Here is a 142,811-nt window from a genome sequence, read left to right as displayed (position 1 = left end):
TAAATGGAGAGAGAGGTTACATTTTGTTTACTTCTATTCATGTGACATTGTGGAAAAGTCAAAATCATCAGGACAGAACACAGAGCAGGGGCTGCCAGAGGATGGAGGGGTAGCAGCTGCCTGCAAAGGGGGTACACATGGGAATTTTTAGGGTGATGGGGTTGTTCTGTATGGTCCTGGGGTGGTGGATACATGACTATGCCTTTGCCAAAACCAACACAACCATACATCACGAAGAGTGAGCTTTCCCATGCAAACGTAAAATAAAATCTGAGAGTGGAATATGACAAATAAATCTAAATAATCTATAAGTGAATCAATTACAAGTATAGCACATAACTTCACTCTAGAGAATAGATTTATTTTTTCTAAAGATTTTATTTATTTATTTATTTATTCGACAGAGATAGAGACAGCCAGCGAGAGAGGGAACACAAGCAGGGGGAGTGGGAGAGGAAGAAGCAGGCTCATAGCAGAGGAGCCTGATGTGGGACTCGATCCCATAACGCCGGGATCACGCCCTGAGCCGAAGGCAGATGCTTAACCGCTGTGCCACCCAGGCGCCCCTAGAGAATAGATTTAAAAAGTAGAGGCTGACCAAAGTAACCGTTATTGTGACCAGAAATTAAAGACAAGAAGAACCGTACATAAACACTGAATTCAACTCTATACATTTGTTTGTCACAAGGGTGTGAGTTACCACTTCTGAATATATTCTACTTCTGTCCTAGAGATGAACAGATCAAGAAATGATGGACATGGGAGCCAGGTTTCTCAATGTCAAGATGATGCAAATAAGGAAGGATGTGGGGGTGGTTAGAATATACCCTTTCATGGGGCACCTGGGTGGTGCAGTCGGTTGAGCATGCGACTCTTGATTTCAGCTCAGGTCATGATCTCAGGGTCCTGGAATCAAGCCCCACGTCGGGCTCTATGCTCAGCGCAGAGTCTACTTGAGAATCTCTCCCTCGGTCCCTCCCCCCACTCACACGCTCTCTCTCTCTCTCTCTCTCTCTGTTTATCTCTCTCTAAAATAAATAAATATATATTTTAAAAAAAAGAATACACCCTTTCATGAGAAGCATCAGTGTAAGTTCATGTTTCATTAGGAGATAAGTGATATGGAGATAGATAACAGATGATAGAGAAACGTGACATAGACCCACGTTCACACACATGAGTCCACACACCTTTCCTCGCTCTATCAGCTGAGTGGGCCTGGAAGCCATGACACCCCAGTAGCAACAAGCACACCCAATGCTGGGGCCGGGGTTTCCAAACATCGTCCTCCAATGAAAGGAGGATGGTTTTTCTCCATGATTCTTTGGAGAGCTGGCTGATTCTAGGGGTGGGGCAGAGAAAGATGATCCAAGAACATCTTTTTGTAACAGAAAGAAAAAAAATGTTGAACAAAAAGAAACCCATCCTGATGGGGTTATGTCACAGGGACCAAAGAGTCAACTTGAAAGGGCCCCAAATGGAAAACAAATAATGTAGTATTGACCCCTAACCCCAAGTATAATATAAATATCTGTGGGTCCATGCTGGCACAAATGGCTGAAAAACTGAAGGGTGGAGAGGAGAAGAGACGAGAGCCCTTACAAAAGATTTGCAGGAGCATAAGGAGACACCCCCTATCCCAACCTGACCGTGGGTGAGACTTAGTGACTCACAGCAAGGAACAGACTATGGAAGGGAAAACTGGTCACGTCACGGAGTGAGCTGGTGCACCGCCAGCAAGCGCTACCAGGGAGAAGTCATGCTGCTCTGACACGCCCCTGATATCATGAGACGAGGACGTGTGTTCTCCCCAAAAACCTACACCTCGAGTCTAAACATGAGGAAGACATCAGACAACCCGAAATTGATGGACATTACACAAGATAGAAGACCGACACTCTTCAAAACCATCAAGGCCAGAAAAAGCAAGCAGAGACTGAAGACTGAGGAGACCAGCAGCCACCCGCAACGGGGGATCCCGGGTGGCCCTCGGACAGAGAAAGACACAGCGGGAAAGCCTGCGGGACCCAAGTAAAGTCTGGAGCTTACTCACACTGGTGTGTCTTGGCTCATCTAGCGTCGACAAATGGGCCACAGTCATGTAAGATGTACAAACTCAAGGAATCCAGGTGAAAAGTACACAGCAACTCTTTTTACTACATTTTCAACTTTCCTGTGGATCTGAAATTTTTCCAAAATAAGCAACACATCAAAAAGAAACTCAGATTCCAGCCAATTTTCAAACTTAAGAGCAACACAAAAAAACATCTGCATTTCCTTTAATGAACAACAAATAGTCAAAAAATAGACTTTTGAAACACCATTTACAAAACCATGACAATTATGAAGTACCTAGTAAAAACTAACCACAGATGTTTAAGACCTTTATGGAGAAAATTATAAAATTTTACTGAGAATTATTAAAAAGACCTGAAGACATGAAGTGTCATCCCACGTTCACACACGGGAACACACGTTACTTTAAAATACCAATTCTTCCCAAGCTGATCACCAGATTCAGTGGAATGCCAATCAAAAATCCCAACACTCTTCTTTTTTTTTTTTTTTTTAATTATATTATGTTAGTCACCATACAGTACATCCCTGGTTTCTGATGTAAAGCTCGATGCTTCATTGTTTGCGTATAACACCCAGTGCACCATGCAATACGTGCCCTCCTTACTACCCATCACCAGCCTATCCCATTCCCCCACCCCCCTCCCCTCTGAAGCCCTCAGTCTTTTAAATCCTCGGTTTGCCTCACTAGGTGCAGATTACAAAGCTCAGTTAACTGAGATATTGACATGGGGACTGACGAATAGTGGCGCAGAACGCTGCGAGCCCACACACAACGGGATGCAGGCTGGGGACAGGGTGAGTGGCAGAGTGGACTGTACGGACCACCAGCGCTGGGGCCGTGGGCTATGTGAGTGGAAGACACACAAGGGCATATTCCAATGTCCCGCTACATGTGAAATAAGTCCAGTTGTACGGAATGCCAAGGGTGGAATCTTTTGCAAGATTTCATAGAAAACTACCTTTGTGACCTTGGGACAGGGAAAATTTCAGTAAGATACAAAAAACAAAACTTACAAAGGAAAAGGTTGATAAATTTGACTCCATTAAAACTCTTTAAACCTGTACAGTAGAAAGACACAACATATAAAATTGACAAGGGATTCCACACAACAGAGGAAACAGGAAGTGGCTAATAAAGACACAGAAAGACCTCTGTAATGAAGTAAATACAAATTAAAACAACGTGTCATCATGGCACAGCCACAGGCCTGGGAAAACATTCACCACCACGTTCACATACAGCGGCAAAAGGTGAAAGGTGAACTGGTCAGCCACTCTGAAAACAGTGTGTCCTAAGGAGCAGGACCAACCAGCGAAACTTCCCAGCGCAAGTGAAAGCACAGGACCCTTACTGAGAAAACACCAAAGCTCTGGAGAGTCGTGAGCAGAGAACGAACCCCGCGTGGGACCTGCTGCGGGTGGAGCCCCGTGGGACCGGCCGGGCCCCCCATCCCCATGAAGCCAGCTATGCTTGTTAAGATAGTTGAACAAGTGAAATCGGACAAAACAGCAGTTCAACTGCAGGGAATACACCCACAAGAAATTCTGTGCCTGCGCACCAGAGATGGGAGAGCTTACAGCACCCAGCAAGTCACACTGCAGGCGATGTCCCCTCCCCGTGACCCGGCCGGGCCTGTGACTGGCAGACCGTGTAAGCCCAGACCCTGTGAATGCCAGGTTAGGGCCCACAGAGCTGGCCACTTCTTCCGAGTCTCCTGGGTGGCTCCACCTACAAGGGTCCTTCCCATAACCAGGGGTCAGACCGTGAGATCCTGGACAGTCTTGTCCATGGCGCAGGTGAGCTCTGCCCACGGCCAGACCCCTCCGTGGCCGTGACACAGACATCCTTGTCTTCAGCCCAGTAGGGGACAGACACTGCAGGGTAAAGCCAGTGGGCAAGCCCAGCTGAGCTGATACCCACAGAGCAGAGTGGGTACGCCTCCAGGGCTTGGGCCCCTGAGTGGGGAAGAGACAGCCCCTCACATGGCCCATCGCGCGTGGCCAGAGCTGCAACATGTCATGCACAGCGAGCCTGTGACGTGATGGGGAAGATGGACATACGCAGCATGACCCATTCACACGATGTTCAAACAGGGGCATGTCTGAGCAATTGCGACCCAAGGAGCATATTTACATTAAAGCTACAAATAATAGTCACAGACGTCAAGACAACGGTCGCCTGTACAAGGAAGGAAATAAGGACACGGACACGCAGGTCTAGGTTACAGGCAACGTTCTGCTTTCACTCCAGCAGCTTTCCCCCCTAAATATTCTGTTCTAACCCATCTTTAAATCATACACACACATTTAAGGCAGTTTTGAAGATGTGGTCTATTTCAGCTGAAAAGCAGCTAAAGGTTTTTGTAGACAAACACCATTTCTAGGGGCTCTGTGTTCCTTTAGTGTTATCCTATTAACAAATGGAAACTAACGGGAGTTCCTACACGCAGTGACTCCTGGGACGGTGGCCGTCCGGGATCCTGAGTTTGCATGCACTCCGTGACCTGACTAGGAGTCCACCCCTCTGTGCCTCAGCGTCTCCTACGTGAAGGAATGCGGGAGGCCGCCTACTCACAGAGGCGCGGAAAGTGCCCCAGACATTAGTACTCAGCCGGGAAGTGGCGGCGTGAACTCTGTTCGGCACACTCTGACCGAGCAGAGTCCTCTGAGCATGCTGATTTGTCCTTGGCCGCACAGCTCTGCATGTGACCAAGGTGGACTGAGGCACAGAGCCCCCCAGGGTGCCAGCATGTGGGAGCCGTTGTGTTCGGCACCGGGACCATTGCTCCCTGCCCCCAGAACCAGCTCAGACCCATGGGGCGGCTCTCTGGCCCCCTGCCCCTCCTTCAGGGCCTGGGGACACCGCGGTCCCAGCACAGCCTAGCAACTGCCCCGCCCTGCCATTCCTGAGCGCCACAGGCAAAACCACCAGGCCGTGCTGGGCAGCTGGCGCCGCGCTGCGTCATTTTTCCAAACAAAGCCAAGTGTCAGGCTGGGTTGCAGAAATTCCACCACAGGCCTGGCCCAACATGACCCCAGGGCTCCCGCAGGTGTGGGAGGTGTGGACAACTCCAGAACGCTCTGAGGGGGGAAATTAATCACCAGATGGCCGTCCCTGGAAGCTCATTCTCCTCTCTCCACCGACACAAGTGGACCTCTTCGCAGGTTACTTGTTCTTTCACTCCTCACGCAATGTCATGAAGCCAAAAACCAGGCACCCGACGTGGGTTGGAAGAAGTTTCACGGAGTTTCTAAAGCACCTACCTCCTACCAGGGCCTGCTTCAGGAACGGACAGAGAAGGTCAGTGTGTCCTTGGGCAGCACACGCCCCGGGAGAAATCAAACGACTCGCTGGGGAGTCGGGAGGGCAGGGCGCCCCCTGCCCGGAGTGGCCAGACCCCCACCCTGGGCCTGACGAGGGGCTCCTCCGTCGTGGCTCTGTGGCCGCTAGAAGGAAGAGGGGCCTCTGAAGACTGTCACCCCGCGGTCAGGTCAGACAAAGCCGGCGTCCCGGGGGCTGGGGCGGGGCTTCACCGCGCACGTGCACACCGGCCGCACAGACCCAAGACCTCACGGAGTAACAAGAGCTTTGCCTGCGGAGGTGCAAGAGCCCGGCAATTCAGAAGTCTTTCTTTAACGTTAACCTTCTAAAGGAGCCGAATTCCCGTATTTTCTGTAGTCCATGTGAGGACTCTCCCCCGTCCTTATCTCGCCCGTGTGCACGCACGGCTCCTACCACACAGCTGCAGTTACTCCAGACTGCTAATTTCTAGTGCTCCCTGTTAAAATCGTTCTGACGAGCTTTACTCACTGCCCACGATTAGATTAATTCGTCTGGAATCCTATTGGGATTTTTATTGGGATTACATTAAATTTATGGACTAACTTTAGGGGAATTTTGATGGCTTTTTGATATTGAACCTCCTTGCCAAAAATGTGGAATGCCTTCCCATATGTTCCAATTTAAAAAAAAAATTTACCCCTTTTCTTTCACCCCCACCCCTACCCTGGCAACCATCAACCTGTTCAGCATGTATAAGTTTATTTGGGGGGGGGGTGGCTTTACATTCCACATATGGGTAACATCATTCAGTGTTTGTCGTCATCTGACCTATTTCACTTAGCAGAATGCCCTAGAAATTCATCCATGCTGTCACAAATGGCAAGATTTCATTCTTTTTTGTGGCTGAATAATATTCCATTATATACAGATAGAGATACAGATATCTCCACATCTTCTTTATCCATTCACCAGTCAATGGACACGGGCTGCTTTCATATCTCGGCTACTGTGAATAATGCTGCTATAAACAAAGACAGCAGATATCTTCTTGATTTAGTGTTTTCATTTTCTTTGGATAAATACCCAAAAGCTGGACTGCTGGATAATTCTATTTTTAACTTCTTGAGGACCCTCCATACTGTTCTCCAGAGTGGCTGCACCAGTTTGCATTCCCACCAACAGTGCAGAAGGGTTTCCCTTTCTCCACATGCTCACAAACATCTGTTGTTTCTTGTGTTGTTGATTTTAGCCATTCGGACTGGTGTGAGGTGCTATCTCAGTGTAGGTTTGATTTGTATTTCCCTGATGAAAAGTGATCTTTTCATGTGTCTGCTGGCCATTGGTATGTCTTCTTTAGAAGGATGTCTCTTCACATCTTCTGCCCGTATTTTAATCAGATTGTCTTTTTGTTGTTGAGCTGTATGAGTTCTTTATATATTTTGCATATTGCACTCTTATAACACATGATTTGCAAATATCTTCTTCCCTTCCATAGGCTGCCTTTCACTCTGTTGATGGTTTCCTTCACTGCACAGAAGCTTTCTAGTTTTATGTCTCATGTGTTTATCATTGTTTTTGTTATCTTTGCTTTTGATGTCAAATCCAAAATATCATTGCCAAGACTCACGTCAAGGAGTTTAACACCTGTTTTTTTCTAGGAGTTTGATTGTTTCAGGCCTTACATTCAAGCTTTTCATCCATCTCAAGTTTATCTTTGTGTACGGGGTAAGAAAATGGTCCATTTCATTCTTCTGCATGTGGCTGTTCAATTTTCCCAACACTGTTTGAAGAGACTGTCTTTTTCCCATTGGACATTCTTTCCTGCTTTGTTGAAGATTAGTAACCATAGAGTTGAGGGTCCATTTCTGGGTTCTCTGTTCTGTTCCATTGATCTAAGTGTCTGTTTTTATGCCAGTACCATGCTGTTCTGATTACTATAACTTTGTAATATGGTTGAAAACCAAGGAGCATGATGCCTCCAGCTTTGTTCTTTCTCAAGATTGCTTTCAATTTGCAGGGCTTTTTGTGGTCCCATATAATTTTTAGGATTCGTTCTAGTTCTGTGAACAAATGCCATTGGAATTTTGATAGGGATGGCACGGAATCTGTACATTGCTTTGAGTAGGATGGACATTTTAACAATATCGGCTCTTTCAGTCTTTAAGAATCTTCTTGAAGATGTGTGTCCTCCTATACTAGACCCCAGTTTAATTTTCCCACTTCTAAATATGACAACTTTTTTAAAAACAGGATCAAGTACTCAATGGCATAGAATCCCTGAGGAGATTTACAGGCCACAAACCCTGTCTCCTTGAGACTTATATTTTACAAACCAAACAGGACATCAGGGATTTGCAAAAAAACAGAGAGGGACAGAGATCACAGCACTTGGGCCATGAGATGGTAAGTACCAAAACTGGCTGTGGGAACAGAGGGGCTCATTATTCTCTTCTGCTTTTGTGCATGTTGGGAAATGTCCATAAAAAGCAGTTTAGAAAGAAGAAAAGGTAAAAGAAAACAGTCAACACTGCTGTCCACACAACAGAAAATTAAGTATTTCTCACCTTCCTTTCTTCCTTGCATGACAACACCCCAGGAGAAGATGGTGGGTCTCAAGGAGTGAGGGTAGGCTCCAGGGCCCTCCATCAGAGAAGGAAGGGCCAGGAGAGCGCCGAGAGGGGCCCCCGAGGGGCAGGGGCAGGCTGACAAGTCAGGCAGTGGGGGGACGCACTGCATCTGCCCAGGAGCAGAGCTCAGGGAACAGGGCTTCTCCGTTTCCTCATCTATGAGAGTGTGGTCGTCCCCTCTGCGTCCCCTAGAAAGCCCATCCTGACTCCTGCTACTCCTCAGGGTGTCTCATCAGGACAGCTTGTGGTGCACGTGTGCATGAGTGTGCACAGATGACGTGAGCACTGCACGTGTGCCTCTATGTGCTGCGTACACGTGCCCCATGACTGGATGCATGTGGTATATGCACACATGTGCTCTGGTGTGTGCATTGTGCAGCTGCACGTGTGTGTGCACATGTGGTGCAGTGAGTGCTGTGTGGTGAGTAGATGTGTGCACACGTGTGCACTGGTGTGTGCATTGTGCAGCTGCACGCATGTGTGCACATGTGGTGCAGTGTGAGTGCTGTGTGGTGAGATGTGTGTGCACACGTGTGCACTGGTGTGTGCATTGTGCAGCTGCACGCGTGTGTGCACATGTGGTGCAGTGAGCGCTGTGTGGTGAGTAGATGTGTGTGCACACGTGTGCACTGGTGTGTGCATTGTGCAGCTGCACGCATGTGTGCACATGTGGTGCAGTGTGAGTGCTGTGTGGTGAGTAGATGTGTGTGCACACGTGTGCACTGGTGTGTGCATTGTGCAGCTGCACGCGTGTGTGCACGTGTGGTGCAGTGTGAGTGCTGTGTGGTGAGTAGATGTGTGAGCACACATGTGCACTGGTGTGTGCATTGTGCAGCTGCACGCGTGTGTGCACGTGTGGTGCAGTGTGAGCGCTGTGTGGTGAGTAGATGTGTGTGCACACGTGTGCTCTGGTGTGTGCATTGTGCAGCTGCACATGTGTGTGCACGTGTGGTGCAGTGTGAGCGCTGTGTGGTGAGTAAATGTGTGTGCACACGTGTGCTCTGGTGTGTGCATTGTGCGGATGCACGNTCTGGTGTGTGCATTGTGCAGCTGCACGCATGTGTGCACATGTGGTGCAGTGTGAGTGCTGTGTGGTGAGTAGATGTGTGTGCACACGTGTGCTCTGGTGTGTGCATTGTGCAGCTGCACACGTGTGTGCACGTGTGGTGCAGTGTGAGTGCTGTGTGGTGAGTAGATGTGTGAGCACGCATGTGCACTGGTGTGTGCATTGTGCAGCTGCACGCGTGTGTGCACGTGTGGTGCAGTGTGCGCTGTGTGGTGAGTAGATGTGTGTGCACACGTGTGCTCTGGTGTGTGCATTGTGCAGCTGCACGCGTGTGTGCACGTGTGGTGCGGTGTGAGCGCTGTGTGGTGAGTAAATGTGTGTGCACACGTGTGCTCTGGTGTGTGCATTGTGCGGATGCACGTGTGTGTGCACGTGTGGTGCAGTGTGAGCGCTGTGTGGTGAGTAGATGTGTGTGCACACGTGTGCACTGGTGTGTGCACTGTGTGGCTGCACGCGTGTGCACACCTGTGATGCAGTGTGCACTGTGTGGTGAGTACGTGTGGTGTGTGCACACGTGTGCACTGGTATGTGCACTGTGTGGCTGCACGTGTGTGCACACATGTGATGCAGTGTGCACTGTGTGGTGAGTACGTGTGGTGTACGTGCACGTGCATTCATACGGTGTGCTCACGCAAGCCAGCAGGTGTCCTGTGTGATGGATATGCACATCTATGTGTGCATGCGTGTGCACTGAACAGAGAGCCGGGCAGCCGTGCCATCACATGTGGTTCCCAGCTCCCCCGTTCCTGGCTGTGTGGCAGTCACTCTGTAGGTCTGGGCACTGCGCTCTCCAGGTCCACACAGCCCTCCTCCATCAGTTTCACAAACACATTTCACACACCGTGAGCAGCACCACGACTGGACTCCCTTTGACTGCCCACAGGTTCCTCTGCGACCTTCACTGACCTGACTCCACGTGCCATTCTGCCAAGGGCTGCCCCGTTCCCTCTTCCCCAAGCTCTCCCTCCCACACCACAGCCCCATGCCCAAGACGTCCCACCCAACACAGACGTGCACCACATGCGCTGCCCAGGGCCCACACCAAGTCCTGTGTGAGACGCTCATGCGAGGCGTCCACCTTCACGCGCATGAGAGGCCTCCCATGCACCTGCCAGGGCACCTGCCATGCCAGAATCACATCCTCACTCCACCACGTGCCAACCCTGTCCTCTCTCAAGTTACTGACCTCCCTAAGCTTGTTTCTGCATCGTGAATTCGGATGAGGCCCATCTCCTGGACGCAGGGTGTGCAAGCAGCAAGTGTTCACCCCGGACACGTGTGCCACACGGAGAGGCCTGCCGCTTCGCACGTGTGCACTGGGTGTCTTAGTGCAGGGCAGCATAAAATGCCAACGACCTGAGCGCTGTGTCCACATCCTAATTCTGACTTTGGCCAGAGCGGTTACCTGTGAGGCTCCACTGCCTCGTCTTTAAAATGAGGTGAACGGCGGGACCGATGAACTGCCGTGTGAGCAGCTGCGTTATAAACTGCAATGAGCTCCACAAGCGGTGGCTGGAGTAGGTGTCCCACTAAATGGATTTATTGTCACATTACGCAGCTGACGCCCAGCGCGAGCACGAGAGAGAGAGTGTTCGAGGGGGCCGTTTATACAGCGGTAACGCTGCCCCTCGCACGAGCTGTGTGGTCACAGGGCCTTCTTGGCCTTTACAAGCCATGGTTCCTCCTCCGTAAAGAGGGGGAGGGTCCATAAAGTGTCACGGCGGCCAGATTTAAAACGCTGAGTGTGAACCCGGATACCGGTGCTCGGGGTCACCCAGGGCACAGCGATGAGCAGGGCAGGCAGGTTTCGGGAGGAACCGACAGGTTCGCCGCTCAGCTTGCAGGGCCGAGGAGAGCGGCGGCGTCAGCGCTGGCGGTACAACGCAGCGCCCACCGTGGCCGGACTCCCGGGAAGCCGCTTCAACACCACGACCCGACTGCACGTCTAAGCAGACAGTGACGCCTCCACAGCGGGGCCGGATGCCTCTGAGAAGCGTAGTCGCCAAGGTTATCGTGCTTCTGCCTGAGGCAGCGGGACAACGGGGGCTCAAACAGAAGAGTGGTCTGTCACTCTCCCACGGACCAGCCCAGAGCAGGGATGACACGTCGGTCTCCTGTCTCGGGAGGGGGAAGGGCTGGAAAGTGTCCACATTCCCACAGCAGTGTCGCCGGCTCCCACGGCCTCAGAAAACTGAGAGGGGGCGTCTGCCCAGCTAAAACACGGGAGTTTGGAAGGACAGGAGACGGGCATCGGGGACGACCAGAGACTCCCAGAGTGGGGCCTGGCCCAGGGGCCGGGGGGCCGCCCCCCTCCTGCTGCCGGGTGCAGAGACAGACCTCCGACAGCCCCCATGCCGAGTCGTTCAGGCTGCAGCAAACACCCTGTCCTGCCTGGCCTTTCTGACACAGGACAGCACGTCCTGATGCGCCTAGAACAAGTAAGCTCTCCAAGTCCATGTTCGTTAATACAACTCGTATACGTGAAAGCTGCACGACACGGTGACTCGACGTATGCGTAGTGAAATGATGGCTCCAGTCAAGCTAAGTGACACCTGTCTCCTCACACAGTTACCGCCGTGTATGCCGCGTACCGTGCAGGACTACAGGCTACCGTCCTCGCCACACGTAGGCTCTCTGGGCTCGCGTGCCCTGCAGGGCTGCCGCTGCGCGCCCACCTCCCTGCCCCTGGAACCAGCCTCTCCTCTCTGCCTCCTGGGTTCGCCTGTTTCGATTCCACATTTACGTGAGGAAGTGAGTGCCTCTCCTTGTTTCACTCGGCATATGCAACAGGGAAAACTGCAAGCGTGGACATCAGAGAGAAGGCCAGGGTGCCGCGCTCACCACCGTTCTCCGCACGGTGCTGGGAGTCCCAGCCAGAGAATCGGGCAATAAAAGGAAATAAAAGACATCTGAATTAGCAAGGAAGGAGTAGAATTATCTCTGTTTGCAGATGACATCATTCTACATGTAGAAAATCCTAAAAAAGACTCCACACACACAAAAACAAACAGAACTAATAAATGAATTCGGTAGTTACAGGATACAAAACCAACACCCAGAAATCAGTCTCATTTACAATCTACTTGAAAAGCAAATTTAAAGCCTCCGTTTATGACAGCATCAAAAAGAACAAATTGCTCAGCAGTGTATCAAATTCTCTCCTACATCCAGGCGGGCGTGAACGGAGCGCCCCACAGCTTCTGTGGCCCACCCGCCAGGAGTGCACAGGTGTGCAACCCCCATCCAAGATGACACATCAAAGGAAACCCCAACAGACCAAACACCTGAAGACACAAAGTTGAACACCTGACCCCTAGTCCAGCCCAGCCCCGTCCTCACCGTAGCAATGGGGTGGGTGTCTTCTTTACCACAGGAGAGCTTTCTTCCACGGTCTCTGTGCCGTTTGTCGTTGGGATGCGCAAACACTCCGAAGACAGCACTGCACCCCCACACTGGCAAACACGGACCTTCTGTAATTACCTGGGGCGTGAAGTGGGAGCCACCTGGACTCTCGAGCCCAGCGACCGTCGGGGAAACCCTAAGGCAGCAGTGAAACCGAACACACTGGGGGGGAAGCCTCTCACAGACAGAGGCACGCGTGCGCGGGGGAAGCGCTCAGTAACAGAAACAAACACTGAGATGCGACGGATCGCAACGGGTCTCAGACGGAACACCATCTTGCGCTTTCTCGGAACAACTCACGACACAAGTACACGTTCCCTTCACGCTGCTGAGTGCAAAGCAGGGGAACACGCGTACAACCGTACGTCCAGCTTTATCTAAAGACACGAACCGTTATCGTGGACTCTCGGTGTTGGGACCCATAAATGATGTTTCTATAATTAACACGTTTTACACTGGTGTTGAGGAAAAATCATTAATTTCAAAATACCAACGCCAGTGTTATGAAGCCGAGGGACTGACAGTGTCGTCACTCTTTAAGATGAAGCAATTTCTCAGAAAACGTTTTTCTCTCACCTTCAGGTAACCTCAAGCTCCTTTTATTTGAAAATACAATTAAAATGGAGGAAACCACCAAGATGTCCATGGAAGTGACCTTGCCCCTCATCATGCTGCTACCCCTGGGTGTCCGGGGAGTCAGGACCGTCACGGGCTGCATGGAGCAGAGCGTGCTTCTGGGTCCTCAAAGTGCAGACAAACGAGAACCGCTCTGACCGGACACTCGTTAGAGACGGATTGCAGGGCAAATCTGTCTGTGATGGGGTCGGGACCCAGGCAGTCAACAAATCCCAATGCCCAACTCCAGATGGAAAGGGGAGGCTGATGAGGTTTGGGCTGGGTTTCCCTTCCCAGCGGTGGCCCCGAGAACAGAACCAGGACCTCCTGGTGGGACAGCTGGCTGGCGTGGCCGAAGGCTTCTGGTCACCCAAGCCCAACCACCAAGGGCTGGCCTCTGCTCTTCTCTGTCTGCATGGTGTATGTTTGCTGGGGAGCTCTCAGGAGCTGACCTTGAGGCCTCGGGTCTGAGGGGGCAAGGTATGGCCCATGAAGATGTCTGAAGCTCCCAGCCCAGCAGCTCTGCCTCCCGCACCCAGAATCCAACCGAGTGCTATCCAGGCACAAACACCTCTTCCCATGGCCAAGGGCTCAGGCGCGGGTTAAGATCAGGGCAGAAGCCAGGAGAGCCCTGCCCAAGTGCAGCAGTGAGGAGGTGGCATTCAGTACCAGGTGACTCCACGCCCCTGGGGACTGAGCCCCTCCAGACAGGCTGCCGCCCCTGCACAAAGGTCTCAGTCCAGGAACGTGATGGGGCTTGAGCTCTTCAGAGCTCCCTGGACCTTCCCAGACCCAAGCCTAGGATATGCGCTTGCTTCTCCAGAGCCACCGCACCCCAGGCCAGAATGTCAGGATGCAGGGCACCATACAACCGACTACCTGATCTTAGTGGATAATTTTCACTGAGGTGAGGTCTGTGTGCCCTCAGGCAAGGTGTCGCCTCCCCGGGCCTCCGTTCACTCGTCCGCAAACAACACGAATGACTGCATGACTTCTTGCTCGTAATTCTAAAATTCCACAATCCTGCAGCTTAGCCCCGTCCCACCTGGCCTCAGTTTCCACGCACCTGTTACTAGTGACACCTAACCCAGTGCTTCCTGCGTGAACGGTTTTCAGGACTTGGTTGTTGGTAGGAATGGAAATGAAGTTCATGCTTGAGTGACACTGATCTTAAACCCTGAACGGGTAACTGCTTCACTGTGTGGTCGGCCACACACGTTCGCTATCCTTCTAAACCCCCGCAGCTTGAGGGGGTAGGTGCGTCTGTCCTCAGCAACAAATAAGGAAACTGGTCCCCAGAGACCTTAACCTGCCTGCGATGTGCCCACCTCAAAGTCTGAGCTCCTCCCTCCACCCACATGTCCTCCAGCTGCCCTCCGGAGCTCACACCGTGGTTCCTCCAGCATGATATTCTTCCATTTATGCAGGGAGAACCCATGGTTCACCCACACAGGGATCTGAAATTTTTCTTGGACCCAAAGATACTGTAACCAGAGCTTCATAGTTCCTGGGAACCTAAGATCGGGGGGTCAAAGAAGGAGATGGTATTGGGGGCCTCTGGTCAACAACAAGGGTTCAAGTGTGTGTGAGATATCGTTATGGCCACGTGCTGATGGACCATGGCAGCCACTTGCCCTTAGCAAGCCGCTCTGCTTCGTATGCCAGGGAGTCCACTGGAGGCCCGAGCAGGCACTGAAGAGTGGTGTGTCTAGAACACATTACACGCACACACGTAGACACAGAACTTACGTGTAAAGAGCATAGGACTGTCACAAGACATGTCAGCTTGAGATGCACAGTCAACAATGACCCCACTCCCCGAAAGGGTTATTAGTGAAATTATATGTCCATTAACACCACCACATGTCACTCCTAGGATGGTCTTGGAAAAATCACGCGTACCTGTGACTTTATCACGGGTACAAGAGAGTTTGTGGAACCCAACCAACAAGTCAATTTATTAGACTGTGGAGACAGTGTGTGAACCAGGTCATGAACTGAAAACCCGTGTGGACCCACCAGCCAGACTTCACACTCATGTTGCCATCCTCTGCTGGTGACTAGGGGACAAAGCGTCAGCTCTTGAAACAACACACAGCACACCTTGCAAGGATGCACATTCCCCAGGTCACTTGGCGGAGTCAGGACCGGGTGTCTGGAACATACCCAGCCCTGATCCTGAGCAGCCGATCTCCTTGGAGACCACCTTTCCTTGGTCATCTATGGGCCTGGTGGGACCATTACGCACCACAGAAGCCTGGAGGTCTCCACAGACCCTCCCTCTCCCCAGCTCAGTGAGGAGGAGGCGGCAGGCGAGTCAATCCTGACCTCTCCAAACTCACTCCCAAAACTCAGCCTGGAGCTAAGGACACAGGAAGCACCCTGACCAAACCGCCTCTGCCACACGATACCGGCATAGGTTCCTCATGTGTGAACAAGTGTTCATGCTTTCCTATCCGCCAAGGTAGGGACGATCCGGGAGCCCCGGTGCCCGCCAGCGCAATCCCTGCACCATACCCACCAGCTCCCATCTAGAAATCACAGTGTGTGGAAGAAGGAACACTGTTCCAGAAATGTATGTTACCCAGCAAGATACTTCCGGGCTCACACGTTACCGTTCTCCTTAATCCAGAAAGAGCCTCAGCATTGGTGGCAGGTCTCCCCAGAACAAGCTGTACTGTGTTTGTTAGGTCCTTGCGGGCTCGTCAAAGGGGAGGATGACGGCCGCCACAAGGCTTCCACGGGCAGTATGAAGACACAGCAGCCACAGAATCGTGAGGTGTTTCCCTTCTAGAAAAATCGGAAGGAAACTCACTCTGGAACAAGACCTCACCTGTACACATAGCACTCGGACAGGCTGCACGCCTGGAGAGCAAACCCAAGACGTCCTGCACCCTACCCTCTCCTTTCCATCAGGACTTTGCAAATCGTTAGAGAATGTGCCTTCTGACCCACTCCAAGCACTTGGCTCCAGCACAAAGCCAGGCGTGAGGCTCATCTTGCTCACACCTCGTCTCCCGAGTGTGACGTTCTGCCATCAACGGCCCTGGGAAAGCGCATCTCCTCCCCCACGTGTGTGTCTTCCATCACGCTCTCCTGCCCACCAGGCGACGGGATGGCGTGCGAGACACTCTGCCCACCACGCCGCCAAGCACCTGCCACGCGCACAACCCAAACCGCTCAGGGGAAGCGGACCCCGAGGTTCAAAATGCAGCTCCAGATGATGGGTCTCTGACGCACCCATGTCGAATGAAGACACTAACTCTAGACTTCGGAAATCACAAGGAGACACCATTCCCGTAGATGAAAATCTTCAGTTTTCCAGGCCGCAAACACAGAAAGCATGCTCCGAATGTTCTGTTTTACCTCAAAGCCACCAAGTGCTTTTTTCTTATTTCCTTTTTTTTTTTTTTTTTTTTGGTAACAAGCCAACCAACTGAAATAACAAATTGCTTTCCATCTGAGCAACTCCAATAGCGTATCGCCTGAACTCCAGCAACTCTCGTGGGTGGAGCGTCCAACTCTTCGCCTTGAAAGATGAGGTTGGAGGTTGGAAGGCCCTGTCACTCACCAGCCATCTCAGCAGACTGAACTGCACTGGAAGCAAGTGGCCCAAACAGACAAGGCCCTGTGGAGAAGTGACCTCAGGCACAGAAGTGTCCCTAGGGGAGCCCCCTGGTGCGCACTATCCGCCTTCAGGGTGGTCCCCTTCCCCTGCTGACGCACTGATGAGGGCTGTGGTCCACCGTCTGCCTGGGCCCGGGAAACAGACCCAGATCCCACGACTCAGGTGCAAACGATTTATGAAGGACCTGTGCTCAGGAGAAAAGGGCCAGGCACCAGGGAAGGGCAGGGTAGAAGCTGAAACAGGGCGGGTTTCAGGGGGAGACGCAGGTGCCCTGGCCACACGCCGACGGGATGTCAGAGCAGGAAGCAACTTCTGGGAAATGTCCTTCCAGGGAACAGAGTTCCCAGGAGTGCACCTCCGTCAGACGTTCCCGAGGGCACACAGAGTACAGCCATGCCCCGCGGCCACCCCAGTTTCCCTGATGGACGGAGGGCATGGTGGGCCCAGCGGCCACCCTGTACAGAAACTCGGCCTCCCTGGGGACTCAAACCCGGAAGCTGGGCGGCCCAGCTGCGGGAGGCACCTGCTCCCCAAGGTCAGGAAGGCTTAAGTCCCAGCGTCCTCCAAGGCTGGAGCTGCTCAGGCAGTGAGCAGGCCGACCTCTCTCAAGTTGTACATGTGTGTTCTGAGCCCAAACAAAGAACGTTCTGGACATCTGTTTGACTGTATGGAGAACAGGGATTTCTCCCCCAAGTTTATTTTGGCATAGGCTGACTTTCTATAAAACGGTTTTACTTCTAAACATCCTTGACTTGGACGACTTCAATCTGCACATCACTCTATTTTATGATAGATTATGACTGAAATGTTTATTTTCATGACTGGGCGCTGCAACTCCAAGCCCCTTTCCCTGGTGAATGCCAACACAGGAGCTCCTGGGAGTCTGCAGGGGTGCGCAGGACCGCTCTCACTTTGGCAAATCTTCCAACAAACAGCCCTCGGGCCGTGAAGGACAAGGGGCATGGAGCCCAGCGCCACGGGCATCATTCCCCACGCCTGAGGTCTAGGGTGTGGGAACAGTGCACGGCCCTCCCCCATGCGGCTCCCACTCCCCCACACGGCCCGCCCTCCTCCATGCAGCTGCTGTCCCACCTCTTCCCTTGGGTGTCTATTCTCAGAGTCCAGGCATCATTGCCAACCTGGTCTCCTGAGCCCGGCTTGACCTCCACTGAGCATCCTAACTCCTAGATGGTGCCAGGAGCCTCTGTCCAGGCTCCGAGTCACTGGGGCTTCTCCCCAGCACCCCCTGGGGTGATGATTCCCCCCAGAATCACGGGGTCCCTTCAAGAGCCCGGGGCATCACAGAGCTGCACCTGGCTCTTGCTGACTCAATTTTTGCTCAAGTTCCAATTACCTGTTTTCCCCCCACGGTTATCTGCACTGCTTCTCAATTGGAAAAATATTGATTGTGTACCTACAAAATGCTAAACAAACAAAAATCTCCAAAGGAGCGTGCCAGGAGCTGGGAGAGATTAAACAAAAGCTAACCGTCAAGTACCAAATAAATGTCCTCTCTCAGAGCGTCTTTTCCAGTCCTGTCCTGTGCCTACAGCGGCAGGCGGCTCCCCAAGCCCCTGACATCTATCCCTCGGCACCCGCTGCCCCAGCCCGCCAGGCTCAGATGTCCCTCCCCGCCTGTCTGTCTCTGTCCCTGTCTCTCCGTCTCTTGTCCTCTGTCTGTCTCACCTCTCACACACACATTTTCTTTGAACACACTCTCGGGCCTCGAACATCAGGTGACGGCACCTCCTGTCTCTTCCTCTCAAGACCACGGCTGCCCTTCACTACCTTCCCTTTGGGACTCACCTGTGCTCCCGTCCTTAAGAGGAAAGTCAGAAGAGGGGAAAATGGGTCAAGAAAAGGACAGTCTCTCAGGATCTCTGCTGCAGGCACAGTGCTGTTCACTCCAATATACAAGCTGACAGACAACAGAAGGGGGTTTCTTCCCCAGAAGGCATCACATATGGGTAGCCAGTCTGGATGCAGACACGGCGCTCTGCCCCTTACAGGACAAGAACACACACCCGCACACAGAAATCAGCAAGGACACAGGTGCACCCCGTGGAAGGACGCCCCTTTCCCTGCCTGGGACAGCCGCTCATCACACATCACATCATAAAAATGATGTCAGGCTGCTTGAAGAAAATCACCAGCTGCAAAGGCAAAAGGAACCCCACTGTTGTGACGAGTTCATTCTGTGCTTGTGAGTACCAGGGGGCAAGGTGGAGGACCGAGGCCCAGGTGAGCCTGAGGGGGCTCACTCCCAGCCGTTTTAGGACAGGCTTGACAGGCGTGTTTCAAAGCAAACAGCAGCACTGCCCTGACAAGCCAATTATGCTCCCTCTCAGGGCCTCCAGGCACATAAATCACACGAGGGCTCCGTTCTAGTGGCTCGGCGCTCCTCGGGGGCCCCAGACTTAAGACGCGAGCAGCACGAGCTGGGGAAGGGATGGGGTGCAGTCTCAGGAACAAGGAACGGTCACTCAGGCAAACGCGCCCGGTGAAATCAGGGAAATTCTAAGGGATTCATTCAACCTCAGACAGCAAAACAGAAAGAAACCAAAACAAGAGAACACATTCATATGGCCATAAACCAGACAGACAGACGTGCTAAGGACCCAGCGACATTGTTTCTTCGTAGGATTTTTCAACTTCGCACGAGGAACTGTTCGCTTCTCTTACCTGGGCTTTTTCCCCCAGCACGCAGCCTGACTGGACCCAAACGCCGCCAGGACCCGGTGAGGCCGGGGACTGACACAGGCCTCAAGAAGAATCGGAAAACCATGAAATTCTCAATGAGCAGTGGCTGCTCTGTCCCGCCCGCGCGGTTGAGCACATGGTGCACGGTCACCGCCAGCACTCCACGTGCCCTCCCGCGATCCCAACGCGCCACCCAGTGCTCAGGCACTTCCTACGGGGATGGGGGGGTCCTTCACTCAGACTACGGTTTTCAGGTAAATTCCTTGTTACCACAGGCACTGCACTCCCTTGAAACCTGGTATTTCGGGATTTCGCCATTTGGAGAGCTCTCTTACCTCCCCCACCCATACCGTAAATCTCCTTAGAACAAAGACCGTATCTTGTGACTGTAACGGCCGTAATAAACTGGCAGGAAATCCAGAAAGCTCACTTTACAGAAATGGAAATGGAGACCCACACAATGACTTGCTCATGTGAAATGACGTTCGTCTGATTTGTAGAGAAAAAGAGAGCTAATACAGGCTAGTAAAACCATTTCCAGAGAATCGTGAAAAATGCAAGACTGTAAAACAGAAGCTTAGGAGGAAGACTGGCAGACGTCCGCAGGCTGTAGACAACGGGACAGCTTAGAACCACGCTGATGTTCTAACATCGTGTGATTAACCGTGGTCCCACTGTGGTCATGGAAAGGAGATTCTTTAAGGAGAGACCTAAAATGGACAGCAGCTCAGGCGGGCAGAACCATGGCCCCAAAACGTCCGCAGCTTAATCCCTAGACTCCGGGAATGTGTGGCAGCCATTCAGGGCCAATGGTTTAGGCAGGGCAGCGGCTGTGGGAGACGGCCCCTCTCCCTCACCTCTCTTCCCCCCGCAGTCACTGTAGGAGTCACTCCATCCAGCAACAGACGGCCAGGCGCTCACCTGCAGGAGGGGCTGGTGCTCCGATTAGGCGGGGACGCTGCCGAGGAGCCTGTGAACACTGGGACCTGCCATGGTGACCCACCTGCGGCCAGGAACGGGGGACATTCCGTGGAAAGCCAACGCCCTCACATTTCAAGTCAAGTCAACTTATGAGATGCTAATGACCATTTAGAAACTGAACAACGCTAGTTGCTGTTTTCACACATTAAAAAAAATATTTTTGATTTAGAGCAATTTACTGAGATGAACTAGCCCCTAACACAGTCAGCAGAAGCTGGGGGCAATGGGGAGCCTCAGCGGGACATTGCAGGGTCTGTGGGGCCAACCACAAGGGGCGCAGACCATGTGAGGGACACAAGGTGGGGCACAGCGGGCAAAAAGCACTGGTCATGCCAGGCTTCACATTCCCACCGCTCCCCACCCTCCGACCTCCCAGCAAGCGTTTCCTGGCAGCCACCACAAGGCAGGCCTAACGCTGTGGTTCCTGGCGGATCTCAGAGTCTGTTACACTGAACAGTCACACTGACGTATTACCAATATCGCAATAGAGGTTTGGAGGGAATGCCAATGTTACAGACTCCAGAGACATGGAAGGATAACAAGGGAATGATAGGGACACCTTTATGCCGATAAATCCAACAGCTCTGATGAAGTGCATAGTCTTGAAAAGGAAACAATGGGGGCACCTGGGTGGCTCACTGGGTTAAGCGTCTGCCTTCAGCTCAGGGCGTGATCGGCGTTATGGGATCGAGCCCCACGTCAGGCTCCTCCGCTATGAGCCTGCTTCTTCCTCTCCCACTCCCCCTGCTTGTGTTCCCTCTCTCGCTGGCTGTCTCTATCTCTGTCGAGTAAAAGAAAGAAAGAAAGAAAGAAAGAAAGAAAAGAAAAGAAAAGAAAAGAAAAGAAAAGGAAAGGAAAGGAAAGGAAAGGAAAGGAAAAGAAAAGAAAAGAAAAGAAAAGAAAAGAAAAGAAAAGAAAAGAAAAGAAAAAACTATGAAAGCTTACTCAGGCAGAAACTGATAACAAGAATAACCTTTTACTTATATAACTTAATTTATAGTGAAAAGCCTTCCCACACACACACATACACACCAAAAAGCCACAAAATACTCCAGGCCATGACTTCCCTAATAAATGCATCTAAGAGAGAAATAATAGCAACTCTAGAAAAAATCTTCAGGAAATTGAAAAAAGAAGGCTTCCAAACTCCTTTTTTGAGGCCTGCATTACATTAGTGCCAAAACCAGGCAATGGTACAGGAATACAAAGTACAGACCAATATCTCTTATAAACATAGACACCAAAATCCTCAACAAAGTAATAGCAAATCAAGCCCAGCTATATAAATAGTGTGTTAGGACAAAATCGGGTTTATTCCAAAAATGCAAGGTTGGTTTAACATTCGTATGAATCCACCAATATAAAGCATCATATCAGCAAACTACAAAAGAAAAATCATAAATCATAGATTATCTCAATAAATACCCAAAAATAGCACTTAGAGAAAAACCACATCCGTTCCTGATAAAACCCTTCAACAATCGATGAGGAAGTCCTCCAATGGAGCTAGCGCGTGTGCAAGCACTGCTAGTGCAGTAGCTCACGGCAAAGCACGGGGCGTCTTCTCATCAGAAACAAGATGGGGTGCACCAGCTCTTTCAGCACCGCGCAGGGCTCCAGCCAATGCAGCAAGGCCAGGTAAGGAAGCAACAGGATCCCCTCTGCAGACAATCCAACGGAATCTATTTAAAAACCTGTAACAACAAACAGGTGAATTCGGAAAAGCCTTCGAGCTACAGGATGAATGTACAAACAAATCCCCCCGTTTTTATTGGTTGGAGAAAAGCTGTCTTTCTCCCGCACTCCCACAGGGTAGTTTCTCCGGATATGAAATTCGAGACTGAGGCTCTGCCCTTTTGAGACCTCCACCCCGCTCTCCTGTGGCGTGCACCGTTTCTGATCGCTGCTCCTCTGGAGGTGAGGTGTGCTCTCTTTGGCTCCTTTCAACATTTGCTCTTTGTCTTTAGTGTCCTCCAGTACTTTCTGTCTGCTTGCTTTTTTTTTTTTTAATTCACTTAGCCAACATATAGTACATCAATAGTTTCGGACGCAGTATTCAATAATTCATCAGATGCGTATAACACCCAGTGTGTCTGCTTGCTTTTTAAAGATTTTACTTTTAAGTAATGTCTACACCCAGCGCGGGGCTGGAACTCTCACCCTTGAGATCCACCGCCAGAGCCAGCCAGGTGCCGTGTCCTGCAGTTTTCACTTGATGTGTCCAAGTGTTGGACTTTTTGGCACTTATTCACCTGGTATTCCCTGAGCTTCCTTGATTTGTGGCTTGGTTTGTATCATTAATTTTGGAAAATTCTCAATTATTATTTCAAATCTTTGTCCTGCTCCCGCTCCTCTTTGCCCACTGTTCCCCATGCACATGTGCGTGTCACACCTTTTTGTGATTGCCCCACATCGCCGGGGCATTATGTTCTGCTTTTTTCACTCTTCTTTCTCTTTGCTTTTCTGTTTGGCAAGTTTCTACTGACTCACCATAAGGCTGTCTTGAGGGTTTCGTTCCTCGGCCGGGTCAGGTCTCTCGAAGGCATTCATTGCTGTTAGTGTATCTCACTTCCAGGGTTTCTCTAGATGCTCTGCTCACGTTCCCCATCTGTCCTTCCACAGCATCCACCTTTTCCACAGAGCCTTTGGCATGTTACCCACAGCTGCCTCCTGCCACGTCCCAGTCTGCTGCGATTTCACATGGGCCATCAGTCTTTAGGGAACCGTGCCCTGGGCCGTGACCTCTGGGCACTTCTCGGTGCCCTTCTCCTTGCATGGGGCAGGGCGCGGCCCTGGTGAGGCCTTTCACTTGGTGAGGAGGTGTCTGTAATGCGAGCCTGGGGTTTCCTGTGATCATCATCATGAGAACCCAGGAGAGCCCAATGCCTGGGCTTCAGGGGCATCAGCCCGCCAGCCTGTCCATCCTCAGGCCCCTGATTGGCTCCTGCTCCAGGCACTTTTGCTTCTCGCGCTGGGACTGCCCACCTCTGCCTGTGTTTCTGACCCTCAACTCTCTAGTGCATCTAAGAAGAGTCACCGACCTCAGTCCGTCCACCTTTTTTCTCGTTACGAAGGAAGAAGAGAGATCTTCCGAGCTCTTTACGTGTCAGAGCAGAAACCAGAAGTCTCCAGTAGAACCCTTTGGAAACTGCACAGCAGTCTCTTAAAAAGAAAAATATTCCCTCCACATGGCCGAGAGATTTCACTCCTAGATGTCTGCCCAATGGAAACGACAGTGCACGTGAATACAGGACTGACACACAAATGTCCACACCAGCTTTATTTGTGACAGCCAAAAACTGAAAACAAGCAAGTCTCCATCAACAGGGATGTGGCTAAACAAATGTGACGCATCTGGACGCTGAAACAGTCGCAATAAGAAGGAATGAATGAGACGTGCAAGAACATGACTTAACCTCAAACAGCTTTTGTGGAAGAAGACAAAAATCCGTACCTACTACAGAAGTGAATTTCTATAAAATGGTAGAAAATGCAAATTAGCCTTGAGCAACAGAAAGTGGACCGGTGGTCCTCAGGGTTGGGGTCCACGGGGGCGGCAGGGAGGAAATGCAGACAGGCATGAGCAAATGGGTGACAGCTGCATTATCTGGATTGTGGTGATGACTTCATGGGTATGTCAAAAGCTATCACACCTCACACTATATACGTTTGGTGTAGATTACGTCAATTATACCACAATAAAGTTTTTTTAAAAAAGAGAAGATGGGGCACCTGGGTGGCTCGGTCATTAAGCGTCTGCCTTCAGCTCAGGGCATGATCCCAGCATTCTGGGATCGAGCCTCACATCAGGCTCCTCCGCTGGGAGCCTGCTTCTTCCTCTCCCACTCCCCCTGCTTGTGTTCCCTCTCTCGCTGGCTGTCTCTCTCTCTGTCAACTAAATAAATAAAATCTTTAAAAATAAATAATAAATAAATAAATAAATAAGAGAAGATAAATTAGCTTCATGTAACACTTAGGGATTAATTAAATAATATATACAATTACTTTTGTCACTGCAAAAGAAAAATTATAAAGTTTGCAGCAGGACATTTTATTATTTTTTAAAATTTTTATTTATTTATTTATTTATTCATTTATTTATTTAGGGGGTGGGGAGCCTGAGCTGAGCGTGGAGACTGACACAGGGCTCGATCTCACAACCGCAACATCATGACCTGAGCTGAAACCAAGAATAGGATGCTCAACCGACTGAGCCACCCAGGTGCCCTGATTTTATTATTTACTAAAAATTAATTCAGAGCTAGAAGACATCTGTAATGCACATGCACTGTAAAAAATGATTATATTTTTAAGCAAATATACCAAAACTTAGCCACCTAGCCAAATAAATGCTGCTTTCCCCAAAACAAAGACTGTGAGAATATCCGTTCTTACTCTGGTATGTGGCCATTATGCAACATAATTTTTGGACCGTCTCCTGGATCTGAAATTGCTCCAGTCCCAGTTATGAGCAACATAAGAAAGCCACTTTTATTGTTTTATGATCACACCTGGTAAATGAAATCCTTATTACATTTCCCACTTTAAAGCTAGGATTTCCAGAATGTATTTGAAAACAACACAATTCTGACACAGTGTAACACGGTCTTTTTACAATTTCCTTAGTGAGTATTTTTTTCAAGAACATTATCTTGGAACAAAATTGGCTTTGTCTTTCCTCTCATGGAACATACCCACTGAAAAATCAGTCATTGTAGAATAATAAAACTACATGTTTGTAAGTGGAAAAAGAGCTAATATCTGCAGAGAGTAAGAAGCCTGACCTTGACACAGGCAAAGATCTTAAGTCCCCTCTGTTAGCATCATGCCATCGTCCACCTTGGCACCAGCACACCTTCTCCGTAGTGTATTTGTATTATTACTTTAACTGTTTAATAGGAGGCACATTAACGAAATAGCTGTAAAGATACCTAAGTTATGAAGTGTGAACGCTGGCACTGACTTTGGCATCTACCATCCCAATCAGGAGCTGGACACCACGTAGTCTGGGCTCTTCCCAGCCCCGCCCTCACCTCCCGCCATGCACGCCACGCCTGGCCCACAGAACGCTGTGCAGAATCAGGAGTTTTCACTCCCATGTTCCAGAATACATGACCCTAACTGCGAATGGGGATGCTTGCTCCTGCTTTGTAAAAATGGCGTTTCACTCAACACCATGTTCCCAAGACCAGCAATCGCACACAGCCCTGTGTGGCCTGTTCATTTTCACTGGTGTATTTCACGGCACAGACGTGCCACCAGTGGGCGGCAGCCCCTGTTGGTGGTGCTCAGTGGTTTCTCGCGTGCCCCAGGGCACACGTCCTGGAGCCCTGCAGCTCTCAACCTGGACGGCAGAACCACACACAGGGGCTTGCTCTCCATGTAGACATGTGTCCCACTCCCACCCTCAGTCAGTGGCTCTGCACTGCAACACACATGCATGGTCTCCACACATCACACTTAAAAAACCATGTTCTAGGGACACCTGGGTAGTTCAGTCAGTGACGCGTCTGCCTTTGGCTCAGGTCATGATCTCACGGTCCTGGGATCAAGCCCTGTGTCCAACTTCCTGCTCCACAGGGAGCCTGCCTCTGCTGCTCCCCCTGCTTGTGCTTTCTCCGTCAAATATATAAATAAAATTTCCTGTGGAAATTTTGTTTTTACTATCCTGGACATTAGTGCTTTGTGGATTAAAGACGCTGCAACTATCACCTGTGGCTTATCATTTCACCTCCTCTAAGCTGTCCTATAGGGCTACAAATCTTTACTTTAACGCGGTTGAATGTATCAATCTTTTCTAATACGGTTAATGCACTTTTGGAGAGTTGTTTTAATACATACAAAATTATAGAAATATTCTCTTAATTTTTACAAAAGTTGGTGTTTTTCCTTTCACATATGAGGCTTGAACTGTCTTTGGTGTGAGGTAGGGATCAGATTCATTTCTTGTTCTGCATGGGTAACCGGTAACACCAGAACCAGTTATTACACAGGCCACGTTCCCGCCCTGACCTGTGGCTCCATGCGTGGAACTACTTCACGTTTTCAGAGACACTTGAATCAATTTGATCTCTTTCTAACCTCACGGGTCAACTCCTCCATCCCAGTACCAACCCCACATTCTACCAGCTACAGCCCTGCCAGGCTTAAGGGAAACCCTGCTTTCTTCTCCCTTCCCTCCTCCTATTTTCAGGATCTCATCAACCTCCACCTTTGCCTCAAATAAATTTAGGAATCAGATGTCCAATTCCACAAAAAAACAACTCTGGGTGATTTGCATTGGAATAGCATCAAATCTACTCATTAATATGGAGAAAACTGACATTTTTACAATACTGCCTTTCCTATTAATGCATAACAGTCTCTCATTTTATCTTTTTTAATGTCTTTGTTCAAGTTTTTAAGTATTTCCATGGATGATTTCAAGTCCCCTCATTTTTGTCAGATTTTCCCCACTAGGTGCCTTTTATTTTTCGTTGTGTGCATAAAGTGGGAACTTTTCAAATACTGGGTGATCTACTTCGATGGTCCTAAAATTTTAAACCTACAAAACACACTAAAAAATTACTTTTGCTCCAGTTTGTACTTACCACACTTCCCAAGCCCCTTCCAGTAACCACTTTAAATCATTTCATCTATCTTTTCAAAGTCTTTTATTCCTTTGTGGTTACCCCTGAAATTCTACTACATGTATTTAATAAAGACACAAGGTTAAATTGTAATTCCCCAAACAAAAATAGAAATTTAAACCACTACCTCCAGACATTGTGTACATAGGCGTGTCGGCATTTTGCCCATTTCAAAAGCACTCCTGTGACTTTTTCTTCCTACAACATCTCAAGAAGGTGCATCAGAGAAGGAGTACTGGTGAAAACCATCCTTGTTTATTAGACTCACTCTTGAGAGACAGCTTCGCTGAGCTCACCAATCTGGCTTCTTCCTCTCAGCACTGTGGAGCTCAAAGTGACTGGAGAGACATAGACTTTTGGTTCTCGTTCCAAAACTTTCGAGGGAGGAAGGCTTTGGTGGAGCACAGAAAGACCGCTCGGAGTGAGGGGACTCAGGCCAAGTGTTAGAGAGGTCTCCTCTTTGTTTCTTGACACCTCCGTCCACCGTCCGTCCTGGCTAAGCCTCCCCTCGTCAGAGGAAGCCTCCTGGGCCCACAGAGCCAACAGGCATCACCTGTGCCTCACAGAGCTCTCAGAGCTTGAGATCTGCATAATCTGGTTTCATGTCGACCCAAAGCTGCTTTAAAAATGTCTTCAAAAGATTAGTTTTAAATTACTCAACACTTTCATAGGATTTCGTTCTCAGCTTCTTCCACCATCATATGGACTATATATCACACGTTGCATGTAACAATTGAGGTGTTCCCAATTTCCAAAGTAATCTATTAATTTAAGGGAAAGCAGAAAACGTATGCATACTAAGCAAGATACGTTTCAACAGCATTCTGATGAAATTATAGCAGTAAAATTTTGCCTCTGTGATTCCTTTTTTTTAAAATATTTATTTAAGCAATCTCTACATCCAACATGGGCTTGAACTCATGACCCTAAGATCAAAAGTCGCATGCTCTTCCAACTGAGCCAGCCAGGAACTCCGCCTTCACGATTCTTTATACTAATAGATGAACTTTTTTTTTTTTAAGATTTTTTATTTATTTATTTGACAGAGATAGACAGCCAGCGAGAGAGGGAACACAAGCAGGGGGAGTAGGAGAGGAAAGCAGGCTCCCAGCAGAGGAGCCCGATGTGGGACTAGATCCCATAACACCGGGATCACGCCCTGAGCCGAAGGCAGACGCCTAATGATTGCGCTACCCAGGCGCCCCTAATAGATGAACTTTTAAATGTAACTGAAGATGTAATTGTGAAATCTGGACAATAATCACATGTTTCTAAAGACTAAGGTAAGAAAGATAAGTAATCAGTGAATTTCTGCCCTCTGGGGACTGAATAAAGGCAGTGAGCCCAACCAGTCTGAAGAGGGAGCTCTGGCAGGTCGTGGATGAACATCTCCTGAGGCTCCTGCACCCGCCACAACGCTCCACTCTCGGGCTAAGAAGGATGGTGAACAAGCAGCCACCGCCAGTCCAGATGCATATTCTCCCACAGGGGATGAACGGGGCCTACTTTCTGCAATTGCAACTTTTTAAAACTTTCAAACAAGCTTAACTGTAATAAGAACAGGACAAGCGTCTTATGAAACTGAGGAACTTTGACAAGCACCTGCATTATATCAAATTGTGAACTCCCTCCAGAAATTGCCGGGGCGGTGATGCTGGAATGGAGAAGCATAATTACGTGTCACTTAACGTTAGCCTAACAGACAGGAAATAGAACACAACCGATCTCTGAAGTCTAAAGTTAAAATTTTTCAAGTGGGCAGTAGTATTATTTGATTTCTACATCACTGTGGTGTTTAGTAGCCATTAACAATATTTCTTCAAAGTAAAACATTTCAAAAAAATAAGTAAAAAAAAAGAGTCCTAATAAAATAAAACGTTTACAATAGTGATTACAGAATGTGGATTTTTAATGAATTTCATATTGCAATGAGACAGTCAACACTTAAAAACAATCACATCAATACAATAAAAACACTTGCTTCTACACAACACTTATAAATGCATACTTTCCCCCCAAAGAAACTAGTTTTTCACAGATTTAAGCAACAAAGGATTTACATACGTTCTTCAAATTCCAAAATATGTACAGATTTTTTGTCTCTCCAGAAACTGATGTGCAGTGGTTGAGAAAGAGTGCTGTTTTGTCCAACAACATAGTTCTTATGAAATTCTCTATCAATACACATTTTCCAGTAACCACACATTTTTCCTTCCATTATTAAATGAAATTCTGGACATGTGAGCACAAAGGACAAAACCACTCTCATTTCCAAACACTATTTCAGACGAGATTACATGTGGCTGATCACATGACTTAATTTCAGCCACACAGGTACATACATGCACACAGACTCACGCACATTCACACACACACGCACGCATTCATGCACACACATGCACTCCCTATCCCAAGTCTCCATGACTCCTGAAAACACCACCACTAAGGCCACAACAGCAGCTGAATGGAACCACGTCCGAGGATGACGTGGCGGTTGGCAGTAGGGTGCCCTGCTCCTGAGAACTCATGCAAACGGCATGAGGCCCATGCCCCTGTGGAGTCGAGTGAGGAGGGAGGAGGCTGGCCCCTCCCACTAGCGAGAAGGTGAGCAGCTGCCGGACGCAGAGGGCATTAGTCTGCAGAGAACTGAATTCAGCCATCAGAAACGGTGAGTTAAAAGCTTCAAACTTTTTTAATCTGCAGAGATCTGGTTCTTAAGTTTGATTTCACTGTGTTCGTATACATTTTTCAATGTTCCTAACAATGATTCTAAGACACCCAGACATTCAAATTAAAATACAACAGGAGCTCAACAGTGCAGACGTGCAGCTTAGGGTCCCGAGTCGCCAGCACTCTGCTGCTGGGAGGCATGGCACACTCGGGTCGGCAGGGGCTGGACGCTGACCTTCTGGCCCACGTTCTCAAGTGTGGTGCAGGGAGATGCCAGGCTTTGGGAAGAGAGCTGCTCTGAAGCATTTGTTTTTGTCCTTTAGTCAGCAACCTCAGCTCTAACTATGTCATGACGGGTTTTTCCTGGCCCTCCTTCCCTTCCAGACTATAAGTCATTTCAGAATCATTCCAGATAATTCAGGGCTGAAGCTAAGATGAGCCACCACACACAGGACCTGAGCAAAAGGAGCCTCGAGAGAGGTGCGTTCACGCAGGACCAAGGGCAGCCCGCATGCTCAGCCGGCACCACATCTCGCAAACGGCACTCCACCAGCGGTGACCACTGGGAGGTGGGGGCACCAATGACCATTGTCATTGTCACCCTCTGTGCCTCTCCCAGTGGACACATTCAAAGTATTAAAAAGAGGAGGGCAGTACACGGAGATGGCTCTTTATCAAAACTGTAACTGAGTAAGAAACATGAACTCACAAACACCAGACAACAGTAATTCCTAAGAAGGCAAGAGCGCCAGGCTCGCCCAGGCAGTGGGAGGACTGGCACTGAGAGATGTCCCCGCTGCCAAAATAGGAGCGTCTCGTACCCTGCGAAGCACGGTTTCTGCTACCAGCTCGCCAGCTAACGGGAGAGCTTTCGTCCTCAGGATACATTTGCTATGATTGTCTTTCTTGCCTTCTAAACTGAATTCGGCATTCCAGCTCTAAGTCAAAGTGCTCTACCTGGGCAGCAGTGAGACCCCCACGTTTTCCACATACGTTGAGTTTTGAGGTAGTACTCATTCATTGGCATCGCTGGCTCTCAAACACCACCAAGGAAGCGAGCCCGTTTAGAAACACGCAAACCAGAGTGTAGAAAATAAATAAGGTTTTGTTTTCAGGTGGCAGGCAGGGCCTTCTTAAAAGCTCAAATCACATTCACTGGATAAGTCATTTGAAACTTCCAAAAACTGTTTATAACCATAGCTATAAACTAAAGTGCTTTAAATTTTGCTTAATATATGAAATCAGTGATTAGAACTATCATATTTTTGAATTTGCTAATATAAGACCTCGGGAGATTGAAATGATTTTCCATAAAAAGAGCAGAAACTTTTTTTTCACAAAAACAACTTTCCAAATGTTGCAAAGTCGTCATTCTGTTTTTGTTAACTTCTCAATTCCAGATAAATTTTACACAACTATACCAGAATACAGAGTTGAAGCGGAGTTAAGCCACAGCACATGCTAAACCCTCGGACAGAAGTAAACATGAACTCTCTCATCACACCTGCCAATCGTCAGCCAATGCAGATACAGCTCCGTGACCTTCCCGGTACAAGGTAGGTATGTATGATGATTCCAGAAATGCCACAGACTGTTTACGCCTCACAGTAAGTACACGGGTTCACATTGAACTCACGCTAACATAATGCCCTCCTGTCATCTGTCAAACGCCAGGAACTCACAACACACGACGTGCTACGGGGAAGGGGGCTTCATGTCCACCGACCAGAGGGTGCCAACACACACACACAAGACGAAAATAAGACATGTGACCATACATTTTGCTGTACATTTCATGCAAGCTCAGTACAATGAGAAAAGAACATACAAACCACCCCTTCCAGGGTGCAACTCTCACAAAAAGGGCTTGACGAGAATGAGAAAAGCGGCACCAGTCCACAGGTCCATGGTGAACTACGCAGCTAAGGACGCCGGCGACCTTATTTCTCTTGTAACAACGCAGGGATGTTGATGTTCCAGCCAATGGCTTGCCTGTCAAACCCGCAGGTGAACAGATTGCACATGGGGTGGTCCTCACTCCACGCCGAGCAGCACACCATTCTTCTGTGGCCCTATTTCCAATCACACAAACCAGAATTAGTGTATTATTCCCGAAGCATACGTGCTATAAAACCTCAGCCAAATTAACAACTACACCACTCAACGTGACTGAATTGAAAGAAAAAAACTTCACAGGCAGCATTAGTCAGAGTGAGCCAAGAACAGTGCGCATGTGCCGCGGGGGAGCGGAGATGGAGAGAGTGACGTCAGAACACAGAATGAAGTCAGTGAGATTCACACCTAAAGCATTCTGGGATTCTTTAAAAATGAGTAAGATTACAGTCAGAAAAAAAGAATAAGTGATGAATTTGAAGTTTCCTAATGAGGCTAGATAATATTGGGGAATATACTAAAAGAAACTCATTTAAAGACCTCAAAGACCATTTTAACAAATAACTGACTCAGGTAACAAAGGACCCAAAAAAATACATTTGGTGCCAAATAAAACAAGCATAAAATAAATGGCCTTCCAAGTAAATTCCTGCCACCTTCAGAATTCCAGCTAAATATCAGAATATTGGAAAAAATTACTGCAAAATACCAACGAAGTTTAAAATGTGATATCCCTGGTGCATACGTACAGAGACAAGCAGCACCTTCGGACGTGTGCATACGTTCCAGATTAACGTGGTCAGTCGAAGATGCTGCTGTTACTATAGCAACACACAGTAACGGACAAGACGCAGAATTAAGAAAAGCTGACAGACATTTAGTAAGTAAAGGAAAACACTCAAAAGCATGACACAAAAGTTCCCTCTGCATGTGAACAGCGCTATCCACACGCGAGAGACAACAGGCCAGAGAACAAAGGTACCGCAAACGCAAGCGCACATCACAAAGGCTCCAGGAGCAGCCTCTACCACTTGTTACGAACCGAAGGTAAGAGTGAACACATCCGTTAACTGGTAGTAAATTCAAGAGTCTGCACAGGAACCAGTTAAGATGATCAATCAGCTCATGGCACTCAGGGTAGAAAGCCTGAGACCAGGTGCTTCTGAGCAAGTGCGTGTGGGGAAGAGACCCCGTGGCACCCGGAACACTGGTCTGCACGAGCAGCTTGCCCAGGACAGAGCTGGAAGCCAACTCGGATTTGGAGTCCAGCCTCCCGTCCCCCGTGGAACGCCTGAGTGCACACGGACATGCGTGGGGCACGCATCCAAAGAGGTTCGGTGGGCACGTGTGTTCTGAAAACGCCCCGCGCCCATGCAGGGTCACAGCGTGCATCCTGAACAGGGTGCTGCACCCCCACCATGGGACCCTGTGTCCTTGCCATGAACCTGCCACACACGGCACGCACAGCCTCCCCACTCCGTTGCTCCCAGCACTCTACAGAGCTCCCCTCGCGTGAAACACACTTGGGAAAGGCCACATGCACTCTCCCCAGCTGTTAGACAACTTTACACCGTCAGCCACCTTCACTCTCGCTACCAGGCTCAAGAAAGGGTTGTCGTTTTCTTAAAATCCGTCAGCTGAAGGAAGCCGGGGCGATGCAAGCCAGGGGTTTCCAGCCGAGGTTCGGTGACACTGAAAACTGTATTTGTATCTGAAGAGGCGTTACAAGCTCAGAATCAAGTGAAATTTGTTCACTAATCTTTATAAAAACAACTCTATTTAACAAACCACTTTAAAAGGGAATAAATCCAAGCACAACAAATTCTACAGTTTCGACAAGGCTGAATGTTTACAGATAACTAAAAATAAAAGCACCTCCATGGGATTAGTACCACCGAGAACCTCTCAGAACTCTGCATTCTCTTGCCGAAAGTCTTGTCAAAGTAGTGAAGTTACACACTCACAACACTGTGCTGTGTTTCGGAGCAGACCTCAGGTGCCGCACAGCAACGTCAGGGACACACGGGCGCATCGGGAAGGGAAGCCCACCGTGTGAGCAATGCAGCGCAGGCGGCACACCAGTGGCTCTCAGCAGGAACCCAGCATGAAACGCTCCCTTTGTTAGCGGGTGTGAAGCTTTTACTAGGTACTCTAATTTCACGAGTGGCTTTCGATGATATGTACTCAAATAAAAGTTCACTAATCCACTTCCAACAATACACGCACCAGCCCTCACAGGGAAGAAGAGATGGAACAATCCTGTCTTAAGGGCAGAGGCTTTTCACAGAAAGTTGGTGCCACTTAAAGAAAATGGCTGCCCCACTGGGCAGAACCCTCCACAATCAACCTCTGAATCCACCCTCAGTCGAGGCGTTCCTGAAGCCACACCCCACGCAGGGCCGGCCTGAGGGTCACAAACTGTGCTGTGAGGCTGTGCACGAAAAGGAGACACGGCGTCTCCATGAAGGTGGCAGAGCTGGAGCCATCGGGCGGCAAGGGTGGCAGGCGCCGGGGGGACACAGACACGCTGACTGCACGGTTAGGGGACGCACGAGGGTCCTGGCTCGCCCGCACAGCCATGTGTCACACTGACACACAGAAGACACCAAAGGAAGCAAAGGAGAGGAGCCCTGGGGCGGGGCTCAAGCGCTGAGTCTGCAGAGATGCTGCTTGGCAAGAGGGGGGGTGAGCTCCACTCCCCACAGGAGGAGCCGGTCATGTCACACTCTCAGCCTCTCCCCACTTTCCAAACTGCCCAGGAACTACCTATGCTCAGGGGCCCAGGGGCCCTCAGCGATCCTGCATCCACCGGTGGGAGCTGGTGCCTCAAGCACCAAGCAGCTGACGGCGCACGTGCAGACACCATGGCGGCGGTGAACCAGCGCAGCGGGTGCCGGCCGCTCCCGCGGCACCATCTGAGCTGCATATGCGTGGGGCTCTCGTCCTGGGCCTGCCGTGGAACGGTATCTTCTGGTTGTGGGTGGAGATGGATCCACACCACCACGTCCAACACTCCTCGTCTAACACCTTTCCAGCTGTATGCTTTCACCGGCCAAGAGCCAAGTCTGCTTTCCAATGTGGAAACCACAACAACACAGGCAAACAGCTCCGCAAATCAGAGAGGGAGGAACTGAGCATGCAATCTCACTAACGTTCGTGAAAAACCTGACACTCTCAGTTCAGGTACTGGGAAACAGTTTCAACTTTAAACTTCATGAGCTCTAAATACAGATCAAGGATTTCCAATGAAAATGTGGTATCCCAAGACAGCGGGAAAACAAGAACGCAAAATCTCTAATATCATTATACTGATTACAGCTGAAATTATGTTACCTCCAGTATGTCTGCATAAATTAAATATACTATTAAATGAGTTTCTCTCTCTTTTTTTTTTTTTTTTTAAGAAAACGTAAAACGATGCGGGGCCCACAGCCAAGTTCTATTAGTGGTGACCCAGGACGCAGACTGCAAGTTGTCCCTAAGGCTCCCTGTCTACACGCGGACCAAGAGCACAGTTACCTGCCGGCTGCTTCGGGGAAGCCGCGCTAGCCTCACACCTGACATGTCGAACAACCTCACTTGTCGGTTGTCATGTGGGAGGGCAATGATTTTTTGGCCAACACATACATTGATCCTGCAAAGAAGAGATAAAAGTGGGTTACGTACAAAGTGGTGACAGCATGCATGCCTGAGTTTACAGAGCGTCATGCAGTCGGAGACTCCACACCATTCACATTTCCAAGCAAACCGCAGGTATCCTCTGTCAGCAGCATCAGAACACAGAGACCACATTACTCAGTGTAACGTGCGCACACTACACAGTAACTCAAACACAGCCCTACAGGAGGCCCACTCTTAGCTCACGCAGCTCACTGCACCAGCCTGATTTTATACTTACGTTTCAGCATACAGGAGATAATCAATTTGCATTAGAGGATCAATAAAAAATATTATCCCCCCCCAAAACATACTTCCCCAGAAGTCTAAACTGCTTTTCCAAGGATCTATTAAACACTGACTTCAATGAACAAGATGTCACATTATAATCCACCCTTTCAAGGCACAACAAACAGCTCTCTTCACCTGTTGATGGCTGAGTCTGTGCGAATCGTCGCAATGGGGGACCTCATGTTCCTTAGATCCCAGACCTTCACGGTGCGGTCATCACTACCCGAAACGACATTATCTCCCACGGTGAACACGGCAGAGGTCACAGTGCTGCAAGTAAAGGGCACAGGTTCAGAAGGTCATCAGGAAGTTCCAGGATACAGACACAAGTCCTCTCCACCCGTGGAATGATCACATGGTCCCACTGCCAGAGACCCTGGCAAGGCAGGTAGGGAGGACACTGGAGACGCAGAAGCCACCAGTCGTCTCTGCTAACTGCTCCTCCTGCTTAAACCTCTCTGTAAGTTACACGTAAGCACACTGAACTTCTCCTCAGCAGACTAGAAAATTAGTGCATTCTGTCCTGTTCCACCTCCTCAGGCAATGGAGTGAAGAGACGCTACCAGAAGACATGGGTTACACGGAACCTGCCAAACGTCTGTATGGTCACGTCTGATACCAGAAAATAAAGAGAAAAAAAATATCCACGCCAACTTTCAGTTTAACCAGAACACTGGAGAAAAATTTATACCACCACCACCAGCAGCTTAAAAAAGTACAAAGAGGGGTGCCTGAGTGGCTTCGTTGGTCAAGCGTCCAACTCTTGGTTTCAGCACAGGTCATGATCTCAAGGTCGTGGGATCGAGCCCATATTCCGCTCTGCGCTCAGTGGGGAGTCTGCTTGAGACTCTCTCTCTCCCTCTGCCCCTCCCCCACTTGCTCACATACCCGTGCCCTCTCTCGCCCCCGCTAAAATAAATAAATAAATCTTAAATAAAAAAAAAAAGGTGCATTTAATACCTTAAATAGACCTTTCTCCAAGAAAGATTTATGAATGGCCAAAAAGCCCATGAAAAAACACTCAACATTATTGATCATCAGGGAAATGCAAACCAAAACCATAGGATCCCACCTCACACCCACCAGAAGGCCTATTATCAAAGAAACAGAACTCAAGCATTGGTGAGGATGCAGAAAAGGGGAACCCTCTCACATTGCTGGCGGGAATGCAAACTGGTTCAGCCACTCTGGAAGACAGTATGGAGGGTCCTCAGGAAGTTAAAAACAGAGCTACCCTACGCCCCAGCAATCCCACTAGTGGGCATACATCCCAAGGGAATAATCAAGATCTTGAAGAGCTATCCGCGCTCCCGTGTTCACGGCAGCACCATTCACAGTAGCCAAGACAAAGGAACAACCTAAGCGGCTGTCCACAGATGAACGGATAAGGAAGACGTGATGTGTGTACGAACCACGGGATCTTATTCAGCCATAAAAGAGAAGGAAATCCTGCTATTTGTCACAACATGGACAAATGTGGAGGACACTGAGACCGGAGAGGGACCCACGTGTGACGCAAAGAGAGCAGGGAGAGAAGGGTAAACCTGGAACTTCAACCTGACGACCCATCCAAACTCCCTATCCCAAACACAAACAGCAACGTCAGGGCTGGCCTGGAAACGAGGTTGCTGTGCGCAGGTGCAGAGGCCACCACAAGCCCTGAGGACTCAACCACAGACAGGGCTGTGGAGACGCCCAGGACTCTCCGTGGACTCTCGTTCTCAGGGGGTTGTGAACATTCTGCTAAATTAATGAAAAAAGTCTCCACAAAAGACTGCCTCACCTTATGTTAATGAAATGCTGAAAGACATTAGGTTTTTAATAAATCACAGTCCTGACAGGTATTGTAGGGCATCAAAGGGAAAAGCTGGAGAGGGGGCAATCGTTCTGAAGGCACCCTCAGACTCGAGTCCCACGGGGAAGCGGCTGCGCCACGACCGTTCACTGGAAAAGCTCAGACTCTGCCCAACTCCAGCCAACTCATTTATCTTGTCGCCGAGAGCAGCCGAGCATGTGCTTCCAGCTGACAATGCGGTACCTTCTCGCCGCACACCACTGCCCGATCTGGAACATTCCGCTCCCTCCGTGGGTCTCAATCAACACAAAGACTGTAATGCTAGCACTCCTCATTAGGATGAACAGCTGTCTTCCCAGTCACACAGAGACACAAAACTGTTTTGCATAACAATCTGCCGGAATTTCACAGCTCAGAAAAAAAACACAGGATGTGGAAAATGCTGGCCTGTGAAATGCTGAAACAGTGCGCTTTCCCGGCCCCGCATCAGAAACGGACTGCAGAGGTCCCTGTTCCTTAGTTTTCAGATGTCGCTTCCACAAACGAGTCCTACTTTTACACCAGAAGAACAAACCAGAGGAGCAAGCACTTGGGACACAGAGGTGACCGGGGAGCAGGGGGGCCCTCCCTCTCCACACACACACCACAGCCCCCTTGGAAAAGTGCATCCAGGGAGAGGTCAGCATGGCTTTCTCACTCCGGACAGACTCTTGGCAAGTACACAGCCAAGTTCACAGAAAAGCCCACGTTCATCACATCCGTGGCCCACCCATGCAGGCACTACACACAGAGCAGGGCTCTCGGACCAGCTGACCAGACTCACTCGCACGCCTGCACGGAAGACGTGGGTGGTGACTGCACGTCTGGGTACGAAGTCACCACAGGGCCACACTCCTCTCCGACCACCACTTTCCAGGGTGCTTCACCAGCTGTACTTGTAAGCAACAAGCCAAGTCTCCAGGCAGCCACACAAACACAGAGGGTGCCGGAGAGCGCACTCTCTTCGGCCCTTCCCACCCTGTGTGCCTCTCAGAGCGCAGACAGTGCACGTGAGCCTGTGTCTTCACGTCTCAGATGCCTAAATGAGAAAACAAAAACCCTTCTCCAAAAGAAACACATTTCTGAATATTGCTCGTTGGCTGGCTCTCGCAAAAGCAGGCCCTAAGATAAAAAACATTCAAAGAAAAAGTCACACTCGTGTCACACGTGATTCTTTTTCCGGATTTAAAACTGAAGCGCTCCCTGGAAAAAGAAGTGACAGCAGCAGGAGCTCAATATTCCAGCCTGGTTACACTGCTCTCTGAACCTCCCTCTGTGGCGTAACGGACAGATGCCCCATCTGCGTTACCCACAGGACCAAATGACAGAACCGCTCACTCATCAGGGTTTTGGTCCCCATGATGGGCCAGGGCCTGCTTCGTCTGAGAGCATACGCCACCACAAAGAAGGTACGAGGCGGCCATCTCAGCGGGGGCAGTGACGGTCCTCACTCTAATGGCACACGTGCAGTTCTTGGGCAGCACTGAGCGTGACAGCGCCACTGAAACATACTGTGGCAAAGACCTGTGCCAAGGCTTCAGAGAAGCTTCCGCCACACCCCCAAGACGGCTCCAGAGTGGCTTCAGGAATGGGTCAAACAGCACTCAGTTAACCTGGCTCAATCCTCCTCCTTGCCATTTAATTGACTGAATTAAAAAGAACTTTTCCACAGATCATTCAAAGACGATAGTTCCACACAACGTGATTTAGAAGGGAGACAGAAAAGTTAAATTTAGTAAGATTTACAGAGTAATTTCATGCTTGTAATATCAAGGGTCAAGGCTCTAGTTTCCTTTCTGTGAAGTCCAGTCACTGTTTCGCTCTTCCTCTTCTTTTTTCCCCCTCCTTCAAAGATTTTATTCATTCGACAGAGAGAGAGAGAGAGCGCGCGCACAAGCAGGGGAGCAGCAGACAGAGGGAGAAGCAGGCTTCCCCAATGAGCAGGGAGCCAGACTCGTGGCTTGATCCCAGGACCCTGGAACGATGACCTGAGCCAAAGGCAGGAACTTAACCGACTGAGCCACCCAGGTGCCCCTGTTTCATTCTTCTTAAACAACGTTAACAGCCAGCCATAAGTTTTGAATATTTATAATTACATCAATTGCGGCAAAATCGGAGGAAATGCATTCCATTTAAATTAGGTAAAGAATGACCTCCCTCAGGTTTTTTTTTTTAAGATTTTATTTATTTATTTGACAGGATAGAGACAGCCAGCGAGAGAGGGAACACAAGCAGGGGGAGTGGGAGAGGAAGAAGCAGGCTCATAGCAGAGGAGCCTGATGTGGGGCTCGATCCCACAACGCCGGGATCACGCCCTGAGCCGAAGGCAGACGCTTAACCGCTGTGCCACCCAGGCGCCCCATCCCTCAGGTTTTAATAAGCTAAACTGTTCATTCCTTTGGTTTCTGAATGTAACTTTTCTGGTTACATGCTAACCAATTCACAGCCAATGTCCCAATATCACCATTACGTGATTCTGTGTATAAAAACTGGGAAGTGAAGGATTTAAAAGGATTCATTTCAATCTTTCAAAAGGAAAACTTTTACAACAGCTTTGAAAGTAACAGGATATAGACAAGCCATATTCATCAGAATAATCAGGAAAACTAAGTCGGAAATGTATCAGGAGCTGTAAGATTTTTACTCTCAAATGCATTAGGAAATAAGCCAAAAACTGCAACATCAAAGAAAGATCACTGGTACTTTCCTGGAGACGCCCCAGACGGCAGCAAGCCCAACCCTGGGTCTGCAGTGACCTGTCGCACGCGTGGGAAGGCCCCTCTTCTTCACTGGTTAAAGGAGAGGTTGCCCTGGATGTCCCTCTTGCCAGAATGGTGGTGACTGCCCCTAAACACTGGACTGCAGGTGCCTGAGGGTCACCCTCACTGCTCGAAGACCGTGTACAAGTGTGCCTCAGAACTGGGAGTGTGACCAAGCCCGGCCAAAGGGGCACAGGCTACATGGAAGATGAGGTGTGTGACATGCAGATACGTGCACATGGATGTGCACACGCATGTGCCAGCATGCCCACAGAAGGGACACTGGCTGCACGGAACATGTGTGCACATGTGCATAAACAGGTCAGAACCAAGCTCACACTGACACAGAAGGGGCTGCTACACCTCAGGCACTCTGACGAACAAGTGTCCTTTAATCAGGCTTTTGATTTCCTCACCGAAGGAGCCTGAAGGGGAAGAAACACCTGCACCAGGGAGCACCCCTGGCTCCCACACCCAAGCAGGGACAACGACGGGAAACCTAAGGTCACACTGAAAGGCCAGAGTCAGCTATCACCAGTCTTCTGACCCCCGCATTTCCATATCCGTGTGGGGGAGGGACAGCGACACAAGCAACGGGCACCGTCTGTGCCTGACCATCTGAGGACTAACTCTCCGGGGTCCCGGTGCTCGTGGGCCCAAAGGGACTGGCACTGCCCTGAAATGGGACCCACAGCCGCCTCTCTCTACCAGACACGTCGCAGGATGTGAGCTGTTACAGCCACAGGAGTGGGTGACTGCCACGTGCACTAGGGGAAAGCACTTTTATTCCTTCAGTTTACTAAGCCTTAACCAGACTGTACTCCCTTAAGCAAAAGTTCAGACCTTGTGGGACACGGCCGAAGCTAGTAGCTCTCCAAGACGGCAAGTCCCAGTGCCCCGTCCTGTGTGTTAGGCAAGGAGCCCAGGAGACCAACAGTTGGGGGGGAGGGGGAGGACTGCCACCATGGGTGTCATTTCCACAGCGCTAAGTCTCACGGCCAGCCTGCCTACACACTAGGAATTCCACGGACGATTGTCACAATTACACCCTGGATGGTATTCGATTATATCCAAGTCTGTGCACTCCACGCTGGCCCCTGGACAGCTGACCACAGCCACAGACGGACAACCCGTTCCCCACGTGGCCCACGTGTCATGCCCACTGGTCCAAGAAGCTCACACGTGCTGCTCCCCAGCCTTCTCCGCAGGGACACTTCATCAGACTGGGTGGTAACAGCACGGGGTCTATATTCTCTGGGTTAGGTACCAGCACTCAACTCCACGGACTCTGCAATGAGTACTAACACTCAGCCTTGTAGTCTCCGGACTAAGTGCCAACATCTGGCTTGGTGTGGGGCCCCAACAGCGCATAGGAGGCTGCTGAAAGCATCCAAAGTCCCTCTATGTACACACACACACACACACACACACACACACACACACACACACGTCTTTTTTAAAAAGCTCTGGTCCTTGAGGGATTTTGGAGAAACCAGCCGGTGGAGCACCTGAGGACCGAAGGGAAATGGAGTGTCCTCCGCTCCATCAGCGGCATCTGCACCCTGCAGGCCCACGGCAAGGCAGACTGCAAGCCAGTGCAGATGTTGAGCGGGTGATCGGAGCCCCACCGGGGCCCGGCGTGGGCAGGCAGGGGCTAGGCACACAGACCACGAGCACCGCCATCTTCCAAGAGCCAGCTCTGTCTTCAGGTGGCAGCTCCCTCCCCGCCCTGCTCGCCACACGCCTCGCTCCATGCTTTCTGCCCACACGGGCAGGCTGGTCCAAACACATCAGGTCCGTCCTAGTGAGTTTGTAACCAGGAAGTGTTCAGTCTGTGGTAACAGCCTGGTGATTCTTCTTCAGGTCACCTCAGTAGAAAGTGAAGCAGCTGACAGCTCACTACAAAGCTGTCCAACAGAGTGATTTAAACGCACTAACTTCCTTAAAGTCCTTACTTTTGTTAGTTACCTATTAGCCCTTCGTAAATGAGGAATTGTCAGAGTAAATATTAAATCTCCTCTTACTTTTAAAAAGTGTACTCTGAATTGGAAACAACATTTAAATGTATCAAGAGGAGACTGCTGAGTAAATTCCCGAGCCCCCAAACTACAGGCTCAAAGCCGGAGGCGAAGGGGAAGTGCAGGTGCTGACACAGGATAACCCTCGAGATCTCTCCACGAAATCCAAGGACACCTGAAAAACAGCTGCATTTGCAGAAAAACCACAGCCTTGTCTGTGAACGTGAGATGCGGAGCTGCCCCCAGCAGGTCCAGCTGCTCACTGTATTCACTAACCTCTCGGTGCTCACTTCCATGACGCCACGACGAAACATGCGCTAAAATACAAATGACATGTCCAAAAACACACCTTAACACAACCACTGGGGCAGAGGACTGGAGGTGTCCTTAGTCTCTCCCGACCTTGGTTTTATAGTAACTTTACTTATCAACCAACTATTGCCAGGAATTACATGACTTGCTAAACCGTCTCCAAATTCTTTTCAAACCATCTAATTAAAAAGAAGACAATCCCAGGCTCTCAGGCACCTGGGCAGGGAGTGTGAAAGTGACAGAGTTTAGGCTCAGTGAGCACTCAGCCGCTGTGACGCTACAGGCCCCCTTCTTCCTCAACTGTCACTCCCATCCCAGGGGCCCTTCCGGAGCTGTCCTCCGGCCCCCAGAAGAAACCATGCAGTACAACACGTCTCTCCGCCTCCTCCTCACAGACAAGGGCTCACAAGTAATCACCAAGAGTAACGGACTTACAATCCAAATGCAGTCTACCAAAATCTCGGCCTCCAAGGTGATCCGGCACCAGACAGCCCCCATCCACTCCCACCATGGGTCTGCACACAGCCTGAGTCATTGACCAAGCACAGAATTCAACACTTGAAAATCCACCAGCACCCAGTTAAAAATGTCATGCTGTCAAAATGCTTTTTCTCTTCAAAAGCATAAAGAAAACCGTTAATTGCATTACACAAAATTCAAAGCTATTTTCACCTCATACATATATGACCTAGAATTTGGTATTTAATACTAAATATCTTCCCTGGGTATTTGGGAATAAAAGCACATGAAAATGTCTTAGCTTTAAAGCAATCATTATCATTTTTCATCTGATTTTTTTTTAATTTTGTTTTGTTAAATGTGGTGTTTTGTTTTCTTTAGAAGAAAACACCAAAGTTCACATTTGGAGGATAAAGTTATAATCATATGGGAAGAATTAAAGCTCAAAGCAAAACAGGGAGAAAAAAAAAAAAACCTTTGCATTCTCAGATATTTTACCCATACGGAGCTAATTTCAGAGTTTCTTCAATGCCAGAGTTTATTCACACTTATGAATACTGTCAGCTGGGTACAGAGTGGAGTCATTGGCCACCCACGGAGGAAGCTTAATGACCAGTGACTGCCTCAACTGTCAGTCCCTTTTTATAGCAATTGAAACGAAACAAAACAGAAACTAAGAAGGGGGGGGACTCCATCAAGAACAGAGAAGCGGCGGTGCCGGGAGGGAAGGGTCTGGGACCTCCTGTTAGAGGACAATCCAAATGGGCAGCTCTCATGCTCCTTTCAAAGGACAGTTAGCGGACTGAACCTTAGGATGAGTTTTATTACCATCGAAGCCTCTTGCAGAACGTCTCCGTATGCACAGCCCAGAAGGCCAGAGTCCGGCTGGGATCAGCGGGACGCTGCACCCCACCCCATGGAGCATGCACCAACATACACGGAGGGAAGGGCAAGCTGTCATTCACAGCACAAGACTTCCTGAAGCAGCTCAGTACTGAATTTTATTGTCGGGGGACAAACACACGAACACGGAAGGGTTTAGCTTATTTCAGATGAAAAGCACTGGACTTCAGTTTCAGCTCCTGACGATGAAGATTGAAATATATGAAAACAAACTGCCAGCGGTTAAAATTCCTGACATTGCAAAATACTTCAATTAAACATTTCTATTCTTTCCAAGAACAGTACACGCAACAATTTCTCATTGCTGCTATTAGGAGAACAACCTGTGACATAAAGTATTTAAAATGCACCTCGGGCTCCCCCGGCAGCTAGTCCAACAGTCACAGCCGCACGAAGGAAATCCTATTACGGTAACGTTCCCATTACAATGAAGCGCTTTCACAATACGGAGTGAAAACAGAAATAGAACACATCAGGAAGGAAAAAACCATTGTTTGTCCTTCTGAACATTTACAGTGAGAACCTTCAACAGAGCTTACGTGCAGCAGAAACCGCAGCAGCACAAGCTTCGCGCGGACCCGCGCGGCTACGGCTTCTATCCCTACGGCGAGGCGCTACACCTCAAACCCTTCCTCTACAAAAAGGCACAGAATCCACACAGCAGCAAGGATAGCAGACCCAATGAAAAGGAAAAAATCTCTCTCCCAGATCCCAGAGAAATCAAATTATACAACTAGGCCAATAATCTTGAAACCTATACAGTTACATCTTGCCTCAAGAAAACCCAAAATATGAGGCGCCTGGGTGGCTCAGTCGGTTAAGCGTCTACTTTGGCTCAGGTCATGATCCTAGAGTCCTGGGATTGAGCCTGGTGTGGGGCTCCCTGCTCCGTGGGGAGTCTCTTCTTGCTCTGCCCCTCCCCACCACTTGTGCTCTCTTCTTTCAAATAAAATCTTTTAAAAAAGTTAAAAAAAGAAAACCCAACATACAGAAATTCAAAATAACTGGATAACTAAGTGAATTACTCACATTATAAAACATCAGATTCTAACATAACTTTACTTAATAACATGTGATGAGTTCCTATAGACAAAGACATGCCCTAAGATAATTTAAGTTTTGCATAGTGTGTCCCACATCATGTCAAAATGAAATATGTGGTCATGTATTTTTAAGATCACTGCTGCTTAAGCAATGACCCACTAAAAGAACAGTCCACCTACAAGTAACACCACAAGTAAGAGATAGAAAAGCTCTCGTCGGAGCTCTGTGTTTCATGTTCAGAAAAGAAACAAGTTAAAAGAACTCAAGAAAATCACGGTGGAAAACCAAGAGTTACCTCCCAGACTAGGAGACAGCTCGAGAGAGAACAGTGTGACTTATTGCCTACGGAAGGCAGGCACTGCTGGATGCCGGAAAGGCGGCCTCGGATCCGTGACGGCAGCCGTGGCCAATGGGAAGGGACAGGTGCAGCAGGGGCATCTGTCAGAGGGACCGAAGGTGTGAGGGGAGGCAGGAGACCTGATGTGTTTGAGAGGCCACACTGAGAACATCACAGGTGAGTGATTAAACTGAACACAGAGTCAAAATCAGCCGCTCCTGTGCGCTTAGTTGGGCCTTGGGCTCCTGTGCTTTAAGAAAAGCACGCCCTTGTGCGGGCGCATGCTCACATCACTTGCACAGGTACCGTATTCTGGAGGATTTATTTGTCCTGTGGGCTCAAATCTAGAGAAACCATGCCAGAGACAAGAAAGCGACAGTTACTAAGAAGAGGCTCACCTAAGCACCCTATCCATGTCTCACCTCCTACTTTTCCGAACTGCAGCGATGTGCAGAGGCTTACGGCGAACGAAACACAGGTTGTTTAGTGCAGCCCCACCTGCTGACCACGCTGTGTGGGGTCTCACCAGGCAGGGGCCTCTCCACACTGTGGGAGCAGAGGCTCCCACCCACACGCAGTCATATCTGAGGGAACAGAGGACAGACTCGGGTCTACAGGCACGGCAAATAAGCCCCCAGGCGACCCTGCCAATTCCCAAAGGCTTAAAAAAAGGTAAATCCTTCCCTTCTCTGACCCTTATCATGGGAAATTAGCACCAAAGGGAGAACTTCTTCTTATCTTTGTAACTACAGGCCAACGAACATACTCGTCCATCCTAACTCGATTAAGAGAAAATGCACATGGTCTGAATAAGAGTTTTGCTTGTATCTATCTTCTATGTTTGCTCAAAAGCCCACAGGTCCTCAGCTACAGTGAATGGAAGCATCAACTGCTACCCTGGGGGATGCGGATGCAAGAGGTCCAGGGACAGACACAGGTCCATGCCTGCTCTACGTGAGAATAAGAAGCCTTCGTAATCAATTACGTTCCTCATATATATACCTCTCCAAAAACAGCCATTATTTCATATACCACCAGCTGCAAAACTACACCCCAAATCAGACATGCGAACACTATACCACCTGTCCTACTCCCTCCAATTTCATTTATGCCTAAAACTCTTCAAAATAGAACACCTGGGAGAAGAGAAGCGCTGGCTCAGAGTAGGGCTGTTGTGTGCCAGGGTCCCCGGCTCACCTGAGTGCCAGTGACAGCACAAGGCTCTTGTCCTCTGGGCCCAGAGCAACCTCGCCCTAAATGCAGATGAAGGGCAGCTGCTCCTGGCACCCCCAGCCCCACCGCTGCCCCCTCCGCATCGTCCGGGTGAGGCTAACTAGAAGCTGTCCCCTCCGTGGCCGAGCAGAGCCCACAAGACCGAGACCTGTGAAAGCAAGAGCATGGAAAGAGCCGCCCTATGCACAGGCAGCAACACTGCCCTTGATAAACCACAGAGAACCAGACATCTTCTGTTCCAGGGCTATGGTTACTCTAGCTGGTAGCAAAACATCACAATTCAATAACCGTGGACGCTCTCAGAACACACTGAGATTTCAGCCACCAGCACTGCAGCGCACCTCAAATCAAGACACCACTTGTTTCCAACCTCAAGCTTACAGATCTCTGTCCCAGTTTCCCTGTGAACGTTTCATTAATTCCAAACATTACATCTCAGTATTCTAATGTTCACACACAAAACAGACTTATTTACCGCATCATCTGAAAGAATGAAGAAAACCCGTATTTTCAAGCAGCCAAATAAGCAAGAATTCATTCATTAAGAAGTGCTTACTGAGCATGCGGGAAATTTTCTGGACATGCAGAAGCTCAAGCAGGACACGCACGGCCAGAGAGAAACAGGCACAGTCCAGTCCAGAGGGGCAGCGTGCAGGGGCAGTGGCGGCATGGGGGGCAGGTGACAAGACACAGTCAGGAGGTATGACGGGACAGAGTCCTGCTCGTGGAGTGGAGGGGGCACAGCAGGGAACTGGGGACGTCTGTGAGACGAGTAACTGGAAAGAGGCTCACATAATTTATCAGGAATGGTCAGACCAGGAGAAAAGATTTTGGAAGGAAATAAGAACTCTGTTAAGACACGGTTATGCCTGAGCTGCCCAACAGATGGCCAAGCAGAGGGAGGTACTACAAGATAAGGGCCAGGGTGTGTGCGTGTGAGAGACAGTGTGCGTGTGTGCATGTGAAAGACAGTGAGATTGAGAGTGCGTGAGTGTGTGTGTGCATGGGAGTGTGCGAGAGCATATGCATGTGTGTGTGAGAGAGCGTGTGTGTGAGCGTGTGTGTGTGTTTGAGCTGCAGGCGGGCGCGTGAGTGTCTCTTCCCCAGCTCTGACCGGAGCCTCTCAGCTGAGGATGTGAGTGTCACCAACCCTAGAGTACTTCCTGATCTCCCCCAATGCCCCATTCTGCCCCCATTCACTTCCTTGTGGGAACCTCAGTGACTTCATCTTCTAAATTCTTGCAAATATACAAATGGAGCTAAATGTTTAGGAAAAGAGTAGCCATTTTGGAAGACAGTGGAGCTGGAAATTAAGATAAGAATTAAGTTTTAATATCCACCAGCAAAACCTTTTTCACGAATAGTTAAAGAAAGATCTCTAAATAACTGTGACTCACTCCGTATGGCCCTGGAAGACATTCACGGAGTGGATGGAAGGGTCCCTGAAATCCCAAAGACGGAAAGTCGTGTCCCGGGAGGAGGTCACCACAAGCCGCTGGGTGGGGTGTGTGCAACAGTGCGTTAGCTCCTGGTCATGCCCTACAACCAAAGACGACAAAAATGCAAGATCATCCACCTGCAGGTACAGTTAGAGTGATGCTTTCTTAAGAACACAAGAATCAAACAAGTCTTTATGGTCTCTACTACTAATACTCACTGTAAAAGTGAATAAAGGCAGGAAAAAGTAAGAAATCACTGAAAAATAGCATGTGAGCTCACGGTGGGACTGGTTTTCCCTCAGGAACGGAAAGTCCTTTCATTCATGCATTGAAAGGGATCAGGAAAAGGAGTGTGAGTGTAACCCACTCCCTGACCCTGATAGTTAGAAGGTCTGGCAAATGTCCTTAACAGGCTAAATGTGTGAACAGATTAAGTCTTAATTCTTCACTTCCAGAATAACTTCTAACAATATGATATGTGGAGCCCTCAGTAAAATACAATCTTTAACACTCAATGAGGAAATTCACTTACTGACAAATTTGCAAAAACATCTGAGGTGGGCATAATTCTAAGATGTCCCGGTGACCCCCATCCCTGGTATACACACCCTGGATGATACCTTCCCTTGAGTTTGGGCAGAACCTGTAAATGTGACGAGACATCACTCCGGTGAGCTCGGTGCATTAAAAGGCAAAACAGATTTTGCAGATGTAACTAAGACCTCCAAATCAGGTGGCTTTACACTCATCAAAAGAAGCGGTCCTGGGTAGCCTGACCTCATCAGGTGGGTCCTTTAGGAGACGTGTTCTCCAGTAAGCTGGAGAGACAGCAAAGAGCTGTGTGGGGAAACACCTCTAGAGGGGGCCACAAGGGACCTGAGGGCACCCTCCGGATGCTAAGAGCGGTCCCCAGCTGACAGTTAACAGGTAGTTAAGGACCTCAGCCATACGGGGACCTCGGCCATGGACCACAACAAAATGAATCCCTCCAACAACACTAAGAGGACAGACCCTGACCCTCAGATGAGATCACAGACCCAGGCAACAAACACCACTTCAACCCACGAGGGCCAGCGAGCATATGCCCAGAAGTCCTGACATAAGGAAACCATGAAGTTATAAATTCCTGTTATTTTAAGGCACTAGTTTTCTGGAAATTTGCTACAGAACAATAGGGAGATAACAGATGGATATTTTTCAAATATCTAGATATGATGTGCTACAATTAAATCCCCTAAAGATAAGATAAATTTAGCTAACAAACAGTTCTATAATTCAGAAAGGATCCTTGAAAAATCACAACCTGAGTACCAAGAGAACTAAAAGTCATTCTGGACAAGAAGTAATTTGCAAGGTAAGATATAAACACATGCACATCAATCAAAAATACACAACTGGAAAACACAAGTGTTTAAAGTACCTGTCAGGGAGTGAACAAGTTCTGCCGTCTCCACATCGAACAGATTCGCCGTTCTGTCCCAGGAGGCCGTCACCGCCTGCTTCCCCCCAACCAGCCAGTCAGCGGCTATGACCACTCCTTGGTGGCTCTTAAGAGATGTCAGTGGCACCCGGATGGTGGGACAGTCACTGGACACGTCCACGTCTACATCAGGCTCATCTTTATCAGAGCACTCCACTTCGTCTTCGCCACAGACCTGCTGCTGATGGGGAGAGCAGAGAAGAAATTCCCTGGGAATCCTGAGTCTTTTCTGACATGGCTACACAATCAGACTGTTGTCATTTGTCTTCCTAGGACTCAATCCTGATTATGACCAGTACCGGCACAGTATCTGGTACATCACTGGAGTTGCGATCACCTACCTGACTAAAACCCATGACCAAATATCAGAAGAAAAAAAACTGAGGCCACTATGACATCAAATGAGCTACAGTCCATCTCCACTAACCAATAAAATGGCAAATAAAACGATTTTAAGTTTTCACCATTTATTAGTAGAAATGTAATAAAATGTAACTGAAAGTCAATAATTTATCACAATAAGAAAAGAAACATTTCAATTCTCGGGAGCTACTCAGAATTCTGTTGCCACAGGAATAGATGCAAGAGTTCAGTTTATTTTCCTATAGTATCAATAAGGTCTTTTGTGAAAAGCTAAAATGAAAGCATAAAAGGCTTCAGCTCTTTAAGAAAATGTTTATCTATTCATTTAAAGAATATTTACCCGGCCTTTACAGGCTGCCAGGCCACATGCTGGTCTCACAGCAGAGGAGAGGACCACTGCCTGACACGGACATCCAGAACAATGGACAGGCCGGGTGAGGAGAGCACTGGAGCCAGAGAGACTGGCAATGTCCTCCTGTCACGAGCTTACACGCTAGCAAGGAAGACAGACCACACACATGGGTATGCACACGCATGCATACACACACACACACACACACACACACACTAGTATGGAAATATACACCATGTAATCACACACACGAGTGCGGTCATGTATGTCACGTTAAAGACACACAGAGTACAGGGGACTATGTCCCATGTACACGCACACAGTACAGAGATACAGGTCACGTGTATGTACACACAGTATAAGGATATATGTCACACACACAGTAGGGGACATAGGTCACACATACAGACACAGTATAAAGATATGTCACACGTACACACAAATTCAGGCAGTAATAAGCGTTAAGGAAAATAAAGCAGATGAGGGGATGGACAATCACAAAGGCTGCTATTTTATACAAAATTATCAGGAAAAGACTCTGTTAAAGTAACATTTGAGTTGAGACATGAAGAAAGCAAGGGAGTAAGGCATGCAGCATTCCCAGACGAGGGAACAGCAGCTGCAAAGGCTCTAAGAAGGGAGCAGACTGGGAGCTATACAAACAACAAGGTCATGGTGGCAAAGGGAAGAGGTGAAATCCAGATGAACGCAGAGGTCACATGGCCTTGGAGGTGACCCAGCCAAGAGGACTCAAGAGAATGGAAATGGGAGAAACATAAGATATTGACAGAGGGTCACAAGATCAAAGGTGAGTAAGGAGTCGTCCAAGGACTGAGCGAGCATGGAGGGGATCCCGATGAGCACGGCCCCACAACCACAGGGACACACAGCTGAGCCAAAAGGAGTGTGCTGAGAGCATGAAGGGTCCGAGGTCTGTGTAGGGAAACCAAGGGGTAAGAATGGATGCCACTGAGCCAGGTCTGAGGATTGCCTGGAAGGATCTGGACAAGAGGCAGGCAGGGAGTGAAAATCCCTGAGTGTGCAGTGGCCAACTGAGGCAGCATGCTGGGAGTGCACAGCTCAGGGCTCTCGCAGGTCAGATGCAGGGAGCCCAGGCAAAGCCTGGTGGAGCCCCAGGTGGGACTTCTCCAGGAAGATAGGACCCCCAGTCTCGCAGTGAAGTCAGACACACGTCATTATGCAGAGTTCCGGACTTCACAGCGCACTACAGACTACGCAGCAAGCACAGGGGCTCCGACTCAGGCAGGAAGTCACAGCGGGGCAGGGTCTGCAGGGAGAGACTGTAAGGGAGGTAAGGAGACAGCACCCAGGAAAAGGGCCGAGCGGACCCGTGGAGAGGGAGGCACAGCAAGAGCATCCAGTCTGGGCCGGAGACACGGAGAGTCAAAAACTAAGGCCAGGGACTGGCGAAGGGCTCATCAAGGTGACAAGTGCAACTCCAGAGAGCCCACTCCTGACATCGTGCACAGAGAATACAACGTGAGCAGCCAGGCCTGAGACGGGGAGACTAGTCAGGGATGGGGACCAGAGATAAGACAGCTAGGGGTTAACACAGCAGCCACTCTGCAGCCTGAAAACAGGTCCCAGGAGTGTAACGTGCTCAAGGTGAAAGGACGCGGACTGGTAACTGCATCCAGGCAGGGGCAGCAACACACTCACTACAAATCCAGCACGGGGATGCCCCAGTTTGGGGCTTTCCTCCAGGCGACACCAGTTCCTGGGCCACGGGTCTTCTCAGCTCCCACAGCCACTCCTGAGGAGCTTCCTGACCCTCACTGCCCGCAGCAGGAAGGGGTGGTCTGGGCGGTACTTCGGGCAGGTGCAGAAGAGGGGTGCTGGGTGAGGCCGAGGCTCAACAGACATCTCTGGGTGTGTGTTACAGAAGGAGTATCCCGGGGACAGAGGGAAGGGCATCCAAGAATTATGTAAGAACCAGAAGGAGTGAGATGTCACACATTAGTGGAAAGAGAAGATGGGAAGGGAAAGAAGAGATGCGTCTAAGATAATCCCACAAGTCCTGAGAGTTTTGTTCAGTTACCCAGACCTGCAGCACTGCACCTACGGGACTATTCCCCGAGTACTTGAAAGGAAAAGTGACAAGTAAGCACGAACGCAGGGATGTCCTCAGCGCGGGTCCAGGAGAGACACCTCAGGTCTCAGAAGAGTGGCCTGGAACTTCAGAAAGCTCTAGCTAGCAGCATCCACGTTGGAAAGGTCACAGTCAGAAGCTTCACAGAAGTCATTTTTCCAAACTACACAAGGAACTAAGGGATATTTTAAAATGCAAATGTGCTATATCCTATTCACAAATAATTATAAGATCTTTTAACACAAATGTGGCAAAAGGCAGGGGATGGACGGTGAGAACTGTATGCTTTCTGCCCGTGTCTTAAGGGTGATCTGTTTAACCGGAGCCACTTTCACGGCCAGCAGCACTGGAACAGAACATCCAGCACTGTCCATTTCACACGGGGTGTCTCCTGAGCACCAGCAGCCCCAGAACCGAGGAAGCCCTGACTCAATGACTCAGGGCTCCAAGCACGAAGGGCCCCTGGAAGCCACTGGTAACTTGCTTCAATTTTCATTTTCCAAAGAGGAAAATTAATCCACTCATTAGGTTAGTCAGTCAACATCATACAAGTGGTGTCACATAATGACTTAACAGGTAATCTAAAAATGTATCCACTACACCACCCAAATATTTCTTTATCAACGTGGTGGATGCCAAGTGAAACACACTGGTCCAAATTAAAAAGAGAAAACATACGGGGTGCCGGGTGGCTCAGTCAGTGAAGCGTCTGCCTTCAGTTCGGGTCATGATCTCAGGATCCTGGGATCGAGCCCCACATCAGGCTCTGCACTCAGCAGGGAGTCTGCTTCTCCCTCTCTCCCTGCCTCCCCACCCACCCACCCCGCTCTCATGCACTCTCTTCCCCTCTCTCAAATGAATATATAAACTCTTTAAAAAAGAGAGAAAACACCTGTCTAAAAGCTGTACTGCTGAAAATGAACGAAATCCTAGCAGATGAGAGTTTGTTCTAACACGCAGGAGAACTGTTAAGTAAGCCTGAGCCAAGACTAGCCAGGAAAAGCTTAGACAACCGGCGGCTCGGTCTGTGCTGGGTGGGGCTACAGAGGGCGGGGCACGCCAACCCCGCCAACCCCTCTGTGGCTGGGCTGCTGGGGCGGCTCTGGTCACTGACGGACACAGGCTCAGCTTCACTCTGAAGGGGCTCCTCCGGGCTACCCCCAAAGCCTGAGGCAGCCCAAGGCAAGCAAAATCATAAAGAAGAAAAGAAAGTCAATTTGACGCTGTAATCTATTCAGTTTTTATGACATAAATACTGGACATAATTCTCTACCTCTGCCAAGACTGGCATGTTTCTTACTTCGTTTGAAAACAAATCCATACAACATTAACTCCTCCTCTTAACTTTCTGAGCATGAACCCTCCCCTCCCCTCCGCCCCGTCCTCTGTCAGCACTATTTCCTGAGTGAATCCCCACAGTTAGCGACATGTTAAGATAGAAGATACAATGCGCTCAATTAAAAATGAACTGTTCAGGGGCGCCTGGGTGGCTCAGTCAGCTAAATGTCTGCCTTCAGCTCAGGTCATGATCCTGGGGTACAGCCTCGTGTCCTGTGGGGGGAGGGGGGATAGGTGTCCCTGATCAGTGGGGAGCCTGCTTCTCCCTCTCCCTCTGCCCCTGCCCCTGCTCTCGCATGCATGCACACGCTCTCTCTGACATGAATAAATAAACTCTTTAAAAAAAAATAAAGAACCGTTCAGACCTCCTCACCAAAGAGAACTCTTACTCATCACTGGAATTTATTAATTACTTAGTACATCTTCAAAGAGAATGATATTTAAACTTCTTTAAAAAAAGAAACAGGGGCGCATGGCTGTCTCGGTCAGTTGAGCGTCCAACTCTTGATTTCTACTCAGGTCGTGATCTCATGAGTCCTGGGATCGAGCCCCACGTCAGGATTCCTGCTCAGCAGGGAGTCTGCTTGAGATTCTCTCTCTCTCTCTGCCCCACCCCCGCTCCTGCTCTCTCTCAAATAAATAAATCTTTTTTAAAAATTAAAATAAGAAAAAACCAATGGGATGTTCACAGGTGGGAGCACCCCAAGCACAGGGTGACTGCCATCCTCCCTACGGCTACAGCCAGAATGCACACCAGGCTCCACCTGCACTCAGCTGCCGGGCCGTCTCCACCCGTGCGCACAGCACAGGGACAGGCTAGCGACTAGTGGAGGCCAAACGGCAGAACACTGCCCCGCAGAGGACACGCACGAGGTGGTCTCTGCGAGGCGCTACACACAGGGTGCTGGACTGAGGGAACAGCTACAACTGACAGGACAAGGGGCATCCAAGGCTTTATGGCTTAAACCCACCCATCATTCCTCTCCATACGTAACCTCTCGTTACCACGTGATAATGACACACACTATTTACCTTACGTGAAAGACAAGATGTCTAAAATACACAAAACATTTAGAAATAGGACGTAATCATACAATTTTTAAACATTAGTGGCCGATGGAAAGGGAGATGAGAACAATGCACACATAAAGGCAGGCACTTCATGTTCGACACTGTCTTGGTCTGTTCCGGCTGCCACGACACCACCGAAGACTGGGTGGCCATGATCAAGGCGCAGCCGACCAGGTTTCTGGCGAGGCCTCCCTGGCTTGTCATGATATCCCCCCATGGCCTCTCCTGGGCACGTGCAGGGAGAGGAAACACACGAGCTCTCTGATGTCTGTATGGACGCTAATCCTATGGGATCAGGGCACTAGCCTCCAGACCTTATTACTTCTGTAGAGGCCCACCTCCAAATACAGCCACACTGGGGGATTTAGGGCTTCAAATTACATGGGGGGGAAGGGGTCGTCACATACATCCAGTCTGTAAGACATTATAAATTTATCCTAAACTTTGCAAACGTCCAGAACCCTACCAACATACCCCATGTCGCGCTTTCAGGGTAAGTAAAGGTGCTGCTTACAGTAGTGTCGGCAATGGGCTGGGCTGTCGGCAGCTGAACAGCATAACTCCAAATGTGGGCAGTCTGATCTCCAGAGGCTGAGGACAGAAATTAGGGGACAATTACCCAACGTGCACACCATGTGTAAAATGTGCTTTCTGCTAGGTTCTGTAACTCAGTAATCATGAGCTACTTCTGAGACTGCACGAGGCTACTGACAACAGGCTAAATGTACAAAATTAAGACAGTGGTTAAAAACACTCGCCCCCTGCCTTTCATTTGAGGGCACAAAGCTGTGAAGGTTCAGGCAAGATTTACTAACAGATTTTATTCTCCATCTAGCTAACCTAAGAAAACTGGAACCTCACTGCACTTCAGCTTATGACCACAGGAGTTCCGAGTTTTAAAAAAGCAAGTCCCATGAGTATGTGCGCTCCCCTCCACTCCACACCGATGGGCTCAAAACCTGCCAGACCCCCGTGAGCACTGAAATCTTACTTTCACAAGCCAAGTGTGAAAGATGCTGCTCAGACTGGGGACCAGAAAGAGAAAGGACAGTGAAGGGCACACAAAGGCCCACAGACGTGCCAGACAGGCGTGTGCACTCAGCCTCACAGAGTACCTGCCTGAATCCCACTTCTCTCTGTGGCTGCAGAAGCTCCCCCGGAGTGGCCACGTGTGGATGGTGGCACATTTCTCTCGGTGTCAAACGAGCTCACGGCCTGACCTGCGAGCTCTCCTAGAATCAGCCCACGTGCCCCTCTCCAGCCCACTACGTGCTCTGCCTCAGCTTCCAACGGCCCTCCCGAGAATGTCCTGATTCCTCCCCACCCCACCTCTGGTTATCACTGGTCTCCACCCTCCCTCTTCACAGTCATACACCAAACCATTTCATAAGGTGGAAAGTTCTCCAACTGTTTATTCAGGCATCAACTAGCTACTGTGGACAAGGCCTGATGACACAAAGGGCCCTCACACTGACTTTCCCACCATATTCTGCTCACACAGAAAAGCACCTGATTAGCCCCACTTTCATCATCTACCCCAGGGTCAGCAAAATCTGGCCCACAGGCCAAAGCCAGGCAGCAACCCACTGTGAGAATAAGGCTTACTGCCCACAGCCATGGCCACTCACCAGGGCATCCCCTCTGCTGCTTTCACACCAACACAGAGCTGAGAACTGTGATATGGACCATGGGTCCCTTAAAGATGAGAGCATTTACTTCTGGTCCTTTACAAAAAAACTTGCTGACCTCTACTCGCCAAACATTTATCCTTCAAAATTACTGTCAGGGTCCCCAAAAATCACAGGAGTCTATGGGTGTCAGACGATTTTACAGGAAGACTCCTCAGTTCAACATAAAATTATGGCAAACCCATGCTACCAGGGCCCAGGAGTGCTACCCAGAAAGGAGTAAAAACACTGGCCCTGCAGAGCACATGACCTGGGGCTACTATTTCCCCCCCCCCCCCCCCCCTNCGTCTCTGTTTCAGGTGCATGGAGGATTAGGAACTCGGCAGCAGTGACAGGGCTGGAGAGAAGCAAGGTCGGTCTGCTGAGAAACACCACAGTGTGAGCGGGAAGGCCAGGAACCACTATGTGCTCCGTAAGGCGACCTCACGGTGGGTCACCTGCAATCTCACAGGAAAGTCAAGCTCATCTGACAATCCACTATGGTTTAAAAAGGTTCTACTCGACGTGTTTTTCCTTCCCCACTCCTCGAGTATTGCATAAAATGGCTAGCAATGACCATCTGACTTTTGTACAAGGCATGGATGAGAAAGGGATGAGTACAGCTGTTTCAAGATTATCAATAACTATGATCAACAAAGAAAAAAAATCAACATACCAGTAAGAGCCAACTGCTCTGATGGATGAAACTTTATAGAATTTACTGCAAAATAAAAATATAACAAAAACAGGTTTAAAACAAAAACATATGAACAATATTTATCACAACTATAGCATGTATTATAAGGTAACTTTAAAAATTAAAAGAGCTATAATAGCTCAATATTAGCTCCTCCCATTTAATTGAGCTATGAATAAATGCATAAAAAACTAGAGATACTTGAAAACACAACTGAGTACCAACTATCACACTGCCAAAGCACAGGACACACAGAAGAAGAATACAAATAATCTACTTCTTTTTATAGATAAGGAAGCCACCTAGAGTTAAAAAATAAATCGGGATGAAAATGGAAACACTTATGACGACAGACAGAGAGAGAACATAGTGGAGACATGGCTGACTGCCCACCCAGTCGGGCACAAGGCCACCCTCCCTCCTGTGCCATTCCAGGAGATCCCAGGAAGAGAGAAGGAGGCCCCTGACAGCTTGGAAGAGCCAGGATCAGTGTGGACAGCCTCTTTCTCCAGTTGTGGGAATCCACCCAACGTCTTCCAAGGTGGTGCTCCTTTGCCAGACGGCATGAGAGAGTAGGTGGGAAGAGCAGCCCTCTCCTTGTCCCGACAGTGTGGCGAGCAGACGGCAGCCGGAGCGTGAGGAGGCTGGAGCCTGGTTGCTGGGACCTCCCTGCCCGCCACCGAGCCCTCCCAGGGAGAATGACAGCAGCAGCTCCCAGGCACCCTGACACGGAGCTGACCTGGGTCAGGACACACAGGGCAGCCAGCCCTCACACCCACACAGGGTAGACATGCACGGTGCGCACAGAACACGAAGTTTCAGCAAACTTCAGCAAGTGCCTTCAGGATGATTCTGTCAGCTACGCCGTTGGAATCCTGCTTTTCTGAAGAACCGGAAAATGCCAGAAGATGCTTTCACTATTAACCCCAGACAACAGACAAATATGGGAAGAGCTCTAACACCCTCTTAACTTTTAGAGCTCGTGGAAACTGACCTCCTTAAAAACAGCAAACCATCAACAATGCCTACAATAAACATAACGCTCCCAGTGTCAAGGAGCAACTGGTAAGACCAGTGGCCACTTTGCACCGATGTCTGTGTGACCATGAGCACCTTCCTAGTGATGCAGGGAGCATGGACACCACTTCTCTCAGAGGCCCCATGAGGCGTGTGTGAAAGAAAGCACTCCGAGTGCTCAGGTGAGAACCTGGCATACAGTGGGCACTTCATGACTGTTCACAGCTGCAACGTGTCAGCAGTGTTCACACAGGCATGAAAAAGTGAAAACTGAGCACTGATCTTACCAAAGGGACAGTGCCACCGAGTGGGGGCAAGACCGGAGGTGAGCTCAGGTGTCCCCAACCCAGGGACGGCTGCAGCTACACCGTCCCCGTGCCAGACTCAACAGATGGTGGCCAACGTAGAAAAGGACGGTGCGCCCCGCAAGCACCCTAAAGACACACAGCAGCCCCCAACACACAGCTAACTCACGGTGGCCACAGCAAGATCAGAAAGGGAGGGGACACCAGAGACAAACATTCTTCACGACGAGCCTCGAAGACACCTGATCTGTCAATCATGTGTGTGCCTAACTTTAACACAAATGTGAAAGAGAACACCACACAGAAAAAAGCACCATCTCTTACACAGGCCTGACTTGGGGGCGAGGAGGGGGGGAGGGCTCCAGCAGGGGCAGCTGTGAAGCTCAGCGTGGGACCATTGAGGCAGAGGGGCCGACGCACAGGGGGGGTGCTTGGTCCAGGTGATGCAAGAGGAACGAGCCGGGACAGACAAATGTCAAACCATCTGTAGTGAGTCACATGGATGAGAAATCCGGGGGGGGGGGCAGAACCCCACCCTTTTGGTTAAAGGGATCTTCACCATGTAATCAGAGCACCGCCTAGCGGGAAAAGCAAGAAGCCAGGACACAAGCACTACACAGATGGCGTCCAGGAAGACAGTGCCCTCAGGAGAAGGGAAGGCCAGACATGCCACCCCTTCGACTCCCGTCACCCCACCTCACCACGCCCAAGGCAGCGCCACACCCGTGCTGGCTGCAGGACGCAGAAGGAACACGCACAGGGCAGCCGCAAAGAGCAGGGCACCAAAGCTGTCCAGCAGGAGTGGAGGCTTCGGGGAAGGGACGAGAGTGATGACAAAGGAACAGAGATTCTGCGCCGAGTTTGGCCATGGGAGAGGACGGTCACAAAAGGGGCGGAGCGCAGGGATGGGTTTGAAATAGACACAGAAACCGGGCCAAACAAAAGAAAGGCAACTGCAAGGAGGGCACGTATGAGGGCAGCTGTGAACAATACGCATGCCGCCATACTTCGATTTGAATCAGAATCACGCCGTAGCTACTTGGCGAGGACAAGAGTGGAGAGTAACAGTGTGTGGCAAGAGAGTGGGTCCTCACTGCCTCAGGAAGAATCACTTGTCTAAAACTCAGAAACTCAGAAATAATAAAATAGGCTATTTAGAAAAATGGAAGAAGAAAGCAGAATACGTAAAGCTGTTAAAAGTGGTTCCTCTTTTACGGACATGAAATGGAGTAAGAAGGGGAGGCAGGAGACTATGGTAATATTTTACACAGGCTGGCTAACACCCTCTTAACTCTTAGGTGATAGAGACATGTCTCACTGTATAAATGTTTTTCAAGGAATAAATGTGTGGTGAGGAAACAAAGGCTACAGCGGGTGTTCACTTGCAAATGTCTGCGAAGCCCTGAGCACCGCCTCCGCCTACCCAGGCACCATCCTGTGGACACAGAAGATGCACGCTGCAGGGAAGACGCGCACAAGCAGAGGGGCAGGAAGAGGCAGCAGGGACACCCGAGGGAGTGAGACCCCAAGAGAGGCAAGAGCGTGGGTCACAGCCCAGACAGGACAACACATACACCCCCACTGGGCGGAAGGCTCTTACCCAAGTCTGCCGGTGGGGCACACCTGGCCGCAGACGTGGAGGCAGGCACCACCTGGGCATGTCTACGAAGGGGAGGGCTATGGCGGCGGCTGGCGAGGGGAGAGTGAGCTGGGACACTCACTGGGTGAGGGGAGGGGAGGGTGGGGGCGAGGGGAGAGTGAGCTGGGACACTCACTGGGACCCTCCCAGCCTGACACAGACTGGAGTGCAGGGCAGGCCAGGAGGAAGGAACCACAAAGGGCGCCGGGAGGGAAGTGGACGAGATGAGGTCAGAACACAAGGGGTAGGTGCAGGGGCAGCTCAGGGGGCAGGGCAGAGCTGCTGCAGCCGCCGTGGCATGACCTGCAGGCAGGAAGCCCAGACAGACGGCAGCCCTCACTGGGCCCTACTACATGCAAAGCAGCATCAAATGGAAAGGTAACCCCTGAAATGAATACACATTCTTCAACAAATGTACACATTTCAGTTCCAAATTTGTCCATGTGACTTTCGAGGCAACAGTAAAGGAAACATAGACAATTCCTACTCGCATGCTGTTCCCCAACGAGGCTCACACTTCTGCAGGCAGCATCGCTCTGACCATCCATGAGTGCCCACAAGCCTGGCAGCCAGATCAGCACACCCCACATCAGAAGACACCGCCCGCCCTGTGTTGCTCACCTGACCCCACGTGGCCCGAGTACTTGACGAGGCACCTCCCTGTCTCTATACTCCACAGCAGAGCCGTGTGATCTGCAAGATCCAAAAAACAAGAGTAACTGACCCACCACCAATTTTAGGGTCTTTTTAATCAAAGTGAGAAGTTACATTATCCCCAGTGTCTCTTGCAGCTCTACACTAGCCTATAATTCAACTGATCAAAGAAAACATTCCCAAGAAGACAGAAGTTGAGACCTGTCCGAGGTCAGGGAAGTGGAAAACGGAAACCCAGGGACTTGGGACCCCCAGCGTGCTGTCACACGGACTGCATCGCGCCTGAGTCCTAACATGACAGGTCCACTGTTTTGTTGAATTAACACTTTTCAGAGCATCATGCAGCACCGAAATGCAAATCCAAATCCAGTTACAAGTATCTGAGATACAAGTATTCCTTTGGACCTTTCCTCTTGCATAAGAGGAAAATATGGAAAATAAATGCCAATGATCCAAACAAGATTTCTGAGACCAGAAAAGGACTCTTCCTTTCTAATTGTAATTTCCAGAACACAGTGGGGTGCTCACGTGTGAACATAATTTTAAACAAGAAAGAGAATTTTCTCCATGGGTCTAACTTTTTTTTTTTTTTTAAGATTTTATTTATTTATGTGACAGAGAGACAGCCAGTGAGAGAGGGAACACAGCAGGGGAGAGGGAGAGGAAGAAACAGGCTCCCAGCCGAGGAGCCCGATGTGGGACTCGATCCCGGAACGCCGGGACCACGCCGAGCCGAACGCAGACGCTTAACGACTGCGCTACCCAGGCGCCCCTCCATGGGTCTAACTTCTGCAGAACCTAGTAAGTAAGTTCTCACAAGCTGGTGAAGTCATTTTCAACAAGCGAGCCCATTTTTAACTTTAGCAATTTTTATCTGAAAGGGTATTAGGTTATACACCTTGGACAGCTTTCAAAAAGCTATCTTTTCTTTAATGAGAAAAAAGGGTTCTCTGATGCCTGCCCCAGGAGTCCCACAGGCAAACAGGGCTGCCAGTGGTCCAGCTTCCGCCTAAACCTAGAACGAGCCCCTTCCAGAGACCACAAAGCCCCTCCCTCGGCCGTACCTCACAATTCAAGCAGATAGGCACTCAACTGTGAGTAACAAGAAAGCCAATCAAAAAAATACGTAGTCTGGGGGGGCACCTGGGTGGCGCAGTCGTTAAGCGTCTGCCTTTGGATCAGGGCACGATCCCGGCGTTATGGGATCGAGACCCACGTCAGGCTCCTCCGCTATGAGCCTGCTTCTTCCTCTCCCACTCCCCCTGCTTGTGTTCGTTCCCTCTCTCGCTGGCAATCTCTCTCTCCGTCAAATAAATAAATAAATAAATAAACAAACAAACTTTAAAAAAAAAAATACCTAGTCTGGATAAAAGACATCCTACCTTACGCTGCCGTGAACAGTGATCCCTAACACAGCTGCCTAATCCCAGAGCCAGTGGCCGCTTATCCAGACACCTGACATCACCCCAGCAGACATCACATCACAGCAGCAAGGCCCAAAGGGGCACGGCAGGGCCAAGTGCTTTGTGTCAATGATTCCTTGGCCTCCTGTCCGCTTCCAGGGCCAACTCTGCTACCAACACCAGCAGGTCAGTCATCTGCACCGGCAGCCACACCCAGCAAGTAGAGGGACTCACTGTGGACTCACCAGCAGACGCGGTGCCCAGCACCACGGGCTGTGTCCTCGCCACACTGACATCCCAGATGCCGTCCCTGTGGCCAATGTATTCCTTCACAAGCTGGCACACGGCCCTCGACGTGGTGGTCTTGAAGCTGGAGACGATCTAAAACCATGACGGGAAGGGGTATTATAGACAATTTACTGACTGAATGTTTTTAAGTTAAAAAAGGTACAACAGAAAAAGAGGTCTTGAACTACCCAAGTCCCTGAACAGGATATTTAAAGCATTAAGGGAACACAACATAAGCGCAAACAGCAGCATCCCTCCAGCTGGGCGTCACAAAGAACAAAGGCCGTCCCAAGGCCTCGCAAGACCCCCGACACCCCCGCAAAGCATGTGTGTCCTCCCACGGAGAAGAGAGGGGTCTGTTTACATGCTGCAAGTCTCTTCCACAAATCCAAACCATCAGCCAAATTTCCAAATTCTTTAAAAAAAAAAACAAAAACAAAAAAAACAGTAAGAGCTACCAGGACACGAGAGTCAGGAAAAGTATACCCACACCCTTAAAACCACTTTTATTACTGGGGAACCTCATTGTTTTTCCCATTTTTGGTAATTCACACCAACCACATATTATCAGGAGGCAAAGAGCCCACAGCAGGAGGAATCCAAAGACGACACTTCTAGCAGATGAGGTTTGTCCAGCGCTGTTTATTGAGCACATGCCTGGGGCCGGCGCTGCGCTAGGACACACAGGGCGCTAGCAGGCCCCCGGGCAGCTCACAGTCTGACGGGAACAGACAGGAGACCCACAGAGGTGCACACGAGGGTGAGGCATCGTCCCATACGATACACACAGCAAACAAACCCCACTTTCTCGTACAAGGAAAAACAGAAAGTGCATGAGAAAGAAACTAATTAAACACAACTCTTCAGAGTTTGGCTTTTAAACTGTTCTCAGTTAGAATGGCTTCTCAGCTTTTAAGCAAATCAGAATAATGGAGAGTAATCAGAATAATGAATCTATAAAATCAAGTGAAAAAGAAAACTTGGTATTAAACAGCTATTTTGAACACTGATTTTTAGCAAAGCCCTGAAAATAAACCTAAGTTCATTCTTAGAATAAAGACATTACAACACAATCCACTGTTACATCAATTTGGGTGTGAACATTCAAACTGTCCTCTGATGCCGAGAACGACTAAAACAATATGCTTAACAAATACGGACTCTTTCGGCAGAAATACATCTGACTCAGTTTGAATTTTACAAAAGGACTTACTCAAATGCAAACCCATCATCTTCTTTTTCCTTCTGAAAGCTCCTATCCCACCCAAACTAGCAAAATCATCCCTCCACGACACAGAAAAGTGCTTTGGCTGGCGAAAGGTGCCAATCGGATGTTCAGTAACGTAACACGTAGGAGAGGATGGAGCTGGAGAACGTGCAAAGCCTGCCCCACAGTACGTCTGAAGCCTCCTGCTGTTTCTTACACAGACGTTGCTGTCCAGAGACATGATCTACTGGAGCCACACCCCTCGCCAACCCCGACCACACAGAAGAACAGAAGGTCAGTGCTCAAGATTCACACCAAACCCTGATGCCAAGGGATTGTGGAAGCGGACAATATGCAAGTTATGAATATTTTAACAAATCATGTCATGTGTTCCTTCCAAATGCCCACTACACTTTGAATACCTATTAACTTTGTTCTTAAAAATCCTGACTCCATAACGACAGCGAAGAGGCCCCACAAAAGACTGAATCACACAGAGTGAACATTCGTAACAGAAAAGCAGAATGAAGTGACAAAGTGATGCTTATACCTGTCATCCTAATTATCATTTTAATTAAGATACAATCTAACATACTTCAACAAAATCGGAAAGCGGTTTTTCACATTGACAGTTATCTTTATATAAACACGTATGAACATTTACAAGTTTCTCTACAGTGACTGCAGTTAGACAGGCACGCCTCCCCCCCGCCTCAACAGACGTGAGTGGTCCGTCCTCAGGCAGCCAGGAAGAGAAGAGCTCTCCCGGTCTGCTGAGTGCACGTGGGTGCACCAAGCACCAGGCACACTGCGTGCCATCAGGGCTGAGTGAGGGGGCAAGAAATGCCACCTTCAAGCTCACCACCTCCTTGCTGAGCACACACTTAGTGCTACCACCAAGAACACACACGCTGCAGCATGGATCAGAACGTACTCTGGTATCGGAGTCTTTCTTCAATTTTCAGATAACATCTTACAATATTATTCTTTGATGTGCACAATAAAGATCATTAATTACATGCCTCTTATACATGGAGATGATCTGTAGGATCTAAAATGACTGAGGCTTTAAATATAGTTAAATACTTTTTTTAAGCAGAGTATTACAGTACATACTCTTCCCTTGGCCCACATCTTATTTTTCGTTACTGCCAGTAAGAGGTAACTTTATACACTCCCTTCATCTTCAACTTCAGAAACGCTCTGAAGGTTCCCAACTGTAAGACTACACGTTGTATACGCAAGCTGTACCCACTGGAATAAACAATGTAAGTCCAGATAATATAACAAGAAGTTAGATGAGGAGGAACATAATCTTACAACACATTTTGAAAAGGAATTTTAATGTTAATTTGTTTAAAAACTTAAAAACTAATTAAGTATAAGCTAGATAATACATAATAAAAAATGTTTTAATTAACCACTTATAGAGTTATCATCAAAGGAAACCAAAGAAAATGTAATCAATATTCATATTTTTTTAATGACAAGAAGTACTAAAAATTTTCAAATGAGCAGAAGTGGCCATAAGACTGAATCTGCTCTCTTAATCGTAGTTAACCTCGCTGTGGATGTCATGCTCAGGAACTTCAAGCTCAACGGAACAAACTGGAAACACAGAAAGTTAGTAACAACTCTTTATGCTGTCACAGCACACCACAAATTTCAGCTTTTCCCTCAGGTTTAGCAAAAGGAATGCCCATTTATTACAGTTAGGTAATTAATTTAGCTTTTGTATATCCAAAATACTCCAAAGGAAAGATGCATACAAAATTACTTCAAAATATTACCTACAGCAGTCCTCCCTCCCAGATAAACTGACTCCCAAATGATTAAACCCTTGCCACTTTAAGAAGGTCAGAACAAGATAATTTTAAAAAAGCACAATATCACGACTGTCCCTACATGCCTCGGAGACAGACCGTCACTTCTGGATGATCCTTAGAAAACGAGAGAGAAGCAGCAGCTAAATGGGAAAACGTGACTGTGGCTCAGAAGAGCATCTTCACGGCTTTCTACCAGTACCGTTCTCCAAATTCAGACCCTCTGCATCAAGCCACAGAACAATCACAAAATACCTCCTCCCTCGAAAAAGACAATCTATTTACTCACGCACAACATTTGACTCTCAGGAAGGACCCAGGCAGAGCACTGTCTAGGTGTCCATAGGCTGTGGGCACTTAACATACCTATGATATTCCCTGCAAAATCAAATTTCTCTGAACAGAAGTCCCTCTTCGTCTGCTACACATTTCTAACCGGAAAACATGCAGGTTCAAGTACACATCTGCACACCTCAAATACCACAGGAGCGGCCCGAGAGCCAACGCCCTGCATACCTTGCTGGTGGAGGCCTTGTAAGTGGTCTTCAGTTTCTGCGAAAGCTGGCTGGTGCTGTGGCTGGCTGCAGAGACAGAGAAGCGACAGTCAGGGACAATCAGACAACCACAGGGCCACAGAATTTCAGGGCGGGGACAGATGGGGACAGCACACTCCATCTGTCATTCCACATAGGAAGACAGTGACACCCGAGGGTCCATCCGTCCACACTGGCGTGGGGGCCAGGCCACAGCGACAAGAAGCCAAGCTTCCCAGCACTTCCTTTGCTCCTCTATGCCCATGCTGATTACATGCCCCGAGTACTGTCCACTGCACAAAGCCAATCAATCCACGTCCTTCATTAAAGTCCACATTTCCCCCACATGAAATGTGCAAGGCCATCCTTTCATGAGTGTTCACCCTTACCTTTTGTTTTGAGCTGGCCCTTACTCAGTTCCGCCCCATCAATCGCTTGTCCTTCAGCAGCTAAGCGTTCATTAAGAGTCTCGATTTCCCTACGCACTGGAAATAAAAAAAGTTTTTTTCTAAAAGGTAAGACATATACTTCCAAAACTTGAGCACATAAAAACGTTAATACAGAAGTATTGTCTAAACACAGCTATGAATAGTACCCTAAGAACAAGATTACAGTTCAGAGAGTTCTCAAAAACCTCAAGACACCTTTCAAAGAATACAAACTCCATTGCTCTTCCTGCACTGGGAAGACTGAGCAGTCAGGGCTCTCAGGCAGTCATCTCCTTTGTACTTTATTCTGTACATTTAAAAACATGTTTTCTGATACTGTCCAAAATTCAGTGAAATTTTTACAGTCTAGCTGAGAACACTGAAATCGGGGGGAGACATGCACCATAACAAAATGCAACTACTGCTGTGTGGCACCACTGAATGCCAGATAAGGACTATACAGAACAGAGACTAACAATTCAGGGAGTCATGAAACAGGACGAGGAAGCAAAGAACCGCAGGGAAGGAAGAAGGGGAAGGACGTGAGTCATCAAGAAGAGAATCCGCAGACACACTCGTGCTGGTGCTCTTCTCAGCCAGAGCCCTCTGGAACAGGCCTGCGGGACCACGGGATGAGGAGCGACCTGGGGAGGGACTCGGCCAAGGACACAGACCACTGCAGCAACGCAGCAGGACCACGACCTGGGCACACATGCCCCCCCCGCCAGGGCTGCGCACCTGCCACTGTGCCATGCCACCTCCCAGCACCATGCACCCTCTACTCGGGCTCCAGTGAGAGGAAGGGACCACGTCACGCGACAAGGAGGCTGAGGGCAAAGGCTCTGAGCAGATCCACCTGAACGCTTGGGACTGTCCCTCACAGACCACAGGGAGCCATCAAAACCAGTCAGCATGAGAGGGATGCTGCTTCATTCTTAAAGCAAAGGAAGGCATTCCTTTGAAAATAAATTTAGAAAGAGAAAACTAAAGCTAAGCTAATTTAAAAATTCTTTTGATTTACCTTTAGTAAATCAAACAGATAATACATTTTAGAAAGTTCTCAAAATACAGTATGTTTTAAAGAGAAACACAAATCAACATTTTCTCAATTTACAATGTACTTTACGTAGGAGTGGTTATAAGATCCATTTATTTTTCATAAAATCACAATTTGAATGGGCAAGTGTAGTCAGCAGAATACTACCCAACCCAAAAGTAACCTGAGGGCATGCGGCCTCCATGGCAAAGGGGCCCTTGCAGGTGTGACTAAGGTGAGGGACCTCCGATGGGGAGGTCACCCTACATGACCCAATGACCCATCCTTCCCTCACGTCCTCAGGAATGGTTCAGGGATGCGCTAGGAGGACTCTACCCACTGCTGATGGCTTTGGAGGTGGGAGTGGAAGGGCTTCAAGGTGACGAACAAGGCAGGCTCCACACACCAGGAATACCAACAGGAAAATGAGGACCTCTGTCCTCACACTGCAGAGAACGGAAATCTGCCACAATGCAAACAAGCAGAAGACAGACTCCCCACTCACACCTCCAGAGGAGCACAGCCCTGCCGACACCTTGATTTGAGTCTGGTGACAGCCACACCAGACTTCTGACTAGAGAGCTGTATCGTAATAAATTTGTGTTAATCTGAGTCACTACGCATTATAGTTTTCTGTTCTTCTATAGAGAAGAACAGAAAAGGATACAGTGGTGAATGTCTACCCAAAAATTTTATAGAAGTTTCTGAAGACAGGGAAGATACTCACATTCTAAGTTTTCAATATAAAGGTTTTCAAACTCTCTCTCTATTTGACCAAACAGTTCCAGAAGTGTACTGCGAACCGAGGAAGGCAGCTTAGAATCCTGAAAAAAGGAAGACTCTGCTTAAAATGATTAAGAAACTCTTTTCCAAAGTGAATGATCATGTCTTAAATTCTTATTTCTTACACATAAAATGCTTAAAGAACTTAGTTTCATATCTATACAGACCAGACAAAATTACAATCCAATGATATAAACGGTCACCCAGCATAATACGGGATTCAAAACAAGCATTTCTTCAAAATAACATTGTTCCTTTAACAAGGAAGGGAATAAGACTACCTTATTCAAAACTTCCAAATCTGTAGAGAAGGGAGACAGTTCCCATAAACGAAGTTTTATTATACATAGTCTCGAAGTTCTACCACACGATATTATAATTTGAATAAGCTATATACTAATAGAAGTGCTTTCATAGAGTTCTCCCATCTATTGTGCTTCAAGCAAAGTACTGGCTATTTCTTGTGACTCAACACCTACGAGACTATGAGGAGGGAAACACAAGAAATCTGACCTGTAAGAGCAAAACATGTCAGCTGAACAAAAACACTACTGCGTTCAGTGCCCAAGAGCACCACGCTCTCTGCGTGCCTGCCTCTCCACGGGTTCTGCACACCTGCAGCCCCATCCACAGCTCGTGAAGCCCGTGAGCCGAAGCAACCCATCTGCTGAACATTTAGGTACAAAGGTGTGGGTGGCGTCCTCGGCACCACCTGCGCTTACAAGCACGTACTTCCTGGCCACCTGCAGAGTCCACACTACGCTCTCATCTCCAGAGAGCACGGCCTACGGCCTACTTTGTGTGCCTTCTGCACTGAGAGCATATGCAAACAGAATTCTTCAAGGGGATTTTTAAAATAACGTTTCAATATTTAGTGGCTGCCAATGTAATCTTCCACGTGACACTTCAAATTTACATGCAGCACCAACTTTCTGACGTTTACTGAGCTGCAAATAAAAAAAGATACACACTTTATTAAACTTCTCAAATTAAGTTCTTGGGAAGACGAAAATTTTAAGCAAAATGATCTCTAAAGACATAAACATTTCAGCAATATGTTTTGAAATCACATAATGTTCAAGTAAATTTAACAAGCTTTAAAACTCTATATACAAAGCCACATGTTCAAAAACTGAAACCTGATAGAGTGGGTAACAGCCTCCGTCAACACCCCTCTCGAGCACCAATGAAAAACATGAAGAAAAAAAAGAAATGAGAACTTGAAATAACAATGTAAAGTAAAATAAACCATCACAATGAACATTTAACACACTCTCGACCTTGCCTCGTGGCCTTTGCATACTCTCTTTCCTCTCTGTGCCACATTCTTCCTGTACCCTGGTCCAGCCAGTCCCCCTCGCATGGGCCACTTGGTGAGAAGCTTTTCTGCGTCCTACAGTGAGACCAAATCTCCTCTTACGGTATCAGTTCCTACTCACCTACACCCACAGTGTTTTCAGATCCTTATTATCCAATAACTGAAATATTACACTGACCTCAGCAGTAAATGCAGAATGTCACTGTAACTGGAGACACAACTGGGATGTCAGCAACAACCTCACCTGACAATCAGGAAGCTAAACGTGCAACGAAACGAGACCTTTTCCACTAGGCAGGTGAAGCCACGTGACAGCGCTCCAGGCCGGGCTCCTGGTGGTGTCCCATTTCACAGACCCTGATGGAGCGGTGCGCCCTGGGCACCACTTCAGAAAACCCAGGACGGAAGAGCCAGTGAGTCGGCCAAGCTTTCAAAGGCAGGTGCACTTGATCCCATCAGCACATCACGGACACAGGAGGCCCGTCGGCACTAGGTGCGCTCGCATTCAGCAGGGCTCCGCAAGCACAGGCCTCGCATCCCTGCGCTGAGCACTGCGCTTCCTAAATGCTGCAGTCAGCAATCTTAAGACGTGTAAAATTACCACCAACGCTCATTCACACTACCTTCGCGTGGTAGGCCGCTGCTCCCCAACAAATCACTGTAACCTTGTCTGGAAAGCGACGGCCCGCTGTTCAACTCGAATCCACTGGTAACTGGCCATGTGGATTCTCAGACCTCTCCACCTCCACCTACCATGCCAGCTGCTTGCAACAAACACCACTGCTACTGTCTTCCTGCTGCTGAACCAGACACAGCACCTCACACCAGCCATCCAGGAAACTCATCAACAAGAGGGCACCGTCCAGAGAACGCTGAAGACACGAAGACGAGGGCCCTACGAGCAGCGCGGCAGCCAGGCTGTTCAGCTTGCAGGCCTCTGAATGAACTTCAGGAAGGGTTACCCTGAGATGCAATTACCTACTAGTCCTACATCACAATGGAGGAGTGGCATTCAGAAGGCCAAGCAAAGATCACAGTTACCTCAAATGGGAGTTAACTCCAGAAGATGCTAGCAAAGGAGTATGTGGGATTTTCACTAGAAATGTAAATAAATCTAACAAAAAAACGTATCTTAGACTGTTTACCTGCACTGTCCAATATCGTAGACAGATGTAGCTATTTAAACATGAATTAATTAAAATTTTAAAAATTCCGTAGTCACACTAGGCACCCATGTGTCCCTCTGTAGGCATTATATTTGATAGTTGTTTAAATCAGTTATTAAGAGAAGAGGGGATTGTTTTGTTCTGTTTTGGTAACCCACTCTTTTTCTCTACTTTGGAGACCTATATGTATTTGGCTATTTCTGGAACATCATAAACACAATCAGCACTAACTCACTTGTCCTTCTAACATTTCTCTTGGCAGACCCGTCCTCTCTTGCTCCGAGCTGTTAGTTCTTCGTATAGAAAGGCTATGAGATTTGCGTTTCTGTTTTGCTTGGCGAGCAGTGGAGCAACTCCCGCTTTCTGTGGGCATTACTTCTAGAAGGTGATGTCCCAGTCGCTCCTGCAATAAGCTAAACAAAAGCAGGAAAAACAAGTACTTAATTTCTGATATGGCAAACTGAAATGAAGGAAAAATAAACGACAATAATTACTTTCAATTCCAATCTTCTTCACTATGGCAGTATTTACTATTTAATTTAGAAAGTGACAAATTAACCTTTTTTAAGATAGAGATCCCCGCCTTTTTTTTTTTTTTAAGATTTTATTTATTTATTGGACAGAGAAAGACACAGAGAGAGAGGGAACACCAGCAGGGGGAGTTGGAGAGGGAGAAGCAGGCTTCCCACTGAGCAGGGAGCCTGATGTTGGGGGGGGGGGGNGGGGGGGGCTCGGGGGCCTCCATCCCAGGACCCTGGGATCATGACCTGAGCCAAAGGCAGACGCTTAACGAATGAGCCACCCAGGTGCCCCAAATACCCCAGCATTTGTCAAAGTAACTTTTTATCAAATTTGATTAACAAGTTCTGAAATATCAAATAGCAAAGAAGCACTTAAAGAACAAATCTCCCTTAACCAACTTCACCCAGCCTCACCCTACTCCCCAAAGAGAATCAATTCTAACCACACGTTCTAGATCACACATCCTAGAGCAACGCTGTCCAAGAGAAATGCAACGCAAGCCACACTTAAAGGCAAATTTCCTAGTAGCCACATTAAAAAAAGTAAAAACAGGTGAAATCACTTTTAATGATTTATTTAGCCCACTGTGTCTAAAATACTATCACTTTAGGCAACATGAAAAACAGGAACCGGCAAACTGTTCTCCAAAGCAGCTACATATAACCTCTCCTATTCCCGTCAGCGACGTCAGGGGATTCTGCTCTCCACAGCCTCATTTGGTACGTTCACTACGTTGAACTTTGGCAGTATCTTGTCACGGTCTCCAAGCACACTTCCCTGGTGGCTGGTGATACATCTTCTTGTGTACTGATATGCAGTCTAAATACCCTTCTCAGTAAAACGTCTCCTCCCATCTTTTGCCCATCTTCTAATAGGACTTTGGGTTTTTACTGTTGAGATCTGAGAGTTCTCCATATATCCTTCATGAGTTACATGTCAGGTGTGGGGGTTACCAAGTTTCCCCCAGTCTTTTATCCTAACAGGGTTTCTCACAGAGCAAAACTTTTAAATTTTGATGAAATCCCACCGATTGATTATCTTTCTTTCTCCCATGGATCATACTTCTAGAGTCATATCTAAACTTTTTATCAATCCTAGCTCCTAAAAATTTTGTGTTTTCTTTAAAATTTTAGTTTTATGCATTTTTACAAGCTACTTTGGGTTGATATTTCTATTAATGTATGAAGTTTAGATCCAGGGATATTTTTGTTTTGGGTTTTCCTCCTGGTTTCACTCTTTGCTGAGGATATCCAATTATTCCAGCACCACACGTTGAAAACTACCCATCCTACCTTGACTACAGGAAGTTTAGCATCTTGGTCAAAAATCAATTGGCTACCCTTCAACAGATGACTGGATTAAGAAGCTGTGGTCCATATATACAATGGAATATTACTCAGCTATCAGAAAGAACGAGTTCTCAACATTTGCTGCAACATGGACGGCACTGGAGGAGATAATGCTAAGTGAAATAAGTCAAGCAGAGAAAGACAATTATCATATGATTTCTCTCATCTATGGAACATAAGAACTAGGAAGATCAGTAGGGGAAGAAAGGGATAAAGAAAGGGGGGTAATCAGAAGGGGGAATGAAGCATGAGAGACTATGGACTCCGAGAAACAAACTGAGGGCTTCAGAGGGGAGGGGGGTGGGGGAATGGGATAGGCTGGTGATGGGTAGTAAGGAGGGCATGCATTACATGGTGCACTGGGTGTTATATGCAACTAATGAATCATCGAACTTTACATCGGAAACCGGGGATGTACTGTATGGTGATTAACATAATAAAAAAATATTAAAATAAAAAAAAATCAATGGCTATACTTAGGTGAGATTATTTCTTGGTTCTCTATTCTGCTCACCTGATCTATGCACCTCTCTCTCTCTACAAATAACACAGTACTTCTTTAAATTTTATTTATTTAAGTAATCTCTACTCTCAATGTGGGGCTCAAACTCGTGGCCCCAAGATCAAGAGTCGGATGCTCTTCTGACTGAGCCAGCCAAGTGCCCCCGCCAATAACAGTCTTGATTACTGTGCTGTCTTGAAATCATTAGTGATTCCTATCACTTAAATCTTTTTCAAAATTGTCTTAGCTATTCCAGTTCCTTTGCCTTTCCATATAAATTTGGAATAATCTTTCCCGTAGCTACAAAAATCTTCATGGAATTTTAACAGGAATTCTGTTTAATCTGTTCATCAATTTGGAGAGAAGTGGCAACTTTATCATGCTGAGCCTTCCAATGTATGAATACAATATATGTCTCAGTTTATTTAGATAATTTCTTCTTCCTTCAGTTTTGTAGATTTCCACAAAGTCCTATGTATGTCTTTTCAAATTTACACTGAAGTTAGTGTTTTCATTTTTTGGTAATTTTAAATAACACTGTATTTTTATTTCCACTTTGTGTTAATTGCTACTATCCTACATTGTTGTTGAAGTCATTTATCAGTTCTAGATTTTTTATAGATTCTTTGGCATTTTTTATGTAGACTATTACATCATCTGAAAAAAAAGGACAGTTTTATTTCTTCCTTTCTTTTTTTTTTTTTTTTTTTTTTTTTTAAANAAGATTTTATTTATTTATTCGACAGAGATAGAGACAGCCAGCGAGAGAGGGAACACAAGCAGGGGGAGTGGAAGAGGAAGAAGCAGGCTCATAGCGTAGGAGCCTGATGTGGGGCTCGATCCCACAACGCCGGGATCACGCCCTGAGCCGAAGGCAGACGCTTAACCGCTGTGCCACCCAGGCGCCCCTATTTCTTCCTTTCTGATCTGTAGGCCTTTATTTCCTTTTCCTATTGATCTGGCTAGAAATTCCACTACTATGCTGCAAATAGTGACAACAAATATCCTTGTTTTGTTTTGATCTCAAGGTAAAAAAAAAAAAAAAAGGACAAAACTCCGTTTCTGACCATTAAGTATGACTCTAGCTACCAGTCAAGTATAGATTTTGTCTACTGAGATGGGAAGGCTCCCCCCTCCTGAGAGTCTCACAAATTGTGTTGAATTTTGTCATCTGTTTTTTCTGCATCACCTAATGGTGTGGCTTTTCTTTAGCCTGTTAACAGATCAATTACACCGATGATTTTCAAATGCTAATCCAAATTTGCAAGCACAAATAAACACCACATGTTCCTAGTATACAGGCCAATCTCTGTTCTTTCATTTTGTTTTTTTTTCCTGCCTTCTTGTGGGTTACTTGAACATATTTTATAATTTCATTTTGATTTATGGTATAGCTTCTGAGTTTACCTCTTTCGTATAACTTTCTTTAGTGATTGCTCTAGGTTTTCACAACTATCACAGTTTAATTATCAACATTTTACCAGTTCATGGTACCGTACAGAAATCTTACCTTCCTGTCTCCTTATACTCCCCCACTTGTAACAGTCAAGTGAAAGACTCCCTCTACATACACTGAGAACATCGAGAGCTATGCTTCAACCCTCAAACATGAGGAGTATCTATTGAATTTACCAGTATGTTTGCTCTTTCCATTGTTTGTACTTCCTTCCTTTGCTTTACATCATTTCCGTTCTGTTGAGAAATCTTCCTCTACCTATTATCTTAGGGTAGGTCTGCTGGTGACAGATCACGTGAAGGATGTTTTCACCTGATACAGAATTCTGAGCTGACAGTTCTTTCCCTTCAGCACTTGAAAAATATGCCACTTCCTTATGGCCTCTATGGTCGCTGATGAGAAATCCATCAAATTGTTTTTCCACTACTGGTAAAGTGACATTTCTCTCTTACTGCTTTTTGTCTTCAGTTCTCAGAAGTTTAACTATGATGTGTCTTAGCATGGATTTCTTTGAGTTTATCTTGTCTGGGTTTCACTAAGCTTCTTGATTCTGTAGGTTTATGGCTTGCCAAATTTAGGAAATATTCAGCCAGTATTTCTTCAAATACGTTTTCAGCCCCACTGTCTTTCTCCTCTTTCTGGGATTATAACAAGAACAAGAGGTCTTTTGTCAAAGTTCCACATATCCCTGACATTCTGTTCACTTTCAGTTATTTTCTCTCTCGTTCAAGTTGGGTAATTTCTAGTTCTTCAATCTCTCCTGTCCTCCTCATTCTGCTGTTCAGCCATCCACTGGGTTTTCCGTTTCAATTATACTTTTGAGTTCTAAATTTCCATTTGTTTCTTTCTATCCTGTGTTTTCTTCCTGAGATTTTGTTTTTTCATTTGTTTCACACATCAATAATTGCTCAGTGACACATAATCATTTTGGCTGCCTTAAAATCCCTGTCAAACCATTCTAACATCTGCAACATCTCTGTACTGCTGTCAGTTGTCTTTTCTCATTCAAGTTGAGATTTTCCCAGTTTTTCATATGACATGTAATTTTCAACTGAAGCCTCCACATTTTGGGTTCCATGTTATCAGACCCAGGCTCTGATTCAAGTCTACTATTACAGCAGGCCCCTAATGACAATGTCCCAGCAATTTCTTGTTTCCACCAAGAGGAATGCAGAGGTGGAGATGAAGTCAGGGTTCTCTGCTCAGCCTCCGCTGAGGTGCAGGTACTCCTCACTGCTGAGTGGGGTCAGAGTTCAACCTCTCCCTTGGCCTCCACTCATACTGCCCTGGCTGCACCAGAGGTCCTTGTTACTACATCCTACATTACCTCATTGTGGCCTCATTACCACAGAGTGGTGGTGAAATTCTTAAATCTCTACTAGGTTTCCTCTAATGCCACCCCAGCAGGAAGAGCATGTCTTCATCACCCAACACAGAAGAAAATCCCACCTGCTCACCCAGCCTTCTCTGATACCACCCAGCAGAGAAAGTCACCTCAACACAGCTTGTCAAGGGTAAAGTCTAGATTCTCCAACCAGCCTTAGATAAGAAGAGTGAGGAAAGGCGCTGCAGTGTTTTTGAAAAGTGTTCTGTCTCCGGGCTGTCCCTTTTCTGGTCTTTTGACAGGAGAGGAGACTTTTCTTGGGGTTCCTGAGGTGAGCCCTTTGGTGTTGCCGGGTTGCTAGTTCTTCAGGCCCAAGTCTGGGATATATAAGGCAAAAAAGAAAACCCAGGGAACTCAGTTCTGTGTCATTTCTGAGGTCCCAATATACCAGTATCACTATACTTCCTTCTCTCCACCTTTCAGTCTTGTATGCGTTTTATATATATTGCCCAGTGTTTTTAGATATACTTAGTGGAATAGGGAAATACCTCTACTCATCTTTCCAGAGATCTCTTGTATCTCAAATTATCTGTGTGTAGACCTTGTGTTAAAATGGCAACAAGAAAGTAAACCATGTTTTACAATACACTAAAAACTTTCAAATTGGTTAACTAATTCTGTATTTTTAGATTTAAAATTCTGAAATCTGTGAATTTATTAAAATTATCACCTATTTTGTATAGCATTATGTAAACCGAACTCAACTATCAAATCTAAAAAAGGGGGAACAAGGAGTAAGATAACTGTATTTCTTTTATCTTGAAAATTCTTATTTGGTTTTCTTTTTAATCTTCTATTTCTCTCAGTTTTTGGATATTCTATTTGTCAAAGCAAGTCACAAGGCCAACCCAGATTCAAGTAGAGGGCAAACAGACTTAACCTCCTGGGGAAAAAAAAAATGAGAAAGAATTTGTAGCCATCTTTAATCCATCACACCTTATTCCATTAACAAATTCTGGCTATACAATGAATAACATTTGCTTCCCTAAAAAATGTCAGTGAATGGAACTAGTTTTGCCACTTCAAATACTTAGTGGAGTAAATTGGATATAAATACTCCAGTTAAGTTAAACACCTGCTTGGAATAAATCCAAAGAAGAGCACAACAGTTAAGAATGTGAGTTTTAGAGCCACACAACCGCTACCCCCAACTCTTGAACATTGGCTTGGCTTCATCATGAAGCCTCGGTTTAAATGTTACCTCCTCCGAACAGCTTCCTTTGAGCACTGCTAGTCACAGCACTGCATGACCCTCACCTCCTCCACACCCAGATCTTATGTGTGCTTTACTCACTCCATGAGTGTTTCCCCCACAACACCACCCATGTCCCACGTGGGACATTATTTGGGCTCACTCTTGTACTTGTAGAGCTGACCATGTGATCTAACATAAATACATCCCACAATATTTGATGAAGTCAGTGAATGAATGAATACATCTATCACCAACTAACTGTGTAACCTTGGTCAAGTTACTTAACCACCTTCCTAAGGCTCAATTTTGTCATCTTTAAAGCAGAAATAACAACAGCATTTATTTCTTTAAGTCATGCACCAAATATTCTCCAGTTCATAAATGCATTAGCTACTAGGAATATAGCAGTGAACTAAACAGGCTTGGTCCCTACTTTCAGGTTATTTAGAGTTGTGAAACAGACCTTAAACAAAATCTCAGAATTTATTACAGAAATTATAAGTTGGGGGGCGCCTGGGTGGCACAGTCGTTAAGCGTTTGCCTTCAGCTCAGGGCGTGATCCCAGCGTTCTGGGATTGACCCCTGCATTGGGCTCCTCCGCTGGGAGCCTGCTTCTTCCTCTCCCATTCCCCCTGCTTGTGTTCCCTCTCTCGCTGGCTGTCTCTGTCAAATAAATAAAATAAAATCTTTAAAAAAAAAAAAAGAAATTATAAGTTGGGGTGACTGCTCTGAAAGACATACAAATATTATGAGAAGACAAGATACAAGCTAAAGAATTAAGCAACATTTTTCTGAGAAACTGACATTTAAACTGAGACTGAAGAACTAGTAAGTGTTAACCATGTGGAAACACAGAGGGGGACTGGGTATTCCAAGAAGAGGAACAGCATGTGCAAATGCCCTGAGCTAGGAATGAAACTAGTTTATCAGAGATACTGAAAAAGAGATAATGTGGCTAAAGCATAGCAAACAATGGAGAGAACAGTACAAATGAGAGAGGGAGGCTTAGAGTCTGTCTTTTATGTTTAGATTTTATACTAAAACAAAAAGGAAGCCACTTCAAGGTGTTTAGGTAAGTGAGTGATACTAGATTTGCATGAAAAATCACTCTTGTTGCTGCGTAGAAAACACATGAAAAAAATCAGACGACTAAGAATGGGGAAGCCAGTTAGGAAGTTACTAAAGTAGTCTAGGCAACTGATGATCCTTAAAATTAGAGGGGTACACAAATGGATTTGGGGTGGGGAGGGCAGGTGGGGCAGAAGAGAGGTATCAAGAACAGCCCTCATTTCTGAGGTAAGAAGTAGGTGAAAACGTTAGACAAGGAGGGAAACACAGTTAGAAACACTGCAGACACAAGGGTAACAGGGACAGGTCTACCTGAGACGGGAGAACTACTCCAAAGGGGTGGTATGAGGCTCACGTGGATCAGTACAAACAGCCACTATTGCTCCAACATCCCTGTGAGACACAGTTCCCAAATGTTCAACAGGCCAAACACTTTAGTAAACTTATCACAGAACTGTAAAAGAGAGAGGCACCTGGGGGGCTCAGTAGGTGAAGCGTCCGCCTTCGGCTCAAGTCAAGATACCAGGGTCCTGGGATTGAGCCCAGAGTCAGGCTCCCTGCTCAGCAAGAAGCCTGCTTCTCCCCCTCCCTCTGCCTGCCGCTCTCCCTACTTGTGCGCTCTCTCTCTGTCAAATAAATAAATAAAATCTTAAAAAAAAAAAAAACTGAAAAGGGGAGAAGGGAAAAAAAGGGGCCCTGAAGGTGCAGGGAGAAGGGAAAAAAAGAACAGAACTGTAAAAGGGAGAAATATGTCTTTACTCTAAAAATAATCTACTGTAACCAATGTTAAAAGCTGTGCCATTTTACCTAAATATAATCAAAAACAAATACCTGAAATTCCAAAAGATAATTACATTTTTTCAAAATATTCATACTAACCCACTATTATAGGGCAGATCACATTAAACAGGTTTATGGGGGGGGCGGAATCCTACTGGTTTTTTAAAAACTTTATTTTCAAGGAATTATAGTTCCCTCCCAAAACCCAACCTCCCTATTCCACCATTCAAATAAATACGTTTAATATAAAGTCTCCTGCACAACTCATGGGCCACACACATGACCCCATATACAAAACATTACTCACAATTTCACACCCAATGGGACTTTTAAACATTTTCTTTTAGCAAGAAAAGAGCATTTAAGTACTTTTCATTTCAATTTCATGAACGTTAATCATATGCAAAAGAATGATTAAACAGTGTAATCTATACACAGCATTTAACAGTATCAAACGTGAATTCCCACAGGCCGTTCAGTACAGCTCTTCCTAACACGTTCTTGTTACAGCGCAGTGGCCGTGCTGTGAACTCCTGGCGGGCTGGAACGGCAAACTCAACTGCTCCGCAGCATGTACGGAGAGGGGCACCGGCAGAAAGATGCCATCAGTCTTAACCTGCGGACAATGTTTTCTCACTCATCTACACGCTGAACTGGGGGACCCCACTACTCGGAAGATGACCGCCAAGATTTTTCAGGTGCAAGTGCAAAGCAAGTGAACAGCCCAACAGAGCCACCCAAAGGCAGGTGCCAAGAGGCTGAGACAAGAGGAAGGAAACGCTCTCACGAAAGCTCTCCCGTGTCGACGACTTTGCAAGAACGCATGGCACACGCATCATAACATGACCTTCTCAACATCAAGACGCGGCTCCGAAAGGTCGCGCAGCTGCTGTGCAGTGCGGCCGGGGTCCGCTGCTCTCCTGGCTGGTGGGGCCCAGCGCAAGGAGGACCGCGCCCCTGGGCCAGGCCGCGCAAGCCATGGGGAGCCCAAGCCGGCGAGCGGAGCGTGCAGAAAGAGCGGGGCGGCCGGCCGCGGAGAAGACACTCCGGAGGCATGGGGCCAGCTCGGAGGCACACAATTCCGGGGACACTTCTAAGGTCACACCTTAGAGGCCACCATCCTGGATTTACGGGGAGCTCGGTGGAACGGAAACAGATGGAACTTCCCGACTCGCCACGCCCTCCCAGGGCAGGCTCAGCTTCGACGGGCCGGGCACGGGAGCCTGCTGCAGCGATACTGGGCCACCGGACCTCTCAGCTCTTACCCACCACGTAACCCGGGGCTCTGAGCGAGGCGCCGTCCCCCCCGCCCCGGGCGGACCCCAGCCCTCCACCGGTAGCAAGCACCAGGGCACGCGGGGCCGGCCGTGGGGCGGGGGCGCGAAGCAGCCACAAGCCCCGCGGGCACGCCCCCAGCCCCGCTCGGAGGCCGCGGGCCCCTGCACCCGGGCTACCCCTCCGAGGTGGAAGATGACCGCCCGTCACTCACCTGTCCTGCCGCCGCCGTGCCCGCCGACCCCCAGTGCCAACCGGGCCCTGCGCTACAGCCCGCCCGTTCCGAACCACGCGGCGCCCGTGACGGACCGGGAGACGCAGGACACCGAATCTCCGCCCTGACGCGGCCCCGCGACCCGGCAGCCCGACGCCCCGCACTTCCGGCGCCGCCGGAAGCTCCTGCCTCGCCTCTCGCCCAGGCCGCCGGAAGTCCCGCCACGACCTCCGCCCCGCGCCGGAAGTCCCGCCCGCGGCCTCCGTTTCAGCCTCGACCGTCGGAAGTCCCGCCCCGGGCCTGCACGCGCACCGGAAGTCCCCCGTCCGCCCGCGTTGGCGGGGCCGCGCGCGCGGGGACCTGGGGCAGTGGGGGCGCGGTGGCCGTTTTTTGCGCCGGTGACTGCCCGCCCCCACCCCGCGGCGGCGCTCGCCCCAAGGTGAGCCCGGAAGGGCCGAGCCGCGGACTTGGAGTCGCGGGCGCTCGCAGGGAGCCCACTAGCGCGGCCCCCAGTACTCACTGCGGCGGGCTCCCGCGGGGGTCCTCGACCCCCACGGGTTCGCGTCCATCGGCTCGGGTCGGGGGGACCGCTGACGGGCGTCCAGCCCTACGTGCTCCCCGCGGCCGCAGGGCTGCTGGCCGCGACTCTTCCTCGCGGGGCTGTGGCAGAGGCTTTCTGTCCGCACGGGCGCCCGATGGAGGTAGAACTATTAATATTTCAGCTTATCTGCAGAGGATGACTCATCCACTTTCCTTTCTGAAATATTTGTTCGCCATTGGCTAAAAAGAAAAAACAAAATCAGCTGCTCACTGCAAAAGGTGGGACTTTCTCGGGTTTGATGTAGGTTGCAAAGAGGACATAATGGACTGGAGACCTTCCATGAGCGACCACCCTCTGCTTTATAAGCAACTCTGCCTAGGCGTTTAAAATTGACCTACAGTAAATGAAAAGAAAACATTATTCCGATCAACATTCTCGCTCCTTTAAAAACGAAAGCTCGGCATTCAAATTCAAGAAGCCCTAATAAGATGATTGCACAAGAAACAAATTTAACGTATTTTGGGATCCAAATAATCACAAAGTATGTAGAATAAATCCTGAAGTTATTTACACATTTAGTAAAAGCTTAGCACTAAGAAACCATTCTGTAAGAGAGAGTAAGGGTTTCAGACTTTTGGAGATTGTGGCAAACATTTCACCAGGAGGAGAATTTTCCTCTACCCTTCAGGATTCTTCTGGCTGATGGAAAAGTTACAGTGACATGAGACAGATTAGCAGGAGAATATCAAATTTAATTATAATTACGTATGTATGGGAATCCAGGTAAACATGAGAGATTCCAAAGACAGGCAAAATAAGGTTCATAGGTCACCCAGAGCCTAGGAGAAGGGGGTCTGGGACTTCAAAAGGAAGGCGAGTGACTCGTAAGAGGGTGGAACAAACTGTTTCTTAAACAAATGTTTGCTAAGCTGCCCAGAACCAATGGGACACAGAGAAGACTTTGATGACCTAGACCTAGCTAGTTCCCTCCGTGTCGACCTAGGGTTTGTTGACTTCCCAATGCTTAAAGACTTTTTTTTAAAGATTATATATTTATGTATTTATCTATTTGACTGCCGGAGTATGCGCACACACAAGCAGGGGGATCGGCAGGGAGGGGGAGAAACAGGTTCCCAGCTGAGCAGGGAGCCCCATGCAGGGCCCTGTCCCAGGACCTTGGGATCATGACCTGAGATGAAGGCAGAGGCTTAACCAAATAAGCCACCCAGGTGCCCCAGGACTTTTCTGATGCAATCAGTGGTGATATTAACAAAGGTAATTGGTGTTGAATAATGAAATGTGTTAACATTTGCAAGATCTGCTTAATTCAATGAAGTAATATTTTCCAAGTGACCCAATGTTACAAAATCATGCATGAGAAAATATGCAAAGTTTCGGTCCAAAGCAATGAATGTTAATGTAATAATATAAAATGTTCATAGATCTGTAGAAAAGATGTTAGGGTTTGAAGCCGACAGCCAGGAAAGAGTTCTCGAGACATCTTTGGGCAAAAAAGGTGGTTTTATTAAAACACCGGGACAGGACTCATGGGCAGAAAGAGCTGCACCGACGCCATGAGGAGTGGCCCATGATATACTTTCAAGTTGGGAGGGGGTTAGAGATATTATGTCTCTAAGGAATTTGGAAGCAAGGTTTCCAGGACCTTGAGGGCGCTAGCTATTATTGGGTAAAGGTTATTTATTACTGTCTAGTAAAACCTTAGTTATGCAACCCTTCAGATGTATATCAGTGGGCCATATGCTTGGGGTGTGGGTGACTGCCAACATGTGTCTTGGGGAGTTTAGAGATAAAGGAAATCTCTAAAGGAATTTTTATATGTTAAAGTAGACTTAACAGGATCCTGGGAGCTGGGCTTCAGTTGCCTTTTGCCCTGAACAAAGTATTAACATCGAGGCAGTGGAGTCCCTAGAGGAAGGTCATTCTGCCTGTTTCAAGGACTTGTCAATGTGCTGTGGATAGTAAGGAAATTTAATAATTTATCTTTTGCCTTTGTTTCCCACATCAGTTTCAGATTCCAAATAGCAAATATCTTTTTTAAAAACCACTACCTGTGATTATTATCAAAAAAGAATAACCATGATAATCTGAAAAGGCTAATAAAATACTTGCCAATTTTCCGGCATATTTGTGTGAAGAAAGATTTTCTTCATAGACTTTGGCCAATGCAATGTGTAACAGCTGTCTTCTCTTGTCAGACGTAAGAGAAATTTGCAAAAATGTAAATAAAATCTCCCAGAAATTTTTTTTTTTAAGATTTTATTCATTTATTTAACAGAGAGAAAGAGACAGCCAGCAAGAGGGAGAACACAAGCAGGGGGAGTCGGAGAGGAAGAAGCAGGCTCCTACTGAAGGAGACTGATGCGGGGCACGATCCCAGGACCCCGGGATCACTCCCTGAGCGCAGACGCTTAACGACTGAGCCACCCAGGCGCCCCTCCCAGAAACCTCTTCTGATTTGTTCACAAAACAATTATTTATTAAAATGTTATTTGTCAATATGTAGTGCATTTATCATCTTTAAGTGAATTAAAAAATATCTTAATATACTAGTCTTAATATTTTTAATATAGTAAATACGGATAGATACCAACAAAAGTAAGCAAGAGCTCTTTAAGTTCGTGGTAAATTCTAAGACTGTTAAGGTGTCCTGAGAACAAAAAGTTTGAGGACCCCTGCACGTCACTTTGCTAAGCAGTAATAATTCAGTATTTTAAATTTCACAGGCACAAGAGGAAGGAACTTGAGCTATGTAGGCATTTTATAACTACTTAGAGAAATAATTTCACATGTAGTCTGAATTAAGATACTCTTGATATATAACCACACTTTATTCAATTTATCTGAATAAATGAATGATTGTTACCTGATGGCAAATTTAGTAATTTTAATAATTTTAAATTTTTAACAGATAAATGAATTTTTTTAATTAACAAGTTAAATTGTAATACTTAATACTTTAATATTGAGTGGGTGTAATGTGTTGGGTCTGTGGGGGTGTGATGTGGGGGGGCATGTTGAGTGTAGGGTCGGGGGGTCTGTGAGGGCTGTGGGTGTGATGTGTAAGGTGTGATGTGAGGGGCATGATGTTGGGTCTGTGTGGGCTGTGGGTGTGATTTGAGGGGTGTGATGTGCGGGGTCCGCGTGCGGTGAGGGTATGGTGTCTGAGGCATGATGTGGGGTCTGAGTGTGGGCGGTACGGCTGTGTGACGTGGGGGCAGCTGTGGGCGCACGGTCGGGTCACGAGGGCGTTCCTGAGGGCGGCTGGGCGAGGCGAACGGTGCGTGCGTGCGTCCGCGGCCTTCCGAACCAGGGCACGCACGGCGCCGTCCGCTCGGCCCACCGCCCGGAGGGAATCGGAGCGGCGCCTCCCCGTAGGCTAACTGCGCAGACGACCGCACCGCCCAGGGACCTGCCTCCGGCGCGCAGACTGGCGTGAATGGGCGGGGCCGCTCGCCCGGCCCTCCGTCTCCGGATGCCCTCCTTAAAAGGGCTCCGCAGAGACCTGAGTCCGTACAGCGGTGTTCACCCCACGGCGGGAACGGCTGAACCCAGCCTCCGAGACCCAGGCCCTGCGCACGCCCTCGCGCGACCGTGACGCCAGGCGCGGCCGGCGCGCGATTGGCTGGGGAGGATGTGGCGCGCTCTGGCGCGGGCGCTAACGATTGGGCGCACGGCCCCGAGGGGCGGGCCCCAGACCTGGGCGCGGAACCTGCGGGAGGATCGCGTGGCGCAGGAGGGGTGCGCGGCGGCTCAGGCGTACCCGGAGCGCGGCCACCTGCGGTAGGCTGGCGGGAGTCGGGAGGGTCCCCGCGGGTGCGCGTCCGGGGCGCGGAGAGGCCCGGAGGTGGAGTGCCCGGGACGGGGGACCGAGTGTGGCCGCGCCGCCCGTTTGCGCTGCGTCCGGGGCGCCAAGCCGCCCGGCGCCCTCCCGGGGGACTTTCGGGGGCAGGTGGGAGTTGGGGGAGGTCTCCGGGACCCTGGTGGTGCGGGGGGAGCTTCTCCCGGGGGGGGGGAGCTTCTCCCAGGGACGCGGGGCCTTGGGCCCCGGTCCTGTGTCAGCGTCAGGGTCACGGACAGGGTCCGGCGGGCTGCCAGCATGCCGGAGATTGACACGGACAAGCTGGACGCGCAGCAGGTGCGACTGCTGGCGGAGATGTGCATCCTCATAGATGAAGAGGACCGTCGCGTCGGGGCGGAGACCAAACGGAACTGCCATCTGAACAAGAACATAGACAGAGGTGCGGGGGCCGGGGCAGGTGCGGGGGCCGGGCGGCCCGTGTGCCCGCTGCGCTGTCCCGGCCATGCAGAGACCCGCCGAACAGCGCACCGTGGCAGCAAGTTCCAGGGGCTCTGGACCGTCGGCGGAGAATGGGGCAAGTAACTGCTGTCTTACAGTAAAGTAATTGCCCCTCTTTGGCTCGCAGGGTTATTGCATCGAGCTTTCAGCGTCTTCTTATTCAACACGGAAAATAAGCTCCTGCTGCAGCAGAGGTCGGATGCTAAAATCACCTTTCCAGGTGAGCGTGCTTCTGGCTGAAGTATTTTGTGGGGAGCCGGATCCAGCAAGACTCGGTCGGGGGCATTCTTGGTAGCCAGGGTCAGAAGGGAAACCCTGTGGATGGCATCATTTCATATTCCGCATAAAGAAGTGTGTGCATTGAGTGCAACTTAATAAAATGACAATGAAAACTCCCCACATCACTTATATTTCTAATGTATATTTTTATCTGTGTTGTAGGTTTGTCTTTATACTCTTTGATCTTTCTTATTAAGAAGGCGTCAATAAAGAACTTATCCACACGTGTCTATTATTGATAGCTTATTGTAACTAATTTAGAAATCTTCATTTTTCTGTTACTTTTAAAACTTTAAGGTTTTTTTTTATCTTTTAGACCTTTTTGGAAGAAAAATTAATCTACATGTATATTAAAATGTTCCAGGTTGTTTTACCAACACTTGCTGTAGTCATCCGTTAAGTAATCCACAAGAGCTCGAAGAAAAAGAGGCCATTGGAGTAAGAAGAGCAGCACAGAGGCGTTTAAAGGCTGAATTAGGAATTCCCATGGAAGAGGTAACCAGTTTTACTGCACAACCGTACAAGCTGAAATCTTGTTTAGAAATCCAAACATAAAAACATTTTAATTAAAATTTTAAATTTAAGGTAGGTCTCTGCTTTGTAACCTTGTAAGTTATTGGCCCCAGAAAGCACCTCCATTAAAGATTATTTAAATGTCGATTTCTTCATATTACCTGTGAGAATTTAGCTCAGTGCTGAAATGGATTGATCTGTTAACCAGTATATTATATTGATTATTTTTATAATTGACCTGATCAAAGATGATAGTTTTCTTGTAGAAATCCTTACAAATATGAGCTACAAATCTGATTGGGTAAATGGAAATCATCTTTTTTTCCCTGGAATTGTTCCCTTTAAATAAGACCTGAGTAAATAAAGTATATCTCATCTAGTTTAAATGGTAAATACTTTTCCCCCCAAAAAGTACTATCAAGACGTGAAGGAGAATGTCACACATCTAGCTTGAGTGCGTGCTTTTTTTCTTTTTTTAATACAATTGTTTCAATAAAATCAATTTAAATTTTTGGTCCTACAGGAAAAAAAATTTAAGCACTTGAAACTATAATAACATCTTCATGTATCATCAATAGATTAGTATTTTAAGAGTTCTAATTCTAAAACTATGGTTCTGTTGTTCAGGACCTTACTGAAATGTGGTGGGCTGATTTACATTACTTGTGTTATTGATGTTTTTGCTCTTGTTTTATTTTCATCCTAGGTTCCTCCAGAAGAAATTAATTACCTAACACGAATTCACTATAAGGCTCAGTCAGATAGTATCTGGGGGGAACATGAAATTGATTATATTCTATTTGTGAGGAAGAACGTAACTTTGAATCCAGATCCCAATGAGATTAAGAGCTACTGTTATGTGACAAAGGAAGAGCTAAAAGAACTTCTGGAAAAGGCAGCCTGTGGTGAAATTAAGTTAACTCCATGGTTTCAGATTATTGCCGATGCTTTCCTCTTTAAATGGTGGGATAACTTAAATCATTTGAATCAGTTTGTTGACCATGAGAAAATACATAGAATGTGAATGTGAAAATGAATGGTTAGCAAAATACTGAAAAATTTTTCCATTTAGTAAACTGAACATAATTTTTTAAAAATTTGGTTCCCTGTAAGAACTCGTCACTTGAAATATTGATACTTTACAACCAGTATTTGTGTGGAAAATACAACCAGGTTGCTAATTTTATATCACACACCACATATGTGTGCATTGCTATTTGTACATTTGCGAGAGGTTATTGTAAAAACAGAGGGCACACTAATGTTATCTGTCTAATCACGTGGTCCTAACAAACTCTCACAAATAAGTGAAGCTCTTCGTTTTCGTATGTCGTGATGAATACTGTCAGCACACTTGTAGAGCACTCTGCTCTTTGCCAATGCTCTATAAATCATTACATCGTTATCATCGTCTAGAAGAACGTGCAATGGGGACTGTCTGCTTACTTGAACATAGTCCAAATTAACTTTCCATGTGAGCAGACTGGTAGAATAGATTCAAGGGAAGTTAAATGGTATATATCCTGATTTCTGTTTTTCTAAGTTGATTTTATAGTTTAATCATTCTGGAAGTATTTTGATACCAAAAGTCAAACATTGCTTTTGGTAATGATATTGGTCGGGTTAAATCTTTTAAATAGTCTTTGCCAGTTAGCAACGTGTGCTTTCCGAACGACATGGACAGGCGGGCCATTTGTAAAATGGAAATTGGGTCAGTTGGGTGATACGCTGCAGCAGGATTTCCTGACCTTGACACTGCCGACATTTGGGTTGGAGGGTTCTTCGTTGTGACAGTTCATCTGTGTGTTGGAGGACGTTTAACAGCATCCCCGCGTTCCACCCACTCAGAGCCATCCTCACCCCTCCCCCTGTGACAGTCACTGTGACTCCAGATGCCAAATAACTCCTAGAGGGCACCGGCGCCCCCAGTTGAAAACCAGTTCTGCCAAGTCAGGCCATATCGTAGGGGGGAAAATTCACAGAAAGATTACAGTCCATGTTATAGATTTGGGTTATGGGATGTGTGTATATATTCATAGTTAAATTGTACCTTGACTAATGCACTTTCTAGAAGTCTTGCCATAGATTTCTCAGATCTGAACTCTTAAGACACCTGTATTATCCTCGAATGTTGTATAAGAAAAAAATGAGAGATTTAACAAAGCTAAATGTTTAAATTCAGTAGCAAAATCCGTTTCTTGTTAACCTCGAACAGCTGACTTAAAACTTCAGGCAAGACTGTGTGGCAAGTATTAGTTTTACTGAAAAACAGAAACAATAAAAAGAATTACCACATTTTAACGTTGTCTGGTTTGTTAAAACTTTAATCCCATCATTTAATCCTTTAATAAAATTATGGGATCCATAACCAGGAGCACCAGTGGACAGCACACCTCAGCCCACTCAGTAAATGCTCAGTGAGCGTTAGATGTTACTGCTATTGTTTTATTAGAAGGCCTGTCTGGAACATGGAAGGATGAATGCTCTTTGACCTGATGAACCCCTTAGAACTCTTTCATCTTTTTAAAGATGAAATGAAACAAATTTTTATCTTAACTGCTTAAAATTCATGGTGTCCAAAGTCTATAACTGTCTGACCGCTCCTTTAAGGGCCAGAAGTAGTCTACAAAATTTATTATTCTGGGGGTGCCTGGGTGGCTCTGTCGGTTAAGCGTCTGCCTGGTCATGATCCTGGGGTCCTGAGATCGAGTTCCACTCCCCACTTAGCGGGGAGTCTGCTTCTCCCTCCGCCTCTCCCCCGTCCCTCCTGCTTGTGAGAGTTGTCTCTGATAGACCGGTGATGGGTAGTAAGGAGGGCACGTATTGCACGGTGCACTGGGTGTTATACGCAACTAATGAATCACCGAACTTTACATCGGAAACCGGGGATGTACTGTACGGTGACTAACATAATAAAAAAAATTAAAAATTTTTTAATAAAAATAAAATTATTCTGTCTTCAACCCTATACTGTCCAGAGAACAAGAGTGAACACCAAGACACTGTAGGGAGGGGGCAGGTGCTACTCCCCTGCGTGGCCCCAGCCCCCAGCAGAGGGGCACAGGCACAGAACTCAGGCATGTGAGTGGGTCCCTGGGCTGCACGCCACGTAATTCTCAGGTGGAGGTGGTACTCCCATCTGCTCTCCAGGACACACCTGCTTGATGGTTTCACCCCCCCATGTGGATGGGCCTGTTCGGTGGGCATTCCCAGGAATGGGGGACCTCACTTACTACATAAGTCTGGATGCCCACCCGGATCCCCCCTCTGCACATATGGGGTGTCTAGTCTTTCACTATAGCCCTTTCCCACCTCAACTGGGTCCTTGTCAGCCTAAGCCTGGACTTCTCACTGAGGTCTCACAGAGTGAACTTGTGCACATTTAATAGCCTGACACAACTTTGTACCTCACAGTTTCACACACTTAACCTCTCATCTACATGACTTACACTCCCATATTTATTTTTAAGATTCTATTTATTTGAGAGAGAGAGAGCACAAGCAGGGGAGAGGGGCGGGGAGAAACAGACTCCCGGCTGAGCAGGGAGCCCAACACAGGACTCGATCCCAGGACCCTGAGATCATGACCTGAGTTGAAGGCAGATGCTTCACCGACTGAGCCACTCAGGCACCCCTGCTTTTGTGTGTGTGTGTATGTGTGTGTGTATTTAAAGATTTTATTTATTTATTTGACAGAGAGGCAGCCAGCGAGAGAGGGAACACAAGCAGGGGGAGTGGGAGAGGAAGAAGCAGGCTCCCAGCGGAGGAGCCTGATGTGGGGCTCAATCCCAGGACTCTGGGATCACGCCCTGAGCCGAAGGCAGACGCTTAACGACTGAGCCACCCCGGCGCCCTGCTGCTTGTATATCTCAACGGGATCTCATGCTTCTGTTCAGACCAAATCCTGAGACGCACCAATCTACGTCCTCCCAGGAAACGGCAACCCCACTCCTCCGATCACTCAGTCTAAGTACTTTGCAGTCACGTTTAATTCCTTTCCCCCTCACACCCTGTACCCAATTAGTTAGTAAGCCCTTTGAATTAACCCAGATTGGAACTTTGATTCACTTTTCCTACTGCTTTGAATCCAGACAATCCCTGGACGGCCTCCTGACGGCATCTGCTCTTGCCTCTTGAAGTCTATTCCCAACACAGCAGCTAGCGAGTGTGTCCTCTCCCTCCTGCTCAGAAAACACCAGAGGAAGCCCCCAGCGGGCCCCCCTCCCCACACTGTGCCCGGCACCGTGCGCCTCATGACTGCCCTGGGATCCAGCTCTGGGCAGTCCCTGAGTGCACCACGCAGGCTCCCCCTTAGATCTTTAAACTATTTCTTTCTAGAGAAATTTTTTTCCAGATATATCCATGACAGGCTCTCACTTTTTTCAAACCTACTCAATTTTGGCCACCTCCATGTTGCCCACTGTGGCCAGTCTGTGACCCATTTCTCCCACACTTTCCCCTCCTTTTCTATCACTTAACGCCTGGTAATATAGCATGTAACGCACTTACTGCCTGTCCACCTGGATGCGAGCTCTCTTAGGGCAGGGATTTCTTACTTCTTCCAACTAGTCTGAAAAATTTTAAACCTACAGAAAAATTATAAGGATAGTGTAACAAGTCCCCATGTACCCTTGACATAGATTTGTCAACTGTGAAGTTTGCCACACGCATATGTGCTCTTGAGATATTTACAATTTATTCCAGATTTAATGACATCTTTGGCATATAACCAAGAGGCACAGAAAGGAAATTTCACACACACAGTACTTTCATCTAAAATACAGCACCTGGGTGGCTCAATTGGTGGAGCGTCCGACTCTTGGTATTAGCGCAGGTCTTGATCTTGGGGTCATGAGTTCGAGCCCCGTGTTCAGCTCCACGCTGGGCATGGAGCCTACTTAAAAAGTAAATAGATGGGGGCCGCCTCGGTGGCTCAGTCGGTGAAGCGTCCGCCTTCAGCTCAGGCCATGAACCCAATGGATGGGGAGTCGGCTTTCCCCTCTGCCTCTCCCCCGGCTTGTGCACTCTTTCTCCCTCTCTCAAATAAAATATTTTTAAAAAATGAATAAATAAAATAAAATACAGTTATCAGGGAAGGAAAATTCTTCCTTATCTTCAAGGTATTCCACTGGACATGACACAGACTAACAGGAGAAAACCCAGTTTCCTTGCACGTGCCCAGGAGGCCCCGTAAGGACCCCGGCATATTTGCAAGAGACGATGGACTCCTGAGGAACCCACAGGACTTACAGGGTAAGGAGCACAGGGCTTTGGGAGCTTTCGATAGTAAGGAATTCTAAGTAAAAATGTGGCTGAGGTAGAAAACCAGAAAAACAACAAGGTTTATTTCTACCTCTTTCTTGGCGTCACAGGCCCTGCCTCTGGTGACAGGACGTCTTTTACTTCTTAGTCTGGGGCGGTGTTTTTCTGATGGGAGATGCGTGTCCTGGATCAGGGGACAGAGGAGGGCCTGAGGCGCTCTCAGCGGCTGTTTCATTGTGGCACATTCGGGGGGCCGGCCGGGGCTCTACAACAGGTCACATCTCCCCGGTGTTCTCTATCATGACTTCTCCGTCCTCTTGCCCCCCAAAACCCTGCAGCCACTCACACCCATCTCTCCAACTCCATCAGGTCCCCAGCCCATTTGTCTGTCATGACTCTTTTTAAAGATCCCACAACAATTATTTTCCAAAACGTACTTGATTTTGATATACCATATTGTTTCCCATGACCAGATTCAGATTAAACATTTTTGGGAAGAACATTATGTAATACTGTGAACGTGGGGCTGCGGATATCTTTTCCATGTCCTTTGGACACATACCCAGCAGTGGAATTACTGGGTCACAGGGTAGCTCTATTGGTAACTTTTTGGAAGAACCTCCATACTGGTTTCCACATTGGCTGCACCAGTTTGCACTCCCACCAACAGTGCCCGAAGGTTCCCCTTGCTCCGCATCCTCGCCAACACCTGTTGTTTCTGGCTTGTTGATTCTCGCCATTCTGACCGGTGTGAGGTGACCTCTCGTGGTTTTGATCTGCATCTCCCTGATGCTCAGTGATGCTGAGCATCTTCTCATGGGTCTGTTGCTGACCTGGATGTCGTCTTTGGAAAAACGTGTTTAAATGCTCTGTCTATTTTTAATCAGATTGTTTTTTGCTATTGAGTTGTTAGCTGTCGTTTCTTTCTGGCTCAAACTGAGCTGTATTTGTCAATGTTTCTTGGATTTTTACAACGATATGTCTTTTCCTCATTATATAAAAGCATTTAGTCAGTCAAACATGTTGTTACTCAAATTCTCGGTAGTCTTTTTTATCCTCTTGATTTGCACAACTCTGGAAGAAATGAATTAGATCTCCCAGTATGAGTATGAACCTGTTAGCAGTTTCTCACCCACGTGCAGCTCAGGGTCATTTCCCACGTTCACCAGGAGGTGCGTGCAAGGTTGGGGCTGAGACACGTGCTTACTTTTGCTATCAAATCTCTAATGCTTCTGCATGATGGTGGAATGTGTGACTAATACGGTGACTGTTTTCAGAATTTACTGAAATTTTCTTTAGAGAAGATCCGAGGCAGAGAACAGCATGAGACTCTTGGGTTACAAGCTGGAGCCCTATACCCCAGGTATTAAACATACGTCATCCAGCATTAAAATCCAAGCCTGTCACTTCTGGTCTAACCTTACGCCGAGCCGCGAGGCAACTGTGCATTTCACCACTGTCCTTGGTGGACTGGGTCAGGTTGTGTGGTTTTCATAACCAGCCAGTATTTCGGGGTTTGAAGCATTCTTGGAGAAAGAGGGCCAGCAGGTGGAGGCAGGTCTGCACACCCACACTGAAGCCACGGTGTACAGGGAGCTCTGGGAGCTGCTCGTCTCATCCCCCAGGCTGCAGGGAGGATGCAGGTGCTTCTGTGTGTCCCGGGACCCTCACTTTGAGGATGGTGCTTCATGCCTTTCCTATCCCTACTTTAGTGGTCTCCCAGCCTCCTCCTCAGACAAATGCTTCGGGAAGGGGCTGAGGGGGATGTTTCATTCAGTAATTTCCACATATTTTCTAAAATTCTTTCTGGAATAAGGCAAGCTTAAAATCAAAGGGAACAGAACAAAAGGAGACCCAGACAGCGGTTATGATTCCTGAAGCCTGTTTCATGTTCACGCTTCCCTTCTGCAGAGGTGACGCTACCAGGGGTTGCCAAAGCCCCGAGGAACAACGAAAATCAGAAACGCCGGCACGCTCTGCATTTTCCGTGACAGCTAAGTGCCCAACTGGAACACATCCAGCCCTCTCCACACCCACACTTGGGCAGTTGATACAGCAGCACATGCTGTGCGGACAGCCAGTCCTCGAGGCTCAAGCTGAGGGCCGGTCAGCTTGCACACAAGAACAAAGGGAAGGATCAGAGGGAACAGTGCATACGTCCCCACGGACCCCGAAGAGCACCTCCGCCCAGTGGCCAGAAAGGAAAGCCTAGTGGTTCCCAGCAATGGGCAGACACTCACAAGTGTCCTGTCTCGGTGGGAGAGTTAGCCTAGATTTAGGACTGCTTGGTCTCACTGAACACATCCCGAAACCTAGACCCGAAATGATCAAGCTTCCCAACAGTTTAGTGACCTGTCAAGGGGTAAGCGCACTCGATGCGGCATCCAGACCCAGTCCTGCCCTTCCTCGTCTTCGCTGATGCCGGTCCGTGAGGTAAGCATAAACTTCACCGCTGTCCTTGACTTCAGAAATCAGTATGTGCTTTGGCTCACCCCGCCAACATCTGAGAATGTGCTCACTCAAGCGCAACGCGCACAACCGGGGAGCGCGCCTCGTGCTGCCGCACGCACTCTCGGAAACGGCAGGCTTTACATGCGGGTCAGCGCGCGCGCACACACGCACAAGAGGGCGAGAGACTGAAACCCCGAGAGGTGGTTCTCCTGGGACAGCATCAACAGAGAGATGACCTCCAGGGCGTGCGTTGCTATGTTTGAATTGTTGAATGAATTAATGAGATTACATTTCTTCTTGACACCTTGGGAGAAGACAAGGGAGAGGCTGGAAAAGGGAGGGAAGTAAAGTGAAAGTCAAGCTAACTTCAGGTTTCCAGGAGAGGGCAGTGTTCCCGAGCAGGCAGGCTGCCACCCCCGCAGAGCTGACTCCCAGGGCCCGAGACAGGAGCACTGTCACCCAGACCGCGAGACTCAGGGGCCTGCAACAGCCGGGCGAGTCTGGCCCAAGGCAGACCTCCGTCCTCAGGCTTCTGCCAGCACTGCGGGGGTTCGGGGGACCGCTGAGCCCTTCACTGAGGCTGCAGGGCCCAGACCTGACAGCCAGCTCCTCACCCCGGGACAAGGTCTTTGACAATTGCTGCCACGGTGAACGATCCCTCTCCTTGGGCTGCCCCCAGACTGGGTGCCGCTACCATCATTTATTCGCGATCTCCATTCCCTCTCTCCTGCTCCAGGGGTGCAGCTGCCTTTAGAACCCTCATTCCACACGGAGGAGGCTCCTGGGGCGGCAGGTCCACGGTCGCGAGTTGGCCAGGGCCATCCTGCCACACCGGGGCCTCCAATGGGCTCCACGCCAGCCACGTACCCCCGGATTGCTGCACTTTGAAGCACGTTCTGAAATCAGAAGTGTGAGTCCCCCACTTGATTCTTTTTCAGACTATTTCAGCTACTCCTCAAAGCTTCCACGTGAACTTTAGGATGGACTTATTTCTGCGGGTGGCACGGACATCGGGGCGATATCATGTCTGCTGGTGGACGGACGCCGGTCTCGACATGTGTTCATCTCTGCATTTCTTTCAGCAATGTTTTATGCTTTTCAGTGTACACATCTTCCACCTTGGTTAGTTCCCAAATATTTTCTTTTTCATCCTACTATAAAGGGAATGATTTTAATGTAGTTCTTGGGTTGCTCACTGTTAGTGTATAGCAATGTAAGTGATTTTTGTAGCTTGATTTTATATCCTGCAAACTTGGCTGAATTCACTTCTTTGGCTATGAAATATTTAAAGTTCACTGCATATAAAATCATGTGGTCTGTGAACGGAGATGATTTAATCTTTTCATTCCCAATTGACATGCCCGCTCCTTCCTCGTCTCGTCTCGTGCTCTGGCCAGGCTGCACTGCCGTTGAGCAGGAGTGGCCAAGCGGGCCTGCTGGCCTTGTCCCTTATCTCCGAGGACACGTTCAGTCTGGCCACCGAGTGGGAGGGTGGCTGTGCGCTTTCCAGACATGGCATTTATTCTGAAGCAGTTTCTGTCTCAGGTTTTTGAGTGCTTTTATCAGCAAAGGGTATTGCATTTGATCAAATGCTCTCTGCATCACTGAGGGTCACATGGTTCTTGTCCTTCACCGTGTTAATGGGATGCGTCACATCTGCACGTGGGCCATCCATGACTCCCAGGAACCTCCCAGGCTCATGCCGGGCCATCCTTCCAATGTGCTCACAGCAGTTTGCTAGCTTTTTCTTGAGGACTTCTGTGTTGATATTCACGAGGGACCTTGGTCTCCTGTTTTCCTACAGTGTCTCTGGCCTCGGTATCCGCACCATGCTGGCCTCACGGGATGTTAGGAAGCATACATACCCTTCTCTTCATTTCTGGGGAACAGTTTAAGGATTTGTGATGTTTTTTAAATGTTTGGTAGAGTTCACCAGTGAAGCCACCTGGGCCAAGGCGGTTCTTTGCTGGGACTTTTGTCTAATAGTAAGAAACAAACATTAAGTTTACCATCTTAACCCATTTTTCAGTGTACAATCCAGTATTGTTAAGTACACTCACGTGGCTGTACAACAGATCTTTAGAACTTCCACATCTTGCAAAACAAACTCTGTCCCCATGAAACACTAATCCCTCATCCCCTGGCTTCCGCCTCTCAACTCCCTGTTTCTGAATTTCGACGAACGCGGATTCTTCAAGGTGAACTATGGGGTGCTGGTCCTTCTGTGAATGGCTTATCTCCCACACCAGGGTCCCCGTAGTCCATCCACACTCACACAGGTCAGGGCTTCCTATCTTCTGAAGGCTGCACTGACACTCCTGTGTGCCTTTCTCTGTACCCATCCTCCCATCCGCCCCCGGAATGCTGGGTTGCTTCCTCCTAGTGGCCATTGTAATTCCGCACTGAACGTGAGGTGCACACGCATCTCTTGGAGATCCTACTTTGAATTCTTTTGGGCTTCCACCTGGAAGTAGGATTGCTGGCTCATGAGAACTCTCAGTTCTTGAGGAAACCCCATACTGTTTTCTACAGGGGCTGCACCAGTTTGCATTCCCACCAACAGCGCACAAGGTTCCATTTTCTCCACATTCTCACCAACACCTGTTTTCTTGAGCGTCCATCCTGGTGGGAATGAGCTCACGTGGGTTTCGTCATTTCTCTGTATTAATGATTTTCAGCATCTTTTCATGTGCTGATTGGTTATTTGTGCATCTTCTTTCAAGAATTGTCTGTTCCAGTTTCCTGCCCATTTTTTAATCAGGTTGTTGTAGTTGAGTTGTAGTTCCTTATGTGTACTGGATATTACCTTCACAAAAGTGTGTGTTTGCAAATATCTCCTCCCATTTCATAAGCTGTCTTTCACTGTTATTCCCTTTGAAACACAGAGATTTCTTTGGTATCACCCCATCTATCTTTTTAGTGTTGCTACCCGTACCTTCCAGCTCTGGAATTTTGGGGGCACCTTTTCGGTTTTTGCTATTTCTTTTGTTCACACCTCATTTTCCTGACTCAGCACATCTTCCTTCAGCTCTGTCTTTAGGATGGTTGTTTTAAACTGTCTGGGCAGTTCACCATCTCATCCTCCCAAGGCAGCATTTTGTCCTTTACTGGGCCGTACTTCCCTACTTTGTATGCCTTGTGATTCTGTTGAAAACTGGACAGCTGAAATCTCATAATGTGGGAATTCTGGAGATCAGATACTCCCCCTTCACCAGAATGGATGGATTTTGTTTTTTATCACCATGCCAGCGAGGGGACACTGAAGGTCTCCATAGCTCTTCTCTGAGTATGTGTCCTTCCCGGGGCATGTGTGTGGTCTTCCCAAATTTCCTTCACATGCAGTTGCTTTTCAAAGTCCTAATCCTTGAGTGTCTGGCCCCTAAAAGAGGTAAAGCACGGAAAAGAAAGGAAAAAGAAACAGGCCTGGCTCTTTAAACTGCAAGAAGGGGGTCCGTCTCTGTGTCTACACGTTTGCCATCAGAAGCTGCAATCAGTAATCTAACCCTAGAATCCTGATCTTTGGGAGACAGGGCCTTAGCACCCCTCTAACTCACACAAGCAGCCACAGGAACACAGGCACAGTGACTGCCTGAGGTGGGGGTGGGGGATCCGTGAACACCAAAGCCACAAGGGCTAAAACTGACCAAAATTCATGCATTTGCCAGCCAAGCCCTTCCCTGCAAGATACAATCCTCCAGAGAGACCCGAGGTCCAGAACGGTTCCACAACTATGATCCCCAGGAAGAGATGGCCTCCTGGCTCCCCAGCACCACTTGCGTTTCAGGTTCTCTTAATGAATCTTTTTCAGCACACATACCATGAAAATCTTATTGTATATCCCCAAAACACAGCGCTCGTTAGACATACCTGTAAGAAAACTACATTACAGGACGAGACGCCGCGGACGGTTGCACGGCACACGCTCAGGAAGAGCCTTGCTGGGAACCGCACACGCGTGAGCGGTAACACTGGGGCTGCTGGGAGGTTGGGAGGTGAGGCCTCCGGCGCTCAGTCCTGGCACTACGGCCTCAGAGGCCACGTGTACGTCACAATGACCTCCATCCAGAACTGGAAACGGGCGCCAGCAGGGGATTCTGCGGGAGTGCTGGGGGTGTGTTTCGCTGGACCCGCCAAGCCGCAGAGGCCACGCTTGGAGCTGCATGGCCTGAGGTAACAGTTTATCCACAAAGAAGTATTTTTTGTTTTGAAAACAGAAGAGTTGGTTTATTTTTTTCCCTTTCCATTTGGCCAAACTACAGTGATTTTAACTAAGCCAAAACCACCTAAATAAATCAACCCAAACCACTGTCTTTTGAAGTTTATTCAGGATAAACAGATGGAGAGAGGTTACCCGGGCACATACATCGTACAGAAGGACGAGAAAATCATCTAGCGCTGGCACTCGTTCTTAGCCGGCAGGGCTGGCAGCCTTCTGCCCTTGTTCACAAGCAGAGGTGCTCTCTTTCCAAAAAAAGACCAGACACACATGAACCAAAGTTCCCTCTTGCGGAACAGAGTAAGACTTTTCTCCATCAAAACACACATTCATGTCAATCAATCTTTCCGTTTCTGCAGATCTGAAGCAATCAAAACTCCATCAAACGCAGAACGCACCGTCCACTCAGAAGGCCTGTGCCGTGCGGCGGAGCGAATACTTTTCCGCACTCGCGCACCCACCGAGACCAAGCAGCCAGAGCGTCTGGCTTCCTCACTGTCTGCAGTTTACAGGCGGGGACCCCGACCCCAGAACCCCACATCACACCACGCCAGGCCGGGCGCCATCCCGTCCAGCCAGACCACTGCAGCTGCAGAGGCCACTACCGCCTGTCCTTTTTACCGGCTTTCCTCTTTCCGGAGAGCAAGTGCTTGGGCTTCAGGTCGAACACGTGTCTGTCCGCTTCTCCCTTCTTCCCCAGGCGGTTCATCTTCCTCTGAGCCTTCTTCATCATAGTCTTGGCTTTCTTCACCATCTGTGCAGCACAAGAACACACAACACACGTTAGCTCCCGAGTTTCCACAGGCCTTGCCTGTCTTCACGGTCCAGATCTCTTCTGCGAGGTCAGTCACTGCAGTTTGCCCTGGGGCCCAGGGGCTGCAGAACTCAAGCCTGTGCACGGGAGGACAGGAAGAACGTTCTGTCTAGACAAGTCCTGTGCCTAGCAGGAGCTGGAAGATTAGGCCCATAGGCTGTAACTCTTAGACAAACAAGAAAACACAGCCCATGAAACCATACTGCTCACATCTGACAAGTGGCAACACTGGTACTAAAATCCAGATTTCTAGGAGATGGAAATCTCAGGCTTCCATCAATTAAATGGTTTGCCAGTTTATATACAGACTTTCTCCTGTACCTGAGCTTTCAAAATGCTGAAACTAACCATTTCTGTATTTACTTAATAAAAGTTTCAATGAAAGAGACTGTATATATCCAAAGTGTCTTTCCCAAAGACTGACCAGAACCGCTCCCTGCAGGAGCTCTGGCCCCAGGTTGTGAGCAGGGTGCCCTAGGACATCATGCCTCCATCCACCTGTGAGAGGACATCGCTAGGGCAAGGGTGCAGAACACTGAGCTCGCCTCTCAGAGGGCCCCAGCCCCACCTGTGGTCCCTGCCCTCTGAACCACAGCTGCGGGGTGTGTCCTGAGCCCACGAGTCACCAGCAGAGGCCACTGTTTTTTACACACATCACAGGGACTAAAAGGGACTAACCTTGACATCCCGAAGGCCAGAGACATCCCGCGGAGTCCGAGAGCAGCTGCGGCTGCGGGTTACAGATGTGGGTGGAACAGACTCCTCCCGTTTCCTCTTCCTAGTAACGCTCCGGGACCTTCTGGCCTGGATGGCATAATGGGCCTGAAAAGCACGAATAGCAAGTTCAGAGCTGTGGTCACACACACGAAATCGCACCGACAAGGAGACAGGACACTGAGGAGTTTTGAAAGACATTACGGAATAAGCTACAGCTCTTTAAACGCACGTTAGTTATTGGTTAAATATTCTTTTTCAGTGAACACACTGCTTTATGTTACAAATAGGATTTTAACTCCATTAGAAAGTATCTACTTAAAGCTGGCCATTCCACAATGTTGTCCCTTACCCTCAATCGTGAGACTGACACCCCAGTTTCTATTCCACATGTACAGTGTCCTCTCCTTGCAACTCTGGGGTTATGTGCCTGAACACAGGGGACAGCCCTCAGAAAGCTCCGAGCTGAGGATAAGCAGACACACCGACTGTCCCCTGGGCGGCTAGCTCTGCTCCCACTGGTGGACAACCTGCTCACCCATTCCCCGTCTGTGCCCTCGACAGGCGCACAGGCACTCAGCCTGCGCGCGATAAGCAATCCCATGTTCGATAAGATAACGCGCCATGTGAGCAGGGCGCCTTCACACGTTGCTGATTAAAATCCCAATCAGTCTAACCCCTTTGGAAAAGAACTTTAACACGATGCTATCTTTTGATTTTGGTTATTCTAATTCTGGGAATCTGTTTTAATAAAATAATCCAAAATATGAAAAGATTATTTTATATAAAAACGTATATGCTCCAAAGGGGCCTGGGGGCTCAGTCAGCTGAGCGTCCAGCTCTTGGTTTCAGCTCAGGTCACGATCTCAGGGTCCTGGGGTCAAGCTTGCTACTGGGCTCCGTGCTCAGTGGAGAGTCTTTCAGATTCTCGCTCCCTCTGCCCTTCCTCCCACTCACATACAACCACTCCAAAATGAATAAAAAAAAAATCTTTAAAAAATGCATATGCTGCAACATAATTCATCAAAGAAAAAAATCAGAATTCCAAGAGTTATCTGAAATACGTTTTAATCGTTGGGCCCCCAAGAAAACTGTTCTGAACTATTCACAGCCCAAGCTCCTCTCATGTTGACTCACTACACCCTCATAGATCTGGTCACTAAAGTAAAACGCTACATGAAGACTTCAGTCACGAAAATCAAAGTTCAAGTTAAAAATTAAAAAAATAGGGGCGCCTGGGTAGCGCAGTCGTTAAGGCGACTGCCTTCGGCTCAGGGCGTGATCCTGGGGTTCCGGGATCGAGTCCCACATCGGGCTCCTCGGCTGGGAGCCTGCTTCTCCCTCTCCCACTCCCCCTGCTTGTGTTCCCCCTCTCGCTGGCTGTCTCTGTCACATAAATGAATAAAATCTTTAAAAAAAAAAAAAATTAAAAAAATAAGTTTATGTTTTGTTCTGACGTCCTACTTCAACTTGTAACCTTCCCAACACAAGTTACTTTTACTTTATTGTATATTTCTTACACATCACCTGATATCCGGAGTTAACAGCAAATGAATTTTTACACAACGACCAGCCCAAGAAGCCAAGAATAAGGTAAGACTTTTTACTCAAAACTTATCCTAAAAATGCTATGCAACAGTGAGAAACAGGCATGATATACAGAATGCAGTTATAAATACATTTTATAAATACATTTTAAAGAAAAAAAGGATTAAAGCCCTCTGCATAAAAGGCCAAATAAAAACATATAAACGGCATGTCAACCTAGATTATTTCTGTGTGCTGTAAACACAAGTGATTTTTTTCCTTTCTCGTTTTTGGTATTTTTCGTATTTTCCATTAACCCAGAATGGAAGATGATATAGGCACAAACAGGATAAAAAACTGACAAAAAGGGGGCGCCTGGGAGGCACAGCGGTTAAGCGTCTGCCTTCGGCTCAGGGCGTGATCCTGGAGTTATGGGATCGAGCCCCACATCAGGCTCCTCTGCCACTCCCCCACTTGTGTTCCCTCTCTCGCTGGCTGTCTCTATCTCTGTCAAATAAACAAATAAAATCTTAAAAAAAAAAAAACTGACAAAAAGGGAAAAAAAAAAAACCAAAAACAAAAAACCCAAAAAAACCAAACCCCACAAAGAAAGTGCACTGAGGCCACCCCATGCTCAGGGCCACACGGAGTGGGTAAGGCGTCCCTCAACTCTTCTCGCAGGAATAAGACTGGAGGCTGAAAATGGCCCCTGCACCACCAGCAGGGTCCCTGGAGCTGAGTGCCCTGAACTGTCCCGAGGGGCCCGCACACGGCGGTGGGATAAGCATGTTCAGCTCTCGGCCAGCACTTCCTATGCCGCTCGACACACACGCTCCAAGTTCTCCTCTTCCGTAAGCAGCTCTGCCAGCCCCGGGTTTCTAAGAGCCGGGTGTCCTAAGGTAGACCCGTACGTGTCCCAGGGCCATCTCCACACACTTACGTTGTCTTTGTCATCCATGTCAACACCCAGACTGCTCATCTCCTCCTCCAAGACTTTCCGTTGAACCTGAACACGGGGGGAAGGGATTTAAGCAAAATTACTTTGATGAAATGCTTTAAAAAAAAGAAAATTCAAAGGACAATGCACCTTTTACGATGATCTAGGATACGTTTCTTCTAGAAATTAAATCTTTTAATCAAGCTCACGTTTGTATTTTTGGGCACTCATTAAAGCCGTCAAAACCAACATCTCCCAGGCAGTGGCCACATGTAAGATGACGTACACATCACGTCCTCAGATTCTGCACAGCTCTGCAGGGGACTCTCTGTGTGCAGGATCCCTGACGCTGAGGTCACATGATGTGCCCCAAGACGCAAACTCCAGCTGCGCGTCTCCTCCCAAACCCACTGAGCACCACTGGGGACACAGACAGATGTCCAGTCTACCAAGAACCTCTTGTTTCCCATCTCAGGAAAACAGTATTTCAGACACACTAATATCCACTGAGAGGTGTCTGGACCGTCACTTACCGTTCCTCTCCTGTCACATTTTAGCTGACCCGCATGCCATCCTGTTACCACATCCCTCAGTTTGAGGGCTCGCCCACAGGACCTGGGCTCACCTGCCGCCCTGACGAGCACAGAGCAGGAGAGAAATAGCCTATAAAGACGGGGCTGAGACTGGAAAGAATTCTCATATCACTTGAATAATTTGTGCCTTAAGTGTGACTCTCCCTGTCCTAACCAGTCACAGGAGCCAAGAAATTGCCCAAGGATTTAAATTGGACTGGCTTAGGTTTCTGTAAATGGCAAAAGATGAGTCCTGACTTGCAGAGAAATTAAAGAACAGGCACATGGTAACTAACGGCTTTTGTCACAAATCCCAATCACAACCTTACTTTCTTCATCTGCAGAGAGGCTGACTTCAACAGTGTGAACCCAAAATTCACCAGGAAAAGGGGCCATCAGCAGAATCCAGCAGATCAGGGCTTGACCCACTGCAAATGCCAGTACGTATCAACAAAACAAAGTATGTGCAATCCCACGGCCACGGCCACATTTGGGTTCAAATGTTGCATTTAGCAATGACTGTATGAGCATCCAGTACCGCAGAAGCCAGTTCTGGCACTCTGGAAACACAGAACTTGCCTTCTTAGCAGTCCGAGGCATCCTGGGGCCCTGTGTGTTCTTCTCCTTGGACTGCAGAATTTTCAGCTTCTTTTTTTCCCGAATTTGCTTTGCCAGCTGGCGGATCTCCCCCATCTCTTCGTCCTCACTGTCAGACTCGCTGTCGTACTCGCCTGCTGCTGTCCTTAGCTCTTCTTCTTTTTCTAACTCTTCCAATTTCTTAAAAAAGAATTGTCATTAAACACAATGAAAAACTCTTAAGTGTAGCAATGTTCCTGCAGGAACTTGGCTCTACTCGGCCTCTCAGGGGGCGATGAGCACCTGCGCCCGGTTCCTCGCAGGGACGCCCCGTGAGCTGTCCTGTGCCGTTTCTTTTTCTTCACTAACAATTACTGCAGACATCAAGGTGAAATGTGCAGATGTCACCTCCCTCATTCCGCAGCACCTGCCCCGCCACCACACACACACACACACACACACACACACACACACACACACACACACACACACGTGCCCGAGACCACCTCCTACTGGAAAAACTAGGAACTTACCAATGTGAGCTGACATGGAACTACAACATCCCCTTTGCGCATTCTAAGGCCATCCCCAAACACAGACGCCACTGCTGGCTACAGTTAATAAACAAGTTATGGGGGCACCCGGCTGGTTCAGTCTGTGGAGCGTGCGACTCCTGATGTCAGGATCCTGAGTTCAGGCCCCACACTGGGTGCAGAGATTACTTAAAGGAGCCCACGACAGGGTTCCTGGGGCTGGGAGTGTGGGTCTCAGCGTGCAAATGGAGGGGCCTGCCCAGCAGAGCAGCCTGCAGACTGAAAATGTAAAGGAAGGGCAGCATTTGGGAAGGAGCAGGAAATGAGGGAGCAGTGACAGGAAATACTCTGTATTTTTTTCAAAAACCTTGACTGAGGGGCGCCTGGGTGGCACAGCGGTTAAGCGTCTGCCTTCGGCTCAGGGCGTGATCCCGGCGTTGCGGGATCGAGCCCCACATCAGGCTCCTCTGCTATGAGCCTGCTTCTTCCTCTCCCACTCCCCCTGCTTGTGTTTCCTCTCTCGCTGGCTGTCTCTATCTCTGTCAAATAAATAAATAAAATCTTTAAAAAAAAAAAACCTTGACTGAGGAGAGAGGAGCAGGAGAGCAAGTAAAGGAGGACAAAGGGTTTAAGAAAGGTTCTGTTTTTTAAAGAAGAGGAACCTGCTAAGAGACAGCCACTAGGAGGAAGCCGCTGCCAAGGAGCAAAGCTCCAGGAGGCGAGAACGAGTCAAGTCGGAGGACAGGGAGCTGGAGGCCCACAGAGTACACCTGCCCCACAAAGGAGGCTGTGGCTCCGACCAGAGCCCTGGGGTCTCCAGGACACGCGGCAGGAGTGGACTGTTGGTGACAGGGTGGGGAGACTTGCGCTGTAGATGGAACACAGGCAACACGTCCAGGTAGGCCAACAGTCATGCTGGTACCTTCACAGTCACAGAAGGAATAAAAATCACACAATTCAGCAAGTGACACAGACCTGCATGATGTCGGGATCAATATAATCAGCTACGTTATGGCCTTCCCAAATCTCTGGTATCTTATCGTATTTCTCAGAGGAGTTCATCAGATCCCAGTACTCTGAAGTAGAAAAGAAATATTATGTTTACTAGAGTTTTTAATACCCTCCACCACACTGTGCCCCAAATCATTCTTACACGCGGCTCTCCAGGAAGACAACAGAGCACAGGCACCCAACACCCCAGTGAAGAAACACACGCCGGGGTCACGCAGCGCCTCCGGACCACGGGCCCAGAGTGGGAGGCGAAGGCAGCGGTGGCAGCACCGGCCTGCGCCGGCACCCATGCACCATGCCAGCTGACCACCGCCCCCCTCCTGAAGCCCCCGAAACCGCCCAAGAGAGCCTCAGGAGCCATCCGCACACAACCTCATCTCTAAGAAAGGGATTAAGGCGCAGCTGCGGGGCTAATGGGCACTGAGGCCTCCCGCAGCTTCCTGACCCGACGGCAGCCCTTACTCTGAAGATCCAAAATGTAATCGTCCCCCAGCTCCACTTCAAGGTCTCGTTCCTGCAACACAGGGGCAGGGCACTCCCATCAGCTCTTGCTGGCCTTCCAGGTGCGTATGTGTTGAGCCCCTCCTCGCCCCCGGGAGATGACCTCTTCTCCAACCCACCAGCCCACCCCTCTAACGCCTGTGTGGCCCAGATCCCATGTCCGGGAAGCCCCACCACTCACATCCGTGCTCGCAGAACCTGACGGCATGGGACCGGACACCCCCAGTGTTGTTCTCTGTTCCCGCCCTGTGCACACGCGGCCTTCTGCACCCCTGAAGCACACCTACCCGCTTTCTCCTGGGCTCCCCAATGTCCATTCTCTTCCTGCGTGCCACCACTCCCTCAGGGATGAAAGGGAGCCTCTCCTGAGGAGACATCACCAGAAAGAGTTACATGAAATACCTTGCTGAATGCAAAAGGAACACAAGAGTGAAAATCCAGAGGCATGCTCCCCCTCTGCAAAGCCAGACCAATTACAAACCAGCAGATGACTGGGCAGGGGCACAGGGCCAGCTGGGCAAGAAAACAGAAGACTCCATTGCTGATCCAACACTTATTTATTTTTTAAGATTTTATTTATTTACTTAACAGAGAGAGAGCGAGAGAGCATAAGCAGGGGGAGCGGCAGGCAGAGAGCGACAGACTCCCCGCTGTGCAGGGAGCCCAATGCAGGGACTCTATCCAGGGACCCTGAGATCATGACTTGGGCCGAAGGTAGACGCCCAGAGCCACCCAGATGCCCCTGCCAAAGTTTAATTGGAAAAAATAAACACTAAGATTCTCAAGAAAAATTACGAACAAAAAAGCAACACAGGAGAGGGGGCGCCTGGGTGGCACAGCGGTTAAGCGTCTGCCTTCAGCTCAGGGCGTGGTCCCGGCGTTGTGGGATCGAGCCCCACATCAGGCTCCTCCAGTATGAGCCTGCTCCTTCCTCTCCCACTCCCCCTGCTTCTGTTCCCTCTCTCACTGGCTGTCTCTATCTCTGTCGAATAAATAAATTAAAAAAAAAAATCTTTACAAAAGAACTGTACTGCCCAATATGATAACTAGCCATTGTGGCTATTTAAACACTCAAAATTTTGAAATTGACTACTATAAATTGNTAGACAAAAACCCAGTACACAGAATTTAATGGAAAGATACAGGGATTCGATCATCAGTTCTGAGATAAATGACTAGCCTGGCAAAAACACAGCTGGGAAGCTGCCTGCTTCCCAAGAACAAAACAAGTGCAAGACTGAGCAAAACCTTCTGTTCAAAACAGGTAAAATTAAAAATATGAAACAATTCAAGTATAGAAGAAAAATACTTTTAAAGAATATTTTTGGAAAGAATGATAGGTCTTTCTGTGCATGACACAAAACCCAATAGCCACAAAAAAGTATTAATATTAGTTAAAGGCATGTATTTGAAAAATTAGGTATTACATAGCATATTAAAAATGTATAATCTGAAGGGCGCCTGAGTGGCTCAGTCGTTAAGCATCTGCCTTCAGCTCAGGTCATGATCCCGGGGTCTGGGATGGAGCCCGCTTCTCTCTTTCCCACTCCCCCTGCTGCTGTTCCCTCTCGCTGTGTCTCTGTCAAATAAATAAAATTAAAAAAAAAAAAAAGTATAATCTGAAACTGAAAGCGGAAACCCAAATCAAAAAGCAAACGACCTGGGGCGCCTGGGTGGCTCAGTCGGTTAAACGACTGCCTTCGGCTCAGGTCACGATCCCAGGGTCCTGGGTTCGAGTTCCACATCAGGCTCCCCGCTAGGTGGCGAGTCTGCTTCTCCCTCTCGCTCTGGGATCTCTCTCCCTCGCTTTTACTCTCTCAAATAAATAAAAGCTTAAAACAAAAAATGACCAAAGAAGAAAAACAAAAAAAGCCCTACAGAACATATTAGAATCTAATTTCCCTTACATAAAAATTATAAATTAAATGAATATAAATTATATGAGTATAAACTATAAATTAAATGAGATAAATGACCTGAAGAACTAACAGGCCAATAAGCTCATGAAAAAAGCTTGCCTGACAGGACACCTGGCCGGCGCAGTTGGTGGAGCACGTGACTCTTGATCTTAGGATTGTGAGTTCAAGCCCCATGTTGGGTGTAGAGACTACTTAAAAAAATAAAATCTTTTTGAATAAAACAATGCTCGCCGGCACGAATCACGAAGGAAATCCCAGCAGCGGGACCATCTTTAATGGATCAGACTGACGTCAGTGAACACTGAGCGTCAAAGATCCGGGAAACGTACAGCATGACCCGGGAAGACATGTCTGGAAGACGCTGGCCCTCAAAGGACCGTAGAACTCACTCTATGCATCCGCAACAAAAAGCAAAGACTTTAGGATAAAGGTGTGCAACGAGCACCGTAACAGCAAGGAAACCAACAAAAAACCATTTTTCTTGAAGACTGATTTACTTATTTTAGAGAGCACTGTGGGAGGGACAGGGAGGGAGGATCTCAGACTCCGGCTGAGTGCTGACTGCCCCCAACCCCCGAAACAGTGCTCGATCCCACAGCCCTGAGGATCACGACAAGAGCTGAAACCGAGTCAGACGCTTAACCGACTGCACCACCCAGGTGCCCCAGAAAACAAAACATTTTGAGGAATGTGATTCACTTCCAGCTTCAATATGCCTGCATACCAGGAAGATCGAGGGGAGGGTGAACGAGACGTAACTGCCTCTGGGGGAGTGAGAAGCAGGTTCTATCCCCGCACTTCGTGCGTCAGGACACACGACATCATTCCTACTCCGCTGAGTGTGCACGGTGCCCACGAGCCCTGCCTGAGGCGGGTGGGGCTCGCAGGCCCTTGGGAAGGCCAACCTCACCTTGTCGTCTCTCTTGTTCGGCATGGCCAGATGCAGCCTGTTCAGCACCTCGTTCACTTTATTTCGTTTCATTTTGGTTTCAACTCGATGAGCCAGGAGCCTGTCACAAGCCTGAGATAAGGAAACAAGGGCCGGACTCACAAGGCATCCCACCTTTGGGGCCAGAGGCCGGGGTGCAGGGCAGAAACCAGAGTCCCCCGCTCACCAGCACACCATGTTCCAAAGCTTTGGACCCCACTACACCCTTTTCTTCAGGAGTCACAGTGGCTGGTGCTGTCTTGGGGATCACCCCGAGGTTCATGTAACCCCCCCAGGGGCAGACGCCACACTCAAGAGGGAGCAGGGCCCCCTTCCCAGGCCAGCCCAGGCTGGGGCAGCACCGAAACAACACCCGACGGCCCTTCCAGGCCTGGCTCCCACCACCAGCAACCCTGGTGCTGTGCCCCCAGCAGGTTCACGGCCCCCCTCGGACTGACTGGAGCACCAGAGCTGAGCCAACCACAAAATTGGACCCGCCCTTCCCTTCTATCTCACATAAAAACAACCACGTAAGTGATCAGAATCGCACTGGAACCTCACAGGAAACGCCTCTCTCTGTGCTCCTTTTGCTCCTTCAACTTCTGCACAAGTTCCGTGACCGTACGGACAGGTCAGGAAGGACAGCAGGCAGTGGACGAAGTGAAGTCACCCGTGCGGAGGTCGGAGTGTCCCCTCAAGCCCCACGTTCAAGTGGGCGGGTGGGGACCAGGGTCAGTGCGGCACGCACGCTCTCCCGTGTGGCCGCTTTGAGGGCTCCCTGCCCACGACGCCTGCAGAGAACGCTCCCTTCCCAACAACTGGCTCCTCTGACAACAAAGGTGGCAGAGGGCTGGACGAAGCACTGACCTCCGTTTTCACTTGAATAACTCCTTCCTCCGTCAGGGTGCTAGTCTCAACCACGGGAAATCCTGCAGCCTGCAGATCTGCAAATATTTTCTGGGAAGACAAAAGAAAAACGAGAGAGCTGTTATTTATCTCCACTTCCCCACGAACAATTCTTACTGCTTTACACAGGTACCATAAATGCTAGTTAGCATGTCCGTGGTTCATTTCTAAATTCTTCTAAAGGACTTTTCCCTCAAATGCTGATCTTTCCCTATATTCTTCTGAGATTAAGAAAATACCCATTACCGGGAAGATCAAACCAGACTACAGAAGCAAACCAGAGGCTCCCTGGAACATTCTTCTGTAAGACATCATCTTCTAAAAAGGAACCCGGCAACATCAAGCTACAGAATTTTTTGAAGAATGTTTTCAGTGCTATTTTTACATACATTTGGCCTCTACAACCTAAGAGAATTCCTTACAAAACAACACAGAAATGTATAAATCAGTCAGCTTTGGAACGAGGGGCTTCCCCTGTGCACCCCTCCACCAGCACCCCCTTGTCCAGATGCAGGACACCAGGGTCTGACTAGCCTGTGGTCCAGACACTCTGCCCCGCCCCTACCTGGGCTCACAGTGACCGCGCTCATCGCACGGGAGACGAGTGACAAGCCAGAGCACCGTGCACATGGCACAGGCCGAGCCAGCGGGTGAACCCAACAGTACCACCACGATGGCATCCACCACCCACCTGCTTTCCGATCTCATTCAATCAGCCTGAAGGCATTGCCGACAAAGCCCCCAGGGATGCAGTTGGTAGTACCAGCAGCTCCAGAATGGAGACCACGCCCCTGTCACGGCTCGCAGACCACAGAGCTGGGACCTGGGCACGCCCACCCTCAAAACCTGAGTGCCTGGCAGGATGCGCACCCTAACCTCTGTGCTCCACAACTCTACCCTCTTCTCCACCCTCCAGTGCAGGCGCCTAAAAACCAGAGATCACTTATAGGGACTTGGCTCCTCCCCAACCCAAGCGACTTCTCTGATGTTCGTGTGCACCTAGTTAGTAACAGAATAAACACGCTGCAGCGCCCGAAAAACCAGCATGGCTGTCTAAAAAGCCTTACTCTTAGCAAGTATTAGATGTCCAACCAGTACAAGACAGAAGCGCTGGGAAGGGACAGCATGCCACCCCTGGAGACCCTCCACGTTGAGCTGGTCGGTGACACCCGCTCCAGGAGATGGGGCCACAGTGAGGTTATTCTACTGCCCTTTTTCTCCAGCTCCAGGGTGACCCACCCCACGGGGCGCCTTCTAGGCTCTGACCCTGCAGGCCTAGGTGTACCCATGAGTCTGAGAACCTCTGTGCTAGTGCAAACCTCCACAGCTTCAGTGTGAGCTGTGTGGGCAATGAGGGCTAGCCACCTTACCTGCCCTTAGAAAATACAGCGAACACTTAAGACTCACAGTTCCGGCAAGTTCACAGATATTCTTCCCTCTTCACTCACTCACTCAACTCTGTTCCCAAACTCATTTTCCCACCAGTCTGTGCAGCAGGCACGTGACACTCACAGAACCCTCCTACCAACATCCCCACTCCGCAGGTGCTGCTCAGTGCGCCGGGCCGTCCGAGGCCCAAGGAGGCAAGGCCTATGTGAAGGTGCCTTGTGTGCTCTAAGGCAGCAAGGTAGGACCTTCCCTAGGTTAAATGTACCATCCTGCGGAACGCACGGGTATTCCCACAGCCTTGAAGGCAGAGCAGAGGTCAGGAAAGGCTAGGTTTAGTCTGCCACCAATAAACCACTGAGGATACTGCCTCAACTGTAAAACAAAAACCTGGACTAGTATTGCTAAAACCCCTTCTAAACTTCGGTGCTCTGAAGTGAGATCTGGAGTCAGTAAGAAGTACTCAGAACAGTAAGGTGATGTACCTGGTCATCTTCAGAGAGCTCAGCTATCCTCTTCACATCGCATTTGTTTGCTACAACTATAAGAGGCTGGAACAGGGAAGACAAATAATGAAATTACCGTCCTCGTAGCGCAGGTTATAAACGAAAGCCCTGGCTCCCACCAGTAGGTACCTTGTTGATAAAGAGAGGTTTGATGTTCTGGAAGAGCTCCAGCTGCTCCTTCAGCCCGTGCCCACACTGCTCAGAGAGATCCATCACGTACAGAACCGCGGCGCGCAGGTGAGCCAGGGCCGTGATGGCCTGCATCTCAATGGTGTTCCGATCCTCCAAAGGGTGGTCCAAAATCCCCGGGGTATCCACAACCTAATGGTCAGATGTGTAACTCCAGAGCACAGACACCCGCAACCCTCCTACCCAGCACATCCCAGAAGGCACACAACACCCAAACCAGCCCTCACAGAACCACTACATAAAACGTAGGTCTCCCAACTGACCATCATCAAATAAGCTTTAAATATGAAGAAAAAGGGGGGAGTGAGTGGACACCGCAGAGCTCACTAAAGAACTAGCCAATGACCTGGACAAAAGGACTCTTATTTTTTTTTGTCCCTAAAGAAAACATAAGCTCTACGCCAAACACGGGACTTGAGCTCCCGAGCCGGACACTGAAAGCCACGTGCCCTACTGACAAAGCCAGCCAGGGGTCCCGACTGAGCAGAACAGAAAAACTGGCAAACACTCCCACGTGTTAGGGATGACTTCATCGTTTATAAAATGAAATTCTCTGGAAACTGCTCCATGCTTTTAAATGGCTAATAAATGTTATTTGTAATGACAGGGTCAGAAACGACTTCTTTAGAAGCACCCCTGTTAATGTAACGCAGACACCCACACATGCCACCGGCTGCCTCCCCAAGAACTGCCCCCACGCCGCTGTGAAGCTCAGGGGAGTTTCCTCTACAGGGCCACTCCTGGTGACCCCGAGCATCTCTCCCACCTTCTCGGAGTCTTCCCCTAAGCGCACTGGGAATTAGGGAGACACTCTAGTTATTCAGGGATCCCCAAAATCAAACCCTGTTAACAGCCACCCGGACGTGTGCTCTCTGTTTAAAGGTGAGAGCACTCACCTGCCAACGCAGATACTTATAATCCATGTGCCCCACAAACAGAGACTTGGTTGTAAACGCATAGGGCTGGACATCCACATCGGCTCTCGTCACCTAAAACAGAACAATCAAAACTTCAAGTCACGCAAGCTCCTTCTTCTCTCTCAGAGAAGGTAAATGTGGCATCTACATGTTACTGGAATGATTTTGGCATTAAAACAAGACCAAACAAGGAGAGAGACCTGGCACGATTACATTGCTAAGGACAGAAGCTGCTGCTCTCTGACGGACAGACAAGCTCCATCCACGTCCCCCTGCCACTGGGCCAGGGCAGGAACAGTCCCCGTCAGGTATTAGGGGTGTGGGGGCCAGTACTTACAGGATGTCCGTCAGCTTCTGCTCTGATCCCACCCCAGCCCCAGGAGCACCCAACAAACTCGCTGTGAAGGCAGAAATGCTCTATACCTGCTGATACCGGGCCCACCAGCCACATGTCCCCACCAAGTCTCGAAATGTGGTCAGTGCAACGAGGAACTCAACTGTATTGTTTCATCGTAAGGGATTAAGTGGCCACCTGCTCGCAAGCATTTGAGCCATCAGCTCGGACACTGCAGAGCTTCAGCCTGTTGTGTCAGCACCACTTGGGGATGAAAGAAAAACCTGCAAATGGGCTCCAAGCGGAAGTGCTCCTGGCAGCAGCCGTAGCACATACGTAAGTGCTGTTGTTTGGCACCTGAGGTCTCGCTGGCTGTGAACTGACATCTTATTTTATTTATGAACTGACATTTTATTTTTTTTAAGATTTATTCATTTTAGGAGAGTGTATACACAAGGGGAGGAGTGGAGAAAGACAGAGAATCTCAAGCAAACCCCGAACAGGAGCCTGATGTGAGGCTCTATCTCACGACCATGACATCATGACCTGAGCAGAAATTAAGAGTCAGATCCTTAACCAACTGAGCCACTCGGGTGCCCCTTACACGCTGTTTCTACTCTGTTTGGGTCCCCGAAGCTCAGCAAAGTTGTCTTGAAGGACCAAGTAAACAGTGTCCTCAAGTCCCAATTAATAAAGTCGCTCAAGTAAAGAGCAACTCAGCCACTCCCCATGACGTGGACCAAATTCTTTATGTGAGAGGTGACCCAGCAAGCAAGGGGACACCCACGAAATACCTCAGGAAGCCCAATTCAGCAAGTGCAGCCAGTCAGTCCGCACCAGCTCCCCTGGTGCCACCGCTCCCGCACTAGGCTCTCCACGTGTTAACAAACCCATACTTGAATGTCTCGAATCCCAAAGAAACTCATGGAACATGTACCAGAATACTACAACATTTTCCATAACAGCAGTATAAACGTGGATTCAGACAGACTCGATCCTCCCGTCGAGTAAAGGGCTGTGCACGCCGAGAGCTGTACTGACTCAAGGACTCACCAGCCGGCCAGCCTCCAACCCACAGAGACAGGACACAGCAGCCCTTCGGCCTCAGGTCTTTAGTTACTCTGTTATCACCAGATATAGACTAACCTTATTTATTTATTTTTAAAGATTTTATTTACTTATTTGACAGAAAGAGAGCGAGTGAGCACAAGCAGGGGGAGAGGAAGAGGGAGGAGCAGGGTCCCCGCGGAGCAGGGAGCCCGAACTGGGACTCAATCCCAGGACTCTGGGATCATGACCTCAGCCAAAGGCAGATGCTTCACCGACTGAGCCACCCAGGTGCCCCAAACTAACCTTATTGATGAAGCTGGACTTGCCAACATTCGGGTACCCACACAGGATCAGGGTCCTCGTGTTCGGGTCAATAGTTGGCAGACGGGACAGATGCTGACGCACTATGAGAAATTCATATGACATGTACTTAAATTTCATAAGAACAATGGAGAAAGTCAAACTTTACGATCTGCTTCACTTAGTTGTACTCCCGGCCCATGGTTTTATTAACCCCATTCCAACACTTACGACATGAGTCGACAAAAAAATATGAATAGAAAAAGGATTAGCTGCAGACGCACCACAGTACAAGAGTGTTTCCCAAATCAGGCTGTACCCAGAATCCTAGTCAAGAGGTCAAAAGTGGAGCCAGAAACATGTCTAAGTGCCCAGACCACTCTTACTAAGTGAGATGGTATCTGGAAAGCGATTGTGAAGCAAGCGTGCGCACCACCGCTTCCTGCCTAGGCCGTGGGTTAGTTCCACGCAAGGACCAGGTGCGTCGTCTACAAGGCACAGTGACGCCATTGGCCTACCCTCAGACGGATCCTTGGAAGCACTGTCAAAGCAGTCAAGTAGGACAACTTTGTTACAAATTATTTGCAAGATGCCCAGGAAGGGGGAACAATGACTTAAAAACATCTGTAGCCTGGGGCGCCTGGGTGGCACAGCGGTTAAGCGTCTGCCTTCGGCTCAGAGCGTGATCCCGGCGTTATGGGATCGAGCCACATCGGGCTCTTCCGCTATGAGCCTGCTTCTTCTTCTCCCACTCCCCCTGCTTGTGTTTCCCTCTCTCGCTGGCTGTCTCTATCTCTGTCAAATAAATAAATAAAATCTTTAAAAAAAACAAAAACAAAAACAAAAACAAAAACATCTGTAGCCTAAAAATATAAGTAAACAGCTCGTAACTGTTTCTTCGGAGATACTACGCTAATTCAGAACTATGCTCTTAAATAAAACTATCATGTAACGAAACTGGAGCAGCAATTTTGTGCTAACACCTACTGCAAAGCTTTTTTTTAAAGATTTATTTATCTGAGAGAGTATACGTGCACACGCCGAGCTAGGGAAGGGCAGAGGGAGAGAATGTCAAGCAGACTCCCCACGGAGCATGGAGCCCGAACAGGGCTTGATCGCACGACCCTGAGATCATAACCTGAGCTAAAACCAAAAGTCAGATGCTTAACTGACTGAGCCACCCAGGTGCCCCATATTGCATTTTTTTGCAAAAAATTTTTTAAAAAATGTATAATGTCAATAGGTTAAAACTACGGGTCATTTTATTTTTTACATATTTTCTTGGTATTTTCCTGTGATTTATAATGTATGTACCCTATGTATTAAATATGAAAAAAAAAGTCTCTTAATAATACTAGTAATTTGGAAGCATTTTAACTACCAGCTACTTTTTCAATAACAGCTAGCCTGTCAGAATTTCTCATAGGCTAGATAGTGAAAGTAATTTGACCCTCTTAGATCTAAAATAAAACAAAAACGAATACTCCAAAGATGAGTTCTTGACGAGAATCAAGGAGCGTAGCTGCACACGCCAGACAACGCTCGTGCGGACGCATCCGGGTACCTTGCTCCAAATACTCCAAGCTCTGCTTCTGTCTCCGGATGACGGTGCACATCCGCCCCAGGGCCGCGCGCTTCAGCTGCTTGCAGCGGTACAGGGAGTCTCCGTACTTCAGGAGCCGCACGTAATCCTTGGCCACACTTACAGAAGTACAAACAACTGTGACATGGTTTTCGCTTTACACAGTAATTTGAAAGATACCGTATTAAGAAAATACCTTACTTGTCCACTAAATTTTTGGCAATATTTATCTGTCCTAGAGCCAACTTGTAATGATCCTTGTCGTAGAGGATGTTCATCAAATCAGCATAAAATGGATGGATATCCTAGAAGAGAGACAAAGCGGTCTTTTGGCACAGGTTTCTCATCAATGCGTCAATTACACTTCCAGGATAATTTCCCAGGGAAGTACATCCCACCTTTCCTTCCTCCTCAAGCCCCCAGCATCTTTTTCCCAGCCCTCTCTCCTGACTGAGGACTCTTTAGTTACCGTCTAAGTGAACTCAGGGGTCACTCTACCTGCCCACCTGGCCTGGGCCCAAGGCGTGCCCCTTCACCCCACCCACACACCCAGCCAACTCTCCGTCTGTGCACCAGACTCCTCCCCCACTTCTCAAGACCTGAATCCAGGCCTGCAAAGATGCTGTCACCGCCCCCCCAATCTAAAGGTCTGCAAGCCCCCTTGAACCTGCAATCCTTCTACTCCTTTGTTCCCCTCTTGTCAACCATCATGAAGAGAGGCTCTTTTCTTCCCTTAAACCCAATGTAGTCAGGATTGTCTCCACCAGTCCATCAGAACAGCTCATCAGATCAGCCCCTCCCCAAACTCCTTTCCTCTGCAGCGCTCTGCACAGCAGACAGCTGGCCACTCACGCTTCTTGATACTTTCTACTCAACTGGCCTCCGGGAATGACTCTGGTTCTTGCAGGCTCCTGCTCCCACCCAACACTCAACAGTAGAGCTCCCGGGACCACTGTTCTCTCCGCACTCACGTCCTGGGTGACCTTGCGTGGATCTAAGTGCACAGACATCTCCAGACTAGACCTCTCATAAGGCTCCAGACCGCATACACTTCTGTGTGATGTCTTACCAACATTTTGATCAATGCATACAACCCGCCCCCCCAACCCAGTTCCCACGTGGATGGACGGCCACTCTACTGTCCAAGGTGCTTCGGGCCACACCTGTGCTGTGATCAAACCCAATAGCTCTTCCTCCCAAGCACTCAACTCTTCATCACCACCAGCTGCTTAACGCAGTGCATGAACCTTCCAGTGGTCTCCCACCCCACGGGCTGCTCATCCTGCAAAAGGTAAGTAAAGCTCAGCATGTCCCAGGCTCAACTTGGAAGGCTTAAGACAGAACTCAAGCCCTGCACCAGCCGGCTGGCCAACACATCTGCTTACTCTCTGAGCCATCTCCAGTACTCTCCCTCTCACACACCCTGTCCCACCGCCTGGGTCTTCCTGTTCCTCAAAGACATCACGCCCTGTCCCTCAAGGGCCTCTGCACTTGCTGTTTGTGCCTCCAGTGCTGTTCTCGAGCAGCCCCACGGCTCACTGCCTCACCGCCCTCAGGCCTCTGCTACAAACTCCCCTCTTACTCATCTGACACGCTGCAGATTTCCATGTTTACCGTCCCTCCCCTCACTCGAAAATCACAGGGACTCTATGACTGCTGTGGTCCCAGGGCCTGAACAGAACCCGAGACACGTCAATCATGCCGCAAACGCAGTTGCTCTAACCTCCTACTCTAACATTCCTCCCACATGGCTACCTCTACTTTAAAAAAACGCAGGGGGCAGGCACCTGGGGGGCTCAGTCAGTTAAACACCTGACTCTTGATTTCAGCTCAAGTCATGATCTCAGCGTTGTGAGATCGAGCCAAGTCCACCGTGAGTGTGGAGTCTGCTTCAGATTCTCTCTCGATCTCCCCCCAACAAAAAAGGAATAGAATGTTCTCAAATTTAAACTTCTATCTGTATAAAAAAATACCAAGGATGAAGAAAGATAAAACTTCTTACAAAGAACTACAAAAATCTGGTAGTAACTAGTCCACAGCATTTTGTTTGCTCAAAGCAGGTGTTTCCGAGTATCACACCGGTTTCCAGTAATCTCATTCTTGTTTCCTTCCAGGTAACTTCCACAGTACCCATCCTTTCCCCAGAAACTATTCACTCGTTCAACTAGCCTCTGCTGAGTATCTGTAGCATGCCTCGGAGACACATAGAAAGTGCATGCCTGTCTGCTACCAGAAATCTCTACTCCTATTTTAAGCACATCTGTAACTGTTTAAACAAATATTGTCACCTTAAATATAAAAGAAACTCTTGTCATTTAAACCAACTTTCCCCCTATGCCTTAACCTACCTTTACAGACTATTTCAGGACAGTAGCAAATCTAGGCTCTCACCCTGTATTGCTGACCCCACCCTACATCCTTCACCACCTCATCTCCTTGCAGCTGTGTGACCCTACACAGCGACCTCATAAGTAGTGTCCACTCTTGCTTTCTACAGCTTGCAAACTCGACTATGCAAACTCGACTATGCTTTGCAGTGAAGATTTCAACTGTTTTAGCTTACTGCACGAATCACAGCTCCCCCACACAATTTCTTCTCACCAGTCCACAAAGAGGTCAGTGCTGAACTGACCATCACTGGCTGATGAAGCGACAGGATCACACACAGTGATGGACCTCAGGCCACTGCCATAACTTGAGGCCACAGGAAAAGAAGCCTTGGAAAGAGGAAGGAGAGGAAGCCCACGTAAGCTGCTGAGCTGCCAGATTCACAGTGCACAGCTCTGAGAGAGCTTGGGTTGGTACCTGCAAGCCTCGAAGGGACAGAGAAAGCCTGAGGAGACAGCTTTGGGCCCTGTCACATGGGGTTTGGCGGGAGGAAAGGAAGAGTACTAAGGAATCAAAAAACCTGTGCTCTATTCCCCGCTTTGCCACTAACTCACAAAGTCTGACAAGTGAATCATTTTGTTTCCTTCCTTATTTGTCAGATAAGTACACAAAGTGGCTATAAATACCAATTATCTGATGGCTCACATTTACATTACTATATATGTCATGGAGTCACTTACATCCAATTTGGGGAAATCCGTTAGAATCTGTGAGAGTCTGTCATGGTAATTCTGTTGAGTAAATTTGACTTTCCTCATGTAAAAATGTCTAATGCGATGAATTTGGTAATGTTTATGGATAACTGTTGGAGTCTTCCGTTGAGTCTTTGATAACGTCAGGTCAATAAAGTCCTGCAAATAAATAAAATAAGACACAGTACACCAAAAATGTCTACTTTTTATCCACTTATCTGAAACCCTCTCAAAAGACTAACAACAGTACCGCATGTTTTCAACTACACTTTTTCTAACTAATCTTTAATCTTTTATATTCGACTTTGATCATGTTCATAGTTTCGGCCTTTAAAAAACACTTAGCAGATTGCTACCAAAATAAATTTTATCCCATACTTTCTTGATGTTACCTTAACTTCCAAATACCCTCTGAAACTTTAGGTAACTCAAGCATAAATCAGAAAAAAACATTAAAGAGGAAAATTCCTGCAATTTCAATTTGCAAATCTTTGACTTTGAAAGCACATAAAACAATGAGTAAAACTAAAATCCACTGCTTATGATTTCCTAATACGTGGAAAGTCACTGAGAATATAAATAACTCTTGCTTGAACTGCCCAGTGCAGAGACAAGCCAACAGGCATCCACAACACTGTCAGTAACAGAAGGCACACAGATATCAAGCCTGGGCACCTGTACCCCACTCTCCATCTAGTGAATTGTATGAATCCTTAAGAGGCTCGTTCAAAAGTCACCTACTTCATAAAGTTTTCCCCGACTCTCTCCCTCCTTTTGGGGAGGATCCTAAGGTCGCAGAAGGTCTCTAACGCCGGGGGGAAGGACCCTAACCTCTGAGGAAAGACCCCCAACGCCAGGGGGAAGGACCCTAACTTCTGAGGAAGGACCCCAACGCCAGGGGGAAGGACCCTAACCTCTGAGGGGACCCCAACGCCAGGGGGAAGGACCCCCAACGCCAGGGGGAAGGACCCTAACTTCTGAGGAAGGACCCCAACGCCAGGGGGAAGGACCCTAACCTCTGAGGAAGGACCCCAACGCCAGGGGGAAGGATCCTAGCCTCTGAGGAAGGACCCCAACGCCAGGGGGAAAGACCCTAACCTCTGAGGAAAGACCCCAACGCCAGGGGTAAGGACCCTAACTTCTGAGGAAGGACCCCAACGCCGGAGGGAAGGACCCCAACGCCGGAGGAAGGACCCTAACTTCTGAGGAAGGACCCCAACGCCGGAGGAAGGACCCTAACCTCTGAGGAAGGACCCCAACGCCAGGGGGAAAGACCCTAACCTCTGAGGAAGGACCCCAATGCCGGAGGAAGGACCCTAACCTCTGAGGAAGGACCCCAACGCCGGAGGGAAGGGCCCTGACGCCTGAAGACGGTCCTTCTGTGTCCGCGGGGAACCGCTAACCCCGGAAGGCCCTAATCTAGAGAGGACGCGGCTTAAGAAGGGGGGCCCGCCGGAGAAGGCGACCCTGTCCCGTCCCAGAATTACAGGCTCGGCCTTTCCTGGCGACCCGGCAGGGGAGAGGCGAGAGCGGACGAGCCCTCGGCCGCCTACCTTCGCGGACGGCACCACCGTGATCTTCTTGAAGTTGTAGTGCGCCATGCCGGCGATCAGCCACGAGGGACAAAAGGCTGGCGGGCGGGACTTCCGCCGGGGCAGGCGGGACTTCCGTGGACGGCGCGTCACTTCCGGGTGCTCCCTGCGACCCCAGGCACGGCTTCCGTGTCGCACGGCGCCCCCGCCCGGCCGAAGGTCCGCCGGGGAGGAGGTCGCTGGGATCCGCGGGGCAGGTCCGGACAGGACGACCCGGCTCGCGGGGCTTGGGGTCCCGGGGACTTCGGGAGGCCCGGATGACTCGGGGCTCTTGGGGACTGGGGGGATCGCGGGGGCCTGAGGGACTCGAGGGTCTTGGGGGCGTCTCAGGAGCCCGGGGGACTCGGGGCACCGGGGTCGTGGCCCACTGGCATCGGCTCCCCAAGAACTGACGCCCTGGCTCTACGTTTTCTGGGGCACACACCGACGCTGGACGTGTGAATGCGACGAAACCTAAACGAGCGAGGAACGCGGTAGCGGATCTCGGCGGCGGGGTGCGAGGGGGAGGCTCAAACTCCGCCCCTCCTGCTCCCCACAGCCTGCGAGGCGAGGCCAGGCCTGCGTCCCCAAGCCTGTTGAGGCCTCGCGCCCACCCAGAGGCTCCGAAGGCGTCTGATTCCTGCCTGCTGGGCTCCTCCCAGCCGGCCTCAACTGCCAACCTCTCCGACCCCATCCGCCCCTCTCTCCGTAAGCAATAGGGCCATTCCTTGGCCATCACTTTTCGTCTTCTGCTTGAAAGCCTCCCCTCTCCATTCCCAGGACCATCTCCTATTCCGGGCTCTTTGTTAACTCCCCGACACCCCGCCCTCCCTGGAGCTTGCCCGCCACCCCTTGCTCTTCCTCCCTGGAGTCTCTTTTAGGGTCGCCTAGCTTGTTGCTTGCATGGATCCCTCTGATGACACAGACATTTCCAGTCCAACTTCTGTCTCAATTCCAGACTGACATTTCCAATCAATTGTGAAATGTCCACCTGCACGATTCCAGATGTGTCAAACTTAGCATGTCCAAAAATCAGAAACTCTCCTCATCTTCTCTGTAAGTACATCCATCCTCACTGTGCTGTGCCAGAGGGCAGCCTGCACCCTGACTCCCCCCAGACTCCAGAAACGGGAGTGGCTGGGAGCCAAGAGCTGGGCTGACCTGTTGCTTTGGAGTGTGAAACAGCACAAGGGGCAAACGTGAGGTCAAAGCCAAGAGATGGTCAAAGGACTTGTTAAATCCCAGGAACACAGGGCAGAGAAGAAAAAGCCTAAGGTGAGGCAGAGGGTTGCACCCGTGCGGTAGGAGCTTGAGTCAAGGGGTAGGTGGAGACAAGCCCTCTGGCATCTGACTGAGGAGCGGATTGATAAGGGTGGCGCAGCTGGATGTTTACCACTATAATTTCTGTTAACAGTGTGGCCACTCCCTCAGGTAACACCTGACCGTGCGTCCTGGTAAACCTTTGTAGGTGTGACCACGTGCCACTGTTCGAAGCGCTTGACCACATATGAACTCCTTAATTCCTACAACCCCATGAGGTGGGTGGGGAAACCAAGGCACAGCAAGGCTGCTCACTAGCGTGTGGTCAAACAGCCAATCGGTGGCAGACTTGGGTTAGAACCTAGATGACCTGGCCCAGCATCGCTGTTCTGGACCATTAGCTATTCTGCTCCTCAGTCATCTTCTCAGATACTTTTAACAAGTCTTATCATTTTTACATAAACTTGCAAATGTTGCAGTGTTGAAAACAATTTTGATTCACGAGTCTCAATTATGAACTGTAAGGCCCATCTTTGAGTCATCAGCGAGTCAGTGAGTTAGATAAGCAGGCCTCCCATGTCTTGGCGGCTCTTCGACAAAACCTCTGGGATAATTAGGACTCTCCGGCTCCAGTCATCTGCTGAACCACAGGACAGCTCTGCAAAGCTTTGCTCGTGCTGTCCCTTCCCCTGGATGCCTGTGCATTCCCTCAGCCTCTCCATCACCCTCTTACGTGGCTGGCTCCTTTTTAAAAATCCACTGTTTTGATAAGTCCAACTGATCCTTTGTTTCAGGCAGACAACTATCATTTCTTTAGTTCTTCACTCTAGGCAATCGTGAAGCAACTCCTTACATTTGTACAGGGTGTTAACATTTACCAAGTGCTTTACTTTTTAGTATCAAAAGTTGTGTTCCCAACAATTTTGTGATGTGCTAATGTGAGATTACAGGCTGGCTTCTCCCCGAAGTCACATGGCTCTGAGGGGCAAACGGGACGGAATCCTACTGCCCTGTAAACACAGTCCTTATATATAGACAGTACGTGGAGGGCACAGAATTCTTCAAAATGTGGATATTGTAAAATGTCAATATATGTGATGTTGGTTTTACGCATAACAATTGAAGTCTACTTGTTCACATAAAAGAGAATAGGAACCATTTATTGAAAGAAAGAAAAAACAGGACGCTGGACGAAGAGCAAGTATATTAACGTTTGCATCAGAGAAGAAATGTGAGAGAATTTTATAAATCCTGCCAGTGAGAGACGGACAGGTCTTTGGCATTTTTACTATTCTCTCATGAGTTTGGAATCTCACTTCCCTCAAACAATAGACACTCGTGACGGTGAAGAGTCCGAGGCCCAGATCCACATCCTGGCTCTGCCCCTGCAAGTTATGTGAACTCTGGCAGGAGACTCAGCTCTTAGCCCTGGCCCCTCTTCTCCAAATGGGGACAGAATGCCCACCTCTGAAGCATCGTCCTTGGTGACCGACTAAGACACATGCGCAAAAGCATTAGGCGTAAAGTAAGAGGTGTTAATATGATGACGATCACTAATAAATTTTTATATGAAAACCTTATCGGGTCAGCGCAGTGTATTAAATGCCAGATTTAGCAGAGATTCTCAGTTCCCACATGTAATGAAATCGTCGCTCAGAGGGGTTCATGTGGATCTGAGTTATTTGCTACTTGCAAGGGCGAGGACTAGCACGTGAGTAGAAGAGACGCATGGACCAGCCTCTGCTCCTAGTCATCGGTGCGTGTGACATTGGGAAGGGGCTCAGGGAACACCAGGCCACGTGCCAGGAGCTGCTCAGCCACCAGGCGGGTCTGAACGCCCAAGCTTCGCGGGCCCAGAGCCGCACTCCCGTGAGGAGTTACCTTGCATCCCACAGCACCTGTGTGTTGATGAGAATCAACGTCCTTCCCATCCCACCTGCACTTTGCCCGGCTGAGCGTGGCTTCCTGGGGGCAGGTGTGTGTCCCGGGCCACTAAGAGCGAGCCACTCATCCAAGAACAGGCTGCTGGTCTCTGGGGGCCTCTCCTCACTGCCACCTGCAGTGTGGGCAGCTCACCAATTCTTGAGCTGATTTCAACCATGTCTGGAGGTGTCTGGTTACTGGACTCCTCAGAGGGGGAGGCTTGTGGTGGACGACACCCAAGGGTGCCCTGCGGGGCTTCCTGGCAACCTCAGCCCAGCTTGTTTTCCAGGCTCCATTTTGTGGAATGGGGCTCCTTGGTTGGACTTTCCCGTTGCTATAATCCTGACGTGCAAAGTACATCTTGCAGCAGCATCTGTGCTGGGGAAGTGTGACCAGGCTTCTTGCCTAAGAGGAGACTTTCTGTGAGATTAGTCACTTAGCCATAGGTCGCTGTCCAGTATGGAAGCGTTAGAACAGCTCCAGCGCATATGTGGTCACTCCCAGAAACCGTTCTGGCCCAGACATCTGACATGGATCTGTGCTGCTCTGGGCAGTTGTCTAGATGTTCCCTGGGTCCATCGTATTTCCCAAAGAGATTGCCTCTTGGAGAGCAGGGAGGGCGTCACGGCCTTCCACCATTCCTCACAGTAAGCAGCAGCACCCTGAGCGTTCCAGAATGGTTGGAACCGGGCAGATGGAAAGCCGCAGTGGGGGCCCTGACATTGGGACTCTGGCCTAGTACGGCTCAGGTTGTCCCACTGAGCCATACCGCAGGTGAGGGAGACTCATGGACCTTGCTTACGACAGCCAGGGTGGATGCCTTGGCCGGAGTGACGAGGGACACAGAAGGTCTTGTGTTCTGAGGCTGCAGGCCTGGACCCGAGTAGCCTGCTGCTGATCCAGCTCGCTCGTGTAGGAAGGCCAGCTGCAGCCGAGGACCCCACAGAGCAAGCAGGAGGACACTTCACTACACCGCGGCTGCGCCCATCCCACAGGCAAGTTCTGCCCATCAGTACGGCTCCCCATGCTTAGGCCCTGGTTTCTCCACCCACAGCCTGACCCATAGCCTCCCATCCCACGGCCTTCCAACCCTCAGTCTCCCGCCCCATAATCTCCTGACCCATGGGCTCCTGACCCAGTGCCTTGGCCCATGGCCTCTTGGCCCACGGTCTCCCGACCACGGTCTCCTGGCATGAATCAATGGTGCCTCAATGCTGGACCAGGGGACAAAAGCGGAGTCCACACAAGAGGTCTGTATATGTGTGTCTCTTAGTTGTTGATGTGATTGGTTATGAAGGGAAGTCGCTAAAGGATAAAGAGGAAAAAGGTTTACTTGCTATGGTTTTCCTTTAATATGACACTAAAAACTCAAGGGGAATGTCACTCTAATGACATTACTTGGTCCGTCCACCAGGACTGCTGTAACAAAGAACCACAGATTGGGAGGCTTCAAAAGGACAGGTGTTTATTTCCACCATTCTGGAGGCTGGAAGTCAAGATCAGGACGCTGGCATGGTTGCATTCTGGACCTTCTTCCTGGTTCGTAGAAGTCTCCTTCGTGCTGCGTGCCTTCCTTGCTGTGGAAGGGGCATGGGAGCTCCCTGGGGATAAGGACACCATCCCATCACATGAGCTGTACCTCCTCATACCATCATACTGGGGATTGGGTCTTCAACATATGAATTCTGGGGAGACACATTCAGTCCATAGTACCTAGCAAGTGGATTTTGTTAATGGAACCACTTATTCGCACAGCGTCTGTCAACCCAATTCTGTGAGTCTTGTTGGATCTGAAATGCAGCAACAGGACAGACGTCATCTTAACTTGGCAGGGGCGTGACTCCATCAGCGGTACACCCTCATTCCACGGAGGCGGTGATAGCATTAGAACGACCCTCAGAGGGGGCCCTGTAACATGCTCTTCGGAACTACACAGTGGTTTAAGACTGTGGGCTCTGCTTTTGAGACTGTCACCACCCCACATGATCTTGGGCAAGGCATTAAGCATTAGTTTCTTCACTTATAAATTGGGGGTAGTAATGATGCCTACAGAATAGGGTTGTGTGAGGATAAGTTGGTAAGTGTAAAGCATTTGTCGTCGTGCCTGGTACGTAGTGGGTATTCAGGAAAACTACGTTAGTGTTATCTGGATGCTTCCTGATGCTTGGTTACAATAATATTCCCTGGATTTTATTCTGTTTATATCCTCATTTAACCTTATATAATAATTGCAAGGCAGGTACCTCTATTACATGCCAAGTAACTGTTACTTCTCACAACAGCTTAGGCAGGTGGGCGTACTGTCTCTGTTTTACAGATGAGAGCATTGATTTCGGAGAGGTCGAGTGGTCTGTTTGCTGTCACCCAGCTCCTGAGTGGCAAGGCTGGGAACGAATCCAAAGCCACTTTTCCTGCTGCGCTGCATTTGAGGAGTAACTTTGTTCTTGACCTCTTTAGAGTTACTACTTTCGTATTCAAATGGAGATGCGAGATGGAATGCACTTGGGGTCATATGCTGCAAACGACCCCGGGACACTGTGTTCACTAAAGCACTGACTGTGTGTGTGCGCGGGTGGGGTACAGGAAGGACGGGCAGGCAGGACCGTGCTGCCTCTGCTGGGGGAAAAACACCCTTGCTCCTGCTGGCCGCTGTCAATGGGGAGGTTTCCGGGCATTAACTACAACACAGTATATGCGTCATTCTATTACAGGAACTCACTGTTGAAACTGTCGCCAGGTTTTACAGTTCCCGAAAGGACCTTCGGTTTTGATGAAATCTTGCACCCCTTTTCTAAAAGAAAATAAAATGCGATAACCAAAGGTTTGTAATCTGTGCACTTCGGCTTGTGTGACTAATTTCCAAGTGATTCTAAACTACCTGCAGGCAGAATTTCTTAAAATTGACATTCTGGGGCGCCTGGGGGGCTCCATCAGTTAAGTGTCTGTTTTCGGCTCAGGTCATGATCCCAGAGTCCTGGGATGGAGTCCTGTATTGGGCTCCCTGCTCAGTGGGGAGTTTGCTTCTCCTTCTCCCTCTGCCCCTTCCACTTGTTCTCTCTCTCTTTCTCACCCTTTCTCTCAAATAAATGAAATCTTTAAAAAAAAGATTGGCATTCTGTGTGACACCCAAAAAGACCAGGATAAGCACTGACACTTTCATGTTGCAACAAACACATGAATTCTTGGTGCTCGTGGTTGTACTGTCCACCCTCAGGGGAAAACCAGCAAGAATATCCACTTGGATGAGAAAATGTCATTGTCACAGCTTAGTTATTGACTCTGAGGTTCTGCACGATGAAAGCAAGATGTTCTAGCAATCTCCCTTTCCCACCCCAGCCCTGCCACCATCTTTTGGAGTAGCAACCAGCTAAGTGCCTTCCCCACTATTTGTTCCGCAGAGAAACATTCCCGTGTGTCAGGATGTATTGGTCTGCATTGTCTGAGCTACAGGTGGTAACAAACAGCATCGTTTACTTTGTTTTGCATGGCCCAGGCCCGTCATCAGCCTGGACGGCCACCTAGGGGACAGACTGCCAGAGCAGCTGCCGATTGCTGTGCTGGGGAAAGAGAGGGTTTGATAGTTGAGTATTTCTCCCTGGACTCCTCAGCCAGCCACAGCCACGTGGGACAGGATACAGGACGAAGGGCGAGAATCAGTTATTTGCAAGCAATGCTAATTCCTCCATGCTGGCCTTTCAAATGGTCGCTCCATAAGGGTAGGCTCAATCGATAGTTCAAGTATTGTACAGATGTAAGATAATATCAAAACACACTGTTGAACTGGAAAATTTGAATTTATAACCAAACTGATGGAAGGCAGGCAACAACCCTCCTCTGTTCACCACAGAGCAGTAAAGACAAGAACAATATATCAAAAGCAACCAAAAGGGAAAACCCGACACCCTTGAATAGAGAGAGGCGACATGAGGTAAAAGAGTAGACAAGGTTCCTCCCTTTTTTAAACAAAACTGCCCAGATTTAGAATGAGATCGCTAAGAGCTACATTCAATCGATCTCTGACGTAGAATCACGCTCCCCAGATGTTCTCCAGCTGCTATGGTCTGGATGTCCGTGACCTCCACCAACTCCCAAAACTCTTGTGTTAAACCTGACCCCCAAGGTGATGGTGTCAGGAGCTGGAGACTTCGGGGGGGGGGTGCGACGAGGCCAAGAGGTGGGGACCCCGTGATGGGATTAGTGTCCTTATGAGAGACCCCAGGGAGCCCCGTCGCCCCTTCCCCAGGTGAGGACACAGGAGAAGACGCCACGTGTGGACCAGAAAGTGGGCTCTCACTGGACGGCGGATCTGCTCCCGCAGTGATCTCAGACATCCAGCCTCCAAAGATGTCAGGAAGAGATGCCTGTGGTTTATAAGCCACTCCATCTGTGGTGTTTCGTTACAGCAGCCCGAAATGAGTAAGACACCAGGCCTACAAGGTAAAACAACTTCGGTTACTGATAGAGCCCAATTCAAAGACCAATGGATCTGCTGCTTTCAGCTGTGGTCTGAAACATAACTGCCTTATTCGCAGTAATGAGCTTGATATTGCTTATTTCTCTTTTTTTCCTTTGTAGACAAGTTATTTAACCTCCCTGGCCTCCTTTCCTTCTTGTGTAAAATGCAAGCGATAATGCCAATTCCTCTGTGCATCCTACGTAACTGGGACACAAAAGGCAGGTGGTGTGTGCTTGTGAAGACAGGCGCCCTGGGGGCATAGACACCAGGAGGGGACCCTTCCACCCCTGCCAGCTGCACACCCGAGCACAGGGCAGCTCAGCGGGGGCCCGGGGGCCGCAACTCTGGAGACTAGCTCAGCTCATCTACTTCTCGTAACTTCTGAAAGCACCGTGGCTAAGAGAGCAATGCAAGGTGTCCGGAAACCAGTCTGCTCACCGTATGCTTTGCTTCTTCCAAATCAACCCGTGCCCAGGTCAAGGTATGTGTGGGCAGGGTTCCTTCTAACACTGAAAGGGAGATTTGTATCATTTCTATTAAGACGAAAATCCTGTTTGGGCTGAGACCACAGATCTTCCTCGACTTATGATGGGTTACGTCCTGATCAACCCGTTTTTAAGCTCAAAGTATCAAGTTGAGAATGCACTTAGTGCACCTAACCTACCAGACATGACAGCCTAGCCCTGCCTGCTTTAAACATGCTCTGAACACTTCCACCAGCCCCAGTTGGGCAAAATCACCTAACCCAAGGCCTATGTCATGGTGAAGTGCTGAATATCTCATGTGACTTATTGAATACCGTACTTAAAGTGGCGGAATGGCCATATGGGTGCAGGACAGTTGTCCGCGAGTCCGCTGTTACTTGCGTGATGCGGGGCTGCCTGGGAGCCGCTGTCCCGCGTCGCAGGGGAGGGTCATGCTGCTCTCCCGGGACAGGATTAGAGAATTCAAAATTCCAAGTGTGTTTTCTACTGAATGTGGATTGCTTTCACACCATTATGAACTCAAAAAATTGTAAGTTGAAACATCCTAAGTCAGGGACCATCTGCAGTGAAAAATACTTAAAAGCAACTTGAAGCTAACACATTATGAGTCAGATAGCGTGCTCTGTATCTGATAGTTTCATAATGCTGCTTTTTTTAAAATAACTTCTTCTTTTTTAAAAAAGACTTATCTATCCATTTTAGAGAGAGAGAAAGGGAAAACATGAGAGCAAGGGGAGGAGCAGAGGGAGAAAGAATCCCAAGCAGACTCTCTGCTGAGCGTGGAGCCCAATGTGGGCCTCGATCTCATGACCCTGAGATCATGACCAAGCTGAAATCAAGAGTCAGATGCTCAACTAAGCCACCCAGGTGCCCCACATAACGCTGCTTTTGACGAAAGAAAGCAAGTTGAAACAGCGTTGGTATCTGTCCCATCACTGCAGGGTACTGGCTCCGGACAGGGATGGTGTGGATTGCTGCAGAGAACAAGAGCGTCGTGCAGCATGAAACGGCCAGGATCCCCCTTAGAGTTCACAGCCCTCCCGCAGCATCAGCTTCTGGGAACACACTGAACCCCTCAGTAGCTCAGCATCTTCTGTATCTAGCTGTGCGAGAGACGGAGCTGAAGCAGACTCTTACTTCCTTGTGTATGAAATTCCCAGGGTGCCTGGGTGGCTCGGTCGTTGAGCATCTGTCTTTGGCTCAGGTCATGGTCCCGGGGTCCTGGGATCGAGCCCCTACATCAGGTCCCTGCTCAGGGGGGAGCCTGCTTCTCTCTCTGCCTGCTCCCCCTGCTTGTGCTTCCTGTCAAATAAATAAAAATAAAATCTTAAAAAAAAAATGAAAGAAATTTCCAAGGAATTATCTTTGTTTATGTCAAGACAAAACATACCTGATACCACTGGCCATACTTTTAAATGCCTTAATACATTATTTAATAATGACATTAAATCTACTTTTAATACAATGACCTAAGAATTTTAAAAGTCAATGTAAATAAAAGTTATTATTTTCTACCACATCAATATTTACTATGTTTATTGTAGTACTATCAGCTTAAGGATGACTGCAATTATTTTCAGAGGTTAAAGGGGTTAGGAATACATGTAGCGCCACCACACACCCCAGGGCTGTCACACATGAGCTCTGGGTGCTGATGTCCCACCTGCTGTCTCGAGGGGGGGGGCAGCCAAAATTAACTTGAAATGGATTAAGTACTTAGATGAAACATGTGGAACCATAAAAACCCTTGACATAAGTCTTGGCAAGGATTTTATGGTTATGACACCAAAGCACAAAGTAACAAAAGCAAAAAGTGACAAGATTGCATGAAACTAAAAAGCTTCTCTACAGTAAAGGAGAAGCTAACAGAGTAAACAGTGACCTTGCAGAAAGGGAGAGAATATTTGCCAACTAGACCTCTGATAAGGGGCTGACATCCAGAAACTCATACTGCTCAACAGCAAAAAAAAAAAAAAAAAAATCTGATTTTTAAAATGAGCAGAGGACTTGAACAGACATTTCTGCAAAGACCTCCAGATGCCAACAGACACATGAAAACATGCTCGGCACCACTCGTCATCAGGGAAACACAGACCGAAACCACGGTGAGGTGTCACTCACACCTGTCATAGTGGCTAAAATCAACAACACAGGAAATGACAGGTGTTGGCGAGGGCGCGGAGAGAGGGGAACACTGTGCACTGTTGGTGGGAGTGCAAACTGGGGCAGCCACTGTGGAAACCAGTATGGAGCTTCCTCAAAAAGTTACCGAGAGAGGGGCGCCTGGGTGGCACAGCGGTTAAGTGTCTGCCTTCGGCTCAGGGCGTGATCCCGGCGTTATGGGATCGAGCCCCACATCAGGCTCCTCCGCTATGAGCCTGCTTCTTCCTCTCCCACTCCCCCTGTTTGTGTTCCCTTTCTCGCTGGCTGTCTCTATCTCTGTCGAATAAATAAATAAAATCTTTAAAAAAAAAAAAGTTACCAAGAGAGCTACGCTGTGACCCAGTAATTCCACTGCTGGGTATGTGTCCAAAGGAAATGAAACGAGGACACGGAAAAGATAATGGGCACCCCACGTTCACCGCCGCATGTTCACCAGAGCACACAACCTGAGTGTCCGTCGGCGGATGAGTGGACAGAGATACAGCCTATACACACGGCAGAGAAAGAAACGAACCCTGCCCCTTGTGGCAACGTGGGTGAACCAAGCCAGACAGACAAGTACTGCCTGGTATCAGGTATCTGTGGAGTCTGAAGACATCAGACTCAAAGAAACAGGCAGTAGGATGATGGTTGCCGGGGCTGGGGGTGGGGGAAAAGGGTAGGTGTTGCTTGAAGGGTACAGACTTTCGGATATCAGATGAGTAAGTTCCGGGGACCTGACGCACAGCGTGATGATTACAGTTAACAATGCGGCAGCACATACTAGAACGCTGTAAGGGAGTCGGCCTTCAATGTCCTCAGCACAAGGAAGAAATGGTAGTGACGAGAGGGAGGGAGGGTCAGCTAGCGCTGCTGTGGTGAGCATTTCAGGGCACACGTGTTCGAGACCATCACTCGAGACTGCAACCTTACATGCGGTCGTATGTAATTCTGTTTCAGGAAAGGTGGAAAACGGAGAAGGAAACTCAGTGTTCTTCAAATACACCACCGCTCATTGATCACCGCACGGGGGGTGCAGTGAGTCCTGCTGCAGGATGCACTGTGTGGTGACGGAGGGGACCCCACTCACCGCGGGCAGCTCTGACCAAGGTGGACAGTTGCATTAGACCTGAAACCAACAGAACACTGCATGTCCACTACACTCCAGTTTAAAAAATGGGAAACAATCAAGAGGCAAGGAGTTAAAAAAAAAAAAAAGAATCAAGTTTATGAGGCCAATTCCGACTGACTAAATGTCAATGGGAGGCCAAGTTCCTGTGTCCGATGTCTGTCCTTCAAGAACCTCATTGTGCAGCTGAGAAAGGGAGCCCTGCACACATCCAGTGACAGGCGGAACCTCAGCTAACTGCAGACAGCACCTCCCGGGGCCCCTTCCACTGTCTGTTGCGTACTGCACCTGGCTGGCCTTGATTTTGTTACTTCTGCACCCACGGGCTGTGATCTGGTGATGAGAGGTGGGCAAACGCCTCGCCGTCTGATGGGATCCTTCCTAGTTATTCCTGTGTTATGTATGAGAAAACAGCATTTCCTTCACATGCTCAAATCCAAAGTTTTCGTATTTGAAAATGTAGGTAAGGCTGTGCCCCCATGACAGGAGAAGGAACAACATATGTGAAATTCTAGGACACTCATAGGAAATTTAACACGTTATCACTTCAATTCAACAAATATTTATAACATACCGACTATGTGGCCGTCACGGCACTAAGCACTGGGAAGACATCCACGTCCGTAAGTAAGACAAGCTAATAACTCGAGCAAGGCAGGAGATTTACGTAAATACACAAACCATCACCAATTAACAAACTTGCTGTTTTCTCCTTGACTGCTGGGAACCCGTAAAAATCATTTGCATGTGTTTCCAGTTTCAACGTCAGTCCCAGGTCTAGCGCCCCACCCCCACCCTGCTACGTTCCCATTTGTTACGACAATGTCACAGCTTTCCCAAGCACCCGTGATGATGGGTGGGAGAACCACGCACTTGCTCACGACATGTGGGCACCGCAGACATGTACGGACCCTGCCAGGCTGCGTTCCAAGCGCTTCACGCACATAACTCCTCCAATCCTTACCACCCCTGCTGCGAATCTCGTCTAGGTGTCCACCCGTGTGATATTTTACAGTTGAGTCAGACTATCGTTTTGGGCCTTTGTAAACAGAAAACATGGTCGTGGCCTCCGTGCAGCTGGCTGGAGGACTAGGTGACAGTGGCCGCCTACAGACAGCATGCGTGCCGGGCACTGAGCTTTACGTAGCTTATTTCTATTTTATTTTTTAAGATTTTATTTATTTATTTGACAGAGACAGTCAGCGAGAGAGGGAACACAAGCAGGGGGAGTGGGAGAGGAAGAAGCAGGCTCCTAGCGGAGGAACCCCGACGTGCGGCTCGATCCCAGGACGCCGGGATCATGCCCTGAGCCGAAGACAGACGCTTCATGACTGCGCCACCCAGGCACCCCTACGTAGCTTATTTCTAATAATTTATCACAATAATAATTACAACTACCCCCCGAGAGAGGTTTGGTTACTCCCCACGTAAAGACAAGGAAGCGGAACGGAACTTCCCCATTCCACTGCTGGCAAGGGAGGCACAGTGGCGGAATCTGGTGACGTCTGCAGGAGTGGCTGGTGGGGGAGGAGGCCAGCTCCGGGGGACAGACCCGTCCCACGAGCACTTCTGATCCACGCTCGCTTGCACAGGAGGGCTGGTGCTTTGGCGCAAGCATGCGGCGCGGTTTCCAAGGGTTCGCTGAGTCAACCTCGCAGGACCTCCACCAACTGCCCCTCCCGTGCACCTTGTTGCAGTGTTTGGAGATGGAGGGGTGTTTGCTGTTCCCACCCAGCTCGGCCACACCTTCACACAGGACGTGTCGTGTTTGTCGTGTTTGACCGACTGTGTGGAACCACCTCATTCCTCCTGTGCTCCAGCCCTGCCACCCATCTTGTTTGCCTATGGGTTAGTTCTTGGAGACGTTGGGCGTTCACGGGAAGTTGTGCCCAGTTAGCTTTGACTTTTGGAGTCTGAGGCTGTGACGGCACCAGTGGCAACCAGAAGCCTGGCTTAGCCCGACGACGCAAGGATCTGCAGCAACCATTCACCCTTCCTAGTCATCCTGAGAACCCCTGGATCCGGGCTAGAATCTCCCAGCTGAAAGTCCCTTGTTTGCACATTTCAGATTTGAAACTTAAAAGCCAAGACACATATTAGGATGTGCTACGGTCACACTGGTGGTGGCCCATTGTGTCAGAGTCTGGTAAACGGCCACAGGATGTGTTCTGGGGACACCCAGGGGCCCCCATCCTGTGTGGGAGCAGCATTCACAGACTCCCGGGGAACCTCAACCTTTCTGATGGAAGCCTTGGGATTTGCCGCCCAGGAAGAAACGGTGTCCCAGCCATAACGAAACACAAATTCAGGATGTGGCCAGCAATACAACCTGGTATTAGAAGTGCTCCTTTTGCCAACAACATCAACCACACACATCAGTGTACCCCACACGCCACTAACACGGCCTTGCAGCGAGCGACATACTGTGATCTGTCATCCTGGTTTTGGCCACAATCCGCATCCCTTATAAGTTTTAGAATTAAAGAAATGATGTGCTGTATGAGAATATGAGCAACCAAAAAGTGGACCCCCCCCCAACTCCAAGCCACGGATTAGATTTAGAGTTCAGCTGGAAACACTTCGCTATGTCTCAGTATGAGTAATAGGACACAAGTCACGGAGGGTTGTGTATTTTTCAATCTGCACGGTGCCACTGCTTGCTTGAGATAACCGGAGAGAGCGTGTTACTCATGAGCAGGCAGCTGTCGGAGCCGGTCCGTGTAACTGCTGGAGGCTCTTCACTCCAGTATGCGAACGGCAACACCTATGAGAAAGATGTGAGCTGTGGCCAGAGCGTAGGGACAGGTGTCACAGGCCAACCAAAGGCAGACAGCCTGAGCTAAGAGAGCAAGCAAGGCCCCAGGCAAAGCAGGCCTCCCAAGACCCAGACGGGGGAGTTGTCTCCTCCCCGCACTCCCCAGCGCAGCCCGCAGGTCAGCCCCTGCCCCTGCATCTGACCCCTTGCAGTCGGGAACCTCCTTGCAAGCACCAGGGTGTTGGCCCTTTCCGCTTTGGCCCATGAGGGTCTCCCACAGCCAGGCTTAGAGCGTCCTCCTCTCAACAGCAGAAGCGCCGTGGGCGGCGGCTCGCCCGCTGCTGAGACCCGCGCTCGCTCACCGGGAAGAGCCGCAGTGTGTGCTCGCGAGGGCGGCCGCTGGTCTCTGCAGACAGCACACATACGAGATGCCCCGTGGCTCAGCCTCAGAAAGAGAAAGGCGAGCGCTCTCCCCAACTCTTGGACCGTGGGGCGTGTGCAGAGCAAGACCAAGAGAAACAGGTCCGACCTGGCTCTGGACCTGGAGACACAAACGTGTGAGCGTTGTCACGCTTACACATGCATGTACTCGTCTCTGTACAGGGTTACATACGCTGTCGGAGCAGAAAGGAAGCAGCAAAGGCAGCGTCGGAGCAGGACCGTCTGTCCCTTCTGTGTGACCGTTGAGGGCAGGTCCCCGAAGATGGAGCCGTGGGAGCTGCCCTCAGCCCGACGCTGGGGCTGGCGTCCCCTCCACTGTCTGGAGGCGAGGGGGTGGCCGCACCCATTCCTCTTCCCACACTCTCACGGAGGGTCAGCATGGGGGGGTCACGTGCACTCCGAGTGGCAGTGTGGCTCACTTGTGCAGGGAACTGGGTGCCCTCGGCCGCCCTGTGAGTGGGGACTCTCCCTGGGATTGGCTGTGGCCACGGCCATGCTAGGATCCCAGCCCACAGTTTTAATGGCTTTGAATTCCTTGCTGGGGCTTTGTGGAAAACATCAAAGATGTCCTTGGGAAATATGCCCATTGCACTTCCAATTTTATTTATTTTTTATTTTTTATAACATATATTTTAATTTAAATTCAATTAATTAACATATAATGTATTATTGGTTTCAGAGGTACAGGTTCATGATTCATCAGTCTTATATGACACCCAGTGCCCATGACATCACGTGCCCTCCTTAATGTCCATCCCCAGTTACTCCAACCCCAACCCCCTCCCCTCCAGCAACCCTCAGTTTGTTTCCTATGATTAAGAGTCTCTTATGGTTTGTCTCCCTCTCTGGTTTCGTCCTGTTTCATTTTTTCCTGTCTTCCCCTATGATCCTCTGTTTTGTTTCTCAAATTCCACATATCAGTGAGATCGTATGATAATTGTCTTTCTCTGATTGACTTCTTTCACTTAGCGTAATACCCTCTAGTTCCATCCACGTCATTGCAAATGGCAAGGTTTCAATTTTTGATGTCTGAATAATATTCCATTGTCTGTATACCACATCTTCCTGATCCCTTCATCTGTTGATGGACATCTGGGCTCTTTCCATAGTTTGGCTATTGTGGGCATTTCTGTTATAACCATTGGGATGCAGGTGCCCCTTCAGATCACTACATCTGTATCTTTGGGGTTAATTCCCAGCAGTGCAATTGCTGGGTCGTAGGGTAGCTCTATTCCCAACTTTTTGAGGAAGCTCTATACTGTTTTCCAGAGTGGCTGTACCAGCTTGCATTCCCACCAAGAGTGTAAGGGGTTCCCCTTTTTCTGCATCCTCACCAACATCTGTCATTTCCTGAGTTGTTGATTTTAGCCACTCTGACGGGTGTGATGTGGTATCTCGTTGTGTTTTGATCTGTATTTCCCTGATGCCGAGTGAGTGGAGCATCTTTTCATGTGGCTGTTGGCCATACACTTCCAACTTTAACTACCCTGTTTTCAAATCTAATTTGGAATGTGAGCAAACGTGGACTTGACCAGGGCTCTGAGGCGACAGGCCTGTCTTCCTGTAGCCCGGTGCCAAACCGGTCAGCAGCACTTCCAAAGCCCCCCTGTGGCTCATTCCCTGGACTCTTGTCAGCACCCCCCCAACTCTGCTAACAAGGTTTCCGGATATCGTTGGACTGTTCTAGAACATTCCATGTGGGAAATGCTGGCAAGCCTGCTGGCACGGAGCAAGACACCGCTGCTCAGTATGTGTGTCAGCCCTTACTTCGCATCTGGAGAACCTACTTATTATGGGGTCTGTCACCCTAAAAACCTCCCAGACCCTTGTCCTGCTGCCACCCGAGTCTCTGAGTCCACTCAGTGCTCGCTGCTCACAAGTCAGACTCTGAGCCCGCCAGGCTGCTGCGTGTGGGTGGCATCTGTGGAGAGGGGTCCGGTCAGGGTTTCCATTCTGCGGGGTCGCCCCGACGACGCTGGGGTGCTCCGGCACCCACAGTCCTGGCGTGGAGGAGGACACGGCGCCCGCACCCAGGCGGCTGCCCCCGGGAGACGCGGAAGCACACTGCCCCCCACGCAGGTGCCCCTTCCCGAGGTGGAAGGGCCGGGCCGTGCAGGAGACGGAAACTTCTGCCTGGGCCGTACTTAACCTTTCCTGCTTGTTGACACAGGAGCAGAGCCAGTCAGCCCTGAGCAGCCCGTCGGCGCTCACCTCGGACATCCCCAGCAGCCGCACGCTCGGGCCACACAGCGTAGGCCCTTTGCCACGGGACTTGGAATTCTCCACACCGCACACCTGCCGATATGGTAAAAATAATAGATTTTTGAAGAGAAAACGACAACGTGTCACAGGGTAAGGTGGGACCTCCATCCGAGGACGCTAGCGCAAACGAGGTGAGCGAAATAGAGAAGCGGCAGGCGCCACACGACAGCAGGGCGGTCTCCAGAAGACGAGGCTCAGGCCGGGTGGGGGCTGGGTGCGGGGCGCGAGCCAACTCCCCAGGACCGCTGCTGGCAGCGGAGGGCGACGCACAGGCTCGCCTGCACCGTGTTTTCGCCCTGAGGCCCAGGCCGCCGCCCCACACGACCCGACCAGAGTTTCCGGCATGCAGCTCCGTGGGGGGCCCGAGGCGCCTCAGGCTTGGGGTTTGGGGAAGTCCCGCGGTTGGGGTTTGCACACAGCGAAGGGTGACCCATCTCTAGGCCCCACCACCTACACAGCCGTCCGCGTGCCAGCCCGGGCTCACGCACGGGGGTCGGGTCACCGCCCTGCCATCGCCCTCCGCGCCCACCCTATTCGTCACACAGTAGGTACGAATGGGGCCCCGTAGGCTCCGTCCTGGTCTGGAACGCCGGCCCCAGGTCTAGACCCGCGGGGTGTCTGAATCACGGTGTGCTGTGAGCGCAGAGTTGGTGTAAAGGGTGTACACTCTTACACACGACCGCACAGATAAAATCTTAGTTATGTCGGGTTACACACGTGTGTTATTAGGAACACTTCACACTGGTTTCTTTATACTTCTTAGAAAAGTAGTGACCGCTCACCGGCAATAAGCGACGTGGCTCGCGTTACATTCCCGCGGCCGGCGCTGGCCCGGACGCTCGCTCGTGCCCCGGACTCCGGTCCCTGGCTTCTGCCGCCCGCCCTGCCCCGCCCGTGCCTGGGCTCCTCCTGCTCGCGAGCACGGCTGAGCGCCCTGCGCGTGCCCTGTCCCCGGGCGTGGGGCTGCATCCACCCGCCCTCCTTGCGTGGACGATACACAGAGCTGCGACCGTTCGGCTCCATCTTCCTGACACACGTTTGCTCCGCGAAGGAGGGACAGTAGCTGAGTCACAGGCCCAGCTCTGGGTTTGTGTCCATCAAGAAACCTTCACGACGGAAGGAGCGAGGTATCGAGGACGCGTCTGGGAAGACGCATGAAAAGGAGCCGGAGGTCCTAGCAGCTCTGCCAGAGATCAGGGGCAGGGCCAAGGAGACAGAGGGGTGCTTGCCATCTTGTAACCCTGCAACCTGCCGCACAGCTGAGGGTGTGGGTCACGCAGACCCCCTGCCTTCCCCCTCGCCCACCTGCAACTATGGAGGCTAAAAGGCTCAGGGGAAGCACACCTCTGATATGCAAACTAACGAATCTGGAGCCAGGCCTCCCTTATTTGGTCTCCATACCCCAGGAGGCAGTATTCTTCTGTCTTCATTTCAGAGCCAGGGGACCTTCCCTATAGCTCAGAGCCTGATGGAATTATCCAAACTAGTCAGTCCTAACCTGTTTGCCCTGTCCATCTTGCCTTTCTTTCCCACAGAAATCCTAGTAAAGGAATCATAAATTTGTTAAAAATGCATGTTAGTGGAGCTTCAGAAAGAGGAGAGAAGGAATGGGGCAAAATAAAGAGAGGTAATAAAATGTAGAGCCGTCCCTTCTATATTCGAAGAGATAATGGACAAGATTGCAAAGTTCTGTGAGATTTTTTTTCTTCTAAAATATCTTTATTTTTCCTTCATTTTGAAGAATATTTCCACTGAGTATAGACTTTCAGTTGCTAGGGGTCTTTTTCTCTTTCTTTCTTTCTTTCTTTTTTTTTTATTTTGTAAGTACTTTTAGAACCTCAAAGATGACATTACGTTGTTTTATGGCTTTCACTGTTTCTGATGAGAAATCAGCTATCATTTTATATTTGTTCCCCTGAATGTAATGTGCATTTTTTCTATAGCTATATTTGAGATTTTCTCTTTATCTATTTTTCAGTAACTATCTTATGTCTAGGAGTGGTTTATGTTTAGTCTGACTGAGATTCACTGAGTTTCTCAGATCTGTGAGTTTGTGCTTTTTATGTTATAGAAAATCTTGTCCATTATCTCTTCCACATATCTTGGCTGTTCTTTCATGTTTTCCATCCTTTTCTGTTTAATTTGGATACTTTCTAATGAAGTATCTTCAAATTAACTGATCCTTTTCCTTCTGTATCCATTATGCTGTTAAGTCTATCTATTGAATTTTTCATTTTAGATATTATATTTTTTTACTTCCAGAATTTTCTTTTTTATCCTTCCCATTTCTCTGGTGAGAATTTTCATTTGCTCACCTCTTCTGCCTGTCTTTTCACATTTTTTTTCATAAATTGTTTTTTATATTTATAGTAGTTGTTTTAAAGTCTTAATCTGCTGATTCCAACATCCAGACCGTCTCTTGATCTGCTTTTATAGATTCTTTTCTTGATCATGTCTCATATTTCTTGGCACATCTAGTGGTTTTCACTGCACACTTGACATTGTGGATGACATACTGTAGAAACTCTGGATTGTGTTATCTTCCTCTATAAAGAATTGACATTTGTTTTTCTGATAGGCAGTTTAATTAGTGGCCCATTATTTTGATCCTGTGGATGGTCGGTTTTAATCTTTGTTGAGATAGGTTTGCTTTGGTTTTCCTCTTTGGTCTGGAGTATACCATTTTGTATTGTTTAAGTTTTTAATTTTTTGTATATTATGATATTTTGACGTCTTTAAAACTTTTCTGTCTGGGATGAGACTGCCCCTTCCAGGGCCAGCCAATCCTTAGAGATGCTAAAAGGCTCAGGGGAAGCACACCTTTGATATGCAAACTAATGAATCTGGAGCCAGGCCTCCCTTATTTGGTCTCCATACCCCAGGAGGCAGTATTCCTCTGTCTTCATTTCAGAGCCAGGGGACCTTCCCTATAGCTCAGAGCCTGATGGAATTATTCAAACTAGCCAGTCCCAACCTGTTTGCCCTGTCCATCTTGCCTTTCTTTCCCACAGAAATCCTAGTAAAGGTCTTGATTTTGGCTTTCCCCTGGGTCCTGACCACCTGGTGCTTCCCCAAGTGGCTCTGCATGGCATTGTGCCTCCCATTTCTGGGACCCATGAGCCCCATAAACTCTGTTCTGTCCAGAGTCTCTCCTGCATGTCCTCTTGTGACTGCATCTCACCATAAAAGAGCAGAGAACACCCTTAGTCCTGAAATGTGATACAGCAGGGGGTGCCCCTTCTGGGAAAACCACAGGGTCTATCAAGCCCTTCTGACCTAATGGAACTTGAACTCCAAACCATCTCCAGCTCTGGGCAACCCAGTGCCTCCTCAGCTATTCAGATTTTCCAGTGGCTGATTTGGGGAAGGAGGGGCAGGGCAGGGAGGAGAGGGTCCTAACTGTACATGTATGTGCAGTTAGGAGCCAGCCAAGACTATGAAACATGTTTTTGCCCAAACTCAGGAGATGTGCATCCCTTCCTTCTTGGATTTTCTCTACAGTTTCCAACCACTCTGGCAGCATCAATATCCAAATTCTGTCTGTTCATCTCGGTGAAATTGCTACTTTTTGCTTGAGTCTCATGTGCCCTGAGGGACCTGGGAAGTGTCGTCAGGGGGAAAGTCAGATGAATGTGGCTAAAGGACATTCGCTAGTTTTGCTTTCCTTATTTCAAGGGTGGTATCCTTCCAGCCTTGGTCTGCTTCTGCTTGCTGCTGTTGCCTTCAAACCATCACTCTCAATATTTGATACAGAGTTTACCATTGTTATTAGCAGGAAAGTTAGTCCAATTAAAGCAACTCTGTCATGGCCCAAAACAGATTTTCTAAAATATTTTCCTGATGTGCTGTTGAGATCAGAAATCCTTGCAGATTGAGAACACAGTATTTCCCCAGTTGTTACAATATAATTTTTGTCACTCCTACCTCCTAGTATCCCTAAATTATATAATACAAATAGTTGTAATTGAGTTGACACATTCTGCACTTAAAGAGCAGCAAAGCAGAGTGACCGGCTTCCCTCCCTGTGGTTAATGGTGTAGCATCAGGCAGAGCTTGCTAGCGGTTCAATTAGGAGTGACGGAAATAATTTTCATAAGCTTATCAAAAACAGGAAAGAGAAGTTATTTTCCACAGTTTGATATTGGAACCAATATTTAAACGGATGGGATTCTTTAAGTGTTCAATAAAATGAAAGATAACTAAAATTAAAGAACTAACTTCTGCTCCAAAAGCTTGCTCAAATAACGTTTTCGGCAGCAACGGGTGGGTTGGGCAGCTGCCCGAGAACTGGGCACGAGCGTTGCGTGGGCAGCTGAGTGCGCGTGTGTGCTCAAATGTCACTGCAGCGGTTTCTGCAAACCCCAAGTTCACCCGACACAGAGCAGAGGGTTACCGGACGACGGTCGAGCCAAACCCAACCCTGGAGCTCAGACACATCCTGTCTTAAAACTCGTAACTTGGCTTGGGAATGACTCTCACAGTGTTTCCACTCTCTCCTCTCAATCTGGGTCTTTTGTTTCCTTTGCCCCAGTGTTACTTCCAGTTTTTACATAAAGTTTCTTCTTGTTATGGTTAAAAACAACGACAACAACGAAGGAAAGGAAAACACATTCCTCAGACATCAAGGAAGAAACAACATACGCAGCAAGTTTGAGAACAGTCAAAGCTGACACAGCCGTCCTTTCCTCTGAGAACGGGCTCTGTCACCTGCTACGGTGCTAGGATACCAAGTCCAGCCACTGCTTCCCAAGGACTCCGGGGTAAATACTTACAAGCTACTCGGAATCTCCATCCTGCTCCCACTCTGAGGCAGGGACTCCACTGATGGACAGAATCGCAAACCCCAGATTCGAAGGGACGGAAGAGATTACTTAATCAGATTTGTACCAACCATCACGAGAGTCTCCTTCAAAATACCCTTGAAGGACAGCTGTCGAGTCCCCCGCTGTGACCGGAGTTCATGGTTTCTCACACCAGTCCATGCTATCACTGGCAGCGTCAATGCTGAGAAATTGCTTCCTTGCTTTCACTAGCACCCTCCTTTTGGAGCCTTGTACTTACTGGACCTTGCTTGGTCACTGAGCTCTACAAATGTATCGTTACCTGATCCATAAATACAGGCGTGGAAGAAATTGTAATTTCTTTCTTTAAGGCAACTTACATTCACATCTGAGCCTCCCTCCAGGGCGGTCAGTGTCCATACTCAAAGTCAGGGTTATAAAGTTCCCAGCCAGCTCCAGACAACCGCAGGGCAATGAAAAGTTCCCACGGGCCTATGCAGAGCCAAATACTCAGGGACATCCCTATTTCAGTCAGTTCACTCATGCTTGTGACCACTGGAATGCTCAGGGTCCTGCGGGCACTGTTGTAGGGGCGGCCGCTCAGCCACCCCCAGGCCTTCCCACCTTCCAGGGTGCCTTCATGAAGGGGGTCGGGTCACTCACGAGGGGCAAGTCACTATGTCCATCCCTTTCCTCTCAGAATATCTTTGTCTCTTAATTCTTAAAAATAACACTCCTCTCTCTACCCCACCACTTGAAACTGTTTAATTTCTTAGAAGCTTTTTTAAAAGTCAGGGAAGGCCCTTGTCCTCAAGCCTCCTGGAAGGGCCCCCAGGCAGTGGAACCCCTTGAGCATGGACCTGACTGTGGTGGGGTGGTGGGAAGACAGAAAGGAAGGCAAGGGGTGCCTGGGTGGCACAGCAGTTGAGCGTCTGCCTTCGGCTCAGGGCGTGATCCCGGTGTTGTGGGATCGAGCCCCACATCAGGCTCCTCTGCTATGAGCCTGCTTCTTCCTCTCCCACTCCCCCTGCTTGTGTTCTCTCTCTCACTGGCTGTCTCTATCTCTGTCGAATAAATAAATAAAATCTTAAAAAAAAAAAAAAAGAGAAAAAGAAAAAGAAAGGAAGGCAAACACGGGAGGACCAAACACAAGTTTTATCTGCCACACCAAGTAAAAATGAATCATTTTTTTTTAATTTCCTTCCAAATATTTGAAACTATCAGTCACATTTGCCTCAAATGCGACCCAATTCAGAAACCATTCCTGTTTCCTTCAATGACTCCCGCGGTTTCCAGGTTTTCCATCCCTGTCTCAACCCGCCACCGTTTGTCCCAGTCTTTCTTAAAATACGGTGCCAAGACCTAAACACAGAGCCCCAGCGTGGTCCGACCGGGACACGACCCGCAGAGTCCGGCAGGTGCGTGCTCTGGGCAGCGTGAGTCAGCGTCCGCTCGCCCAGGC

The 142,811-nt window shown here is 48.8% G+C and overlaps 4 protein-coding genes and 2 long non-coding RNA genes across 9 annotated transcripts; 4 read left to right on the top strand and 2 right to left on the bottom strand.

Annotated features, from left to right (window-relative positions):
- Positions 1 to 28,901: 28,901 nt before the first annotated feature.
- Positions 28,902 to 80,998, bottom strand: WDR37 (WD repeat domain 37). 3 transcript variants are annotated; one of them, XM_034644462.1, is made up of 14 exons: positions 80,803 to 80,998; positions 70,773 to 70,950; positions 67,998 to 68,094; positions 66,196 to 66,291; positions 65,790 to 65,854; positions 62,201 to 62,336; positions 60,520 to 60,591; positions 56,917 to 56,961; positions 55,088 to 55,164; positions 49,280 to 49,520; positions 47,818 to 47,959; positions 35,657 to 35,791; positions 35,093 to 35,207; positions 28,902 to 31,752 (listed from the first exon to the last, which is right to left on the bottom strand). In XM_034644462.1, exons 2-14 carry the CDS (start codon positions 70,908 to 70,910, stop codon positions 31,621 to 31,623), a joined length of 1,491 nt encoding a protein of 496 aa, XP_034500353.1. In that variant the 5' UTR covers positions 70,911 to 70,950; positions 80,803 to 80,998; the 3' UTR covers positions 28,902 to 31,620. The 3 variants fall into 3 exon arrangements, with proteins under 3 accessions (XP_034500353.1, XP_011229406.1, XP_011229407.1); XM_011231104.3 differs by lacking the exon at positions 80,803 to 80,998 and adding an exon at positions 80,283 to 80,415; XM_011231105.3 differs by lacking the exon at positions 80,803 to 80,998 and adding an exon at positions 80,283 to 80,415 and having other exon boundaries at positions 49,280 to 49,517.
- On the top strand, positions 79,772 to 83,704 carry LOC117796466 (basic proline-rich protein-like). Its single transcript, XM_034644336.1, has 3 exons — positions 79,772 to 79,891; positions 80,134 to 80,721; positions 83,120 to 83,704. The coding sequence occupies exons 1-3, from the start codon at positions 79,772 to 79,774 to the stop codon at positions 83,201 to 83,203; spliced, it is 792 nt and encodes a 263-aa protein (XP_034500227.1). The 3' UTR covers positions 83,204 to 83,704.
- A 464-nt stretch (positions 83,705 to 84,168) lies between these two features.
- IDI1 (isopentenyl-diphosphate delta isomerase 1) lies at positions 84,169 to 88,234 on the top strand. The gene is made up of 5 exons (XM_034644042.1): positions 84,169 to 84,624; positions 84,922 to 85,082; positions 85,269 to 85,361; positions 85,785 to 85,915; positions 86,640 to 88,234. Exons 1-5 carry the CDS (start codon positions 84,476 to 84,478, stop codon positions 86,955 to 86,957), a joined length of 852 nt encoding a protein of 283 aa, XP_034499933.1. The 5' UTR covers positions 84,169 to 84,475; the 3' UTR covers positions 86,958 to 88,234.
- Positions 88,235 to 89,662: 1,428 nt separating this feature from the next.
- On the top strand, positions 89,663 to 93,315 carry LOC117796319. Its single transcript, XR_004620709.1, has 3 exons — positions 89,663 to 91,186; positions 92,473 to 92,558; positions 93,107 to 93,315. It is a non-coding gene; the product is annotated as an uncharacterized LOC117796319 (long non-coding RNA).
- A 4,526-nt stretch (positions 93,316 to 97,841) lies between these two features.
- On the bottom strand, positions 97,842 to 119,846 carry GTPBP4 (GTP binding protein 4). The gene is made up of 17 exons (XM_002924266.4): positions 119,698 to 119,846; positions 118,133 to 118,303; positions 115,266 to 115,369; positions 115,047 to 115,183; positions 113,486 to 113,586; positions 111,778 to 111,870; positions 110,822 to 111,013; positions 110,672 to 110,737; positions 108,762 to 108,851; positions 107,877 to 107,987; positions 105,335 to 105,412; positions 105,009 to 105,060; positions 104,511 to 104,611; positions 103,006 to 103,203; positions 101,858 to 101,923; positions 99,355 to 99,498; positions 97,842 to 98,616 (listed from the first exon to the last, which is right to left on the bottom strand). Exons 1-17 carry the CDS (start codon positions 119,743 to 119,745, stop codon positions 98,464 to 98,466), a joined length of 1,905 nt encoding a protein of 634 aa, XP_002924312.1. The 5' UTR covers positions 119,746 to 119,846; the 3' UTR covers positions 97,842 to 98,463.
- Positions 119,847 to 119,975: 129 nt separating this feature from the next.
- Positions 119,976 to 129,114, top strand: LOC117796318. 2 transcript variants are annotated; one of them, XR_004620708.1, is made up of 5 exons: positions 119,976 to 124,437; positions 125,216 to 125,719; positions 127,142 to 127,335; positions 127,474 to 127,835; positions 128,781 to 129,114. It is a non-coding gene; the product is annotated as an uncharacterized LOC117796318 (long non-coding RNA). The 2 variants fall into 2 exon arrangements; XR_004620707.1 differs by having other exon boundaries at positions 119,976 to 125,719.
- The last annotated feature ends 13,697 nt before the right edge of the window (positions 129,115 to 142,811 follow it).

The sequence above is a fragment of the Ailuropoda melanoleuca genome, chromosome 15 (genome assembly GCF_002007445.2).
Source record: "Ailuropoda melanoleuca isolate Jingjing chromosome 15, ASM200744v2, whole genome shotgun sequence".
Lineage (NCBI taxonomy): Eukaryota > Metazoa > Chordata > Mammalia > Carnivora > Ursidae > Ailuropoda > Ailuropoda melanoleuca.
Note: the sequence above shows the minus strand (reverse complement) of the source record. Positions and strands in the feature narration are given on the sequence as shown.

Excerpts from the sequence above, each read along its gene's own strand:
- WDR37 (XM_034644462.1), bottom strand. The coding sequence starts at position 70,910 with ATGCCCACAGAAAGCGGGAGTTGCTCCACTGCTCGCCAAGCAAAACAG. Across the intron at positions 65,855-66,195 it reads GGGCCAGCTCAAAACAAAAG|CCAGCCACAGCACCAGCCAG; the intron begins GTAAGGGTGAAC and ends CTGTCTCTGCAG. Across the intron at positions 31,753-35,092 it reads TTCCCCGAAGCAGCCGGCAG|GGCCACAGAAGAATGGTGTG; the intron begins GTAACTGTGCTC and ends GATTGGAAATAG.
- LOC117796466 (XM_034644336.1), top strand. The coding sequence starts at position 79,772 with ATGGGGAGCCCAAGCCGGCGAGCGGAGCGTGCAGAAAGAGCGGGGCGG. Across the intron at positions 79,892-80,133 it reads ATTCCGGGGACACTTCTAAG|CAAGCACCAGGGCACGCGGG; the intron begins GTCACACCTTAG and ends CTCCACCGGTAG. Across the intron at positions 80,722-83,119 it reads GCGGCGGCGCTCGCCCCAAG|AGAGAAAGAGACAGCCAGCA; the intron begins GTGAGCCCGGAA and ends TTTATTTAACAG.
- IDI1 (XM_034644042.1), top strand. The coding sequence starts at position 84,476 with ATGTGGCGCGCTCTGGCGCGGGCGCTAACGATTGGGCGCACGGCCCCG. Across the intron at positions 84,625-84,921 it reads CCGGAGCGCGGCCACCTGCG|GGTCCGGCGGGCTGCCAGCA; the intron begins GTAGGCTGGCGG and ends GGTCACGGACAG. Across the intron at positions 85,916-86,639 it reads TAGGAATTCCCATGGAAGAG|GTTCCTCCAGAAGAAATTAA; the intron begins GTAACCAGTTTT and ends TTTTCATCCTAG.
- GTPBP4 (XM_002924266.4), bottom strand. The coding sequence starts at position 119,745 with ATGGCGCACTACAACTTCAAGAAGATCACGGTGGTGCCGTCCGCGAAG. Across the intron at positions 107,988-108,761 it reads TTATTCAAGTGAAAACGGAG|GCTTGTGACAGGCTCCTGGC; the intron begins GTCAGTGCTTCG and ends TCCTTATCTCAG. Across the intron at positions 101,924-103,005 it reads TGCCTCGGACTGCTAAGAAG|GTTCAACGGAAAGTCTTGGA; the intron begins GCAAGTTCTGTG and ends CCCCGTGTTCAG.